The sequence below is a fragment of the Ranitomeya imitator genome, chromosome 6 (assembly GCF_032444005.1).
Source record: "Ranitomeya imitator isolate aRanImi1 chromosome 6, aRanImi1.pri, whole genome shotgun sequence".
NCBI lineage: Eukaryota > Metazoa > Chordata > Amphibia > Anura > Dendrobatidae > Ranitomeya > Ranitomeya imitator.
The window spans coordinates 354,774,271-354,918,449 of record NC_091287.1 but is presented as its reverse complement, the minus strand read 5'-3'; positions in this window follow the sequence as shown (position 1 = coordinate 354,918,449).

The following is a 144,179-nucleotide window of genomic DNA, read 5'->3' as shown; positions in this document are numbered from 1 at the left end:
TAAAATAAAGAATAAAAATAAAAAAATATTGATATACTCACCCTCGGACGCGCCCTGGTTCTCACCGGCAGCCTTCCTTCCTAAGAATGAGCGCCTGAAGGGCCTTCGATGACGTCGCGGCTTGTGATTGGTCGTGTGAACGGTCACATGGGCGTCACACGACCAATCACAAGCTGCGACGTCATCTAAGGTCCTTCAGGTGCTAATTCTTAGGAAGGAAGCGTCCGAGGGCGCATCCGAGGGTGAGTAATAATAATAAATAATAATTTTATTTATATAGCGCCAACATATTCCGCAGCGCTTTACAAATTATAGAGGGGACTTGTACAGACAATAAACATTACAGCATAACAGAAATACAGTTCAAAACAGATACCAGGAGGAGTGAGGGCCCTGCTCGCAAGCTTACAAACTATGGGGAAAAGGGGAGACACGAGAGGTGGATGGTAACAATTGCTTTAGTTATTCGGACCAGCTATAGTGTAAGGCTCAGGTGTTCATGTAAAGCTGCATGAACCAGTATGTAGCAGTACAGACACAGAGGGCTAATACTGCATAAAGTGTATGAGAACATGATGCGAGGAACCTTTTTTTTTTTTTTTTATTATAAATAGGCCACACAGGGATCGTTAGGTTAATGCATTGAGGCGGTAGGCCAGTCTGAACAAATGAGTTTTTAGGGCACGCTTAAAACTGTGGGGATTGGGGATTAATCGTATTAACCTAGGTAGTGCATTCCAAAGAATCGGCGCAGCACGTGTAAAGTCTTGGAGACGGGAGTGGGAGGTTCTGATTATTGAGGATGCTAACCTGAGGTCATTAGCGGAGCGGAGGGCACGGGTAGGGTGGTAGACTGATACCAGGGAGGAGATGTAGGGTGGTGCTGAGCCATGGAGTGCTTTGTGGATGAGGGTAGTAGTTTTGTACTGGATTCTGGAGTGGATGGGTAGCCAGTGTAATGACTGGCACAGGGTAGAGGCATCGGTGTAACGGTTGGTGAGGAATATGATCCTGGCTGCAGCATTCAGGACAGATTGGAGCGGGGAGAGTTTTGCAAGAGGGAGACCGATTAGTAGAGAGTTACAATAGTCCAGACGAGAATGAATAAGTGAAACAGTCAGAGTTTTTGCAGAGTCGAAATTAAGAAAAGGGCGAATTCTAGAAATGTTTTTGAGATGCAGGTAAGAAGAGCGAGCCAGTGATCGGATGTAGGGGGTGAATGAAAGGTCAGAATCAAGGATGACCCCAAGGCAGCGGGCATGTTGCTTTGGAGTAATGGTGGAACCGCACACGGAGATGGCAATGTCAGGCAAAGGTAGGTTAGTAGAGGGAGAGAACACGAGGAGTTCAGTTTTTGACAGGTTTAGTTTCAGATAGAGGGAGGACATGATGTTAGAGACAGCGGTAAGACAATCACTGGTGTTTTCTAAAAAGGTCGGTGTGATATCGGGAGCAGAAGTGTATAATTGGGTGTCGTCAGCATAGAGATGGTACTGGAAACCAAATCTACTGATTGTTTGTCCAATAGGGGCAGTATACAACGAGAAGAGTAGGGGGCCTAGGACTGATCCTTGAGGAACCCCAACAGTAAGGGGAAGGTGAGAGGAGGAGGAACCAGCAAAACATACAGTGAAGGATCGGTCAGAGAGATAGGAGGAGAACCAGGAGAGAACGGTGTCCTTGAGGCCGATGGAGCGGAGCATAGTGAGGAGGAGCTGATGATCCACAGTGTCAAATGCTGCAGAGAGATCCAAGAGAATTAGCATGGAGTAGTGACCATTAGATTTAGCTGTTAGTAGGTCATTAGAGACTTTAATGAGGGCAGTTTCAGTAGAGTGTAAAGAGCGGAAGCCAGATTGAAGAGGGTCGAGAAGAGAGTTATCTGAGAGATAGCGGGTAAGACGGGAGTGGACCAGGCGTTCGAGGAGTTTAGAGATGAAGGGAAGATTAGAGACAGGTCTATAATTAGCGGCACAGTTTTGATCGAGGGATGGTTTTTTAAGTAATGGATGTATGATGGCATGCTTAAATGAGGAGGGAAAAATACCGGAAGTGAGGGAAAGGTTGAATATTTTTGTAGGTGAGAGGTGATAGCCGGGGAAAGGGACTGGAGGAGATGTGACGGAATGGGGTCACTGGTGCAAGTGGTCGGGCGCGAAGATGCAAGGAGCCTGCTTACTTCTTCTTCTGTAACTGCTTCAAAGTCAGAGAGTGAACTAGATGCAGTGGGGGAGGGAGGACAGTGCATGGTATGAAGAGATTGGGAGATGATTTCCTGTCGAATGTGGTCAATTTTTTCTTTGAAGTAATTGGCCAGATCGTCAGCACGGAGATCCGTGGTTGGGGCCTGCTCTCTTGGGTTGAGTAGGGACTGGAACGTGTCAAAGAGACGTTTAGGGTTATTGGACAGGGAGGTGATGAGGGTGTTGAAGTAGGTTTGTTTGGAGAGGTGAAGGGCAGAATTGTATGTCTTTAGCATGAACTTATAATGGATGAAATCTTCGGGTAGATTAGATTTTCTCCACAGACGTTCTGCGCACCTGGAGCACCGCTGCAGGAAACGTGTTTGCAGCGTGTGCCACGGTTGTTGCCGTCTGTGCCGAGTTGTTTTATGTATAGGAGGAGCAGCTTCATCCAGAGCACTTTGCAGGGTTTCATTGTAATGCTTCAATGCAGAATCAGGACATGAGATGGAGGAAATAGGGGCCAATGAGGACTGCAAGTTCATCATAAGTTTCTGGGTGTTAATGGCCTGTATGTTTCTATAGGTGTGGAAAGTGGGGGTGACCTGAGCAGGATGGCAGTTCTTGATAGAGAATGAAAGAAGGTTGTGGTCAGAGAGCGGGAGAGGGGAGTTTGTGAAGTCATCCACTGAGCAAAGTCGGGAGAAGACCAAGTCAAGGGAGTTTCCATCTTCATGTGTTGGAGAGTTAGTATGCTGCGAGAGGCCAAAAGAGGAGGATAGAGATAAAAGGTGAGAAGCAGATGGGGAGAGGGGAGAGGCAATGGGGATGTTGAAATCACCCATGATAAGGGTGGGGGTGTCACAGGAGAGAAAGTGTGGAAGCCAGGTGGCAAAGTGATCCAGGAACTGATGAGAGGGGCCGGGAGGACGATACACCACCGCCACTCGCATGGAGAAGGGGACGTAGAGTCTGACCACATGGACCTCAAAGGAAGGGAAGACAAGTGAGGGTAGTTGGGGGATAACTTGGAAAGTACATTTGGGTGAAAGGAGCAGACCAACGCCTCCACCTGCTCTGTTGTCTGATCTTGGGGTATGAGAAAAGTGTAGTCCACCATATGAAAGAGCAGCAGCAGCGGTGGTGTCTGACTGCTGGATCCAGGTTTCAGTAAGAGCCAGGAGATTAAGAGAATTAGAAAGGAAGAAGTCAGGAATGAAGGAGAGTTTATTACACACAGAGCGAGAATTCCAAAGGCACAATTGAAAGAGACAGCAGGCATGCAGGGAATATTAATAAGGTTAGAGGGGTTTCTGGGTGTATATTCCTAATAGGTATATACTCACTCTCGGACGCGCCCTGGTTCTAACCCACAGCCTTCCTTCCTAAGAGTCAGCGCCTGAAGGACCTTAGATGACGTCGTGGCTTGTGATTGGTCGCGTGACGCCCATGTGACCGCTCACGCGACCAATCACAAGCTGCGACGTCATCGAAGGTCCTTCAGGCGCTGATTCTTAGGAAGGAAGGCTGCCGGTGAGAACCAGGGCGCGTCCGAGGGTAAGTATATCAATATTTTTTATTTTGATTCTTTATTTTACACTTAAATATGGATCCCAGGGCCTGAAGGAGAGTTTCCTCTCCTTCCGACCCTGGGAACCATTAGAAACCCAATGCACTGCATTGGGTTTCGTGTTTCGGTCGACCCCTACCCCGACTTTTCTATAGGATCGGCCGATTTCACTCGACCCGACTTTTGAAAAAGTCGGGTTTCATGAAACCCGACCCGATCATATAAAAAGAAAAGTCGCTCAACCCTACCTGCTTGTATTGCAGCTGTCGAACATCCATGAGACATGCAGCCACAGCGATTCGAACATAGTATTAGATCATGCCAAAGATACTCTATTAGCACTCGAACATGCATGGATAACACCTTACCCGAGCATGCTTGCGCATCACTATTAAGTACATGTGCCATGTATAGAGCAAGACTTACTTTGCTCTCTATTGTAAGGCATCCAGATTGTTCTGGGCAATGTCACTCATGATAGTTCCTAGCTGCAGTTGAATGCAGCATTCATGTCCATCCAGAATGAGATCTGCTTCTTAATGCACAGCATTACCTCATCTATTGTTTATTTCTTATACCCAATAGTTTCAAACAATAAAATTACTTAGCATGGCTTGATCTTCCATGAAGGAAAATAACGATGGCATTGTGTGAGATCAATGCCGTCCTCTTTGCTGTGGGTGTGGGGTTCATGCCTGTTGAGTAGCATGCAGTGGGAGTGTTGAAGGTGGCAGAGCTCCTCAGATCTCCACCATCTGCTGGTGAATACATAGGTATCTCCTAGGTGCATAAACTACCCTACCTAACCAGGAGGTTGCAGTGGTAAGTTGCTGTGACTTTTTATGGCAGTGGTCATAGCTTCTGCCCACTGATAACATCTTGTTTGAACAACCCAGCATGTATTGAGGATTCTCAGATGAAGCATCCTGAAAACAGAAAAAGGTAAAATAATAGCAAAATAAAGCAGTTAGATTAGGGAGGGAAGGGTAGGGACTTTTTAATTAAACCATATTAGGCCCCTTTCACACATCAGGTTTTTGTCGTCAGGCTCAATCCGGCAATTTTTGAAAAAATCAGATCGGGCAAAAGCTGTCGCCAGATCCATTTTTTTCTCATAGGCTTGTATTAGTGCCGGATTGTGCCTGACGGCCACACATTTCGCCCGTCTTTCGCCGGCGATCTGGCAAAAACTGTTTTTTTGTCTGCTGTGAAAAACCAGACAGCACTTCCAGCTTTTTGCTACAATGGAAGCCTACGGGCGTCAGAAGGTGCCGGATCCGGCAAATGACAGATCCGGCACCGGATTCCATTTGTTTTAACAGAGCATGCTCCGATACAATTGGCCAACCCCCAATTAGGAAACAGATATAAAGCCAGCCAAGTAGGCCTTCACTCATCCATTTACCAGCCAGCAAGACACAGAGAACTCCTGCCTCAAGAGCTGAACCTGCATCCAGAGCCAGAGGTGAACGTGTCATTAGAGCCAGAGCTGAACCTGCCACCAGAGCCAGAGCTGAACCTGCCACCAGAACCAGAGCTGAACCTATTCCAGGCCAGCCAGCCAGCAGCCAAGCCAGCCAGCTCCAGCAATAGCCAATAGCTAATGCTTTGTGGCATTTTTTACATCGTTTTTCCAGTTTCTTATTATTGTTTCCTATGGGTGAAAAAACACAACAAAATGCTGAAAGAATTGGCAAGCCCCGGATATAAAAACACTGCAGTTCTCAAATTCAATCAAGAAAATAAAAAAATTAAAAATCTCATGGCTTTGGCTGGAACTGTAAAAAGCAACTTTTAATTTGCATAAAAAATTGCATAAAAAATGCTGCATGTGAATATAGCCTTAATATTCACATCTTTGTCTTTTATTTTTAGGAGGTGTTGTATTTCTAAACGTCTGCCTTGAATAGACCTAACAGAACAGATCAATTTTTATGTCTTTTGCAAAGTAATTAGGCTTTTCCATCAAAGTATTTGGAATATTTGTGTAACATACTGTGCTGTCTATTGTTACAAGATATACAGTCCTGTGCAATAGTTGAGTCAGGTGGGAAAAAAATGCTCCAAAGTAAGATGAGATTCTCAAAGCACAATCGTTAACAATTCCAAGAAGAATACGAAGCATTTAAGGAAAACAGGATGGATGCACACACAACTTAAACACATGCTAAAATGGAAGAAAGAAATGTTTATCAAATGGAAAGATGGAGGCATATCTAATGAAGAATATAATGCTGTCCGCAGGACCTGCAGGGCACGAATCAGGTTAACTAAAGTGGACAATGAAGAAAAGCTTGCAAGAGATGTCAAAAGTAATAAAAAAGGATTTTGGGGATATGTCAAAAGTAAAGGAAAAGTCAAAGATGCTATAGGATTTTTACACGATGAAAATGATTAAATGGTAAGAAAGGATGTTGAGAAAAATGAACTTTTAAATTCCTATTTGCATCTGTTTTCTCTCAGAAAGGAAATGTGACATCTACTGATCTTCATTGATGAATTACACCCCAGAGTTCGGAAGGAGATAGCAGAAGAAATTTTTGAACCACTCTCTGTGATCTTTGAAAATTCTTGGAGAACAGGAGAAGTCCCAGAAGACTGGAGAAGAGCAAATGTTGTTCCTATCTTCAAAAAAGGTAAAAAGGTGGACCCAGGGAACTATATTCCGGTGATATTGTATATCTTGACTTCAGCAAAGCATTTGACAAAGTATCTCATACCATCCTTATTGAAAAAATGACTAAGTATGGAATGCACAAGGCAACTGTTAGATGGATTCATAACTGGCTTAGTGATCGGACCCAAAGGGTGGTCGTAACTGGCTTCACATCCAGTTGGAAGAATGTTTCAAGTGGGGTACCACAGGGTTCTGTCCTGGGCCCTGTATTGTTCAACATCTTTATCAATGATTTAGATGAAGGAATTGAGGGTACACTGATTAAATTTGCTGATGACACAAAGCTAGGAGGGATAGCTAATACTAGAGAAGAGAGAGAGAGGATTCAAAAAAATATAAATAAACTGGAGCAGTGGGCAAGCAACTAACAGAATGTTTTTTAACAAGTAAAAATGCAAAGTACTACATCTGGGCAATAAAAATGAAAAGAGCATATACAGAATGTGAGGAATAGGGCTAAGCGAGAGCACATGTGAAAAAGACTTGGGTATATTATTATTATTATTATTTATTTATATAGCACCATTAATTCCATAGTGCTGTACATGAGAAAGGGGTTGCATACAGAGTTATAGATATCATTTACAGTAAACAAGTTTACAGTGACAGACTGGTACAGAGGGGAGAGGACCCTGTCCTTGCAGACTTACATTCTATGGGTCTACTAATAGATCATAAACTGAACATAAGTCAACAGTGTGATGCAGCAGCAAAAAAGGAAAATGCAATTCTGGGATGTATCAACAGAAGCATACAGTCTAGATCACGCAAAGTAATTATTGCTCTCTACTCCTCTTTGGTCAGACCTCATTATTATTATTATTACTATTATTATTATTATACATTTTTATAGCGCCATTTATTCCATGGCGCATTACATGTGAACGGGACAAATATAGACAAGTACAATAAACAGGAGTAAAACAAGGCATACACAAGTACAGGAGGAGAGAGGACACTGCCCGCGAGGGCTCACAGTCTACAGGGGATGGGTGAGGATACACTAGTAGAGGATAGAGCTGGTCATGCGGCGGTTCAGTAGACTGGGGATTACTGCAAGTTGTAGGCTTGTCAGAAGAGGTGGGTCTTCAGATTCCTTTTGAAGGTTTCAGTGGTAGGCGAGAGCCTGATGTTTTGGGGTAGAGAGTTCCAGAGTACAGGGGAAGCACGGGAGAAGTCTTGAATGCAGTTGTGGGAGGATGTTATGAACTGGTGATTCAGAAACAGAATGGACCTGGTGATTAAGAGCACACAAAGTGACCTGACAGTTACTAGTAACATAGGATGAGCTCTGAGACGTGGAAACTCTGCTGACCGCAATCCCTAATCCTATCACACCACACTAGAGGTAGCCGTGGAGCGCTCCTGACCAGACCTAGGCGCCTCGGGCACAGCCTGAGAAACTAGCTAGCCCTGAAGATAGAAAAATAAGCCTACCTTGCCTCAGAGAAATTCCCCAAAGGAAAAGGCAGCCCCCCACATATAATGACTGTGAGTAAAGATGAAAATACAAACACAGAGATAAAATAGGTTTTAGCAAAGTGAGGCCCGACTTACTGAATAGACCGAGGATAGTAAAGATAGCTTTGCGGTCAGCACAAAAACCTACAAACAACCACGCAGAGGGCGCAAAAATACCCTCCGTACCGACTAACGGCACGGAGGTGCTCCCTCTGCGTCCCAGAGCTTCCAGCAAGCAAGAAAAACCAATATAGCAAGCTGGACAGAAAAAATAGCAAACAAAAGTAACACAAGCAGAACTTAGCTTATGCAGGGCAGACAGGCCACAAGACGATCCAGGAGACAGCAAGACCAATACTGGAACATTGACTGGAGGCAAGGAACAAAGAACTAGGTGGAGTTAAATAGAGCAGCACCTAACGACTTAACCTCGTCACCTGAGGAAGGAAACTCAGAAGCCGCAGCCCCCCCCCAGAGGAGCGGGGTTTCAAAGCCAGAAACAGTTTACAATTATTTTTGAAATTCAGAAACTTAGCTCTATCTCCAGAAAATAAGTCAGGAATAGGAATTCTAGGTTCTAACATAGATTTCTGAACCACAATGTCTTGAATATTTTGTACTCTTGCAGCGAGATGATCCACACAAGAAAGCAGACCTTTAACCCCTTTACCCCCAAGGGCACTGATGTGCCTAAACATTGAAACCCCCCACAAGTGACACCATTTTGGAAAGTAGACCCCCTAAGGAACTTATCTAGAGGTGTGGTGAGCACTTTGACCCACCAAGTGCTTCACAGAAGTTTATAATGTAAAACCGTAAAAATAAAAAATCATATTTTTTCACAAAAATTATCTTTTTGCCCCCAATTTTTTATTTTCCCAAGGGTAAGAGAAGAAATTGGACCCCAAAAGTTGTTGTACAATTTGTCCTGAGTACGCTGATACCCCATATGTGGGGGTAAACCACTGTTTGGGTGGATGGGAGAGCTCGGAAGGGAAGGAGCGCCGTTTGACTTTTCAAAGCAAAATTAACAGGAATTGAGATGGGACGCCATGTTGCGTTTGAAGAGCCACTGATGTGCCTAAACATTGAAACCCCCCACAAATGACACCATTTTGGAAAGTAGACCCCCTAAGGAACTTATCTAGAGGTGTGGTGAGCACTTTGACCCACCAAGTGCTTCACAGAAGTTTATAATGCAGAGCCGTAAAAATAAAACAAAATTTTTTTCCCACAAAAATTATTTTTTTAGCCCCCAGTTTTGTATTTTCCTGAGGGTAACAGGAGAAATTGGACCCCAAAATTTGTTGCCCAATTTGTCCTGAGTGCGATGATACACCATATGTGGGGGGAACCACTGTTTGGGCACATGGGAGGGCTCAGAAGGGAAGGAGTGCCATTTGAATGCAGACTTAGATGGAATGGTCTGCAGGTGTCACATTGCGTTTGCAGAGCCCCTAATGTACCTAAACAGTAGAAACCCCCCACAAGTGACACCATTTTGGAAAGTAGACCCCCTTAGGAACTTATCTAGATGTGTGCTGAGCGCTTTGACCCACCAAGGGCTTCACAGAAGTTTATAATGGAGAGCCGTAAAAATAAAACAAAAATTTTTTCCCACAAAAATTATTTTTTAGCCCCCAGTTTTGTATTTTCCCGAGGGTAACAGGAGAAATTCGACCCCACAATTTGTTGTCCAATTTGTCCTGAGTGCGCTGATACCCCATATGTGGGGGGGAACCACTGTTTGGGCGCATGGGAGGGCTCGGAAGGGAAGGAGCTCCATTTGGAATGAGGACTTAGATGGAATGGTCTGCAGGTGTCACATTGCATTTGCAGAGCCCCTAATGTACCTAAACAGTAGAAACCTCCCACAAGTGACACCATTTTGGAAACTAGACCCCCTAAGGAACTCATCTAGATGTGTTGTGATAGCTTTGAACCCCCAAGTGTTTCACTACAGTTTGTAACGCAGAGCCGTGAAAATTAAAAAAAAAAATCTTTCCCCCCAAAATTATTTTTTAGCCCCCAGTTTTGTATTTTCCCGTGGGCAAGAAGAGAAATTCGACCCCAAAAGTTGTTGTCCAATTTGTCCTGAGTACGCTGATACCCCGTATGTTGGGGGAAACCAACGTTTGAGCGCATGGCAGAGCTCGGAAGGGAAGGAGCGCCATTTGGAATGCAGACTTAGATGGAATGGTCTGCAGACGTCACATTGCGTTTGCAGAACCCCTAATGTACCTAAACAGTAGAAACCCCCCACAAGTGACCCCATATTGGAAACTAGACCCCCCAGGGAACTAATCTAGATGTGTTGTGAGAACTTTGAACCCCCAAGTGTTTCACTACAGTTTATAACGCAGAGCCGTGAAAATAAAAAATCTTTTTTTTTCCCACAAAAAATATGTTTTAGCCCCGAGTTTTGTATTTTCCCAAGGGTAGCAGGAGAAATTGGACCCCAAAAGTTGTTGTCCTATTTGTCCTGAGTACGCTGATACCCCATATGTTGGGGTAAACCCCTGTTTGGGCACACGGGAGAGCTCGGAAGGGAAGAAGCACTGTTTTACTTTTTCAACGCAGAATTGGCTGGAATTGAGATCGGACGCCATGTCGCGTTTGGAGAGCCCCTGATGTGCCTAAACAGTGGAAACCCCCCAATTATAACTGAAACCCTAATCCAAACACATCCCTAACCCTAATCCCAACAGTAACCCTAACCACACCTCTAACCCTGACACACCCCTAACCCTAATCCCAACCCTATTCCCAACCGTAAATGTAATCTAAACCCTAACTGTAACTTTAGCCCCAACCCAAACTGTAGCCCTAGCCCTAACCCTAGCCCTAACCCTAATCCTAACCCTAGCCCTAACCCTAGCCCTAACCCTAGCCCTAACCCTAACCCTAGCCCTAGCCCTAGCCCTAACCCTAGCCCTAACCCTAGCCCTAACCCTAACCCTAGCCCTAACCCTAGCCCTAACCCTAACCCTAACCCTAGCCCTAACCCTAACCCTAACCCTAGCCCTAACCCTAGCCCTAACCCTAGCTCTAACCCTAACCCTAACCCTAGCCCTAACCCTAGCCCTAACCCTAGCCCTAACTCTAACCCTAGCCCTAACTCTAACCCTAGCCCGAATGGGAAAATGGAAATAAATACATTTTTTTAATTTTTCCCTAACTAAGGGGGTGATGAAGGGGGGTTTGATTTACTTTTATAGCGGGTTTTTTAACGGATTTTTATGATTGGCAGCCGTCACACACTGAAAGACGCTTTTTATTGCAAAAAATATTTTTTGCGTTACCACATTTTGAGAGCTATAATTTTTCTATATTTTGGTCCACAGAGTCATGTGAGGTCTTGTTTTTTGCGGGACGAGTTGATGTTTTTATTGGTAACATTTTCGGGCACGTGACATTTTTTGATCGCTTTTTATTCCGATTTTTGTGAGGCAGAATGACCAAAAACCAGCTATTCATGAATTTCTTTTGGGGGAGGCGTTTATACCGTTCCACGTTTGGTAAAATTGATAAAGCAGTTTTATTCTTCGGGTCAGTACGATTACAGCGACACCTCATTTATATCATTTTTTTATGTTTTGGCGCTTTTATACGATAAAAACTATTTTATAGAAAAAATAATTATTTTTGCATCGCTTTATTCTCAGGACTATAACTTTTTTATTTTTTTGCTGATGATGCTGTATGGTGGCTCCTTTTTTGCGGGACAAGATTATGTTTTCAGCGGTACCATGGTTAGTTATATCTGTCTTTTTGATCGCGTGTTATTCCACTTTTTGTTCGGCGGTATGATAATAAAGCGTTGTTTTTTGCCTCGTTTTTTTTTTTTTTTTCTTACGGTGTTTACTGAAGGGGTTAACTAGTGGGCCAGTTTTATAGGTCCGGCCGTTACGGACGCGGCGATACTAAATATGTGTACTTTTATTGTTTTGTTTTTTTTATTTAGATAAAAGAAATGTAATTATGGGAATAATATTTTTATTTTTTTTTTCATTATTTTGGAATATTTTTTTTTATTTTTTTTTACACATTTGAAATTTTTTTTTTTAACTTTTTTACTTTGTCCCAGGGGGGGACATCACAGATCAGTGATCTGACAGTTTGCACAGCACTCTGTCAGATCACTGATCTGACATGCAGCGCTGCAGCCTTCACAGTGCCTGCTCTGAGCAGGCTCTGTGAAGCCACCTCCCTCCCTGCAGGACCCGGATCCGCGGCCATCTTGGATCCGGGGCTGGAGGGAGCAGGGAGGGAGGTGAGACCCTCGCAGCAACGCGATCACATCGCGTTGCTGCGGGGGGCTCAGGGAAGCCCGCAGGGAGCCCCCTCCCTGCGCGGTGCTTCCCTGTACCGCCGGCACATCGCGATCATCTTTGATCGCGGTGTGCCGGGGGTTAATGTGCCGGGGGCGGTCCGTGACCGCTCCTGGCACATAGTGCCGGATGTCAGCTGCGATAAACAGCTGACACCCGGCCGCGATCGGCGGCGCTCCCCCCGTGAGCGCTGCCGATCGCATATGACGTACTATTGCGTCCTTGGGAAGTAAAGCCCACCCCACATGGACGCAATAGTACGTCTAATGGCAGAAAGGGGTTAATGTCCATCACTATACCTGTGTCCTGAACCACCCAAATGTCTAGGGGAAAAGAAAGACAAAACACAGTGCAGAGATAAAAAATGGTCTCAGAACTTCTCTTTTCCCTCTATTGAGAAGCATTAGTACTTTGGGCCTCCAGTACTGTTATGAACTGGTGATTCAGAAACACAATGGACCTGGTGATTAAGAGCACACAAAGTGACCTGACAGTTACTAGTAACATAGGACGAGCTCTGAGACGTGGAAACTCTGCTGACCGCAATCCCTAATCCTATCACACCACACTAGAGGTAGCCGTGGAGCGCTCCTGACCAGACCTAGGCGCCTCGGGCACAGCCTGAGAAACTAGCTAGCCCTGAAGATAGAAAAATAAGCCTACCTTGCCTCATAGAAATTCCCCAAAGGAAAAGGCAGCCCCCCACATATAATGACTGTGAGTAAAGATGAAAATACAAACACAGAGATAAAATAGGTTTTAGCAAAGTGAGGCCCGACTTACTGAATAGACCGAGGATAGTAAAGATAGCTTTGCGGTCAGCACAAAAACCTACAAACAACCACGCAGAGGGCGCAAAAAGACCCTCCGTACCGACTAACGGCACGGAGGTGCTCCCTCTGCGTCCCAGAGCTTCCAGCAAGCAAGAAAAACCAATATAGCAAGCTGGACAGAAAAAATAGCAAACAAAAATAACACAAGCAGAACTTAGCTTATGCAGGGCAGACAGGCCACAAGACGATCCAGGAGAGAGCAAGACCAATACTGGAACATTGACTGGAGGCAAGGAACAAAGAACTAGGTGGAGTTAAATAGAGCAGCACCTAACGACTTAACCTCGTCACCTGAGGAAGGAAACTCAGAAGCCGCAGCCCCACTCACATCCACCAGAGGAATCTCATAGACAGAACCAGCCGAAGTACCACTCATGACCACAGGAGGGAGCTCGACCACAGAATTCACAACAGAGGAAGAGATGAGAGAGGAGTAGAGCAGGAGATCATGAGATGAGCAAAGGTTGCGTGTAGGTAGGTAACGGGAGACTATATCACAGATGTATGGAGGAATCAGGTTGTGAATGGCTTTGTATGTCATTGTTAGTGTTTTGAACTGTAGCCTCTGGGCAATAGGAAGCCAGAGAAGGGGCTGGCATAGAGGAGAGGCTGGGGAGCAATGGGGTGACAGGTGGATTAGTCGGGCAGCAGAGTGTAGGATGGATTGGAGTGGTGCCAGAGTACTAGTGGGGAGGCTAGAGAGTAGGAGGTTGCAGTAGTCAAGGCGGGAGATGATAAGGGCATGTACTAGTGTTTTTGTGGTTTCATGGTCAAGGAATGCACGGATCCGGGAAATGTTTTTGAGTTGGAAACCTCATCTGGAATACTGTGTCCAGTTTTGGGCACTACATTTTAAAAAAGATATCAACAAACTGGAGCAAGTTCAGAGAAGAGCGACCACAATGGTGACTGGTCTGCAAATCATGTCCTATGAGGAATGGTTACAGGATTTGGGAATGTTTAGCTTGCAAATAAGAAGACTGAGAGGAGACTTAATAGCTGTCTACAAATATCTCAAGAGCTGTCACATTGTAGAAGGATCATCTTTATTCTCATTTGCACAAGGAAAGACTAGAAGCAATGGGATGAAACTGAATGGGAGGAGACACAGATTAGATATTAGAAAAAACGTTTTGACAGTTAAGGTGATCAATGAGTGGAACAGGCTGCCATGAGAGGTGGTGAGTTCTCCTTCCATGGAAGTCTTCAAACAGAGGCTGGACAGACATCTGTCTGGGATGATTTAGTGAATCCTGATTTGAGCAGGGTGTTGGACCAGATTTCCCAAGAGGTCCCTTCCAACTCTACCATTCTATGATTCTAAGAATGCTTTGAAAATAAATGTGTTAATAGTTTATTTTTATTAGTTACAAAAATGCAAATTGAATGAACAAAAAATAGAAATCTAAATCACATCAATATTTGTTGTGACCACACTTTACCTTCAAAACAGCATTAATGCATCGATTCTTCTAGGTACACTAACACGCAGTTATTAAAAAAAAAACTCAGCAGGGAGGTTGCTCCAAACATCTTGGAGAACCAACCATAGATAGTGAGCATACAATGGGTCAAGGAGTCCTGAAAGTTTGTGTGCCCATATAGCCCTGATGAGAAAGATTTGCACAAATCTACATGCACAGAAGATCTGTGCTTAAATCTCTGAGGTATTAGGAAGAATTTTCCTGTCTTGTTTCTTCAAAAACTTTGCTTTCTGCATGTGTACTTAAAGCATTTATGCTTTTCTGGGGGCAAATGGTGGTCATGTTACATATTAATATGATTTAGATTTCTCTTTTTAGTTCATTTACTTTGCATTTTGATAATTGTTAAAAAATAAATTAACGCTCCATTTCTTTAAAGTATTCTTATTTTGCAGCATTTTTACCAGATCTGTTATTTCGAAAAAGTAGTGTAGCCATATGAGGGTTTTTGTTTTTTATCCCGAAGAGTTGTATTTGTCAGTGGCATCATTTTGAGGTACATATAACTTATTGACAAACTTTAGTCATTTTTTTGCTGTGTGATTGTAACCACAACAGCAATTCTTCCACTGTTATTTCTTTCTTTGTTCTTTTACTTATTTAACCCCTTTCCATCATCGGACATAATAGTATGCTGATGTCAGGCTCCCCCTGCCGGGCATGATATCTACAGCTGACATGTGCCCGCAACAGCCGTGGGTGGAATCAGGATCCACCAGCAGCTGTTAACTAGTTAAAAACCGCTGTCAATCTCTGACAGCTATTATTATTATTATACATTTTTATAGCGCCATTTATTCCATGGCGCTTTACATGTGAATACGGGGCAAATATAGACAAATACAGCTACATTTAATTCAAACTTACCGGAAGCTAATCCCACCCATCAGTGACCCCGTCACATGATCACGTGTCACCAATGGGTCAGCATAACAACCACAGGTCTTCAGCAGACTGCTATGGTTGTCATAGCCTGACTGCTATGAATGTCGCTTGGTGGTCAGTGCTCATAGAAAGTGAGCATTTCAGCTACACACAGACGATCTGACCATGTGTAGCAGAAGCGATTGAAGTAGTGCAGCTTCTAGTCTCCCATAGATAGTACTGAAGCATGCAAAATGTAAAAAAATAGTTTAAAAAAATATTTAAAAAATTAAAAAATATAAAGTTCATATCACTCCCCTTTCACCCCATTCAAAATAAAACAATTAAAAAATCAAATATACACATATTTGGTATCACCCCATTCAAAATCACTCGATCTATCAATATAGAAAATTTTTAACCTAATCGCTAAACGGTGTAGCGAGAAAAAAATTTAAAACGTTAAAATTATATTTTTTGGGTCACCGCAACAGCGCAATAAAATGCAATAACAGGCGGTAAAAAGATTGAAAATGGTATCAATAAAAATGTCAGCTTGGAGTGCAAAAAAATAAGCCCTCACCCAGCCCCGCATCATGAAAAATGGAGACGCTGTTAGGGCTAGCGGAACGCACCAAATAATAAGATAGATTAAGGTGTGTTCGCAGCCCGGGGTCCACCGTGCAGAGATGGAACCTGCTGCCAAGTAATGACGGACTATATGGCGGTACAATGTGAATACATACACGGGTTAACTTCACCCTGTGTGAAGGAAGTGAACCCTGTTAAGTCACAGGGCCGCGGTACCGCACACAAGAGCGCAAGCAAGGAGTCACCAAGCTTAGTCCCAAGACTTGGGATCTGAGTCCGTCTAGACTACTTGCGCTCGACACCGCTAATGGGGTGTCAGCGTAACCAAAATAATAATTAAAGATGCACGAGAGTGCATGCGGTGCCGCACTGGCGGACACCACTAACCACCCAGGCTTGGGTCAGGAAAGCGCTGGCGGTCACAGCAATTAGACGCTGTATGGTGTGTAACGTTCTGGTGGCTAAGTCGGGCGCTAGATAGCAATCATCCACCTTCCGCGAACAGTCATCCAATAGGGAGGAGATTTTAAAGAACGACTTTCACTCACAACACACACACGTTTACAAATGTACACTAGCGCATGGCCGTGCGGTCATGTGAGGCTTATATAGCTGCAGCACGTTCAGGACATTTCAATAAAGGGCCAATGGGAAGCTGCCACAGAAGTTTAGCACCTTCAAGAACTTCCTGGAGGACCAATGGGAACCGCTGCAGCATCTGAGCATGTGACCCTCGATCTCCAATGGGAGATCTCACCCTGGGCATGCTCAGAAGGGAAAAAGCAGGACTTAGTCCCAAAAGCGTCTTCTCGCCGCTGCCCAGCACTGACTTCAATGGCAGAAGCAGGAAAAGCAGCAGTAATCCTATGCACAGAGTGAGACTGAGCAAGACATTGGGAACGACGTCTCCGCTGAGCAGACTCCACTGCGGCTGGAGAAGAATGGGAGACTGCAGCAGAGATGGTTTGAGATTCCCCCTGTGCAGAGGTGGGAACTCAACACCTAACATTACCCCCCCTCCTTGGACCTCGCTACGCTCGAAGGCAGCAATGAGCTGTGGAGCTTGAATGTGTTCAGCAGGCTCCCAGGACCTGTTCTCTGGGCCATAACTCTTCCCATCCACCAAATAGAATTTTTTGCCACGTACCACCTTGCACCCCAAAATAGCGTTCACCTCGTAATCGTCCGTAGACGAACCCAATGTCCCGGCAGATGACTCGGAAAACCGGGACATATATACGTGTTTCAAGAGGGACACATGAAAGGTGTCGGTGATACCCAAGCGTGGAGGAAGGGCCAGATGGTAGACCACAGGGTTAACCTGTTTGAGGACCTTGAAGGGACCCAAGTAGCGAGGTGCAAACTTAGTGGACTCAACATGCAGCCTGATATTATGAGCGGAGAGCCACACTAAGTCGCCAGGAGCAAAGGTCGGAGTGGGACATCGGCGGAGGACCTCATTCTCTCCTTGGAGGCCCGAATGGCATCCTGAGTGTGGTCCCAAATGTCCCGTGCCACCACAGCCCAGTCTGCCACCCTGGAGTCAGCGGAAGACACAGGCATGGGCACAGGGACACGCGGATGCTGGCCGTAATTCAGGAGGAATGGAGTCTGACCAGTCGAGTCAGCTACGGCGTTGTTAAGCGCAAACTCTGCCCACGGTAGCAAGGATGCCCAGTCATTCTGCCTGGCAGACACAAAATGTCATAAATATGTGACCAAGGTCTGGTTGGCCCTCTCTACCAACCCATTCGTCTTGGGATGATATGCCGAAGAGAGATTCAACTCAATACTGAGTAGACGACAAAGCTCTCTCCAGAATCGAGGCGCAAACTGGGGACCACGGTCACTAACAATTTTGTCTGGCATACCGTGTAGGCGAAAAATATGTTTGATGAACAACACAGCCAGAGCCTGTGCAGAAGGTAGCCGTGGAAGAGGCACCAAATGCACCATTTTGGAAAAATGGTCGGTGATCACCCAGATAATGGTGCAGTTACGAGACTTGGGTAAGCCCACTACAAAGTCCATCCCGACCATCTCCCAGGGCCTGTCCGCCACCGGCAGATGGTAAAGCAAACCAGCTGGCCGTTGCCGAGGGGACTTGTTCTTGGCGCAAGAGACACATGCCCGAACATATTCTGCGACATCACAAGCCATATGCGGCCACCAGTATGTCCTCGCCAGTAACTCAGATGTCCTTTTGGAACCAAAATGTCCACCCACCCTAGACTAATGTGCCCAAGAGAGAACCTCCGGTCGCAAACTGGATGGTACAAAAGTCTTGCCCGGAGGCACAGACTCTAGCAAAACCGGGGCCACAGTTCTCAAGCTCTCGGTGGGGACAATAAGCCGAGGCTCCTCTTCCTCCTCCACAGATGACACAATGGAGCGAGAGAGAGAGTGTCGGCCCGAATGTTCTTCTCCCCAGAAAGAAAATGGAGGATGAAATGAAACTGGGAGAAGAACAAGGACCATCTGGCCTTGCGAGAATTTAACCACTGGGCTGTCTGCAGGTACACCAAATTTTTATGGTCTGTGAAGACTTGGAAGGGAAAATGAGCTCCCTCCAAGAGATGTCTCAACTCCGAGAAAGCCAACTTCATGGCTAGCAACTCCCTGTCCCCGATGGAACAATTCCTCTCTGCTGGTGAGGTCTTAGAAAAGAAGAAGCAAGGATGCTTCCGACCTTGAGCATCCTTTTAGAAGAGGACTGCTCCGGCACCAACAGATGAGGCATCCACCTCCATGATAAATGACTTATCTACATCGGGGCAATGTAGGATGGGAGCGCTAGCGAAATGTGACTTTATGGAGTTAAAGGCCTTGGAGACCTCCTCAGACCACAATTTGGGATTTGCCCTCTTCTTGGTGAGGGCAACCAAGGGAGCTACCAAAGTTGAGAAGTGCGGAATGAACTGGCGATAATAATTAATGAACCCCATAATGCGCTGCACCGCTTTAAGAGAATGGGGTTCCTGCCAGTCCATCACAGCCTGTAGTTTGGCAGGACCCATAGAGAAATCCCTGGGCGGAGGTGATATAGCCTAGGAAAGGTAAGGACTCCTGCTCGAACATACACTTCTCCAACTTGGCATAGAGGGAGTTTGCCCATAGGAGGTCGAAGACTTTGCAAACATCTCTCCGGTGGGAGTCAATATCTGGATAGTAGATGAGAATATCATCCAGATAGACTACGACCGAGGTGGAGAACATATCCCGGAAGATGTCGTTCACAAAGTCTTGGAAGACGGCTTGGGCATTACAGAGCCTGAAGGGCATCACCAGATATTCATAGTGCCCATCCCTGGTGTTAAAAGCCGTCTTCCATTCGTCCCCCTCACGGATGCGAATCAGGTTGTAAGCACCCCGCAGATCTAATTTAGTAAATACCCTTGCTCCCGAAGCCTATCGAAGAGCCCAGATATCAAGGGCAAAGGATACTTATTCTTAACGGTGATGGCATTAAGACCCCTGGAGTCTATGCATGGATGCAATTTCCCATTCTTCTTCTGCACAAAGAAGAACCCTGCACCAGCAGGTGACACTGACTTCCTAATGAATCCTCTGGCCAGATTTTCCTGGGTGTACTGTGACATTGTCTCCGTCTCAGGGAGAGATAACGGATAGACTCGACCCCGGGGAGGCTCAGCACCAGGCAAGAGATCAATAAGACAGTCATAGGGGCGATGGGGCGGAAGGGTCTCCGCCGCCTTTTTGGAGAACACGTCTGCATAAGACCAATATTGCTTGGGGAGAGAGGATAGATCTGCGGGTACCTCTGTTGTAGCAACCTGAACGCACTCCCTCTGACACCTACCCCCACAAGATTCACCCCATCCCAGAATTCTGCCTGAGGACCACTCGATGTGAGGAGAGTGGTACAGTAGCCAAGGTATCCCCAACAGGACCTCATCAATTCCCTCAGGAATGATGAGCAGAGATATAATCTCCTGATGGGATGGCGACATGGAAAGAGTAAAAGGGATGGGCTGGTGTGTTATCTGTGAGGGCAGTGTCGACCCATTCACCACTCGTACCGTTACTGGTTGAGCTAGCATAACCAGGGGTATTGCGTTACGTTGAGCGAAGGCAGAAGACATAAAATTGCCCTCCGCCCCAGAATCCACGCAGAGCTCTACCGAGTGGGAGGATGAGCCTATAATAATTGTCCCCTTAAAGGACAATTTGGAGGCAAAGGTCGCAATGTCTAGTGTACCTCCACCTACTACCACTAGACGCTGATGTTTCCTCGACTGCTGGGGACTAGGGTTGAGCGAAACGGGTCGTTCATTTTCAAAAGTCGCCGACTTTTGGCAAAGTCGGGTTTCATGAAACCCGATCCGACCCCTGTGCGGGGTCGGCCATGCGGTACGCGACTTTCGCACCAAAGTCGCGTTTCAATGACGCGAAAAGCGCCATTTCTCAGCCAATGAAGGTAAACGCAGAGTGTGGGCAGCGTGATGACATAGGTCCTGGTCCCCACCATCTTAGAGAAGGGCATTGCAGTGATTGGCTTGCTGTCTGCGGCGTCACAGGGGCTATAAAGGGGCGTTCCCGCCGACCGCAATCTTACTGCTGCTGATCTGAGCTTAGGGAGAGGTTGCTGCCGCTTCATCAGAAGCAGGGATAGCGTTAGGCAGGGTCCATTAACCACCAAACCGCTTGTGCTGTAGCGATTTGCACTGTCCAACACCACCTTCGGTGTGCAGGGATAGTGGAAGCTATATTTTTTTTTTTTCTCAGCGCTGTAGCTCATTGGGCTGCCCTAGAAGGCTCCCTGATAGCTGCATTGCTGTGTGTACGCCGCTGTGCAAACCAACTGCTTTTTTCAAAGTACAAATCCTCTTGTTCTTTCCTTTCTGCACAGCTATCTTGTTTGTTTGTCCACACTTTTTATTTAATTTGTGCATCAGTCCACTCCTTATTGCTGCCTGCCATACCTGGCTGAGATTACTGTAGGGAGATAGTAATTGAAGGACAGTTCCTTTTTTTTTTTTTTTTTTTTGTGGGAGATTAAGATTGGCATTTCTGCTAGAGTGCCATCCCTGTCTGTGCCATCTCTCACTCAGTGGGCCATAGAAAGCCTATTTATTTTTTTGCTTTATTTGGGTTCTAAATTCTACCTGAAAAAATCAATAAATCAATCAGTGGGAGATTAATATTGGCCTTTGGGCTTGTGTGCCAGTCCTAAGCGTGCCATCTCTCTCACAAATAGTGGGCCATAGAAAGCCTATTTACTTTTTTTTTTTTGGTTTTATAAATTCTCCCTGAAAAAAAAAAGGGAGATTAATATTGGCCTTTGGGCTTGTGTGCCAGTCCTAAGCGTGCTATCTCTCTCTCTCAGATAGTGGGCCATAGAAAGCCTATTTATTATTTTTTTTATTGGGTTTATAAATTTTCCCTGAAAAAAAAAAAAAAAGTGGGAGATTAATATTGGCCTCTGGGCTTGTGTGCCAGTCCTGAGCGTGCCATCTCTCTCACAAATAGTGGGCCATAGAAAGCCTATTTTTTTTTTTTGTTTTTTAAATTCTCCCTGAAAAAAAAAAGGGAGATTAATATTGGCCTTTGGGCTTGTGTGCCAGTTCTAAGCGTGCCATCTCTCTCTCTCAGATAGTGAGCCATAGAAAGCCTATTTATTTTTTTGGTTGATTTGGGTTCTAAATTCTACCTGAAAAAATCAATAAATCAATCAGTGGGAGATAAATATTGGCCTCTGGGCTTGTGTGCCACTCCTGACTCCTGTGTGCGTCATCTCTCACTCAGTGGGCCATAGAAAGCCTATTTTTTGTTTTATTTGTTTTCTAAATTCTCCCTGAAAAAATCATCTTATTTTATTTGGTTTCTGAATCCTTCCTGAAAAAATCATTTTTTTTTATTTATTTTTTTTCCAAAGTCTCCCTGAAAAAAAAAAAAAATCAAATCAGTGGGAGATTAATATTGCCCTTTCTGCTTGTGTGCCAGTCTTGACTCCTGGGTGTGCCATCTCTCTCTCTCTCTCCAATTGTGGGCCATAGAAAGCCTATTATTTTTTTTGCTTGATTTGGATTCCAAAATCTACCTGAAAAAATCACTACATCAATCATTGGGAGAAAAATATTGGCCTCTGGGCTTGTGTGCCACTCCTGACTCCTGTGTGCGTCATCTCTCACTCAGTGGGCCATAGAAAGCCTATTTTTTGTTTTATTTGTTTTCTAAATTCTCCCTGAAAAAAATCAATTTATTTTATTTGGCTTCTAAATTCTTCCTGAAAAAATCATTTTATTTTATTTATTTTTTTCCCAAAGTCTCCCTGAAAAAAAAAAAATCAAATCAGTGGGAGATTAATATTGCCCTTTCTGCTTGTGTGCCAGTCTTGACTCCTGGGTGTGCCATCTCTCTCTCTCTCTCCAGTTGTGGGCCATAGAAAGCCTATTATTTTTTTGCTTGATTTGGGTTCCAAAATCTACCTGAAAAAATCACTACATCAATCATTGGGAGAAAAATATTGGCCTCTGGGCTTGTGTGCCACTCCTGACTCCTGTGTGCGTCATCTCTCACTCAGTGGGCCATAGAAAGCCTATTTTTTGTTTTATTTGTTTTCTAAATTCTCCCTGAAAAAATCATTTTATTTTATTTGGTTTCTAAATTCTCCCTGAAAAAATCATTTTATTCTATTATTTTTTTTTTCTAAAGTCTCCCTGAAAAAAAAAAAAATCAGTGGGAGATTAATATTGCCCTTTTTGCTTGTGTGCCAGTCTTGACTCCTGGGTGTGCCATCTCTCTCTCTCTCTCTCTCTCTCCAATTGTGGGCCATAGAAAGCCTATTATTTTTTTTGTTTGATTTGGGTTCCAAAATCTACCTGAAAAAATCACTACATCAATCATTGGGAGAAAAATATTGGCCTCTGGGCTTGTGTGCCACTCCTGACTCCTGTGTGTGGCTTCTCTCACTCAGTGGGGCATAGAAAGCCTTTTTTTTTTTTTTTTTATTTGGTTTCTAAATTGTCATTGGAAAAATCATTTTATGTTATTTGGTTTCTAAATTCTTCCTGAAAAAATCATTTTATTTTATTTTGTTTCTAAAGTCTCCCTGAAAAAAAAACATAAAAAATAAAAAAAAACAGTGGGAGATTAATATTTACATTTGTGCTTCAGTGACAGTCCTGCGTGTGTGGCATCTCTCTCATTTGGTGCCACCAAAAACAGAGTGTGTAACATTGTGCCTGATTTTCGTTGTGGTCTCACCCACCTGTAAAGGGGTAGCTAAATCATACTGAAGTTATAGCTCACCGTGTAAGTTGTGTGACAGCAACAAATACCGTTAGTTTGGTTACGTTTTTAAAACAATGAGGGAGTCTGGTGGAAGAGGTCGTGGCCGGGGGCGTTTATTGTCAGCTGGTAATGAGGGTAGTGGTAGTGGTGGAGCATCAGGTGGTCGTGGGAAAAAAAATATTGCACCTAAGTCTGGAGCTGTGGAGCCAGGTTCGTCATCTGGCTACACAAGGCCTCGAACGCTCCCTTTTCTGGGAGTAGGAAAACCGCTTTTAAAGCCGGAGCAGCAAGAGCAAGTTTTGGCTTATCTTGCTGACTCAGCCTCTAGCTCTTTTGCCTCCTCTCGTGAAACTGGTAAATGTAAAAGCAGCGCGTCGTTAGTGGATGTTCACGGTCAGGGACAAGTCGCTTCCTTGTCCTCCTCAGCAAAAACAACAACAGAGAAGAATGCAGCAGGCGACACAACGGGTTACTCCATGGAGCTCTTTACACATACCGTCCCTGGCTTAGAAAGTGAAGCAGTTAACAGTCCATGCCCATTACAAGTTGAATCTGACATGGAGTGCACTGATGCACAGCCACAGCCAGACTACTATGCTGGTCCTTTGACTCAGACCACAACATTGCCCTCGCAGGGTAATGATCAAGAATCAGACCCTGATGAGACTATGTTGCCCCATCACGAACGCTATACCACCGACCGACACGGTGACACAGACGAAGTTGCACACGAGCTACAAGAAGAGGTAATAGATGACCCAGTTGTTGACCCCGATTGGCAGCCATTGGGGGAACAGGGTGCAGGCGGCAGCAGTTCTGAAGAGGAGGAGGAGGGGCCGCAGCAGGCATCAACATCGCAACAGGTTCCATCTGCCGGGCCCGTATCTTGCCCAAAACGCGTGGCAAAGCCAAAACCTGTTGGAGGACAGCGTGGCCATCCGGTTAAAGCACAGAAGCAGCCATCTGCAGACCGGACATAACTGCAAGAGAAGTATGCTGCCTTCCAGGTGCGATGATCAAGGATGTGGCCGATAGGATACCAAAGCTCTTTAGCTCCAAGGACGTCCACCCATTTCTTCTGATACATGTTGGCACCAATGACACGGCAAGGAAGGACCTACCGACAATCTGCAAAGACTTTGAAGAGTTGGGGAAGAAAGTAAAGGAACTGGATGCACAGGTAGTTTTTTCTTCTATCCTTCCAGTAGACGGGCATGGCACCAGGAGATGGAACAGGATCCTTGATGCAAACAACTGGCTAAGACGATGGTGCAGACAACAAGGATTCGGATTCCTGGACCACGGTGTGAATGACTTGTACGATGGACTCCTCGCCAGAGACGGACTACACCTCAACAAACCTGGGAAACACACATTCGCCAGAAGACTCGCTACACTCATCAGGAGGGCGTTAAACTAGAAGAAGAGGGGACGGGAAGAAAAACATTAGACTTGAACAAAGAAGATCCAGGAAAACATACTCAGAAGGGAGGTAAGAACATTTCTAAAACAATCCACAGTGAGGAGATTGGAACAAAACAAAATCCTCTAAACTGCATGCTCGCAAACGCCAGAAGCCTGACAAACAAGATGGAAGAACTAGAAGCAGAAATATCTACAGGTAACTTTGACATAGTGGGAATAACCGAGACATGGTTAGATGAAAGCTATGACTGGGCAGTTAACTTACAGGGTTACAGTCTGTTTAGAAAGGATCGTAAAAATCGGAGAGGAGGAGGGGTTTGTCTCTATGTAAAGTCTTGTCTAAAGTCCACTTTAAGGGGGGATATTAGCGAAGGAAATGAGGATGTCGAGTCCATATGGGTTGAAATTCATGGAGGGAAAAATGGTAACAAAATTCTCATTGGGGTCTGTTACAAACCCCCAAATATAACAGAAACCATGGAAAGTCTACTTCTAAAGCAGATAGATGAAGCTGCAACCCATAATGAGGTCCTGGTTATGGGGGACTTTAACTACCCGGATATTAACTGGGAAACAGAAACCTGTGAAACCCATAAAGGCAACAGGTTTCTGCTAATAACCAAGAAAAATTATCTTTCACAATTGTTGCAGAATCCATCCAGAGGAGCAGCACTTTTAGACCTAATACTATCTAATAGACCTGACAGAATAACAAATCTGCAGGTGGTCGGGCATCTAGGAAATAGCGACCACAATATTGTACAGTTTCACCTGTCTTTCACTAGGGGGACTTGTCAGGGAGTCACAAAAACACTGAACTTTAGGAAGGCAAAGTTTGACCAGCTTAGAGATGCCCTTAATCTGGTAGACTGGGACAATATCCTCAGAAATAAGAATACAGATAATAAATGGGAAATGTTTAAGAACATCCTAAATAGGCAGTGTAAGCGGTTTATACCTTGTGGGAATAAAAGGACTAGAAATAGGAAAAACCCAATGTGGCTAAACAAAGAAGTAAGACAGGCAATTAACAGTAAAAAGAAAGCATTTGCACTACTAAAGCAGGATGGCACCATTGAAGTTCTAAAAAACTATAGGGAGAAAAATACTTTATCTAAAAAACTAAGTGAGTCATTGGACGTGGTATATCTCGATTTTTCCAAAGCGTTTGATACCGTGCCGCACAAGAGGTTGGTACACAAAATGAGAATGCTTGGTCTGGGGGAAAATGTGTGTAAATGGGTTAGTAACTGGCTTAGTGATAGAAAGCAGAGGGTGGTTATAAATGGTATAGTCTCTAACTGGGTCGCTGTGACCAGTGGGGTACCGCAGGGGTCAGTATTGGGACCTGTTCTCTTCAACATATTCATTAATGATCTGGTAGAAGGTTTACACAGTAAAATATCGATATTTGCAGATGATACAAAACTATGTAAAGCAGTTAATACAAGAGAAGATAGTATTCTGCTACAGATGGATCTGGATAAGTTGGAAACTTGGGCTGAAAGGTGGCAGATGAGGTTTAACAATGATAAATGTAAGGTTATACACATGGGAAGAGGGAATCAATATCACCATTACACACTGAACGGGAAACCACTGGGTAAATCTGACAGGGAGAAGGACTTGGGGATCCTAGTTAATGATAAACTTACCTGGAGCAGCCAGTGCCAGGCAGCAGCTGCCAAGGCAAACAGGATCATGGGGTGCATTAAAAGAGGTCTGGATACACATGATGAGAGCATTATACTGCCTCTGTACAAATCCCTAGTTAGACCGCACATGGAGTACTGTGTCCAGTTTTGGGCACCGGTGCTCAGGAAGGATATAATGGAACTAGAGAGAGTACAAAGGAGGGCAACAAAATTAATAAAGGGGATGGGAGAACTACAATACCCAGATAGATTAGCGAAATTAGGATTATTTAGTCTAGAAAAAAGACGACTGAGGGGCGATCTAATAACCATGTATAAGTATATAAGGGGACAATACAAATATCTCGCTGAGGATCTGTTTATACCAAGGAAGGTGACGGGCACAAGGGGGCATTCTTTGCGTCTGGAGGAGAGAAGGTTTTTCCACCAACATAGAAGAGGATTCTTTACTGTTAGGGCAGTGAGAATCTGGAATTGCTTGCCTGAGGAGGTGGTGATGGCGAACTCAGTCGAGGGGTTCAAGAGAGGCCTGGATGTCTTCCTGGAGCAGAACAATATTGTATCATACAATTATTAGGTTCTGTAGAAGGACGTAGATCTGGGTATTTATTATGATGGAATATAGGCTGAACTGGATGGACAAATGTCTTTTTTCGGCCTTACTAACTATGTTACTATGTTACTATGTTACTAATTAAAGCTGCCAAAAAGGAAACAGAGAAGCACATTGCTAAGGAGAGTAAAACTAATCCCAAACTGTTCTTCAACTATATCAATAGTAAAAGAATAAAAACTGAAAATGTAGGCCCCTTAAAAAATAGTGAGGAAAGAATGGTTGTAGATGACGAGGAAAAAGCTAACATATTAAACACCTTCTTCTCCACGGTATTCACAGTGGAAAATGAAATGCTAGGTGAAATCCCAAGAAACAATGAAAACCCTATATTAAGGGTCACCAATCTAACCCAAGAAGAGGTGCGAAACCGGCTAAATAAGATCAAAATAGATAAATCTCCGGGTCCGGATGGCATACACCCACGAGTACTAAGAGAACTAAGTAATGTAATAGATAAACCATTATTTCTTATTTTTAGGGACTCTATAGCGACAGGGTCTGTTCCGCAGGATTGGCGCATAGCAAATGTGGTGCCAATATTCAAAAAGGGCTCTAAAAGTGAACCTGGAAATTATAGGCCAGTAAGTCTAACCTCTATTGTTGGTAAAATATTTGAAGGGTTTCTGAGGGATGTTATTCTTGATTATCTCAATGAGAATAACTGTTTAACTCCATATCAGCATGGGTTTATGAGAAATCGCTCCTGTCAAACCAATCTAATCAGTTTTTATGAAGAGGTAAGCTATAGGCTGGACCACGGTGAGTCATTGGACGTGGTATATCTCGATTTTTCCAAAGCGTTTGATACCGTGCCGCACAAGAGGTTGGTACACAAAATGAGAATGCTTGGTCTGGTGGAAAATGTGTGTAAATGGGTTAGTAACTGGCTTAGTGATAGAAAGCAGAGGGTGGTTATAAATGGTATAGTCTCTAACTGGGTCGCTGTGACCAGTGGGGTACCGCAGGGGTCAGTATTGGGACCTGTTCTCTTCAACATATTCATTAATGATCTGGTAGAAGGTTTACACAGTAAAATATCGATATTTGCAGATGATACAAAACTATGTAAAGCAGTTAATACAAGAGAAGATAGTATTCTGCTACAGATGGATCTGGATAAGTTGGAAACTTGGGCTGAAAGGTGGCAGATGAGGTTTAACAATGATAAATGTAAGGTTATACACATGGGAAGAAGGAATCAATATCACCATTACACACTGAATGGGAAACCACTGGGTAAATCTGACAGGGAGAAGGACTTGGGGATCCTAGTTAATGATAAACTTACCTGGAGCAGCCAGTGCCAGGCAGCAGCTGCCAAGGCAAACAGGATCATGGGGTGCATTAAAAGAGGTCTGGATACACATGATGAGAGCATTATACTGCCTCTGTACAAATCCCTAGTTAGACCGCACATGGAGTACTGTGTCCAGTTTTGGGCACCGGTGCTCAGGAAGGATATAATGGAACTAGAGAGAGTACAAAGGAGGGCAACAAAATTAATAAAGGGGATGGGAGAACTACAATACCCAGATAGATTAGCGAAATTAGGATTATTTAGTCTAGAAAAAAGACGACTTATATAAGGGGACAATACAAATATCTCGCTGAGGATCTGTTTATACCAAGGAAGGTGATGGGCAGAAGGGGGCATTCTTTGCGTCTGGAGGAGAGAAGGTTTTTCCACCAACATAGAAGAGGATTCTTTACTGTTAGGGCAGTGAGAATCTGGAATTGCTTGCCTGAGAAGGTGGTGATGGCGAACTCACTCGAGGGATTCAAGAGAGGCCTGGATGTCTTCCTGGAGCAGAACAATATTGTATCATACAATTAGGTTCTGTAGAAGGACGTAGATCTGGGGATTTATTATGATGGAATATAGGCTGAACTGGATGGACAAATGTCTTTTTTCGGCCTTACTAACTATGTTACTATGTTACTATGTTACTATGTATCCGATGCTAGAAAGAGTGCAGTCTGGCATTTTTTAAACAACATCCAATTGATCAGCGCAAAGTCATCTGTCAAAAATGTTCAACTACCTTAAGCAGAGGGCAGAATCTGAAAAGTCTCAATACAAGTTGCATGCATAGACATTTAACCACCATGCATTTGCAAGCTTGGACTAACTACCAAACGTCCCTTAAGGTTGTAGCACCCTCGGCCAATGAAGCTAGTCATCAACGCAACATCCCTCCCGGCAGTGTAGGGCCACCATTTTCCGCACCACCTGCAGTATCTGTGCAGGTTTCTTTGCCAGGCCAAAGCAGTCAGGGTCAGGGAATCACCAGTTTCGTAGTAGGAAACACTGCATCTAGGGCACCGGCGGCAACAATACCATCTCCCACCGTCTCTCAGTCTGCCATGTCCACCGGCACCCCCGCTAGTTCCACGATCTCCAGCTCTCCAGTCCAGCTCACCCTACATGAGACTATGGTTAGAAAAAGGAAGTACTTAGCCTCGCATCCGCGTACACAGGGTTTGAACGCCCACATAGCTAGACTAATCTCGTTAGAGATGATGCCCTACCGGTTAGTTGAAAGCGAAGCTTTCAAAGCCCTGATGGACTACGCTGTACCACGCTACGAGCTACCCAGTCGACACTTTTTTTCCAGAAAAGCCATCCCAGCCCTCCACCAGCATGTTAAAGAGCGCATCGTCCATGCACTCAGGCAATCTGTGAGCACAAAGGTGCACCTGACAACAGATGCATGGACCAGTAGGCATGGCCAGGGACGTTACGTGTCCATCACGGCACACTGGGTGAATGTTGTGGATGCAGGGTCCACAGGGGACAGCAATTTTGGGACAGTTCTGCCTAGCCCACGGTCTAGGAAACAGTTGGCTGTAGCCGTTCGCACCCCCTCCTCCTCCTCCTCGTCCTCCTGCAGAAGCGAGAGCTCGTCCACAGACCGCAGTCGCACAACCACTCCATCCGCAGCTGCCACTGTTGCACACCAGGTCTCCCATTATGGGGCAGCTACTGGCAAACGTCAGCAGGCTGTATTGGCTATGAAGTGTTTGGGCGACAACAGACACACCGCGGAAGTTCTGTCCGAGTTCTTGCAGAAAGAAACGCAGTCGTGGCTGGGCACTGTAGATCTTGAGGCAGGCAAGGTAGTGAGTGATAACGGAAGGAATTTCATGGCTGCCATCTCCCTTTCCCAACTGAAACACATTCCTTGCCTGGCTCACACCTTAAACCTGGTGGTTCAGTGCTTCCTGAAAAGTTGTCCGGGGTTATCCGACCTGCTCCTCAAAGTGCGTGGACTTTGCTCACATATCCGCCGTTCGCCCGTACACTCCAGCCGTATGCAGACCTATCAGCGTTCTTTGAACCTTCCCCAGCATCGCCTAATCATAGACGTTGCAACAAGGTGGAACTCAACACTGAACATGCTTCAGAGACTGTGCGAACAGAGGCGGGCTGTTATGTTTTTGTGGGAGGATACACATACACGGGCAGGCAGTAGGATGGCAGACATGGAGTTGTCAGGTGTGCAGTGGTCGAAGATACAAGACATGTGTCAAGTCCTTCAGTGTTTTGAGGAATGCACACGGCTGGTTAGTGCAGACAACGCCATAATAAGCATGAGCATCCCCCTAATGCGTCTGCTGATGCAAAGTTTGACGCACATAAAGGATCAGGCGTCTGCAGCTGAGGAAGAGGAAAGCCTTGATGACAGTCAGCCATTGTCTGGCCAGGGCAGTGTACAGGACGAGGTAGCGGGCGAACAGGAGGAGGAGGACAAGGAGGATGATGGGGATGATTATATTTTTAATGAGGAAGCTTTTCCGGGGCCACTGGAAATTGTTGGCTCGGCAAGGCCGGGTTCTGGTTTTTGGAGGAACACAAGTGACGTGGATTTGCCTGAAACTGCCCCTCAACCAAGCACAACCGCAGATTTGAGAACTGGAACTTTGGCCCACATGGCGGATTATGCCTTACGTATCCACAAAAGGGACACACGCATTACTAAAATGATGAACGATGGCGATTACTGGTTGGCCTGCCTCCTTGATCCTCGCTATAAAGGCAAATTGCAAAATATAATGCCACATGAGAACTTGGAAATAATATTAGCAACCAAACAATCAACTCTTGTTGACCGTTTGCTTCTGGCATTCCCTGCACACAGCGCCCGTGATCGTTCTCACATGAGCTGCAGGGGCCAGCAGACCAGAGGTGTTAGAGGGGCAGAAATCAGAAGTGGCGTTGGCCAGAGGGGTTTTCTGACCAGGTTGTGGAGTGATTTTGCTATGACCGCAGACAGGACAGGCACTGCAGCATCAATTCAAAGTGACAGGAGACAACATTTGTCCAGTATGGTTACAAACTATTTTTCATCCCTTATCGACGTTCTCCCTCAACCATCATTCCCATTTGATTACTGGGCATCCAAATTAGACACCTGTCCAGAATTGGCAGAATATGCATTGCAGGAGCTTGCTTGCCCGGCAGCTAGTGTCCTATCAGAAAGAGTATTCAGTGCTGCAGGTTCAATACTAACAGAAAAAAGGACTCGTCTGGCTACTTAAAATGTAGATGATCTAACCTTCATTAAAATGATCCACAACTGGATTTCGAAATCTTTTGCCCCACCTTGCCCGGCTGACACCTAGCTTTCCTATGAAAAGGTCTTGCCTGTGGACTATTATGAATGACTTTTCCAATATCGTAATTTGCTGCACCTGATTGTCCAGCATACGACATGTTTACACCTCCCTAAATGGCCAAACTCCCCACACGGGGCCGTGGTATCGCCACTTGGCGCCAGCACCCGTGAGAGTGCTGTTTTTTTTCTGAAGAGGTGGGTGTGCCCGCTTTTGGTCGACGGCACTGCCACTGGGTCCCTCATAGTACAATAAAGTGTCTCTGGCAGTGGTGGTGCGCACCCAACGTCAGACACACCGTTGTAATATGAGGGGCCCTTGGCCTGTACCGCCGGCCACAAGACAGTTCCCCCCCCAGCTCAAACAGTGCTCTACCACTTGCAAAATTATCTCTCACAGCTCCACCAATGTTTAGTCTATGCGCTGACATCCTTCAATGCCTGGCACTGACAATACCATTGTATTGACATTTTTGTTATGTTAGGCCTTCGAAGCCTGTCTGCGGTCCCTCCTTCCACTAGGCCTCCACTGACCATTGTACTGCTGCCCGTGTACCCCTGGAACCAATTTTAAATTGCCAACAGCCCAATTTTGTTATGTTAAGCCTTCGAAGCCTGTCTGCAGTCCCTTCTTTCTACTACTACTACACTGAGCAGACCACTGCTGCCCGTGTACCCCTGGAACCAATGTTAAATTGCCTGCACCCCTATTTTTGTTATGTTAGGCCTTCGAAGCCTGTCTGCGGTCCCTCCTTCCACTAGGCCTCCACTGACCATTGTACTGCTGCCCGTGTACCCCTGGAACCAATTTTAAATTGCCAACAGCCCAATTTTGTTATGTTAGGCCTTCGAAGCCTGTCTGCAGTCCCTTCTTTCTACTACTACTACACTGACCAGACCACTGCTGCCCGTGTACCCCTGGAGCCAATGTTAAATTGCCTGCACCCCTATTTTTGTTATGTTAGGCCTTCGAAGCCTGTCTGCGGTCCCTCCTTCCACTAGGCCTCCACTGACCATTGTACTGCTGCCCGTGTACCCCTGGAACCAATTTTAAATTGCCAACAGCCCTATTTTTTTATGTTAGGCCTTCGAAGCCTGTCTGCGGTCCCTCCTTCCACTTGGCCTCCACTGACCATTGTACTGCTGCCCGTGTACCCCTGGAACCAATTTTAAATTGCCAACAGCCCAATTTTGTTATGTTAGGCCTTCAAAGTCTGTCTGCAGTCCCTTCTTTCTACTACTACTACACTGACCAGACCACTGCTGCCCGTGTACCCCTGGAACCAATGTTAAATTGCCTGCACCCCTATTTTTGTTATGTTAGGCCTTCGAAGCCTGTCTGCGGTCCCTCCTTCCACTAGGCCTCCACTGACCATTGTACTGCTGCCCGTGTACCCCTGGAACCAATTTTAAATTGCCAACAGCCCTATTTTTTTATGTTAGGCCTTCAAAGCCTGTTTGCGGTCCCTCCTTCCACTTGGCCTCCACTGACCATTGTACTGCAGCCCGTGTACCCCTGGAACCAATGTAAAAGTGCCTACAGCCTGTCCAATTTGTTATGTTAGGCCTTCGAAGCCTGTCTGCGGTCCCTTCTTTCTACTACTACTACACTGACCAGACCACTGCTGCCCGTGTACCCCTGGAACCAATGTTAAATTGCCTGCACCCCTATTTTTGTTATGTTAGGCTTTCGAAGCCTGTCTGCGGTCCCTCCTTCCACTAGGCCTCCACTGACCATTGTACTGCTGCCCGTGTACCCCTGGAACCAATTTTAAATTGCCAACAGCCCTATTTTTTTATGTTAGGCCTTCAAAGCCTGTCTGCGGTCCCTCCTTCCACTTGGCCTCCACTGACCATTGTACTGCTGCCCATGTACCCCTGGAACCAATGTAAAAGTGCCTACAGCCTGTCCAATTTGTTATGTTAGGCCTTCGAAGCCTGTCTGCAGTCCCTTCTTTCTACTACTACTACACTGACCAGACCACTGCTGCCCGTGTACCCCTGGAACCAATGTTAAATTGCCTGCACCCCTATTTTTGTTATGTTAGGCCTTCGAAGCCTGTCTGCGGTCCCTCCTTCCACTAGGCCTCCACTGACCATTGTACTGCTGCCCGTGTACCCCTGGAACCAATTTTAAATTGCAAACAGCCCTATTTTTTTATGTTAGGCCTTCAAAGCCTGTCTGCGTTCCCTCCTTCCACTTGGCCTCCACTAACCATTGTACTGCTGCCTGTGTACCCCTGGAACCAATGTAAAAGTGCCTACAGCCTGTCCAATTTGTTATGTTAGGCCTTCGAAGCCTGTCTGCGGTCCCTTCTTTCTACTACTACTACACTGACCAGACCACTGCTGCCCGTGTACCCCTGGAACCAATGTTAAATTGCCTGCACCCCTATTTTTGTTATGTTAGGCCTTCGAAGCCTGTCTGCGGTCCCTCCTTCCACTAGGCCTCCACTGACCATTGTACTGCTGCCCGTGTACCCCTGGAACCAATTTTAAATTGCCAACAGCCCTATTTTTTTATGTTAGGCCTTCGAAGCCTGTCTGCGGTCCCTCCTTCCACTTGGCCTCCACTGACCATTGTACTGCTGCCCGTGTACCCCTGGAACCAATGTAAAAGTGCCTACAGCCTGTCCAATTTGTTATGTTAGGCCTTCGAAGCCTGTCTGCGGTCCCTTCTTTCTACTACAACTACACTGACCAGACCACTGCCGCCCGTGTACCCCTGTAACCTATTTTAAAGTGCATACAGCCAATTTTTTTTCTCTATTTTACAATTATAAAGCCCAGATGGACTACGCTGTACCACGGTAAGAGCTACCCAGTCGTCACTTCTTTTGCGAGAAAAGCCATCCCAGCACTACAGCATCATGTAAAAATCTGCATTGTCCATGCTCTCTGGCTATCTAATAGTAGAAAGGTGCACCTGACAACAGATGCATGGACCAGTAGGCATGTCCACGAAAGGTTAGATGTCCATTACGGCGCACTGGGTTAATGTTGTGGATGCATGGTCCACAGGGGACAGCCTACAAAGTCTGTCTGCAGTCCCAAATATAAATTGTCCTCTGCTTACCACACCAATGCTGCCTGTGTACCCCTGGAACATTTCATAAACTCCATTGACCAAAATTTGGGGTTTACAGCCTACTACCAGTGTCTGCCGCTCCAAGGTGTTCCCCGGGTTGCCTTTTCTGAGCTTTGATCTTCAGGCTCTTCTTAAGTAGTTGTTGAAAACAACACTGCATTCGGCCTACAAGTTGGGTCTGGGGTGTAGAGATGGTGTGTTCCACTCCAAGGTGTTCCCCAGGTTTCCTCGCCATTGCTGCGATCTTAATGCTCTCGTTTAGTAGTTGTTGGAAACTACAGTGCATTAGGCCTACAAATTGGGTATGGGGTGTAGAGAGATGGTGTGTTCCACTCCAAGGTGTTCCCCAGGTTTCCTCGCCATTGCTGCGATCTTAATGCTCTCGTTTAGTAGTTGTTGGAAACTACAGTGCATTAGGCCTACAAATTGGGTATGGGGTGTAGAGAGATGGTGTGTTCCACTCCAAGGTGTTCCCCAGGTTTCCTCGCCATTGCTTCGATCTTCCTGCTCTCGTTTAGTAGTTGTTGGAAACTACACTGCATTAGGCCTACAAATTGGGTATGGGGTGTAGAGAGATGGTGTGTTACACTACAAGGTGTTCTCCAGGTTGCCTTTCCTGAGCTTCTATCTTCAGGCTCTCATTAAATTGTGGTTAAATGGAACAACTGCATTTGGCGTACTAGTTGGGTTGGGGCCTACTATCGGTGTCTGCCACTCCTTGCTGTTCTCCTGGTTTCCTGTCCTGAAATTCCATTTTCAGGCTCTCGTTAAGTAGTTGTTAATGTTAGACTGCATTTGGCCTACTAGTTGGGTTGGGGCCTACTATCGGTGTCTGCCACTCCTTGCTGTTCTCCTCCACTGAACAAAGCTGTGCCGCCTGTTTACTACGGTTGCCAATTTTGAACTGCATTTCGACTACTTACTGATTTGGGCCTACTCTCTGTGTCAGCCTCTCATTCCAGTTGTCCTCCACTGCAATGCCCCCTGGTTAGTCCTGTGTTACCAATTTTGAACTGCATTTAGCCCACTTTATTCTTTGGGCCTATATCTGTGTTTCCTCCTCATCCTGCCCATTGCCCAGCCAGTGATAGATGAGTCTGCTGGTACATTGACCCATAACGCTAAATTCCCCGTGCACGCTACACAGCAAGATTGTGACCCTGCTGAAAGTCAGGTTCCTCTTCCCGCATACCATACCACCTTACACAGGGACAAAGAGGAAGGTGCAGATGAAACTGCAGGTTCCTTCATCAGGTGGGGGGAGGAATACTAGTTGGCGACGTCACTGGCACAGGGCCTCTCATAGTACGCAAAAGTGTTGCTGCCGGTGGGAGGCGCCCCCGCCGTGCAAACACACCGCTGTACTTTGAGGGGCCCTGTGCCAGTGCCAGTGCCAACGAGTGGGCCCCCCCTGCTTGCTCAGGATCACAGCACTTGCAAAGTTGAAATACTTTCCTCTCCCTGCTCCACTGCCATGACGCGTTCCAGATTTCCTGGGCCCACTAATTACTTGAACCAGCCCTACCCCCCACAACTTTAGCCAAATGACCCCCAATTTCAAATGCCTTCCAATTATTATAAGCTAAATTACGATTGACAAGCTTCAGTAAAAAGAATGGATGTTTTTGCCATTAAAATGGGCAGTGTAGGTGTTTTCCTGGCCTCCACTCACTGCCGACTATGCTCCCCCATTGACTTGCATTGGGTTTCGTGTTTCGGGCGATACCCGACTTTTCGCGATAATCGGCCGATTCCACTCGACTCGACTTCTAAGATAGTCGGGTTTCGCGAAACACGACTCGACTCTAAAAAGGTCAAGGTCGCTCAACCCTACTGGGGACATCTGGTGGCAAGAAGTCCTGACTCCTGACTGCTGGCAAACATGACACACCTTGAGTGCACAGGCAGTCCGGGACTTAGATCCCGCTCGTGACACTTCCATGGCCTCATGTGACTCAGGAACCAGGACTGGAGATTCCAGAGGTTTGGCGAAGGTAGGAGCCAGCCGAAACCTCTGCCTACACTGGGCTCGTTCTAACCTCCACTCATTAAAACGGAGGTCAATACGAGTAGAGACAGTTATTAACTCCTCCAGTGTGGCAGGAATCTCCCTAGTGGCCAGAGCGTCCTTCACGTGATCAGCCAGCCCCTTCCAAAATATGGGGATAAGGGCTTTATACGACCACTCCAGCTCAGATGCTAAAGTGCGGAAGTGGACGGCAAAATGGCTGACCAAGGACTCACCCTGAGTTAATGCCAGCAGTTGGAGCGCAGTATCATGGGTGACTTGAGGTCTTAAAAGACCTGTTTCAAAGTGCTCAGAAACAGAGGAGCACTCTGCACCACATGACCGCCACGCTCCCACAGCGGTGTAGCCCATTCCAATGCCCTGTCCGACAAGAGAGACACAATAAATCCCACCTTAGCCCACTCTGTGTGCAGCCAGGAGCTCGAGGTGAATAGAGCACTGACTCATGAATCCCCTACAAGATTTGCTATCTCCACACAATTTTTCTGGCAACGGGAGGTGAGATAATGTCGGAACAGGGGTGGCAGTGGACAAGGTTGCTGCAGCCACGCTAGCAGCCTGTACAGCAACTGCGGTAACATCCACAGCTTAGGTTGAGCTCTCGAGAGCCGCCAACCTACCCTCAAGCTGCTGGATATACCGCAAGGATTGCTGTATGTCCGTCATTACTAGCCAGACCCTGGCACTAGTGTAATGTTAGGGCTAGCGGAACGCACCAAATAATAAGATAGATTAAGGTGCGTTCGCAGCCCGGGGTCCACCGTGCAGAGATGGAACCTGCTGCCAAGTAATGACGGACTATATGGCGGTACAATGTGAATACACACACGGGTTAACTTCACCCTGTGTGAAGGAAGTGAACCCTGTTAAGTCACAGGGCCGCGGTACCGCACACAAGAGCGCAAGCACGGAGTCACCGAGCTCAGTCCCAAGACTTGGGATCCGAGTCCGTCTAGACTACTTGTGCTCGACACCGCTAATGGGGTGTCAGCGTAACCAAAATAATAATTAAAGATGCACGAGAGTGCATGCGGTGCCGCACTGGCAGACGCCACTAACCACCCAGGCTTGGGTCAGGAAAGCGCTGTGAAAGCGCACGGCGCCGCACTGGCGGTCACAGCAATTAGACGCTGTATGGTGTGTAACGTGCTGGTGGCTAAGTCGTGCGCTAGATAGCAATCATCCACCTTCCGCGAACAGTCATCCAATAGGGAGGGGATTTTAAAGAATGACTTTCACTCACAACACACACACGTTTACAAATGTACACTAGCGGATGGCCGTGCGGTCATGCGAGGCTTATATAGCTGCAGCACGTTCAGGACATTCCAATAAAGGGCCAATGGGAAGCTGCCACAGAAGTTTAGCACCTTCAAGACCTTCCTGGAGGACCAATGGGATCATCTGAGCATGTGACCTTCGATCTCCAACGGGAGATCTCACCCTGGGCATGCTCAGAAGGGAAACAGCAGGACTTAGTCCCAAAAGCGTCTGCTCGCCGCTGCCCAGCACTGACTTCAATGGCAGAAGCAGGAAAAGCAGCAGTAATCCTATGCACAGAGTGAGACTGAGCAAGACGCTGGGAACGACGTCTCCGCTGAGCAGACGCCACTGCGGCTGGAGAAGAATGGGAGACCGCAGCAGAGATGGTTCGAGATTCCTCCTGTGCAGAGGTGGGAACTTGACACCTACCAGATGCTTATGCAAAGAAAAAAGAAAAAAAGCCAGCTCACCATATCCAGCAGCACGGAACCAAGTCCTTCCTGCGAAGCAATGGAAAAAAAAAAACCACGATGTTCCAGCTTCAAAAGGTAAAATAAACAAACTTTATTGGGAAAATATAAAAACATGAAAAATCATGAGCTCCATGAAGACAACACCATGACCTGCTTGAGTTTGGCTACGCGTTTCGCTTTGACAAAGACCTTTCCGGTCGAAACGCGTAGCCAAACTCACGCAGGTCATGGTGTTGTCTTCATGGAGCTCATGATTTTTCATGTTTTTATATTTTCCCAATAAATTTTGTTTATTTTACCTTTTGGAGCTGGAACATCGTGTTTTTTTTTTTTTTTTCCTACCAGATGCTACTGGCTTTTTTTTTTTCACCAAATTTGGATCTTTTTTTCAACACTAAAATAAAAAATAACCTAGAAATTTTTGGTGTCATAATGACCTGGAGAATCAAATTGGCTGGTCAGTTTTAACATTTATTGAACATGGTATAAAAACAAAAACAACAACTGTGGAGTTTTTTTTGCAATTTCACCAAATTTTTTTCCTGCTTTCCAGTACACAATATGTTAAAGCCAACTGTATCATTCAAAAGTACAACTTGTCCCACAAAAACAAGCCCTCACATAGTCATATTGACCAAAAAAAACAAAAAATTATGGCTCTGGGAAGAAGGGGGGCAAAAAACGAAAACGCAAAAACGAAAATATCTCTGGTCGTGAATGGGTTAAATTTTACTTTCTTCGCATTGCTTTACAAGTTAAATGCTTACTTTATTCTGTAGGTCAGTACAGTTATGGTGCTTCCTATTGTTTTATTTATGCTTAAATATTCATGTACAATAAATATACTCTTAAAAAAAGTGTTTTACAATTTTCCTCCAGTGGAGTTGTTTTTCTTTTGCGTGAAAAGTTAGCTGAGAAGTTGTCAGTTTAGGACCTTAGTCCTTCTAACGGTTTGAAGACCTTCATTCATGTGTGCATGTGTACTATTATCTTCTACCATGGTCAGTATTCACGTTATCTTATTGCGCACATGTGAGCAGCTCTTTAAAATCCACAGTAAATTCCAGTTTAGAATATCAAATGACCCAGATCTTCATTTAATGTGGGCATGGTCTAAACAATCAAAAAGGTATCTTTGGATGAAATGGGACTTCATGGGGATAGTTATTATTAGATTTATTAAAAGCTGAGCATAAGTCACATTCTTTTACATTCAACTCCAGTTAGATGTTAGAGAAAGTGTGCAGAGTAAGGAATGAGTGAATGATGCTTCAGGCTCTCCTGCTTCCTTCCAGGTGTCTTCGTCTGCATGATTTCATCTGTGAACCATAATCAGCTTCCTTAATGAAATACTTAATTAACATATTATAATTGTGGTAAAGATGATTTTGACAGAAATCATTTTCCATATCTAATACTATGCTAATTTAATCTGTTCCTCATTCCTCGACATGACCTTTAGTGATTAAGTTTCATGGCAAAATTGTTTTCTTTTGATGGATTGATTTATCAATTGCAGTTAAGAATTATTTGTTGTCATTATTATTTTTTCACTACAACTGTACTTTGTTTATAAGTAAAATTACGTAAAAATGTAAATCATTCCTTAATAGAACAATGAATTTCTATTGGATTAGAATGAAGGGCAAACATTAAATATTATTATCTTTCACATTATATTATTGATAGATTTGTAAACTTTGCTGAAAACCATTGTAAATGTAGTTCATGTGTCTAAAGCCTCTGCTTTTGTGATAAAACTGAAGACTGGCCAGTGTGGTCTGTGCTGAACCAGTGTAGTCATGTATTCCACAGTCCTACTACTTTAACTGTAAAAAATTATTTCCTTTTTAGCTGCCAGAATTGCCATTACTCCACATGTAATTAATGTACTCTGGTCTTTTGTAAGGACCTTGGAAGGACTAAATCATATGCCAGTCATTACTATTGACCACACATGTATTTACTGTATACTTGTAAATTAAATCAAATTTGAATGTTCTTATTTTTAAGCTAAACAAGACAACCTTTTCTAACCTTTCATTATAGGAGAAATCGTCCATTTCATATAATAATCAGGTTGCCCACCTTTGAACTATTATTTTCCAATAACTTTTTTATAATGTGGAGATTAAAAATTGTATCCTATGTTCTAAATGTGGCCTTACAAGTGATTTGTAGAGGGATAACAGTACAGTGAGATCATGGGACTTTATCTCTGCTTTTATACCCACTTGTTTGCTTTTACAGCTGCTGCCTGGCATTGAGTTCTGCTGCTCAGCTTACTTGTAACTTGAATTTTCAAGTTCTTTTCCTGTGTTGTCATTCCTGTCAGAGAATGAACAATTTTTAATGACTCTTTCTTTCTTGTTTTTGTTATCTATTGTTTTACTAAAGTGCATATAGTGTCCCCAAGTCACTACTTCTGAAGCTTCAGTACAAGGCTGTTGTATGGTACAGTAAGAAATGTCTTGCTAAAGTCAAAATATATGACATCATTCGTATGACCAACATCCAGATTTGAACTTACTTTCTCATAGAAACCCAGCATGTTCATTAGACACGACTTATTTTTCATGAAACCATGCTGGTTGCCAAATATTATATTGTTCTCTGCATACATTTTTGCAGGTCATCTCTTGTAATGCCATCAAAAATTGTGCAAACCTGAGATGTCAAATGAGTTGATAGTTGCATGGATTCACCTTCTTACTTTGGCGAAATATAAACACTACACTGGAGCTGCCATTTCATAAGCACTCTATTTTTTTCTTTGTGGAGCCAAATCCAATCTTCTCTTTTGCAAGAATGAACTGTGGTCACGGGTAAGATACTATGTATGACATTTCAAGTTAGCGAAGGAGCCTATCAGCTGCCTCCTTATCTACCCAGCACTGCAACTTACAGTGTCCCCAGAACCAGTGGCACTATATATCAGCTGCCTTTTAAAAGATAAGAAGGCATTAACCCCTAGTGTTTGTCTTCTGTTGTTGCAGCAGAAACTAGTAGGAAATTCAGCAGCTGTCTGGATAACAATCCCGAAGCAATCCAGTAAAAATCCTGAAAAGAAGGAAGAATTGTAAGAATATAGAGACCAGGATGGATGATGGAGAACTTAAACACTTGCTGAATAGGAAAAAAGAAATGTATATCAAATGGAAAGAGGGGGGAGAATATCTAAAGATGAATATAATGCTACCTGCAGGCAATGCAGAGTAAGTGTTAGAACGCTTTGGAGGGGTTGTCAAAAGCAAAAGAAAAGTCAAATATAACATAGGATTTTTACAGGATTAAAAGGGTGAAGTTGTCAAAAATTATTTTTAGAAGGCTGAACTTTAAAATTTCTATTTAACATCTGTGTTCTCTAAGAAATAATAATCTTTAATAAAAATCTTTATGCTTAAATAAAGCTAACATATTCTGCATTTTTGCACACATTATCATCGCTGTCCTCAATGGGGCTCACAATCTAAATTCCTTATCAGTATATCTTTGGATTGTGTGAGGAAACCGAAGGAAACCCATACAAACACAGGGAGAACATACAAACTCCTTGCAGATGTTGTCCTTGGTGGGATTTGAACCCAGGACTCCAGTGCTAACCACTGAGCCACCGTGCTGCCACGAAAGCAATTGTAACATCAACTGATCTTCACTGTGCTATCAAATGAATACAAGAATCCACACTGTCTATAAGCAGAGGGATAGTGAGGGAATACTTACCGTATATACTCGAGTATAAGCCGACCCGAGTATAAGCCGACCCCCCTAATTTTGCCACAAAAAACTGGGAAAACTTATTGACTCGAGTATAAGCCTAGGGTAGGAAATGAAGCAGCTACTGGTAAATTTCAAAAATAAAAATAGATGCTCCATACCGTTCATTATTGCCCCATAAGATGCTCCATATAAAGCTGTGCTATATATAATGCTCCATACTGTTCATTATTGCCCCATAGATGTGCCATAGAAAGCTCTGCCATATAGTGCTCTGCACCGTTCATTATTGCCCCATAGATGTGCCATATAAAGCTGTGCCATATAGTGCTCTGCACCGTTCATCATTGCCCCATAGATGTGCCATATAAAGCTGTGCCATATAGTGGTCTGCACCGTTCATTATTGCCCCATAGATGTGCCATATAGTGCTCTGCACCGTTCATTATTGCCCCATAGCTATGCCATATAGTGCTCTGCACCGTTCATTATTGCCCCATAGCTGTGCCATATAGTGCTCTGCGCCGTTCAGTATTGCCCCATAGCTGCCATATAGTGCTCTGCGCCGTTCAGTATTGCCCCATAGCTGCCATATAGTGCTCTGCACCGTTCAGTATTGCCCCATAGCTGCCATATAGTGCTGTGTGCCGTTCAGTACTGCCCCATAGCTGCCATATAGTGCTGTGTGCCGTTCAGTACTGCCCCATAGCTGCCATATAGTGCTGTGTGCCGTTCAGTACTGCCCCATAGCTGCCATATAGTGCTGTGTGCCGTTCAGTACTACCCCATAGCTGCCATATAGTGCTGTGTGCCATTCAGTACTGCCCCATAGCTGCCATATAGTGCTGTGTGCCGTTCAGTACTGCCCCATAGCTGCCATATAGTGCTGTGTGCCGTTCAGTACTGCCCCATAGCTGCCATATAGTGCTGTGTGCCGTTCAGTACTGCCCCATAGCTGCCATATAGTGCTGTGTGCCGTTCAGTACTGCCCCATAGCTGCCATATAGTGCTGTGTGCCGTTCAGTACTACCCCATAGCTGCCATATAGTGCTGTGTGCCATTCAGTACTGCCCCATAGCTGCCATATAGTGCTGTGTGCCGTTCAGTACTGCCCCATAGCTGCCATATAGTGCTGTGTGCCGTTCAGTACTGCCCCATAGCTGCCATATAGTGCTGTGTGCCGTTCAGTACTGCCCCATAGCTGCCATATAGTGCTGTGTGCCGTTCAGTACTACCCCATAGCTGCCATATAGTGCTGTGTGCCATTCAGTACTGCCCCATAGCTGCCATATAGTGCTGTGTGCCGTTCAGTACTGTCCCATAGCTGCCATATAGTGCTGTGTGCCGTTCAGTACTGCCCCAGAGCTGCCATATAGTGCTGTGTGCTGTTCAGTATTGCCCCATAGCTGCCATATAGTGCTGTGTGCCGTTCAGTATTGCCCCATAGCTGCCATATAGTGCTGTGTGCCGTTCAGTACTGCCCCATAGCTGCCATATAGTGCTGTGTGCCGTTCAGTACTGCCCCATAGCTGTGCCATAGAAAGTTCTGCCATTGCTGCTGCTGCTGCAATAAAAAAAAAAATGCCATACTCACCTCTCTTGCTTGCAGCTCCCGGCGTCTGGTTCCGGCGTCTCGTTCCGGCATCTCTGCTCACTGACTGATCAGGCAGAGGGCGCCGCGCACACTATATGCGTCATTGCGCCCTCTGACCTGAACAGTCAGAGCGCAGAGATGCCGGGAAGATGGAGCGGCGCCCGGCGGCTGGAACGCGGACAGGTGAATATAAAATAGTTACCTAGTCCTGGCGGTCCTGACGCTGCCCCTGCCCGTCACGCGGTCTTCGGTGCCGCAGCCTCTTCCTCTATCAGCGGTCACCGTTACCGCTGATTAGAGAAATGAATAGGCGGCTCCACCCCTATGGGAGGTGGAGCCGCCAATTCATTTCTCTAATGAGCGGTCCCACGTGACCGCTGAACAGGGGAAGAGCTGCAGCACCGAAGACCGTGGGACAGGCGGGGAGCGTCAGGATCGCTGGGACAAGGTAAGTATGCCTCAGCGCCCTCTCCCCCTCACCCGCCGACCCCACCGCTACCGTGACTCAAGTATAAGCCGAGAGGGGCACTTTCAGCCCAAAATTTTGGGCTGAAAATTTCGGCTTATACTCGAGTATATACGGTAGCTAATTTAAATGAATATAAATCTCCTGGTCCAGATGAATTATGTCCCAGGGTATTAAAAGAGACAGCAGAGGAAATTTCACAAGCACTAGCCAGAATCTTTGCAAAATCCTGGAGAACATAAGAAGTCCCAGAAGATTGGAGAAGGGCAAATGTTGTCCCTATCTTCATAAAAGCTACTATAGGGTAAAAAGTGGAGACACATAGCGCAAAATAGGGTCTTTTCCGATAGATAACCAAGAGAGCTTTCTTAGAATTGCTCACCTGATTTTCTTGAAGGAAGAGCATGTAGCAATTTCGGATGCTGCAGATCCACAAGCCGATCAATGGCCGTATGACAATATAAATTGTGTAATTTAGTCCCTCTTTTGGATCCAGCACCTTTTTCGTACTGCATGTAATTTTAACCAGTTGTTAATAAAAATCATTTTATATTAAATTACCACTCGTTTTGGGATTAGTTTCACTTTAATCACCAAAATAATGTGATATATGAACTTAGTTAGTGGTATATTTTTCCCTGTCATAGGGATATATCTATCTAAGGGCACTTTTGTGATTTATAAAGTAATTTTCAGTTTAAATTTGCTGAATATCAACTGATGAATGTCAGACATTGCTTTTGAATCATGGTTCAACAGAAACAAAAACTAAGGATCATAGCCTGGACAAGAAAAAAATAATATTTTGAGCCACTTACAGCAATATTGCAAACAAATAATTTCTTTAGCTGTCAATCAGACATCTGCCCCTGTCAATATGTATTTTGGGCTACTTCTCATGAGCAAACTCCTCCAGTTGTCTCCGTTTGGAAGGGCGCTTGTTTCAGCTTATTCCATAGATGTTCAATAAGTTTAAAATCAGGGCTTATAGCAGGCCACTTTAGAATAGTCCAATGCTTTATTCTTGGATAAGTATTCTTGGATGTTTGTAGCAGTATGTTTTGGGTTATTTGGGATTGGGTCTTGAGATTTAATTGTATCATACACAGATTCAAACCACCCTGTGCCAGATGCAGCAAAGCAGCCCCAAAATATAACTGAGCCTCCTCCATGTTTCACAGAAGATGCAATATTCTTTTCTTTGAATGCTTCATTTTTGTATCCGTGAGCATACAGCTGATTTGACTTGTCAAAGAGCTCCAGTTGTACCTTAACCTGTCCAAAAGACATTCTGTGAAAAGATTTTTGGCTTGTCAACATGCATTTTGGCAAATCAAATTTCAGTCTCACTTTTTTATGATTTGCTTTCAACAGTAGTTTCCTACTCACGTTGTCCATGAAATCCCCTTTGGACAGCAATTCGATGAATGGTGCAATCTTACACTGATGTACCTTGACTTTGGACTCCACATCTAATCTCTATGGAAATTGTTTTGAGCTCTTAAGTTACCATTCATATTAACCCTATCTTTAATTTGTCATTAGTTTTCCCCTTGCGGCCATGCCAGGAAAGTTGTCGAAGGTCCCAAAAACCTTTAACTTTTGAAAAATATGTGCAACTGTACTAACAGAAACAATAAGCTGTTCAGATATGGTGTTATGGCCTTAACCTTTAACATGTTTGTCAACAACTTTCTTTCTAATCTGTTGAGATAACTCTCCTTAGATTTATTTGTTCCAAGTTCAATGTGGTACACACCATGATACCAAACAGCACAGTGACTACTTTTCACCCTTTAAATGGTTAAAATGATTGATTACAAGTTTGTAGACACCTGTAAAGCAAAAGCAAATTATTGTACAAACCTTAGCTTAGCTTGTTGTACTTTTGAACGACATCATTGGATTTACCATGTCGTGTACTAGAAAACGGGAAAAAAATTCCAAGTGCGGTGAAATTGCAAAAAAAGTGCAATCCCACACTTGTTTTTTGCTTGGCTTTTTTGCTAGGTTCACTAAATCCTAAAAATGACCTGCCATTATGATTCTACAGGTCATTACGAGTTCATAGACACCTAACATGACTAGGTTATTTTTTATCTAAGTGGTGAAAAAAAATTCCAAACTTTGCTAAAAAATAAAAATTGCGCCATTTTCCGATACTCGCAGCGTCTCCATTTTTCGTGATCTGGGGTCGGGTGAGGGCTTATTTTTTGCATGCCGAGCTGGCGTTTTTAATGATAGCATTTTGGTGCAGATACGTTCTTTTGATCGCCCGTTATTGCATTTTAATTCAATGTCACGGCGACCAAAAAAACGTAATTCTGGCGTTTCTAATTTTTTTCTCGCTACGCCGTTTATCGATCAGGTTAATGCTTTTTTTATTGATAGATTGGGCGATTCTGAACGCTGCGATACCAAATATGTGTAGGTTCGATATTTTTTTTATTGATTTATTTTGAATGGGGAGAAAGGGGGGTGATTTAAACTTTTATATTTTTTTTTTCACATTTTTTTTACTTTTTTTTTTACCTTTGCCATGCTTCAGTAACCTCCATGGGAGGCTAGAAGCAGGCACAACGCGATCGCCTCTGCTACATAGCAGCTATCTGATGTTCGCTGCTATGTAGCAGAATTGCAGGTGTGCTGTGAGCGCCGACCACAGGGTGGCGCTCACAGCTACAGGCGATCAGTACCCATAGAGGTCTCAAGGACCTCTATGGTTACTATTCAGAAGCATCACCGACCTCCGATCATGTGACGGGGGTCGGCGATGCGATCATTTCCACCCGCCCAGCTGGAAGCGGTAGTTAAATGCCGCTGTCTGCATTTGACAGCGGCATTTAACCAGTTAATAGGCGCGGGCAGATCGCGATTCTGCCCGCGCCTATTACGGGCACATGTCAACTGTACAAAACAGCTGACATGTCCCGGCTTTGATGCGGGCTCACCGCCGGAGCCCGCATCAAAGCGGGCTTCTGACCTCGGACGTACTATCCCGTCCGAGGTCAGAAAGGGGTTAAAATTACCTATGGTATCAGTTTCATTTTCAGTCAAAAAAATATGGAAATAGAAAAATAGAACACGTAAACACCACTCCAGAGTCTGCCAGCTCTTTCTGAAGGTCTTTTGCAGTCAAGTGGAGGTTCTGAATTGCCTCTCTAGCAATACTACGAGCAGCTCTCACTGAAATTTTACTTAGTCTTCCAGACCTTGTATTGACCTCCACTGTTCCTCTCATTTCTTAATTACATTTTGAACTCAGGAAAGAGCAGCTTGAAAATGCTTTGCTTTCTTCTTATAGCCTTCTCCTGCTTGGTGAGCCTCCACTATACAGTGACGTGCTAAAGTTTGGCACCCCTTGGTCAAAACTACTGTTATTGTGAACAGTTAAGGCTGGTTTCACATTTGCATTTGTGTCCGCAGCGTTTCTACCGCATATATCCGCATGCGTTGTGTATTCCTATATTTAACATTAGGGACGCATGCGTTTGTGATTGTTCGCGTTTTGCCGTGTTTGACGACGCATGCGTCGTTCTGTCGTTTGCGGCTTGGCGCGGAAATGCAACATGTAGTAATTTTTAAAGGCGTCAATTTGCTGCCTGGAAACGCATGTGGTCGATTGCGCAAGATTTGCGACACAAAAACGCATCGCTGTCAATATGAACGCATGCGTTCAGAAACACGTGCGTTTGGTTGCGCTCGTGAACGCATGCGTTTCACAAGAGAAAAACATGTCTAGACACTGATAAGCCACCCCCCACATAGTAGGTGATAAAGGGAGGTAGTGGACATTTGCAGGTCACTACTCAGCAGACACTGAAGCAGAGCAGACAGACACAAGCACCTTGGAGGAAACCAGACTCTGAACAATGTGAGTATATCCTAGCCAATGCCTTTATTTTCTATTTTCTGTCTCTACATGTCCTAATTTCTGCCATTTCTTTCTTTCTACATGCATCAGAATTCTTCCTGGGCTGTCGGAAGTCGAGCATGTCAGTGAGGTGAGTACTTGCCTCGTCCGATTGGTAAGTATTCACTGTCACATCCACACATGGGACAATTTTTGTTTTTCATTTTTTTAGAGCTCTTCTTCATCTGTGGCAGAGACTGGGCAGGAGCAGCGGAGTCAAGGTCGGGTTGAAAGATGGCAGCGGGTACGTATACAAGGCTGACTGTTTTATGTATCCTCAGTGTAATATTCTTGAATCTTCCTTTCTTTCCATTCGTATTTCTTCACTTTTTTCTTCTGGAATCCTTTTGTATGTTTGTATCCATGCCATTTCTCAGCATCTTTTTTCTTTCTTTTCCTTATGTTAATTGACCAAACTTTAATGAATTTATTTCATTTTTAGGTTCCACAACGGGAGGATGATCTAATTGAGAATGACCTCCTCATCTCCCTGGTCCAGGAGCGAGTCCCGTTGTGGGACACCCGGGATCCACTGCACTCAAACAACGTCACAATGCGGCGCCTATGGAATGAGGTGGCCAAAGAGATGTGGGATGGCTGGGACAACGCCCCGACTCAGGTCCGAAGGGCATTTGGTAAGTATTGCACTGCAGTGTGAAGCAGCAGAGACCTTGGCTGTGCTTACTCAACTGTGTGTGATGAAATAAACTCTATGGAGTTTCTGTCATCACACACAGTTGTGTGAGCACGGCCAAAAGTCATTTTTCTGACCAAAATGTTTTTTTTAACAGTGGGCAAAGTCAAAACATGGTGGCGTACGATGAAGGAACGCTTCAACAAGGACCTGCGTCAAGAGAGCTGTGTTCCCAGTGGTTCAGGAGCAAGGATCCGAAGATATAAATACCATTGTGTTTTGGCATTTTTAAGACCGGTCCTTGCCCAGAGAACGTAAGTATTTATCACGTGCATTAGGTTGTATTGTATTGCCATAATCTGTATTTTTATATTCCACAGGATTTGCGCCTGGTTATTTTTTGGTATTAATTTTGTTTTTCCTTTTTTCACAGCACATGGAGCACTACTGTTGGCCCAGGTTCTGGAGCGGTCCTTCATCCGACAGCCGTGGACCTGTCCCAGCCATCCAGCAGCGCAGCAGCAAGTGGGCCTTCCACACTAACTGGAGACCAGGGAGCTGGTCCATCAGGTCTTCCCCTTTCGCAGTCCTCTTCCACTGCCCCTTTTTTTTGGGCTCCTCCCGGCAGCGGCAGAGAGCTTCGGACAGGTCACTCATGCACGAGTTTTTGCACTTGAGCTTGGTTTTACATGAAGCAATCAAGGCTTTGGGTGACCAAATGGATGTTTCACATAGCCTCTTGAATGCACGTATCCAGAAGGTCACCAAAAGCCTTGATCAAGTGAAAGCCGACCTCCAGAGGCCAGAACATCATTTTTTTAACCAAATTGAGCAGGGCATGTCGGAACACCTTACTCCTGATCTCCAGCTTAGTGTCATGCAGGCCTGCAATGCTGCTTACGTGCAGGCTATGCAGCAGAGTCGGTATTTCCAGCACACAGTGTCGTCATATCCAACTGTGCCTTCACTGTCATGATTAACCTCAGTGCCGACCTCTGCTGCATACCACTGCATGGCCACCTCAATTCCTTCAACAGCCGGGCACCACTACAGTGCCAGCACCATGCTGAGTGCAGTTGGACATCCCACCGCCACCACCATGACAACCGCTGCTCCTGCTTGGACCTCCTCCACTGACACCACGATGCAGAAGGACCCTGGCATGGCCTTCCATACCGCCACCACCACGATGCAGCAGGACCCTGGCATTTCCTTCCGTACCGCCACCACCACGATGCAGCAGGGCCCTGGCATGGCCTTCCGTACCACCACCACCACGATGCAGCAGGACCCTGGCATGGCCTTCCGTACTGCCACCACCATGATGCAGCAGGACCCTGGCATAGCCTTCCGCTCTACAAGCGCTATGGACTCTGGCATGGCTGCACGCTCTACAAGCGCTATGGACTCTGGCATGGCTGTACGCTCTACGAGCGCTATGGACTCTGGCATGGCTGCGCGCTCTATGAGCGCTATGGACTCTGGCATGGCTGCATGCTCTACGAGCACTATGGACTCTGGCATGGCTGCACGCTCTATGAGTACTATGGACTCTGGCATGGCTACTCGCTCTATGAGCACTATGGACTCTAGCATGTCTGCACACTCTATGAGCACTATGGACTCTGACACAGTGCAGCCAGACTCTGACAGGTCACCCACCACCACGCCACACCATATGAGCCCACCAATACCTCCCAGAACCCAGCAAAGTAAAAAAACACAAAAAAACAGAGGACTCTTAGCATTCCTCCCCCTCCACCTCCCAATGTGTCTGTAATGTTAGGTTTGTCTCACTCACCCTTCCAGTGCATCTCAAGCCTCTCATGTGTCAAGCCCCATCCCCGAACTACCAGACCCCACTAGTTTCATTGCCCCTTCTCCTGTCACCTCTATGTCGTCCACGGTTAGCCAGGCCTCAGTTCTTTACACCCCCTGTTTACATCACTCTACCCCAAGCCGTCGCAGTTAAATAAGTTTTTTGGTTGTTAAAAAATAAATACAATTTGATTTGCCCCAATTATGTTTGGTTTATTGTGTCTATCGCCGCCGGCAACACACACCGTGCGCCAAATAAGAAACTTCGTTACACACTTAATTTTTGGGCCACATCATATCTCCAGTAGTTATAAAAAAAGACTGCAGCTTTGTGTGTCTGTAGTATAAAGATATGAGGTGGCCCCCAAAAAATAGATGTATTATCTCCATAATCTCTTCTTTCTGCTTAGTCTGTAACTAGTGTTGCAGTCTGAAGAGAAAATGGCGCAAATACAGGGCAGAACTCTACTAAACAGGTCAGGTGTCAAAAAACTCATTAGTTAGGACACCTGACCTGGTGAGTAGAGAACTGCCTTGTATAACCTCCATTTTCTCTTCTGTGTACATAATCTATTACACACAAATTGAAGGGACAATGGTGGTCACACACAGCATATCTATGCTCACCTGCACAGGTGTCAGAAATAGTGAATCATGAGGCTGTTATATGTGCATCATGAATTCATTATTTCTGACACCTCACTTGATGAGTATAGAGCTCTTTAATGTGACAGTCATTGTCTCTTCAGTCTATATCCAATGGATACTGCAGAACAGAATCAGGACGCAATGACGTCACCAAGCTTAAAGTAACATGACTGCCGCCACACTAGCAGTATGTGGTCAGTGTTTTATATTGGTATTTGTAAGCCAAAACAAGGAGTGGAACAATTAGAGGTAAATTATGATATTAACATAATAACTAGCACCTCTGCCTTTATCACCCACTCCTGCTTTTGGATTACAAATATTGATATTAAATACAGACCAAATATTGCTAGTTTTAGGACAGCCTTGATTTGTAGAGGAAAAACATAGAAGACACAGTCAACACAACCAAAACTAAAGTTTATTAATGAGAAATATTATTATCATTTCAGAAAATTAATGGTACAGATCTAATTACTAGAGGACATTTACACAACATTGTCCTGCCATGACACACGTCCAATATCTGAATCAAAAAAGGCAGCGAATTGGTCCCGCATGTGACCAACTGCTGCAGTTGACTGCAGCTGGTGATGCTGGAAATCGGGCAGTGAGTGTGCAACTGGTTCATCCAGTTCAATGTTGGGTTGCTCTTTAGCCATTATATACGTAATTGTGCAGAACCACACAGGCTTTGACCACCTCGTCGACTGTTTCCACTTTTAGATTTATGGCTGATGCAAGAATGCGCCATTTAGAGACCAGAATGCCAAAGGAACACTCTACTGTTCTTCGGGCCCTGGTCAGCCTGTAGTTAAAGATTCTTCTAGTGTGGTTCAAGTCCCGACTGGAATATGGCTTCAGTAGGTTTTCACACATCTGAAAGGCCTCATCCCCAACCATAACAAATGGCATCGGTGGACCTTGAGTGTTGGGGAGAGGCTGTGGCGGGGAAAATTGAAATTTTTGCCATACACATGGTGGCCCATATCCGAGTTCTTGAAAGTCTGGGAATCATTGCCACGGCCAAAAGCTCCAATGTCCACGGCGATGAAGCGACAGTTCGCATCAGCTATTGCCATGAGCACAACAGAAAAATATTTTTTATAGTTGAAATACTCCAATCCTGTTTTGGCAGGTTTGATAATGCGGATGTGCTTTCCATCCACCGCTCCTAAACAGTTGGGGAAATCACACACACTCCAGAATTTTTCTGCAATTTCAAGCCACATGTCCATGGTGGGTAGGGGTATAAACTCATCCCGGAGCACATTCCACAAAGCCCGGCAGGTGTCTGCAACTATTCCGAACAGGGTGGATATTCCAAGCCGGTATTGGAAGTGGGGGGATGATAAACTCTCTCCGGTTGCCAGAAATCTGTAAGAAAAAGAAACCCCCCAAAAATTACAAACTATTCTATTTATGGTGTGGTTAAGCTAAAGAAAGAAAGGAACATTCCCAAAACATACATGTCAGAAAACACAAACTTTGGACTGTCATTGGTTTAGATTTAGAACGTACCTTAATGTAATCAGCAGATATTCCTCTGGTGGAATCGCTCTACGGAGCTGGGTGTACTGTCTCCGTATGACTCCTTGGACACGAGCAAACAAATCCCGGAACGATTCTTGCGACAACCTTGTATATTCATGGAATTTCTCCGGGTTGGCATTAAAGGGAACCTGTCACCCTGTTTTTTCAGATTGAGATAAAAATACAGTTAAATAAGGCCTGAGCTGTGTGTTACAATAGTGTATTTTGTGTACCCTGATTCCCCACCTATGCTGCCGAAATACCTTACCAAAGTCGCCATTTTCGCCTGTCAACCAGGCTGGTCTGGTCAAATGGGAGTGGTGACATTGCTGTTTCTTCCCCCAGATCTTGCTCATCTTTCCGTTGGTGGCGTAGTACAATGCGCCTTATAATCTGAAAAATATGGTAGCTGTTGTGAATTCTGTGGCAGAGCTCCCTCCTGTGGTCACAAGTGGTACTTCGGCTGATTCTCTCTATGAGCTTCCGTTGGTGGAGGAGAGTGGTACTGCGGCTTCTCAGTTTCCTTCCTCAGGTGATGTGGTGAAGTCGTTAGGTGCTGCTCTATTTAACGCCACCTAGTGCTTTGATCCTGGCCTCCAGTCAATGTTCTAGTATAGGACTTGCTTCCTCCTGGATCGTTCCTGTGGCCTGCTGCTCTGCATAGCTAAGTTCCGCTTTTGTTATTTTTGTTTGCTGTTTTTTTCTGTCCAGCTTGCTTTGTTGGTTTTCTTGCTTGCTGGAAGCTCTGGGACGCAGAGGGTGTATCTCCGTGCCGTTAGTCGGTACGGAGGGTCTTTTTGTCCCCTTTGCGTGGTTGTTTGTAGGGTTTTGTGTTGACCGCAAAGTTACCTTTCCTATCCTCGCTCTGTTCAGAAAGTCGGGCCTCACTTTGCTAAATCTATTTCATCTCTACGTTTGTCTTTTCATCTTACTCACAGTCATTATATGTGGGGGGCTGCCTTTTCCTTTGGGGTATTTCTCTGAGGCAAGGTAGGCTTATTTTCTATCTTCAGGCTAGCTAGTTTCTCAGGCTGTGCCGAGTTGCATAGGGAGCATTAGGCGCAATCCACGGCTGCTTCTAGTGTGGTTGGAGAGAATTAGGGATTGCGGTCAGCAGAGTTCCCACGTCTCAGAGCTCGTTCTATGTTTTTGGGTTATTGTCAGGTCACTGTATGTGCTCTGACTTCTATGTCCATTGTGGTACTGAATTACCGAATCATAACAGTACTGGAGGACCAAAGTACTAATGATTCTCAATAGAGGGAAAAAAGAAGTTCTGAGACCATTTTTTTTCTCTGCACTGTGTTTTGCCTTTTTTTTTCCCCTAGACATTTGGGTGGTTCAGGACACAGGTGTAGTGATGGACATTAAAGGTCTGTCTTCATGTGTGGATCAGCTCACGGCAAGAGTACAAAATATTCAAGACTTTGTGGTTCAGAATTCTATGTTAGAACCAAGAATTCCTATTCCTGACTTGTTTTTTGGAGATAGAACTAAATTTCTGAGTTTCAAAAATAATTGTAAACTATTTCTGGCTTTGAAACCTCGCTCCTCTGGTGACCCAGTTCAACAAGTTAGGATCGTTATTTCTTTTTTACGTGGCGACCCTCAGGACTGGGCATTTTCTCTTGCGCCAGGAGATCCTGCATTAAGTAATATTGATGCGTTTTTCCTGGCGCTCGGATTGCTGTACGATGAACCTAATTCAGTGGATCAGGCAGAGAAAAATTTGCTGGCTCTGTGTCAGGGTCAGGATGAGATAGAGGTATATTGTCAGAAATTTAGAAAGTGGTCCGTACTCACTCAATGGAATGAAGGTGCGCTCGCAGCTATTTTCAGAAAGGGTCTCTCTGAAGCCCTTAAGGATGTCATGGTGGGATTTCCTATGCCTGCTGGTCTGAATGAGTCTATGTCTTTGGCCATTCAGATCGGTCGACGCTTGCGTGAGCGTAAATCTGTGCACCATTTGGCGGTATTATCTGAGCATAAATCTGAGCCTATGCAGTGCGATAGGACTTTGACCAGAGTTGAACGGCAAGAACACAGACGTCAGAATGGGCTGTGTTTCTACTGTGGTGATTCCACTCATGCTATCTCTGATTGTCCTAAGCGCACTAAGCGGTTCGCTAGGTCTGCCACCATTGGTACGGTACAGTCAAAATTTCTTTTGTCCGTAACGTTGATCTGCTCTTTGTCATCTTATTCTGTCATGGCATTTGTGGACTCAGGCGCTGCCCTGAATTTGATGGACTTGGAGTATGCTAGGCGTTGTGGGTTTTTCTTGGAGCCCTTGCAGTGTCCTATTCCATTGAGAGGAATTGATGCTACGCCTTTGGCCAAGAATAAGCCTCAGTACTGGACCCAGCTGACCATGTGCATGGCTCCTGCACATCAGGAGGTTATTCGCTTTCTGGTGTTGCATAATCTGCATGATGTGGTCGTGTTGGGGTTGCCATAGCTACAAGTCCATAATCCAGTATTAGATTGGAAATCCATGTCTGTATCCAGCTGGGGTTGTCAGGGGGTACATGGTGATGTCCCATTTCTGTCTATTTCGTCATCCACCCCTTCTGAGGTCCCAGAGTTCTTGTCTGATTACCGGGATGTATTTGATGAGCCCAAGTCCGATACCCTACCTCCGCATAGGGATTGTGATTGTGCTATCGATTTGATTCCTGGTAGTAAATTCCCAAGAGGTCGACTGTTTAATTTATCTGTGCCTGAGCACGCCGCTATGCGGAGTTACGTGAAGGAGTCCTTGGAGAAGGGGCATATTCGCCCGTCATCGTCGCCATTAGGAGCGGGGTTTATTTTTGTGGCCAAGAAGATGGTTCGGTGAGACCTTGTATAGATTACCGCCTTCTAAATAAGATCACGGTTAAATTTCAGTACCCCTTGCCGCTGTTATCTTATTTGTTTGCTCGGATCAAGGGGGCTAGTTGGTTCACCAAGATAGATCTTCGTGGTGCGTATAATCTAGTGCGTATTAAGCGAGGCGATGAATGGAAAACTGCATTTAATACGCCCGAGGGCCATTTTGAGTACCTAGTAATGCCATTCGGACTTGCCAATGCTCCATCAGTGTTTCAGTCCTTTATGCATGACATCTTGCGAGAGTACCTGGATAAATTCCTGATTGTATACTTGGATGATATTTTGGTCTTCTCGGATGATTGGGAGTCGCATGTGAAGCAGGTGTTTCAGGTCCTGCGTGCTAATTCTTTGTTTGTGAAGGGATCAAAGTGTCTCTTTGGTGTTCAGAAGGTTTCATTTTTGGGGTTCATTTTTTCCCCTTCTACTATCAAGATGGACCCTGTTAAGGTCCAAGCCATCCATGATTGGACTCAGCCGACATCTCTGAAAAGTCTGCAAAAGTTCCTGGGCTTTGCTAATTTTTATCGTCGCTTCATCTGCAATTTTTCTAGTATTGCTAAACCATTGACCGATTTGACCAAGAAGGGTGCTGATGTGGTCAATTGGTCTTCTGCTGCTGTGGAAGCTTTTCAGGAGTTGAAGCGTCGTTTTACTTCTGCCCCTGTGTTGTGTCAACCAGATGTTTCGCTTCCATTCCAAGTCGAGGTTGATGCTTCTGAGATTGGAGCAGGGGCTGTTTTGTCGCAGAGAAGTTCTGGTTGCTCGGTGATGAAACCATGCTCCTTCTTTTCCAGGAAGTTTTCGCCTGCTGAGCGAAATTATGATGTTGGCAATCGAGAGTTGCTGGCCATGAAGTGGGCATTTGAGGAGTGGCGTCATTGGCTTGAAGGAGCTAAGCATCGCGTGGTGGTCTTGACTGATCATAAGAACTTGACTTATCTCGAGTCTGCCAAGCGGTTGAATCCTAGACAGGCTCGTTGGTCGCTGTTTTTTGCCCGTTTTGACTTTGTGGTTTCGTACCTTCCGGGCTCTAAAAATGTGAAGGCGGATGCCCTGTCTAGGAGTTTTGTGCCCGACTCTCCGGGTTTATCTGAGCCGGCGGGTATTCTCAAAGAGGGAGTAATTGTGTCTGCCATCTCCCCTGATTTGCGGCGGGTGCTGCAAAAATTTCAGGCTAATAAACCTGATCGTTGCCCAGCGGAGAAACTGTCCCTGATAGGTGGATGAATAAAGTTATCTCTGAGGTTCATTGTTTGGTGTTGGCTGGTCATCCTGGAATCTTTGGTACCAGAGAGTTGGTGGCTAGATCCTTTTGGTGGCCGTCTCTGTCGCGGGATGTGCGTTCTTTTGTGCAGTCCTGTGGGATTTGTGCTCAGGCTAAGCCCTGCTGTTCTCGTGCCAGTGGGTTGCTTTTGCCCTTGCCGGTCCCGAAGAGGCCTTGGACACATATCTCTATGGATTTTATTTCAGATCTTCCCGTCTCTCAAAAAATGTCAGTCATTTTGCTGGTTTGTGATCGCTTCTCTAAGATGGTCCATTTGGTACCCTTGTCTAAATTACCTTCCTCCTCTGATTTGGTGCCATTGTTCTTCCAGCATGTGGTTCGTTTACATGGCATTCCAGAGAATATTGTTTCTGACAGAGGTTCCCAGTTTGTTTCGAGGTTTTGGCGAGCCTTTTGTGCTAGGATGGGCATTGACTTGTCTTTTTCCTCGGCTTTCCATCCTCAGACTAATGGCCAGACCGAACGAACCAATCAGACCTTGGAAACATATCTGAGATGCTTTGTTTCTGCTGATCAGGATGACTGGGTGTCCTTTTTGCCTTTGGCTGAGTTCGCTCTTAATAATCGGGCCAGCTCGGCTACCTTGGTTTCGCCGTTTTTCTGCAACTCTGGGTTCCATCCTCGTTTCTCTTCAGGGCAGGTTGAGTCTTCGGACTGTCCTGGTGTGGATACTGTGGTGGACAAGTTGCAGCAGATTTGGACTCATGTAGTCGACAATTTGACCTTGTCCCAGGAGAAGGCTCAACGTTTCGCTAATCGCAGACGCTGTGTGGGTCCCCGACTTCGTGTTGGGGATTTGGTTTGGTTGTCTTCTCGTCATATTCCTATGAAGGTTTCCTCTCCTAAGTTTAAACCTCGTTTCATTGGTCCATATAGGATTTCTGAGGTTCTTAATCCTGTGTCTTTTCGTTTGACCCTTCCTGATTCTTTCTCCATCCATAACGTATTGCATAGGTCATTGTTGCGGAGATACGTGGCACCTATGGTTCCATCTGTTGATCCACCTGCCTGGTTTTGGTGGAGGGGGAGTTGGAGTATATTGTGGAGAAGATTTTGGATTCTTGTGTTTCAAGACGGAAACTCCAGTATCTGGTTAAGTGGAAGGGTTATGCTCAGGAAGATAATTCCTGGGTCTTTGCCTCTGATGTCCATGCTCCCGATCTTGTTCGTGCCTTTCATATGGCTCATCCTGGTCGTCCTGGGGGCTCTGGTGAGGGTTCGGTGACCCCTCCTCAAGGGGGTCGGTACTGTTGTGAATTCTGTGTCAGAGCTCCCTCCTGTGTTCACAAGTGGTACTTCGGCTGATTCTCTCTATGAGCTTCCGTTGGTGGAGGAGAGTGGTACTGCGGCTTCTGAGTTTCCTTCCTCAGGTGATGTGGTGAAGTCGTTAGGTGCTGCTCTATTTAACTCCACCTAGTGCTTTGATCCTGGCCTCCAGTCAATGTTCTAGTATAGGACTTGCTTCCTCCTGGATCGTTCCTGTGGCCTGCTGCTCTGCATAGCTAAGTTCCGCTTTTGTTATTTTTGTTTGCTGTTTTTTTCTGTTCAGCTTGCTTTGTTGGTTTTCTTGCTTGCTGGAAGCTCTGGGACGCAGAGGGTGTACCTCCGTGCCGTTAGTCGGTACGGAGGGTCTTTTTGCCCCCTTTGCGTGGTTGTTTGTAGGGTTTTGTGTTGACCGCAAAGTTACCTTTCCTATCCTCGCTCTGTTCAGAAAGTCGGGCCTCACTTTGCTAAATCTATTTCATCTCTACGTTTGTCTTTTCATCTTACTCACAGTCATTATATGTGGGGGGCTGCCTTTTCCTTTGGGGTATTTCTCTGAGGCAAGGTAGGCTTATTTTCTATCTTCAGGCTAGCTAGTTTCTCAGGCTGTGCCGAGTTGCATAGGGAGCGTTAGGCGCAATCCACGGCTGCTTCTAGTGTGGTTGGAGAGGATTGCGGTCAGCAGAGTTCCCACGTCTCAGAGCTCGTTCTATGTTTTTGGGTTATTGTCAGGTCACTGTATGTGCTCTGACTTCTATGTCCATTGTGGTACTGAATTACCGAATCATAACAGGTAGCACTACAAAAAAGTTTAATTTTTTTCTGAATTCAATTACTAACTCAGAGTATTATGTACTTTGTAGTACATTTCGATGTTATATAACACTCCAAAACAGCGTTGAATTTTTTCCTGGATTCAATTACTCATCCATGGAGTATTATGTGCTTTGTGTTACATTTCTGTGGTATATAACACTCCAAAATCATTGAAAAATATTTATGGATGTGGTACATAACACTGAAAAAAATGTTAAAAATGTTTCTGGATTAAATTACTCACCCATAGAGTATTGCGTGCTTTGCAGTACATTTCAATTTTATATAACAATCCAAAAAAGCATAAACAAATTTATGGATTCAGTTAGTCATCCATACATTATTGAATGCACCAACTGTAGCGTTCCATTCAAATATTGTGAGCAAAGTTGTGGTACTCCTCCAATCATAACAGTTCTGCACAGTCCACAATGCAAAGCCAGCCAAGAATTAGAAGCCGGGTCATCCATACATCTTTGAAGGCACCAACTGTAGTACATCATTCAAATATTGTGAGGAAAGTGTAGTCGTGGTATACCTACACTCCTAAAAGTTATGCAGAGTGAAAAGCCTTCCAAAAGTTACTAGCAGGATCATCTATATACCCTTGAAGGCAACAACTGGATGGCCACATTAAAATTTTAAGAAAGTGTGCACCAGTAGCTGGCCAACTTTGGTTTTATTTTAAACCAACAAAATTTCACACAAAGCAAGTTCTACAGTATACCTGTATATGACAATAGTCAATTTTTTTAAACAAAAATATTTTGTGAACTGTATCAGGCCAAGTAGTTTTTAAAATTTTTTACTCAATGTAGTTTTACACAAAGCATGTTAAACTGTATGTATAAATCATTAAATCCATAAACATCTTTGAATTTTTTTTAGAGTTTAATATACCAGCAACATGACTTATTGAATCCAAAAACATTATTTCAAGTTTTTTTACTTTTATATAACACCAAAATTTAACAGAAAGCACGTAATACTGTATGGATCAGTAATTGAATATATAACACCAAAATGTAACACAAAGCATGTAATACTGTATGGATCAATATTTGAATCCAGACAAATTTTTCAATGCTTTTTTGTAGTATTATATATACCACCGAAATCTGCCCAAGCATACGTAATACTGTAAGGATCAACAATATAATAACAAAAAAAATTGTCAACTTTTTTTGAGGGTCACATACCACTGAAATGTACCCAAGAACATGTAATACTCTATAGGTGAGCAATATAATAGAGATACATTTTTGAACAATTTTTGGGAGGGTTGGATACCACCAAAATTTACTCAAGAACATGTAATACTGTATAGATGAGCAGTATAGTACCGATAATTGTTTGAACATTTTCTTGAAAGTTATATGCTACCAACATGTATCCAAGAACAAGTAATACTATGTGAATGAGCAATATAAAACCAATACATTTTTTATTATTTGATTAAATACCACTGAAATGTACCCAAGAAGACATTATAGAATATTGATGAGCAATATGATACCGATACATTTTTGTCCAATTTTTTGGAAGGTTAGTTATCACCGAAATGTACCCAAGAACACATTATACTCTATGGATGAGCAATAAAATATCTATAAATTTGTGAACATTTTTTTGAGGATCAGATACCATAGAAATGTATACAAGAAGGCGTACAACTGCGTGGATGAGTCATATATTACCAATACATTTATGAACAATTTTTTGGTGGGTTAGATACCACCGATATGTACTAAGGAAGATTTAATACCCTATGGATGAGCAATATAATACTGATACATTTTTTAAATCTTTTGGGATGGTTAGATAGATATACCACCGAAATGTACCCAAGAAGATGTAATACTGTGCAGCTGAACAATATAATAATGATAAATGTTTAAACACTTTATTGGAAGGTTAGATACCACCAAACTGTACCCAAGAAGATGTAATACAATATGGATGCACAATATAGTACCAATAGATTTTTGCACATTTTTGAAGGGTTAGATACCATTGAATTGCACCGAAGAAGAAGTAATACTCTATATATGAGCAATGTAATGCAGATACATTTTTTAACAATTTTACATATTCACATTTACATATTCACATATACATATTACATATTCAGTTTCGTGATCTGAAGCACGTGCACATTTTCTTAAAATTGGGAGAATTGGTAACATTCGATAAAAGCGCAGGAAAATAATTGCATTGCCACTAAAGTATTTTTGGCACTTTGGCAAGGATAGTGATGGTATTTCATGAGCAGGGGGCACGTGTTTGATTAGGGGAGGGGGTGGGGAGATCTCAGAGGAGTCACATGCTTGTAAATATTTTTCTTCTAACTTTATGTATGCACATTGCAGCTAGCCAATCAGGATGCAGGGCACATCCACAATGACTTGTTTTAGAGCCATTTTGTCAGTATAACAGTGCAGAGAGGCTGCTTCTGACTATGGTCCTGGGTTCTTATGGATTTTAGCTAGTTGGCTTGGCTTTTGTTTCTATGTCCGATAGTTTAGAAAACTAGTGTCCTGTGTGACTGTGAAATCAACCATCCAGGAGATTTTTTCTTTCTTGGGCACATTTCATAGAAGGGTTGTGCACTGCTTCAATTGTGCTCCATGCATGAGTAGACCTTTCAAAATCCAATTATTCAGTTGCTAAGTGTGAGTCAGCAAGGCATATGTCACCTTGTCATTTAGTGCAACAGAACTTAATCTGTGTGCAGACTCCAAAGCTGTTGCAGAGTAAAAAAAAACAATTTTTTTGTTACAAATGTGATACAGCGCAACATATCCTACCTTGTCATTTAGTGGCAGTGAAATTCATCTGTGTGCAGTGTTGTTGCAGAGAAAAAAACTTTTGTTACAAATGTGACACAGTATGCCATACCCCATGTTCTCTTTTTGTGGTGTTGAAATTCAGCTGTGTCCAGAGGTCATGCAGACTAAAAAAAATAATTTAATTCTATGACAATCATGATGCAGTAGGCTAGATCTCAGTTTTAATTTTTTTGGAGGAAATATTCTTTGTTTTACAGGCCTAATCCACACTGAAACAATTATTTCTTCTGTTACTAACATGATTCAGTAGGGAGATCTCAGTTTGAAATTAATTGGAGCATATTTTTCTATGTTATACAGACGTCATCCACACTAGAAAAATATTTTCTTCTGTTACTAATGTGATACAGTAGGGGATATCTCAGTTTGAAATAGTTTGAAGCATATATTCTTTGTTATACAGGCCTCATCCACACTAAAAATTGCTTTCTTCTGTTACTAACATGACACAGTAGGGAAGATCTCACTTTGAAATTGTTTGAAGCATATATTGTATGTAATACAGGCCTCATCCACAGTAAAAAAAAATACTTTCTTCTGGTACTAACGTGATTCATCACACCATATTTCTTTTGTTATTTAGTGTCGCTGAAATTCAGCTGTGTGCAGGGCTGTTGCAGAGTAAAAAAACTATTTTTTTTAGTTGCTAATGGGATTCAGCACGCCATATTTCATGTTGTCATTTAGTGCTGCTGAAATTCAGCTGTGTGCAGAGCTGGTGGAGAGTAAAAAATCAAATTTTTTGTTGCTAATAGTGTGCTCCTACTACACTATCTGAGCAACATGACTGGAAAAAGCAAAGTCATGGTGGAAGGGGGAATAGGTTTTGCGTTCAAGGTGTACGTGGGGTAGGTAGTAATGTTAGTGAAAGCACTAGTGAACCAACACCATCACATCCTATCCAAACACAGTAGAAAACTTCTGTTACTGGACGGGCTAATCCACTACCTCTCTTTGGCCACCACACAGTGGTACTCCTTGTTGATGAGGGCGGGAAAGAGCATGTGCTTGAGTGGATTGAAAGTGCAGCTTCAAGTGGCCTCTCCTCCTCACCTTCAAACACAGTATATGCCACAGAGGTGCATTGCATTCCCCTGTGTCACAACTCTCCAACCACCCAACTGACAGTAGGGAACCACAGATAGGTGAGTCTGCAGATCTGTTCACACATACTATGCCATGAGCATTAGAAGTGTACTCCAAAGAATCACAAAGTCAAGAGGAAGAAATCATCTGCACTGGTGCACAATTTTTTTTTTAACTTGGATCAGGAGCAAGACAAAGTAGGGTCTGAGTAGCATCCTGACCCTGATCAACAGACATTACTCCCCAGGGGGATAGGTGACCCTGATGAGATTGAGATGAGATTAGATATCTGAGGCTTAAGGTACCGTCACACTGAACGATATCGCTAGCGATCTGTGACGTTGCAGCGTCCTGGCTAGTGATATCGTTCAGTTTGACACGCAGCAGCGATCAGGATCCTGCTGTGATGTCGTTGGTCGCTGCAGAAAGTCCAGAACTTTATTTCGTCGCTGGACTCCCTGCAGACATCGCTGATTCGGCGTGTGTGACGCCGATTCAGCGATGTCTTCACTGGTAACCAGGGTAAACATCGGGTTACTAAGTGCAGGGCCGCGCTTAGTAACCCGATGTTTACCCTGGTTACCATCGTAAAAGTTTAAAAAACAAACACTACATACTTACCTTCAGCTGTCTGTCCCTGGCGCTCTGCTTCTCTGCACTCCTCCTGCACTGGCTGTGAGCGCCGGCCGGAAAGCACAGCGGTGACGTCACCGCTCTGCTTTCCGGCCGCTGTGCTCACAGTCAGTGCAGGAAAGCACAGCGCCGGGGACAGACAGCGGAAGGTAAGTATGTAGTGTTTTTTTTTTTAACTTTTACGATGGTAACCAGGGTAAACATCGGGTTACTAAGCGCGGCCCTGCGCTTAGTAACCCGATGTTTACCCTGGTTACCGGCATCGTTGGTCGCTGGAGAGCTGTCTGTGTGGCAGCTCTCCAGCAACCAAACAGCGACGCTGCAGCGATCGACATCGTTGTCGGTATCGCTGCAGCGTCGCTAGTGTGAAGGTACCTTAACTCAGACTGTACTGTGTGGGTCAGGGCAGGAAGAGAAGGGTGACTCTCAGAATGAGGAATGGAATAATGCAGAGGATGTTGATGTAGTAGTCGATCCCATTTGGTGTGAGTACAGAGGCACGCAGCTGAGTAGGTCATCTGAGGAGATAGAGGAGGTAGATGAGGAGGTTACATTGCACCCTATGATGCAAACACAGACTGATGCAACCACAAAGAGGACTGCATCCTCAGTCACAACTGTGGCTGCGGCCAGCAGCGTTCCCTTGTCTGCAACTCACAGAGGTGGCAAGGGATGCCTAGCCTGGGCCTTTTTTGACATCACAAAGGATGAGCCAACATTATCTGCCAACTTTGCAAAAAAAATGAGTAAAGGAAAAAGTGCAATAATTTGACTACTACATGCATGAACCTTCACATGTGCAATCAAAATGCATGAGGCCGGCGTCACACTAGCGAGTTTTACGGACGTATGAGCGCAGAAAATACATCCAGAAAATACGCATTGCACACGGCCCAATGATTCTCTATGGGGCAGCTCCTATCTGCCGAATATTACACATCCGTAATATACGGTATGTTAAGGGCGTAGAAAATCGCAGCATGCTGCGTTTGTCAGCGTATTGCGCAAAAAATATGCCAATGAAAGTCAATGGGGCGAGAAAATTACGGATTACACACGGAACATGCGTGTGACTTGCAAGAAATACGCAGTGGTGTCCAATAGAAAAGCCGGCAATTCAGCGCAATGTACAGTAAAATCACACTGACAGAATAGAATAGAACAGAATAGAATAGAATAGGTAGAATAAATGTGTACACATAGTATAGGTATATATATATATATATATATATATATATATATATATGTATATATATATATATATGTCAGTGAGACACACATATATATATATATATATATTTATATTTAATTCAGCGCTAGATGGCAGAAAAGCCGGTAATTCAATTGCCGGCTTTTCCTATCTCCTTCACAAACCCGACAGGATATGAGACATGGTTTACACACAGTAAACCATCTAATTTCCCTTCTTTTATTACATATTCCTCTTTAGTAATGTAAGAAGTGTCTTTGTGTCAAATTTGTGGTCTCTAGCTATTAAATTAAAGGGTTATATCCCGGAAAAATTGGCGTGGGCTCCCGCACAATTTTCTCCGCCAGAGTGGGAAAGCCAGTGACTGAGGGCAGATATTAATAGCCTAGAGAGGGACCATGGTTATAGGACCTCCCTGGCTAAAAACATCTGCCCCCAGCCTTCGCAGAAAAGGCACATCTGTAAGATCCGCCTATTCTGGCACTTAGCCCACTTAGCCTCTCTTTTCCCACTCCCCTGTAGCTGTGGGATATGGGGTAATGAAGGGTTAATGTCACCTTGCTATTGTAAGGTGACATTATGCCAGGTTAATAATGGAGAGGTGTCATTTATGACACCTATCCATTATTAATCCAATAGTACGAAATGGTTAGTAAAACACACACACATTATTAAAAAGCATTTTAATGAAATAAAGACACAGGGTGTTTTAATATTTTATTATACTCTTAATCCACCTGAAGACCTTTGTCACCTGAAACAAAGTTAAAAAAACAAACAACAATATTCCATACCTTCCGTCGTTATAGTCTTGTCCCACCCTGTTAATCCATCTGAAGGGGTTAAATCATTTTCCACCCAGGAGCCTGCTAATGCAGCTGCCCCTGCCTGTAAAACTTGGTGAATGAATGGAATGCAGGGGAATGTACTGTAGTTACCTCGAGTCGCGGTGATGCGCCCTCTGCTGGATGAACTCATATGAACTCGAGCCTGGGAACTTTTCAGAATATTTTCCCACGCACGAGTTCATATGAGTTCATCCAGCAGAGAGCGCATCACCGCGACTCGAGGTAACTACAGTACATTCCCCTGCATTCCATTCATTCACCAAGTTTTACAGTCAGGAGCGGCTGCATTAGCAGAGCTCCTGGGTGTAAAAAAATCCTGTTGGGACCGAAACATCGCTTTCTGGGTTGATTAAATAAGCTCTTTTTCACTACAAATGGTGTGCTGCCTCCATCTTTTCTTTTTTATAATTGAGGTTTGGTATTTGCCTGGGGGCTCTGCACCCGGACTTTTTCTTTGGGCTGCTCTAATTCTCTTTTTTTCTTATATATATATATATACAGTACATATATATATATATATATATACAGTACAGACCAAAAGTTTGGACACACCTTCTCATTTAAAGATTTTTCTGTATTTTCATGACTATGAAAATTATAAATTCACACTGAAGGCATCAAAACTATGAATTAACACATGTGGAATTATATACTTAACAAAAAAGTGTGAAACAACTGAAAATATGTCTTATTTCTAGGTTTTTCGAAGTAGCCACCTTTTGCTTTCATGACTGCTTTGCACACTCTTGGCATTCTCTTGATGAGCTTCAAGAGGTAGTCACCGGAAATGGTTTTCACTTCACAGGTATGCCATGTCAGGTTTAATAAGTGGGATTTCTTGCCTTGTAAATGGGGTTGGGACCATCAGTTGTGTTGTGCAGAAGTCTGGTGGATACACAGCTGATAGTCCTACTGAATAGACTGTTAGAATTTGTATTATGGCAAGAAATAGGCAGCTAAGTAAAGAAAAATGAGTGGCCATCATTACTTTAAGAAATGAAGGTCAATCAGTCCGAAAAATCGGGAAAACTTTGAAAGTGTCTCCAAGTGCAGTTGCAAAACCATCAAGCGCTACAAAGAAACTGGCTCACATGAGGACCGCCCCAGGAAAGGAAGACCAAGAGTCACCTCTGCTTTTGAGGATAGGTGTATCCAAGTCACCAGCCTCAGAAATCGCAGGTTAACAGCAGCTCAGATTAGAGACCAGGTCAATGCCACACAGAGTTCTAGCAGCAGACACATCTATACAACAACTGTTAAGAGGAGACTTTGTGCAGCAGGCCTTCATGGTAAAATAGGTGCTAGGAAACCACTGCTAAGGACAGGCAACAAGCAGAAGAGTCTTGTTTGGGCTAAAGAACACAAGGAATGGACATTAGACCAGTGGAAATCTGTGCTTTGGTATGATGATTCCAAATTTGAAATCTTTGTTTCCAACCACCATGTCTTTGTGCAATGCAGAAAAGGTGAACAGATGGATTCTACATGCCTGGTTCCCACCGTGAAGCATGGAGGAGGAGGTGGGATGGTGTGGGGGTGCTTTGCTGGTGACACTTGGGGATTTATTCAAAATTGAAGGCATACTGAACCAGCATGGCTACCACAGTATCTTGCAGTGGCATGCTATTCCATCCGGTTTGCATTTAGTTGGACCATCATTTATTTTTCAACAGGACAATGACCCCCAAACCCACCTCCAGGCTGTGCAAGGGCTATTTGACTAAGAAGGAAAGTGATGGGGTGCTATGCAAGATGACCTCCACAGTCACCAGACCTGAACCCAATCGACATGGTTTGGGGTGAGCTGGACCGCAGAGTGAAGGCAAAAGGGCCAACAAGGGCTAAGCATCTCTGGGAACTCCTTCAAGATTGTTGGAAGACCATTTCTGGTGACTACCTCTTGAAGCTCATCAAGAAAATGCCAAGAGTGTGCAAAGCAGTAATCAAAGCAAACGGTGGATACTTTGAAGAGCCTAGAATATAAAACATATTTTCAGTTTCACACTTTTTTGTTAAGCATATAATTCCCCATGTGTTAATTCATAGTTTTAATGCCTTCAGTGTGAATGTACAATTTTCATAGTCATGAAAATACAGAAGAATCTTTAAATGAGAAGGTGTGTCCAAACTTTTGGTCTGTACTGTATATATATATATATATATATATATATATATATATATATATATATATACATATATATATATTATCTATGTGGGTCTAACTGACATATATATATATATATATATATATATATATATATATATATATATATATATAAATAGACTATATATATATATGTTTTTAAGAATGTTTGAGCCGATGGGGCCATGATACAGTCATGGCCAAAAGTATTAACACCCCTGCAATTCTGTCAGATAATACTCAGTTTCTTTCTGAAAATGATTGCAATCACAAATTCTTTGGTATTATTATCTTCATTTAATTTGTCTTAAATGAAAAAACACAAAAGAGAATGAAGCAACAAGCAAAACATTGATCTTTTCACACAAAACTCCACAAATGGGCCAGACAAAAGTATTGGCACCCTCAGCCTAATACTTGGTTGCACAACCTTTAGCCAAAATAACTGCGACCAACCGCTTCCGGTAACCATCAATGAGTTTCTTACAATGCTCTGCTGGAATTTTAGACCATTCTTCTTTGGCAAACTGCTCCAGGACCCTGATATTTGAAGGGTGCCTTCTCCAAACTGCCATTTTTAGATCTCTCCACAGGTGTTCTATGGGATTCAGGTCTGGACTCATTGCTGGCCACCTTAGAAGTCTCCAGTGCTTTCTCTCAAACCATTTTCTAGTGCTTTTTGACGTGTGTTTTGGGTCATTGTCCTGCTGAAAGACCCATTACCTCTGAGGGAGACACAGCTTTCTCACACTGGGCCCTACATTATGCTGCAAAATTTGTTGGAAGTCTTCAGACTTCATAATGCCATGCACACGGTCAAGCAGTCCAGTGCCAGAGGCAGCAAAGCAACCCCAAAACATCAGGGAACCTCCGCCATCTTTGACTGTAGGGACCGTGTTCTTTTCTTTGAATGCCTCTTTTTTTCTCCTGTAAACTCTATGTTGATGCCTTTGCCCAAAAAGCTCTACTTTTGTCTCATCTGACCAGAGAACATTCGTCCAAAATGTTTTAGGCTTTTTCAGGTAAGTTTTGGCAAACTCCAGCCTGGCTTTTTTATGTCTCGAGGTAAGAAGTGGGGTCTTCCTGGGTCTCCTACCATACAGTCCCTTTTCATTCAGACGCCGACGGATAGTACGGGTTGACACTGTTGTACCCTCGGACTGCAGGGCAGCTTGAACTTGTTTGGATGTTAGTCTAGGTTCTTTATACAACATTCGCACAATCTTGCGCTGAAATCTTTTGTCAATTTTACTTTTCCATTAACATCTAGGGAGGTTAGCCACAGTGCCATGGGCTTTAAAGTTCTTGATGACACTGTGCACGGTAGACACAGGAACATTCAGGTCTTTGGAGATGGACTTGTAGCCTTGAGATTGCTCATGCTTCCTCACAATTTGGTTTCTCAAGTCCTCAGACATTTCTTTGGTCTTCTTTCTTTTCTCCATGCTCAATGTGGTACACACAAGGACACAGGACAGAGGTTGAGTCAATTACAAAAATTAGTGAAGCATCACATGATTTTTTGAATGGTGCTAATAATTTTGTCCACCCCCATTTTTATGTTTGGTGTGGAATTATATCCAATTTGGCTTTAGGACAATTCTTTTTGTGTTTTTTCATTTAAGACAAGTTAAATGAAGATAATAATACCAAATAACTTGTGATTGCTATCATTTTCAGGAGGAAACTGAGTATTATCTGACAGAATTGCAGGGGTGTTAATACTTTTGGCCATGACTGTATGTCCATTTTGCAAGCCTGCGAGAAAAAAATCACCATACGGAAGCCATACGGATGACACACGGATATAAATTTGTGCGTAAAAATCGCATCCTCGGTATTGAATACCGAACATTGTTTTGGGACAATTACTGCGTATTACGGCCATAAAAAACGGACCGTATTTACTTACGCCTAGTATGACGCCGGCCTTACTCTGGCAATCACACTGTGATAAAATGTGGACCAGCGGACCCCAACAATCATCAGCCGCCCCAATAATCGCATCTGCTTCTTCCTCATCCTCTGTTCATTGCCAAGTGTTATCATGCAGGTCTCGGACTGCAGAACCTCTCCAGAGGCCTGTGCTCATAGCAGATGATCATTTTTCATACACATAGCAGGACTGCTGCCCTGCTTTGTGTAGCATAAACAATCAGATGATTGCAACTTCAAGTCTCCTAAGAAAGTATGTAAAAAGTAAAAGGAAAAGTTTTTCAAAACATTTTAAAAATAAAACATTTAAAATTTTAAATCATCCCTCTTTTGCCTCATTTAAATAATTAAAAAAAAACACAAATTTGGCTTTGCCGCATAATATATCAAAATATAAAAATAATTAATCTGATTAGTAAATGACGTAATGATAATAAAATCAAAACATCAGAATTACAGTTTTTTGGTTGCCGCAGCTTTGCAATAAAATGCAATAACGGGTGATCAAAAGACTATATCTATCCCAAAATAGTATTAATGAAAATATCAGCTCTGCAAAAAATGAGCCCTCACTTGACACCAGATCCAAAAATGTGGATACGCTACGAGTCTCGGAAAATGGCGTCATTTTTTAAATTTTTTTTTTTACAACCTTTGGATTTTTGTTTTACCACTGAATTAAAAAGGAACCTTCACATGTTTGGTTTCTGCGAACTCATAATAACCTGGAGAATCAAAATGACAAGCCAGTTTTAACATTTAGTGAACATGGTAAAAAAAAAACAGTTGTGAAATTGCACTTTTTTTTGCAATTTCACTGCACTTGGAATTTTTTCCCCATTTTCCAGTACACTATATGATAAAGTCAATAGTGTTGTTCAAAAGTACAACTTATCCAGCAAGAAACAAGCTCTCACATGGCCATATTGACAGAAAAATAAAAAACTTATGGCCCTGCGAAGAAGGGGAGCAAAAAACGAAAACACAAAAATGAAAAAATCAAGGGTAGAAAAGGGGTCAAAATAAACAAAGTTTTATTTCCCAGCTCCAGAGTCAGCTCACTGTTGCAGAACCAGACTTTGTTTATAAGCTACAACACTTGTGACATCACAACTACAGCACATTATAGCTAATCACTAGGATCCTCAATAATGCCAAGAGTAATCTGACCCTTTAACGTGACTACACACATCAGACAGAAGTTGGTTGACCGGTTGAACAATGAACATAATCTGGTGAACAATTGTTATGCCAAAACAGCCATAACCATTTTCGTTCATATTATGCCTAACTGTCATTAAAACTAGCTATCATTATAATCAGGCAAGAAATGAATGATCCTTCTCAGAATGTTTAAGTAATATTCTTCCATGGGAAGTGTTTTAATATGATTGATATCTGTCATTTGTTGAATAAAACTGTGGTTCATTATGAAATTGCTCTCAACATAAACTCAAAAGATTCCCAATTCTTCATAAATTTACAACATAATATACTTTTTTTTAGTACAGGACAAATGATATTGTTAAAAAAGTTCAAAATAAAAATGTCATGAAAATAGAAAGTCCTTTGAGTCCACTGACTAATGAATTTGATTTTAATATGTGGATTAGTTTGCTATGTTGGTCCATTCAGCAATTGTTTGATGTTCTCCATTGTTTTATTTTTCTGTCTTCTTATGATAAAATCAGATGTGTCTGTAAATGTATTTCAAAGCATTCATGCATAACTTTTTCCTATTGACACTGAGCCAAAACACTCTCACTGATTACTATCATATAAATTGTAACTAGTAAAAAATGATGGAATGTTGCAATGTGTATTATTAAAATAATAATACAACTTTTGAATGCTAGCATGTTCAATAAGGCAATTAAATTGTAAGACAATAACCTTGTAAAACTCTGAAGCATTTCTTCTTGAGTTTTACTAACCTAATAGTTCTAAACAATTATTATTATACAGCATACACATATATAATTTTTCAAGAAAATGAAGTAATTGTCTAAGAAAAATATTGTAACTACACATGTTTTGTTATACACATGTTTATTTCCTATGTGTGTATTGGAACAATGCAAAAAACAGAAAAATTGTACATACTTTCACACAAAATCCCCAAAATGAGCCAGACAAAATTGTTGGCATCTTTCTAAAACTGTGGGTAAGCAACTTTTTTACTAGTATGTGATGCTCTTTCAAACTCACCTGTGGCAAGTAGCAGGTGTATCCAATGTGAAAATCACTCCTGAAACTAGATAAAAAAGGAAGAAGTTGACTAAATCTTTGCATTGTCTGTCTGTGTGTGCACCACACTAAGCATGGAGAACAAAAAGAGAAGAAAACTGTCTGAGGACTTGAAAGCCAAAATTGTTGAAAAATATCAACAAGCTTATAAGTTAATCCCCAGAGATCTTGATTTTCCTTTGTCCATGATGTGCAACATAATCAAGAATTTTATGTAACATTACTGCCGGCATCCCAGCATGGCTTCACATCCCCCACCATGCACTTCCTGATTCTTAAAGAAACAGTGAGCACATTCCTAATATGTCCCTAGCCTATTGCTGAGAGGTACAGAGTACTTAAAGCATCTCCACCTGTTGGGAGGTGCCTGAGCAACATTCTCTTTCAGTGTGTTTGTGCAACTGCTGTTTTGCCAGTTCCTCTCCTGTTCCTGCCACCCTGGTGGCTGAGTACCAAGGTCTGAACCCTGAATCTGTACCTGTATCTGATCTTTCCTGTTTCTTAAACCCTGTGGGTTGAATACCCAGTCCTGAACTCTGAATCTGTACCTGTATCTGATTTTTCTTGTGTCTTCCACCCTGGGGGCTGCGTACCCAGGCACAAACCCTGAACCTGTTCCTGTGTATGACCATGTCTGAATTAAGACCTATCCCCGAACCTGTTTACATATGGTCTGGATATTTTCCTATATCCCCTATGTCTGAACCTGTACCTATTTCTAATACCTAATGCCTACAGTGTCTAAGCCCGTTCCTATCCCTAAAAATTGCAGTGTCTGAACCCATACCCATTTCTAAATCCTGCAGTATGTGAACCTCTTCCTATTTCTGATACCTGCAGTGTCTGAACGAGTGTCTATCTCTATCTGTTGTCACTGTGCAACATAAGTGTTTAGTGAGTACACTTGCTACTTCATTGTAAGTACCCTATGTGAACTTGTCACAGTCTGTCTTGTCTGTACTTATCCTTGTATGCATCCTATGTGAATCTGACCCTGTCTACTCCTTTTGAGTCCTGTCTTGCCTGTCAGTGTCTGCGGTTCCCTGTCTGTGCATGTCTGCAGTTCCCTGTCTGGCTGCATCTGTGGTTCGCTGTCTGTCCTCACTTGTGGTCCAGTACCCCTTAAAGAAACCCAATTCTTCCTGAGGCTGCTCCTGTCCATCTTGTATGACTAGGCAATACACATGCATGCCTATATAGCAGGCATGTCCCCCAGCACTTTCATATCTCATTGACAGCTCATCTGCTGTGTGAACAAGGTTATTCCTGCTGTAGTACCTTGTCACTCCTTCCAGGGATCTCGTCGGATAGCGACATCGGCAGTTACTGTGCATCTGGGGTCAGTCTTGGGAGGCACTTAGTCATACCCCTCCAGCCTCTGCTCAGTCTACAGCACAGTGGTACCACAATCCACATTTTGCAACCCATGGCAGCATATCAAATTTCCCTGGATGTGGATGGCAGTGAAAAATTGCTGAAAGGTTGCAACATAGGATTGTCTGGATGGTGGCTAAGCAGCCCCAATCAAGCTCCACAGAAATCCATGCTGTGCTGTAGGCTCAGGGTGCATCAGTGTTATCGCAAACTATCTGTTGACATTTGAATAAAATGTAATACTATGGCGGAAGATTCAGGAGGACACCACTGCTGACAAAGAGACATAAAAAAGCTAGACTGTAGTTTGCCAAAATGTATGTGATTAAGCAAAAATCCTTCTGGAAAAGCATCTTGTGGACAGATGAGACCAAAATAAAGATTTTTGGTAAAGCATAACATTCTACTGTTTTCCGAAAATGGAATGAGGCCTACAAAGAAAAGAACACTGTACCTACAGTCAAATATGGTGGAGGTTAAAAAATATTTTGGGGTTATTTTGCTGCATCTGGCACTGGAAGCCTTCATTGTGTGCATTGCATCATGAAATCTGAAGATTACCAATGGATTTTTGGTTGCAATGTGTGGCCCAGTGTCAGAAACCTGGGTTTGAGTCCTAGGTCATGGGTCTTCCAGCAGGACAATGACCCCAAACATACTTCAAGAAGCACTCAGAAATGGTTGGAAACAGCACTGGAGAGTTCTGAAGTGGCCAGCAATGAGACCGGATCAATACGGTCTGGAGTCATGGGTACTCAGTCTTGTAGCATGGGTGCTGTGATCAGAATTTATGATGTTCTTATGCTGAGAAATACAGGCAGATTCATCATGCAGCACCATCAGGGAGAAAATGGTTTGACTAGAAATTTTCTATGGCAGAACAATTATACTAAACATACAGCTAATGCCAATAAGAACCATCTTCATTGTAAAAATGAAGAAAGAGTCCTGGATGTGATGATACGGTCCCCACAGAGTGCTGATCTCAACATCATCAAGTGTGTCTTGGATTACTTGAAGAGTCAAAAGGATTTCCACAATCCTTTATGGTCAGTGCTCCAAGATGTTTGTAACAATTTCCCTGCTGAGTTCAATCAAAATTATGCGCAAGTGTACCTAGAAGAATTGATGTTGTTTTTAAGGCAAAGGGTGGTCACTAGTGTTGAGCGATACCTTCCGATATCAAGATGTATTGGTATCGGATTGGATCATCCGATATCCCAAAAATATCGGATATCGCCGATACCGATACCCGATACCAATGCAAGTCAATGGGACACAAATATCGGAATGTAAATAAGCCCTTTCTGTCCTTCTACATCCTGTTTTGGAGGGGGGAAGAGTGTGTGCAGTGGATGGGCATACACTGTGTGTGTCTGTGTGTGCGGGCGGGGTCTGTGCGGGCCTGCCGGGGATCTGTACGGGCATCTTGGGGCTCTGTGCGGCCTGCCTGGGCTCTGTGTGGGCTTCCGGGGCTCTGTGCGGGCTTGTCGGGGCTCTGTGCGGCTTGCGGGGGCTCTGTGCGGACATGCCGGGAATCTGAGCGGCTTGCAGGGGCTCTGTGCGGGCTTGCCGGGGCTCTGTGCAGGCTTGCCAGGGCTCTGTGCGGCTTGCTGGGACTCTGTGCGGGCTTGCCAGGGCTCTGTGCGGCTTGCGGGGGCTCTGTGCGGGCTTGCCGGGGCTCTGTGCGGGCTTGCCGGGGCTCTGTGCGGGCTTGCCGAGGCTCTGTGTGGCTTGCGGGGGCTCTTGGCGGGCTTGCCGGGGCTCTGTGTGGCTTGCAGGGCCTCTGTATGGGCTTGCCGGGGCTCTGTGCGGGCTTGCCGGGGCTCTGTGTGGGCTTGCCGGGACTCTGTGCGGGCTTGCCGGGGCTCTGTGCAGGCTTGCCGGGGCTCTGTGCGGCTTGCGGGGGCTCTGTGCGGGCTTGCTTGTAAGCCACGGCAAGCCCGCACAGAGCCTCGGCAAGCCCGCACAGAGCCCCTGCAAGCCGCACAGAGCCCTGGCAAACCTGCACAGAGCCCTGGCAGGCCCACATAGAGCACCAGAAAGCCGAAGAGCCCCGGCAAGCCCACACAGAGCCCCGGCAAGCCCCCACAGAGCCCCTGCAAGCTGCACAGAGCCCCGGCAGGCATGAACAGAGCCCCGGCAGGCTGCACAGACCCCCAGCAGCCCGCACAGAGCCCCGGCAGCCCACACAGAGCCTGCGCAAGCCACACAGAGCCCCCACGGTCATGCACAGACCCCGCCTGCACACACACACGCAGTCTCCACTCACGCACTGCCCACACTCCATTATAGTGCATCATTGCACTATGGAAACTTCCGATTCCGGTATCCGATATCGCAAAAATATCGGAACTCAGTATCGTAATTCCGATACAGCGAATATCAGCCGAAACCCTATATTTGCAGTATCGGAATGCTCAACACTAGTGGTCACAACAAATATTGATTTGATTTATATTTATCTGTTGTGCATTCACTTTGCTTTTTGTTATATGATAAAACTGTTCACACTGCCATTTTCAAAGCATTTTTGTCATGCAGAATTTTTAAAACACCTGCCTAAAACTTTTTCACATTATTGTATATATACATATATACAGTGTTCAACATAAATTATTAGACCACAAGAGATTTGCCAGAAAGCATTTAGTTTCCCTTAAGAATCAACATTTTCTATGGGCTTTCCTAGTACAAAATACTCACAAAAATGTAAGCAATTGATTTCAAATTCACAAATTAATTCAATATATTCATATTGAAAAACTAAGTGCAAGTATATCCTCCTATTGACTATATGAGCCCACACAAAGCCCCCCCATATGCCCCAAGTATATGCCGAGTCTTGCAGGTTAAAACCAAGCCCTGGCACCGGCGCTCCGGAGCGGAACGTGCAGCTCCATGTATTGCTATGTGGTCGCACGCTCCGCTCCGGAGTGCCGGTGCCAGAGCTTGGTTTTAACCTGCAAGATTTGGCCATATCTTGCTGTAGTGTGACTCCGGCCTAAGAATGAAATTAAAAATAGATAATATGACCAAGAAACAATATGAAAGGAATTCAAAAAAATGTCAAAGAGTGGGGTGGGTATAAAAGAGGAAAAAAGGAAGGAAAAAGAAAAAAAAGGAAGGAATTTCATACTCCTGTGTATATAATTTTTCTAAAGCCATGATTAAGGTCTGATGATCGAAACGTTGGTCTGAATTCTGTACCGATACTTTTTCTGCATTAAAAATAAATATTTTCACTTGCATTTCATATGTGCAGTGGTCTTTCATATCATATTAAGTATTATTCTTCCACTGCGCACAAAACTCAGTCCAACTGTCGTGTCCCCACTATAATATCCTTCACATATACTTAATGTGAACAAAGCCTTATCCTGGTTTTGGGAGGCAGAATCACCAAATAAAAATAGGTACGAGAATTGCTTTTATTTTATCTATTTTTTTCTTTTTTTACACCAGCTTTGTTCTTTGGCTGAGTACAATAAAGGGGATACCAAATTGACATCACTTTGTTATATTTTTCTATTTTTAGACTACTTTGCCACAATAAGTATGTTATTTTTCTGATGTTGCAGAATTTTTGCAGCAATTCTGGTTACTTGTGTTTTTTTCATTATGTTTTTAATAAAGCTGCTATCTTTTAGACAATTTCGGGTATTTGGCTTTGAGAAAACTTTATTGATACAGTCATGTTCGTATTGCATGCGTTTCTAGGTGTTTACATATTTTAAATGAAGTAAAAATGCTTATGCATTTTTTACCTTCTGATTTTCTACGTTTAGTGCTTAGGGGAAAATCAGCACATAAAACTCACGCGACCAATCACAAACCGTGACGTCATCGAAGGTACTTCACGCGCTCATTCTTAGGAATGGAAGCTGTCGGTTACAGCGGTTAGTACCAGGGCGCGTCCGAGGGTGAGTATATCCCTATTTTTTATTTTTATTCTTTATTTTACACATAAATATGGATTCCGATACTGCAAATATCGGCCGATATCCGATACTTGTGGTATCGGAATGAAAAGCGACTTTTGCGCGAAGATCGCCGACCTCATGGCCGACCCCACACAGGGATCGGGTCAGGTTTCATGAAACCCGACTTTGCCAAAGGTCGGCGACTTCTGAAAATGGCTGACCCGTTTCGCTCAACCTTACTTGAGAACACATTTTAGTCACATGTTTAGTTAACTTAACAACAAACTTAGTCTGCATAAGGACAACTATAGTAGCAAAATATGGTAAAAAATTTGGATCAGCAAACTGAATTTCAATAAAAAAATTCTTTATTTCATTCTTTAAAAAAAATTAGTCCAGCCAGATGATAAAATCATGTAGCATTCTTACGCGTTCTGGCTGTAGCCCTTAGTCGTAGACTATAGCAGTATTACAACAACAGAAGTTATATATATAGAGAGAGGCACAGCCTCCTATGACATTATGATAGAATTAATATAAACACAATACACCTGTTTTCATCTATATGAATATCCTTGAAGCCTTGAAGCTATATGATAGCTCAAAATGTGATATGTAAATCAAACAATGCTCCAGAGTGCAACTTCATGAATATATATAAAAAAATGCAACAACATGATACTGTTGATAAACGGCAGTTCGATGAATTGTCCATAATGACTCCAAACCGTCTGTGTAGAGATACTTCCATAATAAAGTCTTATTTCTATAAATAGATAATGCGGAAAAATATAATCCTAAACTGTGAGAATTTACATAGGCTCTTAACTGTGAGCATTTACTTAGGATCTTATAGGGGCGGGGCTGATTGTTTACAACATTGTATGTCATTATCTCGAGGCGATTGTCTGGGAGCTAGGTAGTATTTTTTGGGGCTTAATGCTCTCCTATGCTCCCTTTTCATTTAGTCATCATTGTTTACAACATTGTATGCCATTATCTTTTTGGTATCAGACATGATGGACTATTCATTTATATGAACCAAGTCGGTTTATTATCTAATCACCCCCCCAGTTGCTTTTTTGATATATGATATATGTATCTGTGAGTGGCTACCATAGCTAATATATCATAGGACTGTACATGTGGTTATATATTCATGCATTATTGATTTCATCTCAAATACATGTATGGGGAGGAAGATTAGTTTGTGCACTTTAACCTTCTTTCACGTAAGACTATACTTCATTTCTTTTGTTGCTTATTGTTTTCCCACCTGTAGCCTGTTAGGAATCAATAGGGCTAGTTTGGGATAGCTGCCGCGGAGTGGGGGCGCCAAAAAATTGCTTCTATTAGGGTGCCAACCTCCACTGCCAAGTAGGGAGAGTAGTGAAGTGTAGGGATATTTTTAGGTTATCTGCACTTTTAGGTCTTTTTTGTTTATTTCACTGGGGTTTTGGTATTTTTAATAGATATCAATAAAGCATATTTTTTAAAGGGATTACATGCTACATTTTTTGATTTTTTTCCCTACTTTGGATACAATATTGCGGTTGTATTATCCCATCACGCATTACCCCAATACTGTCTTTTCACACTTTTCCCCATATTGTCCCCTCTCCCCATACTGTTGTTTTTAACATTACCTCACATACTGTCACCTTACACACATGTTGTCCACTCACACTCCTCCCTCATATTATAGTTTAATAATTTTTAAGGTTCAAAGTAGACATAGGTCAATCAAGTCTAACCCTGTAGCCTAACATGTTGATACAGAGAAAAGCAAAAACTCCATATGGCTAATGCTAATTGCCCCGTATAGGGATAACATTTCTTCCCAACCCCACATAAAAAATCAGACTAGTTTGCTGGATCAAAGACCCATCACAAAATTTAGTACCATAACATGTAGTATTATATTTTTATGAAATACATCCAGGCCTTCCTTGAAGTTTTGTAGTGAATCAACCATTTTAACTTCATGTGGCAGAGAGTTCCATAGTCTTACTGTTCTTACAATAAAGAATTGCCTACTGTGATTAAGATTAAAGCTTCTTTCCTCCAGATATACAGTAGACGATGCCCCCTTGTCATCATCGCAGGTTTATGTGTAAAAAGATCATAGAAAGAGCTCTGTATTGTCCCTTCATATTTTGTACATTGTAATATTGCACATCAGCTTTTCAAAACTGAATAACCACAAGTTTAATAGTCTGTCTTAGCTGTCTGTACACTGTCTCTAAATTGTAAAGTGCTGTGGAATATTCTGGATCTATAGAAATAAAATTATTACTATTATCAGTACCACCTTTTTCAAGCAAGAAAACTTTTTTTTTTTTAAATTGTAGTACAAATAAATTAAGGACATACACTATGAAGCAAGCATGACTTACTTTCCCCAAATGCATTGCAGCCATGATGTTTCTGGCACTGTCTCTTACTAAACGGCAGGGGCTACAGTACAGTGATTCTTTCTTCAAGCTTGTATCATTTAAAAAAAATGCATGATCTATCAGGTTTAGCCTAGATCACTGGCTTAGAGTGCAGGTGAATTCATCTTTTACTACTGTGTCAGAAATGTAGGTTGTTATCATGGACTTGCAAGCCAAGTCTGTAATGGAAGTTCCCTTTGCACCACTCCACAGGCTCTGTGCTTTCTTGGGGCAACTTCTCACCGAGTTACTAGCAAATTCAGAGACAAATCATTTCCAAGGTACAAGAGAGATGATTCTATTCATCCAAATGCATCATAAAAGCACTGTTTTGGCCAGCAAGCTGCATTTTTGCAAGTATAAACTAAATGGCAGATGCTAGACTCTGTGCTGTGTATTTTTAAATATGTTAGTGATTACCACAGGTTACGAACTGTTTAACCATAGCCAGAAATGTGGAGGTCACTTGGACATAATTAAGGCTGTTTGTTGCATTAGAGAGTTCTAAAGGGGTTTAATACTGTACAGTATTAGGAGACTTCAGAAGGGTACACATATTTTATGGACAATTTTAGGTTTGGCATTAGTTGAGATTGTCAGAGAATTGATATGCCAAGAATCTAATTCTTGGGAAAAATTTGATGAAGCTGGTGAATTTGAGTTTCAAATGATTCAATCACTTTTACAGATAATCCTTAGAGCCGTTTTATTTTATTTTTTATAAATTAATGGTAGAGAGAAAAATAAAAATAAACCTTGTATTATTAGAGAAATATGCCTTTTCCCCCTTAGACTGATCTTTAACTCTGTAAACTTTGAATTCAGTTTTGACTAGTGTTGAGCGATACCGTCCGATACTTGAAAGTATCGGTATCGGATAGTATCGGCCGATACCCGAAAAATATCGGATATCGCCGATACCGATATCCGATACCAATACAAGTCAATGGGACATCAAGTATCGGAAGGTATTCTCATGGTTCCCAGGGTCTGAAGGAGAGGAAACTCTCCTTCAGACCCTGGGAACCATAGGGATGTGTAAAATAAAGAATTAAAATAAAAAATATTGATATGCTCACCTCTCCGGCGGCCCCTGGACTTCACGCTGCTAACCGGGAGGCTTCTTTGTTTAAAAAGCGCGCCTTTCGGACCTGTGAATGACGTCCCGGCTTCTGATTGGTCGCGTGCCGCCCATGTGACCGGCACGCGGCCAATCAGAAGCCGCGACGTCATTCTCATTCACAAAACTGCTAATGCTAGGAATTGAGGACCTGCGAATGACGTCGCGGCCTCTGATTGGTCGCGTGCCGGTCACATGGGCGGCACGCGACCAATCAGAAGCCGGGACGTCATTCACAGGTCCGAAAGGCGCGCTTTTTAAACAAAGAAGCCTCCCGGTTAGCAGCGTGAAGTCCAGGGGCCGCCGGAGAGGTGAGCATATCAATATTTTTTATTTTAATTCTTTATTTTACACATCCCTATTAATTCGATACCGATACCCGATATCACAAAAATATCGGATCTCGGTATCGGAATTCCGATACCGCAAGTATCGGCCGATACCCGATACTTGCGGTATCGGAATGCTCAACACTAGTTTTGACAGATTTTCACATTACTGAGATAGGAGATGACAGTTGTTACTCACAAAGTTCTATGGAGGGCGAGAAAAATGAAAGACCTAGAGACAGACATTCTCTAACAAGTTGTCTTGAAATACAGTTACACTTTAACCCCTTTCCAACCTGTGACGCATGTATGCGTCATGAAAGTCGGTGCCAATCCGACACGTGACGTATATGCTGCGTCACAGAATGATCGCGTTCCTGCAGGCCGGGTGAAAGGGTTAATTCCAAATTCACCAGACCTACAGGAACAGGGGGAGTGGTGCTTCAGCCCAGGGGGGGTGGCTTCACCCCTCCATGGCTACGATTGCTCTGATTGGCTGTTGAAAGTGAAACTGCCAATCAGAGCAATTGTAATATTTCAGCAATGAAAACTGATGAAATATTACAATCCAGCTATGGCCGATGCTGCAATATCATCGGCCATGGCTTGAGACCCCAATCTGCCCCCCCCTCACAGACTGACAGCGGCAATCTGGCCCCGCTGTCAGCCTTTCCAACCCCTCTGCTCTGTCCCAGCTGCACTCCTCTCCCCTCTGCCCCGTCCTGTCTGGCGCCCCCCGCTGTCCGATCCCACCCCCCCATACTTACCGAGTCCTGGGGTCTCACCCAGTGTCCGTCTGGCTTCCAGGATGGGCGCCGCCATCTTGCAAAATGGTGGGCACATTCGCAGTGCGCCCGCCAAATCTGCCGGCCGACAGATTCGTTCATTCATTTTGATCACTGTGATACATCCCATCGCAGTGATCAAAATAAAAAAATTGTAAATAGCCCCCCTTTATCGCCCCCTTTATCGCCCCCATAGGTAGGGAACATTATAAAATAAATAAATTATATTTATTTTTATTTTTCCACTAGGGTTAGGGTTAGAACTAAGGTTAGGGTTAGAACTAGGGTTAGGGTTAGGGCTAGGGCTAGGATTAGGGCTAGGGTTAGGCTTCTTTCACACTTGCATAGGTACGGCTCCATCGCTAAGCGTTGGCACAATGTACTGACGCATGTTGTAAAATTTGTGAACGATGTGGGCAGCGGATGCAGTTTTTCAACGCATCTGCTGCCCATTCTGAAGTTTGGGGAGGAGGGGGCGTAGCTCTGGCCACGCATGCACGGTAGAAAATGGCGGATGCGACGTACGAAAAAATGTTCCCTTGAATGTTTTTTCATGACGACGGTCAGCCAAAACACGATGGATCCAGTGCACGATGGAAGCGATGTGTGCAGATACGTCACAATCCATCGTCAATATAAGTCTATGGGAAAAAGCTCATCCTGCGGGCACATTTGCAGGATCCGTTTTTTCCCCAGAATGACGGATTGCGATGTACGTCACATGACACAAGTGTAAAAGAAGCCTAGAACTAGGGTTAGGGTTAGGGCTAGGGTTAAGGTTGCAATTAGGGTTAGAATTAGGGTTAGGGTTAGAATTAGGGTTAGGGTTAAAACTAGGGTTAGGGTTAGAATTATGGTTAGAATTAGGGTAAGGGTTAGAATTAGAGTTAGGATTAGACTTAGGGTTAGAATTAGGTTTCGAATTAGGGTATGTGCACACGGTGCGGATTTGGCTGCAGATTCTCAGCAGTTTTCCGTGCGGTGTACAGAACCATGTAAACCTATGGAAAAGCTGTGCTCATGGTGCGGAAAATACCATGCGGAAAAGCTGAGTTGTATTTTCCGCAGCATGTCAATCCTTTGTGCGGATTCCACAGCGTTTTACACCTGCTCCTCAATAGGAATCCGCAGGTGTAAAACCGCAGGTGAAATCTGTACAAAAAAGGCAGGAAATCTGTGGTAAATCCGCAGGTAAAACACACTGCATTTTACCTGCGGATTTTTCAAAAACAGTGCGGAAAAATCCGCACACGAATCTGCAACGTGGGCACATAGCGTAAGGGTGAGGGTTGGAATTAGAGTTATGGTTGGGATTAGGGTTGGGGTTGGAATTAGGGATAAGATTAGGGTTAGCGGTGCGTTGGGGTGAGGGTTAAGCTTGTGGTTAGGGTTATGGTTAGGGTTGGCGTTAGTGTTTATGTTAGAATTGAGGGGTTTCCAGTGTTTAGGCACATCAGGGGGTCCCAAACGCGGCATGGCGCCACCATTGATTCCAGCCAATCTTGCGTTCAAAAAGTCAAATGGTGCTCCCTCCCTTCCGAGCCCCGACGTGCGCCTAAACAGGGGTTTACTCCCAGGGGTTGTACTCAGGACAAACTGGACAACAACAATTGGGGTCTAATTTCTCCTGTTACCCTTGTGAAAATAAAAAATCGCTGACTAAAAAAATCATTTTTGAGGAAAAAAAATATTTTTTATTTTTACGGCTCTACGTTATAAACTTCTGTGAAGCACTTGGGGGTTCAAAGTGCTCACCACACATCTAGATAAGTTCCTTGGGGGTCTAATTTCCAAAATGAGGTCACCTGTGGTGGGTTTCTACTGTTTTAAAACGTCCCTGCATTTCAAAACATCACTACTTCCCTTCTGAGCCCCAACGTGTGCCAAAACAGTGGGTCCCCCCAGATGTAGGGTATCAGCGTACTCAGGACAAACTGGACAACAACTTTTGTGGTCCAATTTCTCCTGTTACCCTTGTGAAAATAAAAAATTGCGGGCTAAAAAATAATTTTTGAGGAAAGAAAAATGATTTTTTATTTTCACGGCTCTGCGTTATAAACTTTTGTGAAGCACATCTAGTTTAGTTCATTGGGAGGTCTAGTTTCCAAAATGGGGTTACTTGTGGGGAGCTCCAATGTTTAGGCACACAAGGGCTCTCCAAACACAGCATGTTGTCCGCTAACGATTGGAGCTAATTTTTCATTCAAAAAGCGCTCCTTCCCTTCCAAGCCTTGCCGTGTGCCGAGACAGTGGTTTACCCCCACATGTGAGGTATCGGAGTACTCAGGAGTAATTACTCAACAAATCTTAGGATCCATTTTATCCTGTTGCCCATGTGAAAACAAAAAAATTGAGGCTAAAACAATTTTTTTGTGAAAAAAAGTACTTTTTCATTTTTACAGATCAATTTCTGAAGCACCTGGTGGTTCCAAGTGCTCACTATCCAGCTAGGTAAGTTCCTTAGTAGGTCTAGTTTCCAAAATTGGGTCACTTGTGGGGGAGCTCCAATCTTTAGGCACACAGGGGCTCTCCAAATGCGACATAGTATCTGCTAAAGAGTGGAGCCAATTTTTCATTGAAAAAGTCAAATGGCGCTCCTTCCCTTCCGAGCCCTGTCATGCGCCCAAACAGTGGTTCCCCCCACATATGGGGTATTAGCGTACTCAGGACAAATTGGACAACAAATTTTGAGGTCCAGTTTCTCCTTTTACCCTTGGTAAAATAAAAAAATTGTTGCTAAAAGATCATTTTTGTGACTAAAAAGTGAAATGTTTATTTTTTCCTTCCATGTTGCTTCTGCTGCTGTGAAACACCTAACGGGTTAGTAAACTTCTTGAATATGGTTTTTAGCACCTTGAGGGGTGCAGTTTTTAGAATGGTGTCACTTTTGGGTATTTTCAGCTATATAGACCGCTCAACCTGACTTCAAATGTGAGGTGGTGTTAGGAGTTGAGTTTCCTCTGCTGCACAGGGGGAATCTCGATCCGTGTCTGCTGCGGTTTCCCATTCTGCTTCGGCCGCAGTGGGCTCTGCTCAGCGGAGGCGTCGCTCCCAGCGTCTTGCTGGGACTGATTCTGTGCAGGAGGTTACTGCTGCCTTTTCTGGCTCTCCTGTTGTACCCTGCACTGATCTGCGGCGAGCGGGCTTCTCTGGGACTAAGTCCTTATTTGCACACACTGAGCATGCCCAGGGCAAGATCTCTCGTTGGAGATCGAGGGTCACATGCTCAGGCACTGCAGCACATCCCATTGGTCCTCTTGGCAGGTCCTGAAAGGGCAAAACTTCTGTAGCTGCTTCCTGTGCAGCAACTATATAAACTGCGCATGACCGCACGGCCATGCGCTAGTATTGTCTTGACATTATGTGTGTGTGTAGATGGATGTATGTCGATGGATGAAAGCTCCTAAGTATCCCTCCCTAGAGTTGTTGACTGCTCGCGGATGATGGTAGCTATCTAGCGCCTGACTAGCCATCTGCACGTAACACACATCACAGTGTCCAGTTGCTGTGTCCGCCAGTACGGCGCCGTGCACTTCCTCTGCGCTTTCCTTACCCAAGCCTGGGTGGTTAGTGGTGTCCGTCAGTGCGGCACCGCACGCACTCTCGTGCCTATAGATTCTATTTAATAAGTTTCCTTACACACCCAGTTGCGGTGTTGTGCCAGCAAGTGTCTAATCGGACTTCAATCCTGTGTAGGGGTTGAGTTCGCTGACTTCTTGCTCGCGCTCTATGTGCGGTACTGCGCTCCTGTGACGCAACAGGATCGCTTCCTTCACGCAGGGTGAAGTTAACCCATGTGTGTATTCTTAGTACCGCCACATAGTCCGTCTTACTAGCAGCAGGGTCTTTTACCTGCACGGTGGACCTCGGACTGCGAACGCACCTAGTTTCATATCATCTATACTTGGTGCGTTCCGCCGGTCCATAACATAATACTAGCGCCAAGGTCTGGCTAGTAATGACGGACGATCAGCGTTTACAGCGGTACATCCAGCAGCTGGAGGGAAGGTTGGCGGCTCTTGAGCGTTCAACCTCAGCTGTGGATGTTACTGCTGTCGCTGTTCAGGCTGCAAGTGTGGCTGCAGCTACCTTGTCCACTGCAGCCCCTGTACCGACGCTATCTCGCCTCCCGCTACCAGAGAAATTTTCTGGTGACAGTAAGTCCTGTAGGAGTTTCGTGAGTCAGTGCTCAATACACCTCGAGCTTCTGGCCTCTCGTTTCCTTACAGAGCGGGCTAAGGTGGGCTTTATCGTATCTTTACTGTCGGACAGGGCGTTGCAGTGGGCTACGCCGCTGTGGGAGCGTGGCGACCATGTGGTGCAGAGTGCTCCGTTATTCCTGAGCACTCTGAAACAGGTCTTTTTAGGACCTCGTGTCACCCATGATACGGCGCTCCAACTGTTGGCATTGACTCAGGGCTCGTCCTTGGTCAGCCATTTTGCCATCCGCTTCCGCACTCTAGCATCTGAGCTGGAGTGGTCGGATAAACCTCTTATTCCTATATTTTGGAGGGGGCTGGCTGACCACGTTAAGGACGCCCTGGCCACTAGGGAGATTCCCGCCACACTGGAAGAATTAATAACAGTGTCTACTCGTATTGACCTCCGTTTTCACGAGCGGAGGTTAGAGCGAGCCCAGTGTAGGCAGAGGTTTCGGCTGGCTCCCACCTTCGCCAAACCTTTGGAATCTCCAGTCCAGGCTCCTGAGTCCCATGAACCTAAGGTAGTGTCTCGAGCGGGATCTAAGTCCCGGACCGCTCGTGCACTCCAGATTTGCCATGTTTGCCAACAGTCAGGACATCTTGCCACCAGATGTCACCAGTGGTCGAGGAAACGTCAGCGTCTAGTGGTAGTAGGTGGAGGTGCACTAGACACGGCGCCGTTTGCCTCCAAATTGTCCTTTAAGGGGACAATAACTTTTGGCTCATCCTCCCACTCTGTAGAGCTCTGCGTGGATTCTGGGGCGGAAGGCAATTTTATGTCTTCTGCCTTCGCCCAACGTCACGCAATACCCCTGGTTATGCTACCTCAACCAGTAATGGTACGAGTGGTGAATGGGTCGACACTCCCCGCACAGATAACACATCAGACCATCCCTTTTACTCTGTCCATGTCACCATCCCATCAGGAGAGTATATCTCTGCTCATCATTCCCGAGGGGATTGATGAGGTCCTGTTGGGAATACCTTGGTTACGGTTCCACTCTCCTCACATCGAGTGGTCCTCAGGCAGAATTCTGGGATGGGGTGAATCATGTGGGGGTAGGTGTCACCGAGAGTGCGTTCAGGTTGCTACTACTGAGGTACCAGCAGATCTTTCCTCTCTCCCCAAGCATTACTGGTCTTATGCAGACGTGTTCTCCAAAAAGGCGGCGGAGACCCTTCCGCCCCATCGCCCTTATCACTTTCCTATCGATCTCTTGCCTGGTGCAGAGCCTCCCCGGGGTCGAGTTTATCCATTATCTCTCCCGGAGTCGGAGGCCATGTCTCAGTACATTCAAGAGAATCTGGCAAGAGGGTTCATCAGGAAGTCAGTGTCACCTGCTGGGGCAGGGTTCTTCTTCGTGCAGATGAAGAATGGTGAACTACGTCCATGCATAGACTACAGGGGTCTTAACGCTATCACCGTTAAGAACAAGTATCCTTTGCCCTTGATACCCGAGCTCTTCGATAGGCTTCGGGGAGCTAGAGTGTTTACTAAATTAGATCTGCGGGGTGCTTACAACCTGAATCGCATCCGAGAGGGGGACGAATGGAAAACGGCGTTTAACACCAGAGATGGGCACTATGAGTATCTGGTGATGCCCTTCGGGCTCTGTAATGCCCCAGCCGTTTTCCAAGACTTTGTCAACGACATCTTCCGGGATATGCTTTCCACCTCGGTTGTAGTCTATCTGGATGATATTCTCATCTTTTCTCCAGATATTGACTCCCACCGGAGAGATATTGGCAGAGTCTTCGACCTCTTACGGGCAAACTCTCTCTATGCAAAGTTGGAGAGGTGTATGTTTGAGCAGGAGTCTTTACCGTTCCTAGGCTATATCATCTCCACCCAGGGATTGGCTATGGATCCTGCCAAACTACAGGCTGTGATGGACTGGCAAGAGCCCCATTCTCTTAAAGCGGTGCAGCGCTTTATGGTGTTCATTAATTATTACCGCCAGTTCATTCCCCACTTCTCAACTCTGGTAGCTCCCTTGGTGGCCCTCACCAAGAAGGGAGCGAATCCCAAATTGTGGTCGGAACAGGTCTCCAAGGCCTTCACTTCTGTTAAGTCTCATTTTGCTAGCGCTCCCATCTTACATAGCCCCGATGTGGATAAGCCATTCCTAATGGAGGTGGATACCTCATCCGTTGGTGCTGGAGCAGTCCTCTATCAAAAGGACGCTCAAGGTCGGAAGCATCCATGCTTCTTCTTCTCTAAGACCTTCACATCAGTGGAGAGAAATTACTCCATCGGAGATAGGGAGTTGCTAGCAATGAAGTTGGCCTTTTCAGAGTGGAGACATCTTCTGGAAGGTGCACGGTTTCCCTTCCAGGTTTTCACAGACCACAAAAATTTGGTGTATTTACACACAGCCCAGCGGCTGAATTCTCGTCAGGCCAGATGGTCCTTATTTTTCTCCCGGTTCCATTTTACTCTGCATTATCTCGCCGGGGAGAAGAATATTCGTGCCGACGCTCTCTCTCGCTCCCTTATGTCAACTGAGGAGGAGGAAGAGGAGCCTCGGCTTATTGTCCCTTCTGAGAGCCTGAGAACCGTCACGCCGGTTTCGCTAGAGTCTGTGCCTCCGGGCAAGACTTTTGTGCCCATTAATTTACGACCGGAGGTTCTCTCTTGGGCTCATTCGTCCAGGGTGGGTGGACAATTTGGGACAAAAAGGACATCTGAGCTACTGGCGAGGACGTACTGGTGGCCGCATATGGTCCGGGATGCCAGGGATTATATTCTGGCGTGTGTCTCCTGCGCCAAAAATAAATCTCCGTGTCAAAGGCCAGCTGGGTTGCTCTATCCCTTGCCGGTGGCAGATAGGCCCTGGGAGATGGTCGGGATGGACTTTGTCGTGGGTTTACCCAAGTCTCGCGGCTGTACCATCATTTGGGTCATCACCGATCATTTCTCAAAAATGGTGCATTTGATGCCGCTACCACGGTTACCTTCTGCACGGGCCTTGGCAGCGTTGTTCATTAAGCACATCTTCCGCCTACATGGTATGCCTGACAAAATTGTCAGTGACCGGGGTCCCCAGTTTGCGTCTCGGTTCTGGAGAGAGCTGTGTCGTCTTCTCAGTATTGAGTTGAATCTCTCTTCCGCTTATCATCCCGAGACGAATGGGTTGGTAGAGAGGGCCAACCAGACCTTGGTCACATACCTGCGACATTTTGTTTCAGCCAGGCAGGATGACTGGGCATCCTTGCTATCATGGGCAGAGTTTGAGCTGAACAACGCCATTGCCGACTCCACTGGACAAACCCCATTCCTCCTCAACTATGGTCAGCATCCACGGGTACCTGTGCCTATGCCCGTGTCTTCCGCAGACTCCAGGGTGGCAGACTGGGCTGTGGAGGCACGGGATATTTGGGACCGCACTCAGGATGCCATTCAGGCCTCTAAGGAGAGAATGAGGTCCTCCGCCGATGCTCATCGGCGCCCCGCTCCGACCTTTGCTCCTGGCGACTTAGTGTGGCTCTCCGCCCGTAACATCAGGCTGCGTGTTGAGTCCACTAAGTTTGCTCCTCGCTACTTGGGTCCCTTCAAGGTCCTCGAACAGGTTAATCCTGTGGTCTACCGTCTGGCCCTTCCTCCACGCCTTGGTATCACCGACACCTTTCATGTGTCCCTTCTTAAGCCTGTATACATGTCCCGGTTTTCTGAGTCATCTGCCGAGACATCGGGTTCGTCTATGGACGATTACGAGGTGAACGCTATCTTGGGGTGCAAGGTGGTACGTGGCAAAACATTTTTTTGGGTGGACTGGAAGGGTTACGGTCCTGAGGATAGGTCCAGGGAGCCTGCTGAGCACATTCGGGCTCCGCAGCTTATTGCTGCCTTCGAGCGTAGCGAGGCCCAAGGAGGGGGGGTAATGTTAGGAGTCGAGTTTCCTCTGCTGCACAGGGGGAATCTCGATCCGTGTCTGCTGCGGTCTCCCATTCTGCTTCGGCCGCAGTGGGCTCTGCTCAGCGGAGGCATCGCTCCCAGCGTCTTGCTGGGACTGATTCTGTGCAGGAGGTTACTGCTGCCTTTTCTGGCTCTCCTGTTGTACCCTGCACTGATCTGCGGCGAGCGGGCTTCTCTGGGACTAAGTCCTTATTTGCACACACTGAGCATGCCCAGGGCAAGATCTCCCGTTGCAGATCGAGGGTCACATGCTCAGGCACTGCAGCACATCCCATTGGTCCTCTTGGCAGGTCCTGAAAGGGTAAAACTTCTGTAGCTACTTCCTGTGCAGCAACTATATAAACTGCGCATGACCGCACGGCCATGCGCTAGTATTGTCTTGATATTATGTGTGTGTGTAGATGGATGTATGTCGATGGATGAAAGCTCCTAAGTATCCCTCCCTAGAGTTGTTGACTGCTCGCGGATGATGGTAGCTATCTAGCGCCCGACTAGCCATCTGCACGTAACACACATCACAGCGTCCTGTTGCTGTGTCCGCCAGTACGGCGCCGTGCGCTTCCTCTGCGCTTTCCTTACCCAAGCCTGGGTGGTTAGTGGTGTCCGTCAGTGCGGCACCGCACGCACTCTCGTGCCTATAGATTCTATTTAATAAGTTTCCTTACACACCCAGTTGCGGTGTTGTGCCAGCAAGTGTCTAATCGGACTTCAATCCTGTGTAGGGGTTGAGTTCGCTGACTTCTTGCTCGCGCTCTATGTGCGGTACTGCGCTCCTGTGACGCAACAGGATCGCTTCCTTCACGCAGGGTGAAGTTAACCCATGTGTGTATTCTTAGTACCGCCATATAGTCCGTCTTACTAGCAGCAGGGTCTTTTACCTGCACGGTGGACCTCGGACTGCGAACGCACCTTGTTAAGGACTGGCGGAACGCACCAAGTACAAGATGAAATGGAACTAGGTGCGTTCGCAGTCCGAAGTCCACCGTGCAGGTAAAAACCCTGCTGCTAGTAAGACGGACTATATGGCGGTACTATAAGTATACACGCACGAGTTAACTTCACCCTGCGTGAAGGAAGCGATCCTGTTGCGTCACAGGACCGCGGTACCGCACATAGAGCGCGAGCAAGAAGTCAGCGAATTCAACCCCAACTAGGATTGAAATCCGATTAGACACTTGCTGGCACAGCACCGCAACTGGGTGTGTAAGGAAACTAAATAATAATATAAAGGCACAAGAGTGCGTGCGGTGCCGCACTGACGGACGCCACTAACCACCCAGGCTTGGGTCAGGAAAGCGCAGAGCAAGCGCGCGGCGCCGTAAAGGCGGACACAGCAATTGGTAGCTGTAATGTGTGTTACGTGCTGTTGGATAAGTCGGGTGCTAGATAGCAAACATACACCTTCCGCGAACAATCATTCAATAGGGAGGGTATTTAAAGAGCGACTTTCACTCACAACACACACACATATTTACAAGACAATACTAGCGCATGGCCGTGCGGTCATGCGCAGTTTATATAGCTGCAGCACAGGAAACAGCCACAGAAGTTTTGCCCTTTCAGGACCTGCCAAAACGACCAATGGGATGTGCTGCAGTACCTGAGCATGTGACCCTCGATCTCCAACGGGAGATCCTGCCCTGGGCATGCTCAGACAGAGAAAAGCAGGACTTAGATCCAGAAACGTCCACTCGCCGCTGCCCAGCACTGGCTTCATTGGCAGAAGCAGGAAAAGCAGCAGTAACTCTTCGCACAGAGTCAGACTGAGCGAGATGCTGGGATCGACGTCCCTGCTGAGCAGACTCCACTGCGGCTGGAAAAGAATGGGAGACCACAGCGGAGACGGATCGAGATTCTCCCTGTGCAGCAGAGGAAACTCGACTCCTAACATGGCCCCCCCCTCCTTGGGCCTCGCTACGCTCGAAGGCAGCAATGAGCTGCGGGGCCCGAATGTGCTCAACAGGCTCCCAGGACCTGTCCTCGGGACCATAACCCTTCCAGTCTACCAAATAAATTTTTTGCCACGTACCACCTTGAACCCCAAAATAGCGTTCACCTCATAATCGTCCGTAGATGAACCCGATGTCCCAGCAGATGACTCGGAAAACCGGGACATATACACGGGTTTCAAGAGGGACACATGAAAGGTGTCGGTGATACCCAGGCGTGGCGGAAGGGCCAGACGGTAGACCACAGGATTAACCTGTTCGAGGACCTTGAAGGGACCCAAATAGCGAGGTGCAAACTTAGTGGACTCTACACGCAGCCTGATGTTACGGGCGGAGAGCCACACTAAATCGCCAGGAGCAAAGGTTGGGGCAGGGCGCTGATGTGCATCGGTGGAGGACCTCATTCTCTCCTTCGAGGCCCGAATGGCATCCTAAGTGCGGTCCCAAATGTCCCGTGCCTCCACTGCCCAGTCTGCCACCCTGGAGTCAGCAGAGGACACGGGCATAGGCACAGGAACCCGCGGATGCTGGCCGTAATTAAGGAGGAATGGAGTCTGACCGGTGGAGTCAGCTACAGCGTTATTAAGGGCGAACTCTGCCCATGGTAATAAAGATGCCCAGTCATCCTGCCTGGCAGAAACAATATGTCGCAGATATGTGACCAGAGTCTGATTGGCCCTCTCCACCAACCCATTCGTCTCGGGATGATATGCGGAAGAGAGATTTAACTCAATGCTGAGAAGACGACAAAGCTCTCTCCAAAACCGAGACGCAAACTGGGGACCCCGGTCACTGACAATTTTGTCTGACATGCCGTGTAGGCGGAAGACGTGTCTTATGAACAACGCTGCCAAGGCCCTTGCAGAAGGTAACCGTGGGAGTGGCACCAAATGCACCATTTTCGAGAAATGATCGGTAACGACCCAAATGATGGTACAGCCGCGAGACTTGGGCAAACCCACCACAAAGTCCATCCCGACCATCTCCCAGGGCCTGTCTGCGACCGGCAAGGGATAGAGTAACCCAGACGGCCGTTGTCGAGGAGACTTATTTTTGGCGCATGAGACACACGCCAGAACGTAATCTCTGACATCTCGGAGCATATGCGGCCACCAGTACGTCCTCGCCAGCAGCTCAGATGTCCTTTTTGTCCCAAAGTGTCCACCCACTCTGGAGGAATGAGCCCAAGAGAGAACCTCCGGTCGCAAATTTATGGGCACAAAAGTCTTGCCCAGAGGCACAGACTCAAGTGACATCGGAGCCACGGTTCTCAGGCTCTCAGAAGGAACAATAAGCCGAGGCTCTCCTTCCTCCTCCTCAGATGACACAACAGAGCGAGAAAGAGCATCAGCTCGAATGTTCTTCTCCCCAGCGAGATAATGGAGGGTGAAGTGGAATCGGGAGAAGAATAAGGACCATCTGGCCTGGTGAGAATTTAGCCGCTGGGCTGTTTGCAAATATAGCAAATTTTTGTGGTCAGTAAAAACTTGAAAGGGAAAACGAGCCCCCTCCAAGAGATGTCTCCACTCTGAGAAAGCCAAAGCCAATTTCATCGCTAGCAACTCCCTGTCCCCGATGGAATAATTCCTCTCCGCTGGTGTGAAGGTCTTGGAGAAGAAGAAGCACGGATGCTTCCGACCTTGAGCATCCTTTTGGAAGAGGACTGCTCCAGCACCAACGGAAGAGGCATCCACCTCCATTATAAACGGCTTATCGACATCGGGACGATGTAGGATGGGAGCGCTAGCAAAATGAGACTTAGTAGAAGAAAAGGCCCTGGAGACCTCTTCAGACCACACTTTGGGATTTGCTCCCTTCTTGGTGAGGGCTACCAAGGGAGCTACCAAAGTTGAGAAATGGGGAATGAACTGGCGGTAATAATTAATGAACCCCATAAAGCGCTGCACCGCTTTAAGTGAATGGGGTTCTTGCCAGTCCATCACAGCCTGTAGTTTGGCAGGATCCATAGCCAATCCCTGGGCGGAGATGATATAGCCCAGGAAAGGTAAGGACTCCTGCTCAAACACACACTTCTCCAACTTCGCATAAAGAGAGTTTGCCCGTAGGAGGTCGAAGACTCTGCCAACATCTCTCTGGTGGGAGTCAATATCTGGAGAAAAGATGAGAATATCATCCAGATAGACTACAACCGAGGTGGAAAGCATATCCCGGAAGATGTCGTTGACAAAGTCTTGGAAAACGGCAGGTGCATTACAGAGCCCAAAGGGCATCACCAGATACTCATAGTGCCCATCTCTGGTGTTAAATGCCGTTTTCCATTCGTCCCCCTCTCGGATGCGAATCAGGTTATAAGCACCCCGCAGATCTAGTTTAGTAAACACTCTAGCTCCCCGAAGCCTATCGAAAAGCTCAGATATCAAAGGCAAAGGGTACTTGTTCTTAACTGTGATAGCATTAAGACCCCTGTAGTCTATGCATGGACGTAGTTCTCCATTCTTCTTCTGCACGAAAAAGAACCCTGCCCCAGCAGGTGACACTGACTTCCTGATGAACCCTCTTGCCAGATTCTCTTGAATGTACTGAGACATTGCCTCCGTTTCCGGGAGAGATAATGGATAGACTCGACCCCGGGGAGGCTCAGCACCAGGCAAGAGATCAATAGGACAGTCATAGGGGCGATGGGGCGGAAGGGTCTCCGCTGCCCTTTTGGAGAACACGTCTGCATAAGACCAATATTGCTTGGGGAGAGAGGAAAGATCTGCGGGTACCTCTGTAGTAGCAACCTGAACGCACTCTCGATGACACCTGTTCCCACAAGATTCACTCCATCCCAGAATTCTGCCTGAGGACCACTCGATGTGAGGAGAGTGGTACCGTAACCAAGGTATCCCCAAGAGAACCTCATCAATTCCCTCAGGAATGATGAGTAGAGATATAATCTCCTGATGAGATGGTGACATGGACAGAGTAAAAGGGATAGTTTGATGTGTAATCTGTGTGGGCAGTGTCGACCCATTCACCACTCGTACCGTTACTGGTTGAGATAGCATGACCAGAGGAATTGCGTGACGTTGGGCGAAGGCTGAAGACATAAAATTGCCCTCCGCCCCAGAATCCACGCAGAGTTCTACCGAGTGAGAGGATGAGCCCAATGTTATTGTCCCCTTAAAGGACAATTTGGAGGCAAACGTCGCCGTGTCTAGTGCACCTCCACCAACTACCACTAGACGCTGATGTTTCCTCGACCGCTGGAGACATCTGGAGGCAAGATGTCCTGACTGTTGGCAAAGATGATGACAAATCTGGAGTGCACGAGCGGTCCGGGACTTAGATCCCGCTCGTGACTCTACCACAGGCTCATGGGGCTCAGGAGCCTGGTCTGGAGATTCCAAAGGTTTGGTGAAGGTGGGAGCCAGCCGAAACCTCTGCCTACACTGGGCTCGCTCTAACCTCCGCTCGTGGAAACGGAGATCAATACGAGTGGATAGAGTTATTAATTCCTCCAGTGTGGTGGGAATCTCCCTAGTGGCCAGGGCGTCCTTAACGTGGTCAGCCAGCCCCCTCCAAAATATTGGAATGAGGGCTTTATCTGACCACTCCAGCTCAGATGCTAAGGTGCGGAAGTGGATGGCAAAATGACTGACCAAGGACGAGCCCTGAGTCAATGCCAACAATTGGAGCGCCGTATCATGGGTGACACGAGGTCCTAAAAAGACCTGTTTCAGAGTGCTCAGAAACAACGGAGCACTCTGCACCACATGATCGCTACGCTCCCATAGCGGCGTAGCCCACTGCAACACCCTGTCCGATAGTAGAGACACTATAAATCCCACGTTAGCCCGCTCTATAGGGAAACGAGAGGCCAGAAGCTCGAGATGGATAGAGCACTGACTCACGAAACCCCTACAAGACTTACTGTCACCAGAGAATTTCTCTGGAAGCGGGAGGTGAGTTAGAGTCGGGACAGGAGCGGCAGTGGACAAGGTGGCTGCAGCAACACTAGCAGCCTGAACAGCGACAGCAGTGACATCCACAGCTGAGGTTGAACGCTCAAGAGCCGCCAACCTTCCCTCCAGCTGCTGGATGTACCGCTGTGAACGCTGATCGTCCATCATTTACTAGCCAGACCTTGGCGCTAGTATTATGTTAAGGACTGGCGGAACGCACCAAGTACAAGATGAAATGGAACTAGGTGCGTTCGCAGTCCGATGTCCACAGTGCAGGTAAAAACCCTGCTGCTAGTAAGACGGACTATATGGTGGTACTATAAGTATACACGCACGAGTTAACTTCACCCTGCGTGAAGGAAGCGATCCTGTTGCGTCACAGGACCGCGGTACCGCACATAGAGCGCGAGCAAGAAGTCAGCGAATTCAATCCCAACTAGGATTGAAATCCGATTAGACACTTGCTGGCACAACACCGCAACTGGGTGTGTAAGGAAACTAAATAATAATATAAAGGCACAAGAGTGCATGCGGTGCCGCACTGACGGACGCCACTAACCACCCAGGCTTGGGTCAGGAAAGCGCAGAGCAAGCGCATGGCGCCGTACAGGCGGACACAGCAATTGGTAGCTGTAATGTGTGTTACGTGCTGTTGGATAAGTCGGGCGCTAGATAGCAAACATACACCTTCCGCGAACAATCATTCAATAGGGAGGGTATTTAAAGAGCGACTTTCACTCACAACACACACACATATTTACAAGACAATACTAGCGCATGGCCGTGCGGTCATGCGCAGTTTATATAGCTGCAGCATAAGAAACAGCTACAGAAGTTTTGCCCTTTCAGGACCTGCCAAAAGGACCAATGGGATGTGCTGCAGTACCTGAGCATGTGACCCTCGATCTCCAACGGGAGATCCTGCCCTGGGCATTCTCAGACAGAGAAAAGCAGGACTTAGATCCAGAAACGTCCACTCGCGGCTGCCCAGCACTGGCTTCAATGGCAGAAGCAGGAAAAGCAGCAGTAACTCTTCGCACAGAGTCAGACTGAGCGAGATGCTGGGATCGATGTCCCTGCTGAGCAGACTCCACTGCGGCTGGAAAAGAATGGGAGACCGCAGCGGAGACGGATCGAGTTTCCCCCTGTGCAGCAGAGGAAACTCGACTCCTAACACACCCAGTTTCATATCATCTATACTTGGTGCGTACAGGTGGTCCCTAAAAAAATTGATGTTGTAAAATTGAGAAATCGCTGGTCAAATTTTAAACCTTATAACTTCCTAGCAAAAAAAAATTTTGTTTCCAAAATTGTGCTGATGTAAAGTAGACATGTGGGAAATGTTATTTGTGTCACATAACTCTCTGGTTTAACAGAATAAAAATTCAAAATGTAAAAATTGTGAAATTTTTAAAATTTTCTCCAGATTTCAGTTTCTTTCACAAGTAAACGCAAAAATTATCGACCTATATTTACTACTAACATGAAGCCCAATATGTCACGAAAAAACGTTCTCAGAATCGCTAGGATCTGTTGAAGCATTCTTGAGTTATTACCTCATAAAGGGACACTGGTCAGAATTACAAAAAATGGCCAGGTCATTAAGGTCAAAATAGACTGGGTCATGAAGGGGTTAAGCAGATAATATAAAATAATCAGAAAAGCATTATGTATTTTTTTGTTACTTAAAATTTTTGCAGCCATTTTGATTACATTACTGCAAAGGGAGGAATACAAATCTAAGTCGCCATAAAAGATGCCACAAAAAACATGGAGTTTTTGTGTGTGTGGACCCAGCCTTAAGCCAGATTTCTACAGCTATTATAAGGATGATTTTTAGATGGGTTTTCAAATTTTTTGACCTTATACTCAACTCTAGAACTGGCACCATTCCAGTAATGTCAATGCTAGGTCTACAAATGGTTGTGTGACATTATGCAATGTAAGATCTGTAGCCAATCTGTGGCCACTGATGAACTACTCTGCTCACACTTGTATCAGACATCCGAGTTTTGTCTAGGGAAAGTGTGAGAGCTGCTCACACAATGTCACATGAGTGTCCGGAGACCTGGAATCAATATTTCTGGAACAGCACTGGTCAGCAAGGTGAGCATAAGGTTTTTTTTTCATTTTACACAAGGGATGCCGGATTTAAGCGGTTGTCCAAGTAATGGACAACCCCTTTAACATCCATATTACTGCTATAAGACCTAATGGCCCTACATATGATACAAGTTGCTTGAAGCAGTTATAGTAGGTACTGTAATAGTAGTAGACGTTTTAATTATTTTCATAATTTTATTGGTTTCAGCTGTCTTTTTGCAATGATAATTTGGGATTTATATTTTTTTCTTTAACTGTATCTCATACATAATAAAAATATCTCTCTGGATATGTCACTACAATTTATTAATTTCATACACATCTTATTTTATAATGTCCAGTTTTTCTATTCTGCAATCCAGTAAAGTGTTTTATGATATCACATTTATGAATGATGTTGAACAAATGAAGTTACATTGTTTTATTCCAATCATTTAATTTGCAGTTAATAATGATTTGTTCCCGGAAAGGCTACAAGTACACAGAAAAAGACAGGGCATGAAGATAATTTTTTAGCTCCTTTGTACTGAAAGTGATTTAGGGTCAGATGGTTTATTTTCAATCATTATAAAATATACATCTAGATAAGAAATTAATCATTCTTGTGAAAAAAAATAATTTCCTTTTTTCTTTGTAAAATGAAATCGAAATGTTAAACTACATTCATTAAATCAGAGAGCTGTAGAAGGGAATATCCATTGGCAAAAATTTAGAGTCAAACCAGAACAATCCAAATGTATTTAGATATCTTAAGAAATGGCAAATTCTTCTTATCTGATAGGATTAATGCTGTTATGAAATAACACATTCACTCAAGAGAAGGATAATTATGTGAGTAGCTTATCTTAGACCTCTAGCTATGTCTCATTCACACAACTATATTATTAAGAATGTTTCACATTAATAATTAAAATATGTAAAGAACTATTGCCTACTCATATATGATGGTCAGTTTATATTTTTAAAATTGCATTTTTTTATAATTGATTGCTTGACATATTAGTATTTCATCGTAGCACAAAAATTGTATTTCTCAGATCAGTGATACAAACCATGTAAAAATATGTCCTTCCTTATCATTTCTCTTGGCTCTATATTTCTATATATGTTAAAAAAAATTGTTTTTGTTATACTGATATACTGATACAGTATATGATTTATGTCTGTCTGTGGCCAACCAGTAGTTGTGATGTGGCTTGCAGTAAGTCAGGCATTTTACTAGCATGTTGTATTGAATTTTCTTCATGAGAAACCTAACTCTTACCCAAATTCAAGAAAATTTGAGATATGGACATATCTGTAAGATAGAGACATTAATAAAAATAAATAGATAAGAGCAGATCCATTTGCAAAGGATCAACTTCGAGTGTGTAGTCCAATTGCCTGAAATTCGCAGGTCCTTGCACATTTATAAAATCTGCAATTCAACAGAGGATAGGGAAAAAATAGCATAGCACCGTTTCACCCAATGCCGAATAATCTGAAAGTATCAATATACGAGGATTAAAAATGTGCAGCTATTCTATCACATGGCCTAGCACAGTCAAACAACAGGGCTATCAAAGATGAGGGCGAGTTAAGAAGTACCATTTTAGGCTTCTCATCATGGCTTGGTTTGGGGAATCAATTATGTGACCTGTTGCTTCATTGTCGGTTCTTATGCCTGTTGAGCTATGGCTAGTGTTGAGCGATACCGTCCGATATTTGAAAGTATCAGTATCGGATGGTATCGGCTGATGTCCGAAAAATATCGGATATCGCCGATACCGATATCCGATACCAATACAAATTAATGGGACACAAATATCGGAAGGTATCCTCTATGGTTCCCAGGGTCTGAAGGAGAGGAAACTCTCCTTCAGGCCCTGGGATCCATATTCATGTGTAAAATAAAGATTAAAAATAAAAAATATTGATATACTTACCCTTGGACGCGCCCTGGTTGTCACAGCTGCAACCGCCATGCTTCCCTTTCTCAGAATGAGCGCGTTAAGGACCTTCGATGACATCGCGGCTTGTGATTGGTTGCTGAGCGGTCAAGTGACCGCTCACGCGACCAATCACAAGCCGCCACGTCATCGAAGGTCATTAACGCGCTCATTCTTAGAAAGGGAAGCATGGCGGTTGCAGCGGTGACAACCAGGGCGCGTCCGAGGGTAAGTATATCAATATTTTTTATTTTTATTCTTTATTTTACACATGAATCTTAATCCTGATACCGATTCCCGATATCACAAAAATATCGGAACTCGGTATCGGAATTCCGATACCGCAAATATCGGCCGATACCCGATACTTGCGGTATCGGAATGCTCAACACTAGCTATGGCTCTTTTCATTCCCTGTACAAATGCTGATTCTTACTTTGTCATTTTTTCAAGTAGGATTACAAAAAGTTTAAAGTTTTCAATTGTTTCAGTAGTCAAATGAAACAACTTTATATGCCAGAACAATACTGTTGGCTATTGCAGCAAATTACTTTCCATATGATATCTACCTATAGTATTTTAAGGTTACGTTTATTGCATTTTTTGCACTTGGAGATCAATTTAAAACACAAATTTTAAACAAATGAAGGTTACTGTTTTAGTAGTCAAATATAACCATACGCCACAGAACAATACTACTGCCTGTTGCTGCAAATTTCTTATCAATCATCAAACAGCTCATTAAGTAGGGATAAAGATTTTACAGACATTTTGACAGCAATCCATTGCTTCTTAACTTTGAAAGCAGCTAGCATAATCCTGCTCCTTAAAAAATGGTTAATTTTTGGAGGGTTGACCAAAAGCCTTTGCAATTGTTTACTGGTTTTAACAATAGCAAGCCTGTAGTAATTCCCCAAAATAGATCATTTTCTTCACTCCTAGTAAAGAAACCATTATTTCTTGATTTTCAAAATTAGGCACTCCTGTATAATTTTTAGTCAGGAATAAAGCTCTTAAAAAGCTCCAAACAAAAAGGTTTTTGCCCTTCCCATAAGCCAAGGCTTCTTCTGTTTACACCACGAATCTATAAGCCAAGGCAGACCAGTCATCTGTTCCCAAAAATTGATAATATTTGCACCATTTCTACAACTTAAGTAGCTAGACAATACAGTAGGTTATTAAAAAACCTGGTATTTGCCATGAGTTTGCACATTTTCACCTAGCCAAATAGATTGAGGTTACGTGGATATTAAAGGGAACCTGTCACCACCTCAGGCATTTGTAACTAAAAGAGCCACTTTGTGCAGCACAAATGCTGCATTCTGACAAGGTGGCTCTTTTAGTTATGATGCCTGCACACGTTGAAATAAACGTTTATAAAATGTGCCCCCTCATACCCTGAAATCGCCCCGGGTCGGGACTTTCCTTCCTAATCAGACGCAGCACAGCCGTCACTCCGGAGCTGTGCGCTCCAGGTGCCGCCTCCTCTTGCTGCATGGGGGTGACAGGTTCCCTTTATTGAGGTGGTGTGTGCATTGATAAGCTCACAAGGTGTCAATACAGTGCTAGGAGACTTACAAGTATTATACACCTATTTTAAGGACAAGTAGAAGCTTTATGCTATTGATATTTGCAGCATATTTTTTAACACAAATTGAATTGTTTTAAGGAACATTCTGTGAAGGTGAAGAATTTTTATTTAAAATGGCTTGATCATCTAAAATTTGTAGTGCCCATGAATGGATTGGAACTCATCCAGGGAGATCAGGAAAGCCTTTTCCAATAAAAATGTTATATAGAAATAAACATGTATTGTAGAGTACAATATATTACATATTTAGGTCATTTTCTAATTTAAAAAGTGATATCTGAATGTAATTTGTTAATTCAAAAATACAGTATCAAATGGTCAGCTTACTTTATGTATTATTTGGGTAAATATGCTCTTGCTGGTTTAATAGGCGATTAATGTAAACATTTTTGCAGGACTTTTTAGTTTATCTTTGACTACTTATTTAATCTTATAATGCGCCCAAAACTGTGAATAATGTAAAAGAATTGGAGCTCGACATCCTGTGATTGCCTCATTGCCAACAGTGCTGACAGTGGTACTTTACCCAATCTGCTTGTTTACTTTAACATGCAACTACTTTTACAACAAACACTGAAACTCATTATTCTGATCAGCACAACTTCATATAAAGTCAAAATAACAGAAGTGGAAAAATGAAATCCATATGCTGCTAATTACTGCAGCAAAAAGCGGATTTATTAAATCTGATGTTGAACTCAATATCAGAATTGTCAGTGAAATACAATTACTCTGTATTAGTATTAAACTGATATGCTGGAAACATTGCTTCCTATATTAAATGTGGTTACTTCATATCACACTATTTCTGTCTATTTTAACATACTATACTATTCTTCAGTATAATCAGAGAAATATGTTGCATAAATTCATGCAGTAGTCCATTCAACCACCTCTCTTTCTGTCTCTATTTATACACTATCCCTCTCTTTAAAGTGGCATTAACAAGATTTCTTTAATTTAACCCTTTCACCCCTGAGCCTGTTTTCACCTTCATGACCAGGCCAAATTTTACAATTCTGACCATTGTCAATTTATGTGGTAATACAGTCGGGAAAAAAAGTATTTAGTCAGCCTCCAATTGTGCAAGTTCTCCCTCTTAAAAAGATGAGAGAAGCCTGTAATTGACATCACAGGTAGACCACAACTATGAGAGTCAAAATGAGAAAACAAATCCAGAAAATCACCCTGTCTGATTTGGCAAGATTTATTTAGCAAATGATGCTGGAAATTAAGTATTTGGTCACCAAAAAACACACAAGATTTCTGGCTCTCACAGACCTGTAACTTCTTTTGTAGGAGGCTCCTCTGTTCTCCACTCATTACCTGTAGTAATGGCACCTGTTTGAACTTGTTATTAGTATAAAAGACACCTGTCCACAACCGCAAACAGTCACACTCCAAATTCCACTATGGTGAAGACCAAAGAACTGTCAAAGGACACCAGAAACAAAATTGTAGCCCGGCACCAGGCTGGAAAGACTGAATCTGCAATAGGCAAGCAGCTTGGTGTGATGAAATCAACTGTGAGAGCAATAATAAGAAAATGGAAGACATACAAGGCCAGTAATAATCTCCCTCGACCTGGGGCTCCACGCAAGATCTCACCCCGTGATCACAAGAACAATGAGTAAAAATCCCAGAGCCACACGGGGGGACCTAGTGAATAACCTGCATAAAGCTGGGATCACCGTAACAAAGGCTACCATCAGTAACACACTACTCCACCAGGGACTCAGATCCTGCAGTGCCAGACGTGTCCCCCTGCTTAAAACCAGTACATGTCTGGGTCTGTTTGAAGTTTGCTAGAGAGCATTTGGATTATCCAGAAGAGCATTGGGAGAATGTCATACAGTCTGATGAAACCAAAGTAGAACTGTTTTATTAGAATCAAAACTCGTAGTGTTTGGAAGAAACAGAATGCTGAGTTGCATCCAAAGAACACCATAACTACTGTGAAGTATGAGGGTGGCAACATCTTACTTTGGGGCTGTTTGAGTTACAGTAGCAACATACAAGCTCTCCATGCAAATTAACCCCTTAACAACTGCTGATACATCTTTTAACGTCGGCAGCTAAGGGTACTTATGCCTCAGCGCCGCTTTTTAACAGTGCTCACAAATAAGTGTATAACGCCCCCCAGAGGCAGAATTTCTCTGAGGTCTTGGCTACTGGAGGTAGCCAAGACTAGAGAACTTGATTTGGGTCGATTTTTACCAACTCCAGTGTTGCTATTGGCGACCACAAATAAAGTAATATTTTCCATTTAATTTCTCTCTCCTCTGATGAGATCGCACTTTAGAAGAGAGAAAAATAGGGTCCCTTGATTCCTCCCCCAGTACCTTTGGAGTCGCTGCATCCCTGGGGCCACCAGTGTCTTCTTCCTGGAGAAAATGGTGGGCCCATGAGCAGTGCGCTCATCGAGATCTGCCAACCGGCACCTGGCAGCTATAGGAAATTTTTTCCTATTGGTTCATTTTGATCACTGTGTTAGACTCTATCACAGTGATCAAAACAAAAAAATAGTAAATCAAACCCCCTTTATCACCCCCTTGGTTGCAGTAAAAATAGTATAATAAATTAAATGTATTTATTTCCATTTTTCCATTAGGGTTAGAGTTGGGCTAAAGTGAGTTGGGCTAAAGAGAGTTGGGCTACATTTAGGGTTATGGTTTGGCTAAAATTAGGGTTAGGATTGGGCTAAAGTAAGGGTTAGGGTTGGGTTAAAGTGAGTTGGGCTAAAGTTAGGGTTTGGGTTGGGCTAAAGTTAGGGTTAGGGTTGGGCTAGAGTTAGGGTTGTGCTAGGGTAAGGGTTAGTGTTGGGGTTAGGTTTGGGGCTAGGGTTAGGGTTGGGCTAAAGTTGTGGTTGGGCTAAGGTTATGGTTAGGGTTGGGATGAGGGTTAGGTGTGTGTTGGGGTTAGAGTTGGAGTTAGAATTGGGGGGTTTCACTGTTTAGTTACATCAGGGGGTCTCCAAACACGACATGGCGCCACCGTTGATGCGAGACAATTTTGATTTCAAAAAGCAGTGCTGAGAAATAAGTGTATAGTGCACGCAGAGTCAGAATTTCTCTGGGATTTCGGCTACCGGGGGTAGCTGAAACTTCAGAGAGATTGATTCGGGTCGGATTTTACTGACCCCAGTGTTGCAATCGGCGACCGCAAAGAAAAAAACAGTCCAAATTTTCATTTTATTTCTCGCATTAGAGAAGAGAGAAATAGGGTCCCCCAATCCCTCCCACTCGGTTCCTTCGGAGTCCCTGCATTGCCCCGTGAAGTCCCCCTGGCCACTCATGTCTTCTTCAGGGAGAAAATGATGAGTGCATGCGCAGTGCACTCATCGAGATCTGCCGACCTACACTGGGCAACAACAGGAAATGTTTCCAATTGGTTCATTTTGATCACTGTGATAGAGTCTATCACAGTGATCAAAACAAAATAGTAAATCAACCCCCTTTATCACCCCCTTAGATGCAAAAAAATGTATTTATTTCCATTTTCTATTTGGGTTAGAACTGGGCTAAAGTGAGTTGGGCTAAAGAAATTTGGGCTAAAGATAGGGTTAGAGTTTGGCTAAAGCTCGGGTTAGGGTATGGCTAAAGTGAGTTGGGATAAAGTTAGGGTTAGGGTTGAGCAAAAGATAGGGTTAGGGAGGGGCTAAAGTTATGGTTAGGGTTGGTCTATGGTTAGGGTTGGGCAAGGGTTAGGGTTGGGGCAAGGGTTAGGGTTGGGCTAAAGTTAGGGTTGAGCTAGGGTTAGTATTGTAGTTATGGTTGGGATTACAGATAAGGTTGGGATTAGGGTTAGGGGTATGTTAGGGTTAGGTTTTTGGTTAGGGTTATGGTTAGGGTTGGGATTAGGGTTATGGGTGTGTTGGGGTTAGGGTTGTGATTAGGGGTATGACTAGGGTTGGGATTAGGGTCCTGGGTGTGTTGGGGTAAGGGTTAGAGTTAGAATTGGGAGGTTCCACTGTTTAGGTACATCAGGGGGTCTCCAATTGCGACATGGTGCCAATTTTGAGTTCAAAAAGTCAAATGGTGCTCCCTCCTTTCTGAGCCCTGCTATGCTCACAAGCAATGGCTTTTCCCCCACATATGGGGTATCAGCATACTCAGGAGAAATATTGTGGTCTATTTTCTCCAAATACCCTTGTGAAAATAAAAGAATTTAGTACCAAACTAATTTTTTGTAAAAAAGTAAAATATTCATTTTTTCACTCTAGTGATTTAAGTGTACAAAAATTAAAAGTTTGAACATTGCAAAATTTTCAAAATTTTTGCCAAATTTCCATTTTTTCATAAATAAATGTAAGTTTTATCGAATAAATTTTTACCACTAGCATGAAGTACAATATGTTACGAATAGTGTTGAGCATTCCGATTCCTGAAGTATCGGGTATCGGCCGATATTTGCGGTATTGGAATTCCGATACCGAGTTCCGATATTTTTGTGATATCGGGAATCGGTATCGGGATTAAGATTCATGTGTAAAATAAAGAATACAAATAAAAAATATTGATATACTTACCCTCGGACGCGCCCTGGTTGTCACCGCTGCAACCACCATGCTTCCGTTCCTAAGAATGAGCGCGTTAAGGACCTTCGATGACATCGCGGCTTGTGATTGGTCGCGTGAATATGGATCCCAGGGCCTGAAGGAGAGTTTCCTCTCCTTCAGACCCTGGGAACCATAGAGGATACCTTCCGATATTTGTGTCCCATTGACTTGTATTGGTATCGGATATCGGTATCGGCGATATCCGATATTTTTCGGATATCGGCTGATACCATCCGATACCGATACTTTCAAATATCGGACGGTATCGCTCAACACTAGTTACGAAAAAACTTTCTCAGAATCAGTGGGATATGTTGAAGCATTCCAGTTAGATAACCTCATATAGTAACAGTGGTCAGAATTGTAAAAATTGGCTTGGTCATTAACTAACATATTGGCTTTGTCACTAAGGGTTGGGTTTAGGATTTTTTTTTATTACAACTTAGAACCAATATAAATACTATTTATGGAGATAAAGAAAATAATCAATAAATCTATTATAATCCAAAATTTGCTAAAATGTTATATTACTTGTTTTATACCCACTATATACCAGCTTTATAAAATCATGTAAAGTTTCAGCTAAATCAAAACAAGGCTAAACCTGCAGATATTGTTAGAATGATCTCAAATATGCTGTTATGTGGATAAGATATTTCAACAGAAACCAGATGACAGCAAGTTTTTTTCTGACACAATTGTCAATTAAACTAATAAATGTTTATGTTTTTTTCTTATGAATTGTTTAATTATTGCTGATTGTCAACATTCTTTGGTCTGGTCATATGTGGAAACTCCAGGGCGGAGTCAGAATTTAGATTTAAATATTGCCCCATTTTGCACCAAGTCAGACCCCTCTCTCACATTAATAGGGGTTTCTGCGTCGGAATTTCATTTGTATTTATCCCTTTTAATTCAAACTTTAATTCTAAATACATTTTCCTTTCACTCTAATCACATTTAGTGATGAGCAAACTTGTTCGGAAAGCGTTTGCCAATCTCACATTCGGCATGAACATAGCACATTCGGATTTGTGTTCAGTTTCCCGAGCATTTTCCTCAAATTCTGCAAAATTTGGTCACAGTTTGGGAAATTATTGTGTTTCCACTGTTTTTGTTTTCACTTTGTAAAGGATAATAGTGCTGTATGATGAGCAGAGGGGGCATTTTTTATCAGGGAAGGATGTGTGTCTAGGTCAGAGGAGCTGCGGAGTGTAATTATTTTTCATATTTTTTTTCTCTAATAACTTAATGTGTGTACATTATGGCAGCCAATCAGGGCATAGAAGCCATCAACAACATCATAAGGCAAGGTCTTCTCTGATTGGCTGCCAAATTCACATTTCCCTGTAATTATTGAAGGAGAACATCTTGTTTTGCTGTCGTAATTTTCTCATTGTCACAGTGCAGAGAAGTTGCTCCTGATAGTGCTGCTGCTGAAAGTTAACTTATAATAATAATTTTATTTATATAGCGCCAACATATTCCGCAGCGCTTTACAAATTATACTTGTACAGACAATAGACATTACAGCATTACAGAAATCACAGTTCAAAATAGATACCAAGAGGAATGAAGGCCCTGCTCGCAAGCTTACAAACTATGAGGAAAAGGGAAGACATGAGAGATGGATGGTAACAATTGCTTTAGTTATTCGGACCAGCCATAGTGTAAGGCTCAGGTGTTCATGTAAAGCTGCATGAAACAGTTAACTGCCTAAGTGTGTAGCAGTACTGACACAGAGGGCTATTAACTGTATAAAGTGTATGAGAACATGATGCGAGGAACCTGATTATGTTTTGTTTTTTTTTGAATGGGCCACACAGGGATAGTTAAGTTAATGCGTTGAGGCGGTAGGCCAATCTGAACAAATGAGTTTTTAGGGCACGCTTAAAACTGTGGGGATTGGGGATTAATCGTATTAACCTAGGTAGTGCATTCCAAAGAATCGGCGCAGCACGTGTAAAGTCTTGGAGACGAGAGTGGGAGGTTCTGATTATTGAGGATGCTAACCTGAGGTCATTGAGGATGCTAACCTGAGGGCACGGGTAGGGTGGTAGACTGAGACCAGAGAGGAGATGTAGGGTGGTGCTGAGCCATGGAGTGCTTTGTGGATGAGGGTAGTAGTTTTGTACTGGATTCTTGAGTGGATGGGTAACCAGTGTAATAACTGGCACAAGGTAGAGGCATCGGTGTAACAGTTGGTGAGGAATATGATCCTGGCTGCAGCATTCAGGTCAGGTTGGAGAGGGGAGAGTTTGGTAAGAGGGAGGTCGGTTAGTAGAGAGTTACAATAGTCCAGATAAGAATGAATGAGTGAAACAGTGAGAGCTTTGGCAGAGTCGAGTGTAAGAAAAGGGCGAATGCTAGAAATATTTTTGAGATGCAGATAAGAAGATCGAGCCAGTGATTTTATGTGGGGGGTGAATGAAAGCTCGGAATCAAGTATGACCCCAAGGCAGCTGGCATGTTGCTTTGGAGTAATGGTGGAACCGCGAGAAGGCAATATCAGGAAAAGGTATGTTAATAGAGGGAGAAAACACGAGGAGTTCAGTTTTTGACAGGTTCAGTTTCAGATAGAGGGAGGACATGATGTTAGAGACAGCGGTAAGACAATCACTGGTGTTTTCTAAAAAGGTCGGTGTGATAACAGGAGAAGAAGCGTATAACTGGGTGTCGTCAGCATAGAGATGGTACTGGAAACCAAATCTACTGATTGTTTGTCCAATAGGGGCAGTATACAAAGAGAAGAGGAGGGGGCCTAGGACTGATCATTGAGGAACCCCAACAGTAAGGGGAAGGTGAGAGGAGGTTGCCATTCATCTATAAAGCATCCGGCATCATTAACATCCACATGACTTCCTCCAGATGAACCATGAGAACGGGGAAATGCGTCGGGGCGACACCGACATACGTTTTAAGTAATTATTATTATCTACCAAGAAAGTCTCTTTATTGATGTGGGCCCTGAATGTACTTTGCTTTGCTATGGAATTGATTATTTGTTCATGATGGGTATGGGACAATTACAGTCACCTGTGGACTGAATACTGGTTGATTTTTTGAGTTATTATATGTGCAACTTATACAGTGTGTTGGGATCATTATCATGTTATCTGGAGGAGCCTGTTAAGGCCGTTAAGGTGATTTATTCATTTATTCATTTGTTCTTTTTTCACCACTGCTCTTTACTATATTGTTTTCCCACCTATATTGAGAGGGATATTGCAGGGAAGAGAGGGATAGCCTGCGTTGAGTGGGGGCGCCAAAAAAATCGTTTCTTAGGGTGCCAACCTCCCCAGTTAGGCAGGTATGAGCAGTAGGCTTTATCTAGGACCTTAATAGGTGATTTAATTGGTGATATTTTTCTAGATCATATATGGTATCTAACCAAGTTTTATACTGCGTCTGGGTTTTATATTGAAATAATTAAAAGCGAAGTTTTAAAGGGATTATATGTACGCACCTAGATTTATTAGTTCCTATTCTATTTTTTGTTTGGATGTGTTTTTGAAGGTGAGAGGAGGAAACAGCAAAAGATACAGTGAAGGATCGGTCAGAGAGATAGGAGGAGAACCAGGAGAGAATGGTGTCCTTGAGGCCGATGGAGCGGAGCATAGTGAGGAGGAGCTGATGATTCACAGTGTTGAATGCTGCAGAGAGATCCAAGAGAATTAGCATGGAGTAGTGACCATTAGATTTAGCTTTTAGTAGGTCATTAGAGACTTTAGTGAGGGCAGTTTCAGTAGAGTGTAAAGAGCGGAAACCAGATTGAAGAGGGTCGAGAAATGAGTTATCTCAGAGATAGCGGGTAAGACGGGAGTGGTCCAGGCGTTCGAGGAGTTTAGAGATGAAGGGAAGATTACAGACAGGTCTATAATTAGCGGCACAGTTTTGATCGAGGGATTTTTTTAAAGTAATGGATGTATGATGGCATGCTTAAATGAGGATGAAAAAATACCGGAAGTGAGAGAAAGGTTGAATATTTTTGTTAAGTGAGAGGTGAGAGGTGACAGCCGGGGAAAGGGACTGGAGGAGATGTGACGGAATGGGGTCACTGGTGCAAGTGGTTGGGCAAGAAGATGCAAGGAGCCTGATTACTTCTTCTTCTGTAACTGGTTCAAAGTCAGAGAGTGAACTAGATGCAGTGGAGGAGGGAGGACAGTGCATGGTATGAAGAGATTGGGAGATGAATTCCTGTTGAATGTGGTTAATTTTTTCTTTGAAGCAATTGGCCAGATCGTCAGCGTGGAGATCCGTGGTTGGGGCCTGCACTTTTGGGGTGAATAGGGACTGGAAAGTGTCAAAGAGATCTTTAGGGTTATTGGACAGCGTGGTGATAAGGGTGTTGAAATAGGTTTTTTTGGAGAGGTGAAGGGCAGAGTTGTATGTTTTTAACATGAACTTATAATGGATGAAATCTTCGGGTATATTAGATTTTCTCCACAGACGTTCGGTGCACCTGGAGGACCGCTGCAGGAAACGTGTTTGCAACGTGTACCACGGTTGTCACCATCTGTGCTGAGTTGTTCTATGCATAGGAGGTGCAGCTTCATCCAGGGCACTTTGCAGGGTTTAGTTGTAATGCATTGTCATGCATTGTAATTGTATTGTAATGCATTGTTAGCTAGATAAGATTTAGTCCTGTATGAAATCAATCTTCCAGCATCGAAATAGATTGTGCTAAAACTGTGTTGCAGTTTCAGGAGGTCACATTAGCTAATCAAAATCGTTTAAAAAAACTGTGTTGCTGTGAGAAATCAGAAGGCCAGATTTCCTCTTAAAAATCATTGGGCATAATACAAGGTTTCAGCCAGGAGGCCCTATCTGCTATTCCAAGTCATTTGGGATAAAACTGTGTTGCAGTGAGAAAACAGAAGGCCACATTTCCTCTTAAAAATCATTAGATCTAATACAGGGGTTCAGCCAGGAGTCCCTATTTGCTAATCCAAATTGATTGTCATAAAATTGTGTTGCACTGAGAAATCAGAAGGCCACATTTTTTCTTAAAAATTATTAGATCTAATACAGGGGTTCAGCTAGGAGTCCCTGTTTGCTAATCCAAATAGTTTGTGATAAAACTCTGCTACAGTGAGGAATCAGAAGGCCACAATTTCCATTTAAAAATCATTAGGTCTAATATAGATGTTCAGCCAGGAGTCCCTATTTGAAAATTCAAATAGTTTGTGATAAAACTGATTTGCAGTGAGGAATTAGAAGGTCATATTTCCTTTTAAAAATCATTAGGCCTAATATTGGGGTTTTTCTAGGAGTCCCTTTTGGCTAATCAAAATTGTTTGTAATATAACTGTGTTGCAGTCAGGAATCAGGAGGACATATTTCTTCTTAAAATCATTAGGCCTAATATTGGGATTCAGCCAAGAGTTTCAAATCTCTAATCCAAATCAATTGTGATAAAACTGTGTTGCAGTGAGAAATCAGAAGACCCAATTTCTTCTTAAAAATGGCTAGGCCTCATATAGGGCTTCAGCCAGATGTCTCTATTTGCTAATCCATATACTTTGTGATAAAACTGTGTTGCAGTGGGGAATAAGTCCACATTTTCACTTAAAAAATCATTGGGCCTATTATAAGGGTTCAGCCAGGAGTCCCTATTTGATAATCAAAATAGTTTGTGATATAACTGTTGCAGTGAGGAATCAGAAGGCCAAATTTCATTCCAAAATTTGTTAGGCCTAATTTAGGGGTTCAGCCAGGAGGCCGTATTTCCTAATCCAAATTGGTTGGGATAAAACTGTGTTACAGTGAGGATTCAGAATGCCATAATTCCTAATCATAATCATTTGTACTAATACTCTGGTGCTTGTATCAGGCCTCACTTCATAATCAAAACAGTTTCCGATAATACTCTGGTGCAGGCACCAGGCCTTATTTCTTAATCAAATCTTTTGTGCTAATTGTGAAGTCCAGTCACCAGTCCACATTTCAACATAATAATCTTTTGGGCTATTGTCTATCCAGAATATATCAGACAATAATTACTGATTATTAATTTAGTGACTGGTGACTGACAGGCCTATAGTTGTGAAATAACTGGTTAAATGAGGGGAAGGACTGTGCAGTCCGGTCAGGGCAAGAAGAGGAGGAGGGTGACTCCCAGGGCGATGAGTGAGAGAGCAGAGAGGATGACAATATTTTTTGGAAATGTGAAGACTCAAACTTGAGTTTCCATCTGGTGGGTTGGCTGTTGTGGAAGGGGTGTCGGAGGCCAATTATACTATTTCAACTGTAGGGAAATGTATGCAACTTTAGTGATGTGTAGCAATAGTTTTTTTAAATGTTTGTACTCCAGTTTGGGTCTCCTTCATGTGTGTTGCCTGTGTGTGCGTTGTGTGTTGCTGCTGGGCTCCTGGACCGGTAAGGCTGCACTTTCAGTCATTTACCTGTATTACTATCCTTAAATTTTTGATAGCATTAGTGGTCTACCAATCTGAAATTTGTGCCACCTGAGTGTGGCTGCACAGGAAAGTAGTTTGATCAGTTGCATGAGGTATCAGGGCACCCAGCACAGAAGGCTTACTCCTGGCCTTCACCCACCTCATCTTCATTGAAACTTGGCTGGCCAAGACCTTGATATCTCATACAGTATATGGCCCTTGCCTGACTGCTGCGGTGCCATTCTAAAATTTCTACTGTGGGTGATTTAATCAGTCAACTACCTGTATTACAATCCTTAATGTTTTATAACATGTGTGGTCTAAGAAAAAACACCAAAAAACAGGCAAAGATGCTTACCTGTCTAAATAGGCCTCAATACAAATGCACAAGCAGGGTGCAGCGGACCCAAATAAAATAGCAAGTGCACAGGTGCAATACCTAATGAAACAGCCAGCCTTCAATAAGGGTTTGGCCGTGTGGTACACCAATGCACTAAGATAAAATACTCTGTATGTGGCGTGTTCACACAAGGAATACAAAGCGTCTGGCTACAGCCTATTAATGACGCCATATGGCGGGCTGCCCAGTGCTAAAATGCATCCCGTGCAAACAGAGGCCACAGTGTACAGAACAATTCGGGCCCAGCTGCACCCTGCAAAAAATATACGTGCAAAAAAAAAAAAACATATAAATATATGTAAGGTATTAGTTGATATTAGGGCCATAATATGGAAGCTGGCAACCCACGCCAAGGGTCCTTACGTATTGCCAGTCCTACTCTAACATGAAAAACACCAAAAAAGGACACATTCAAGAAAAAACACCAAAAAACAGGCAAAGATGCTTACCTGTCTAAATAGGCCTCAACACAAATGCACAAGCAGGGTGCAGCGGACCCAAATAAAATAGCAAGTGCACAGGTGCAATACCTAATGAAACAGCCAGCCTTCAATAAGGGTTTGGCCGTGTGGTACACCAATGCACTAAGATAAAATACTCTGTATGTGGCGTGTTCACACAAGGAATACAAAGCGTCTGGCTACAGCCTATTAATGACGCCATATGGCGGGCTGCCCAGTGCTAAAATGCATCCCGTGCAAACAGAGGCCACAGTGTACAGAACAATTCGGGCCCAGCTGCACCCTGCAAAAAATATACGTGCAAAAAAAAAAAAACATATAAATATATGTAAGGTATTAGTTGATATTAGGGCCATAATATGGAAGCTGGCAACCCACGCCAAGGGTCCTTACGTATTGCCAGTCCTACTCTAACATGAAAAACACCAAAAAAGGACACATTCAAGAAAAAACACCAAAAAACAGGCAAAGATGCTTACCTGTCTAAATAGGCCTCAATACAAATGCACAAGCAGGGTGCAGCGGACCCAAATAAAATAGCAAGTGCACAGGTGCAATACCTAATGAAACAGCCAGCCTTCAATAAGGGTTTGGCCGTGTGGTACACCAATGCACTAAGATAAAATACTCTGTATGTGGCGTGTTCACACAAGGAATACAAAGCGTCTGGCTACAGCCTATTAATGACGCCATATGGCGGGCTGCCCAGTGCTAAAATGCATCCCGTGCAAACAGAGGCCACAGTGTACAGAACAATTCGGGCCCAGCTGCACCCTGCAAAAAATATACGTGCAAAAAAAAAACATATAAATATATGTAAGGTATTAGTTGATATTAGGGCCATAATATGGAAGCTGGCAACCCACGCCAAGGGTCCTTACGTATTGCCAGTCCTACTCTAACATGAAAAACACCAAAAAAGGACACATTCAAGAAAAAACACCAAAAAACAGGCAAAGATGCTTACCTGTCTAAATAGGCCTCAATACAAATGCACAAGCAGGGTGCAGCGGACCCAAATAAAATAGCAAGTGCACAGGTGCAATACCTAATGAAACAGCCAGCCTTCAATAAGGGTTTGGCCGTGTGGTACACCAATGCACTAAGATAAAATACTCTGTATGTGGCGTGTTCACACAAGGAATACAAAGCGTCTGGCTACAGCCTATTAATGACGCCATATGGCGGGCTGCCCAGTGCTAAAATGCATCCCGTGCAAACAGAGGCCACAGTGTACAGAACAATTCGGGCCCAGCTGCACCCTGCAAAAAATATACGTGCAAAAAAAAAAACATATAAATATATGTAAGGTATTAGTTGATATTAGGGCCATAATATGGAAGCTGGCAACCCACGCCAAGGGTCCTTACGTATTGCCAGTCCTACTCTAACATGAAAAACACCAAAAAAGGACACATTCAAGAAAAAACACCAAAAAACAGGCAAAGATGCTTACCTGTCTAAATAGGCCTCAATACAAATGCACAAGCAGGGTGCAGCGGACCCAAATAAAATAGCAAGTGCACAGGTGCAATACCTAATGAAACAGCCAGCCTTCAATAAGGGTTTGGCCGTGTGGTACACCAATGCACTAAGATAAAATACTCTGTATGTGGCGTGTTCACACAAGGAATACAAAGCGTCTGGCTACAGCCTATTAATGACGCCATATGGCGGGCTGCCCAGTGCTAAAATGCATCCCGTGCAAACAGAGGCCACAGTGTACAGAACAATTCGGGCCCAGCTGCACCCTGCAAAAAATATACGTGCAAAAAAAAAACATATAAATATATGTAAGGTATTAGTTGATATTAGGGCCATAATATGGAAGCTGGCAACCCACGCCAAGGGTCCTTACGTATTGCCAGTCCTACTCTAACATGAAAAACACCAAAAAAGGACACATTCAAGAAAAAACACCAAAAAACAGGCAAAGATGCTTACCTGTCTAAATAGGCCTCAATACAAATGCACAAGCAGGGTGCAGCGGACCCAAATAAAATAGCAAGTGCACAGGTGCAATACCTAATGAAACAGCCAGCCTTCAATAAGGGTTTGGCCGTGTGGTACACCAATGCACTAAGATAAAATACTCTGTATGTGGCGTGTTCACACAAGGAATACAAAGCGTCTGGCTACAGCCTATTAATGACGCCATATGGCGGGCTGCCCAGTGCTAAAATGCATCCCGTGCAAACAGAGGCCACAGTGTACAGAACAATTCGGGCCCAGCTGCACCCTGCAAAAAATATACGTGCAAAAAAAAAAACATATAAATATATGTAAGGTATTAGTTGATATTAGGGCCATAATATGGAAGCTGGCAACCCACGCCAAGGGTCCTTACGTATTGCCAGTCCTACTCTAACATGAAAAACACCAAAAAAGGACACATTCAAGAAAAAACACCAAAAAACAGGCAAAGATGCTTACCTGTCTAAATAGGCCTCAATACAAATGCACAAGCAGGGTGCAGCGGACCCAAATAAAATAGCAAGTGCACAGGTGCAATACCTAATGAAACAGCCAGCCTTCAATAAGGGTTTGGCCGTGTGGTACACCAATGCACTAAGATAAAATACTCTGTATGTGGCGTGTTCACACAAGGAATACAAAGCGTCTGGCTACAGCCTATTAATGACGCCATATGGCGGGCTGCCCAGTGCTAAAATGCATCCCGTGCAAACAGAGGCCACAGTGTACAGAACAATTCGGGCCCAGCTGCACCCTGCAAAAAATATACGTGCAAAAAAAAAACATATAAATATATGTAAGGTATTAGTTGATATTAGGGCCATAATATGGAAGCTGGCAACCCACGCCAAGGGTCCTTACGTATTGCCAGTCCTACTCTAACATGAAAAACACCAAAAAAGGACACATTCAAGAAAAAACACCAAAAAACAGGCAAAGATGCTTACCTGTCTAAATAGGCCTCAATACAAATGCACAAGCAGGGTGCAGCGGACCCAAATAAAATAGCAAGTGCACAGGTGCAATACCTAATGAAACAGCCAGCCTTCAATAAGGGTTTGGCCGTGTGGTACACCAATGCACTAAGATAAAATACTCTGTATGTGGCGTGTTCACACAAGGAATACAAAGCGTCTGGCTACAGCCTATTAATGACGCCATATGGCGGGCTGCCCAGTGCTAAAATGCATCCCGTGCAAACAGAGGCCACAGTGTACAGAACAATTCGGGCCCAGCTGCACCCTGCAAAAAATATACGTGCAAACAAAAAAAACATATAAATATATGTAAGGTATTAGTTGATATTAGGGCCATAATATGGAAGCTGGCAACCCACGCCAAGGGTCCTTACGTATTGCCAGTCCTACTCTAACATGAAAAACACCAAAAAAGGACACATTCAAGAAAAAACACCAAAAAACAGGCAAAGATGCTTACCTGTCTAAATAGGCCTCAATACAAATGCACAAGTAGGGTGCAGCGGACCCAAATAAAATAGCAAGTGCACAGGTGCAATACCTAATGAAAGAGCCAGCCTTCAATAAGGGTTTGGCCGTGTGGTACACCAATGCACTAAGATAAAATACTCTGTATGTGGCGTGTTCACACAAGGAATACAAAGCGTCTGGCTACAGCCTATTAATGACGCCATATGGCGGGCTGCCCAGTGCTAAAATGCATCCCGTGCAAACAGAGGCCACAGTGTACAGAACAATTCGGGCCCAGCTGCACCCTGCAAAAAATATACGTGCAAAAAAAAAACATATAAATATATGTAAGGTATTAGTTGATATTAGGGCCATAATATGGAAGCTGGCAACCCACGCCAAGGGTCCTTACGTATTGCCAGTCCTACTCTAACATGAAAAACACCAAAAAAGGACACATTCAAGAAAAAACACCAAAAAACAGGCCTCTGTTTGCACGGGATGCATTTTAGCACTGGGCAGCCCGCCATATGGCGTCATTAATAGGCTGTAGCCAGACGCTTTGTATTCCTTGTGTGAACACGCCACATACAGAGTATTTTATCTTAGTGCATTGGTGTACCACACGGCCAAACCCTTATTGAAGGCTGGCTGTTTCATTAGGTATTGCACCTGTGCACTTGCTATTTTATTTGGGTCCGCTGCACCCTGCTTGTGCATTTGTATTGAGGCCTATTTAGACAGGTAAGCATCTTTGCCTGTTTTTTGGTGTTTTTTCTTGAATGTGTCCTTTTTTGGTGTTTTTCATGTTAGAGTAGGACTGGCAATACGTAAGGACCCTTGGCGTGGGTTGCCAGCTTCCATATTATGGCCCTAATATCAACTAATACCTTACATATATTTATATGTTTTTTTTTTGCACGTATATTTTTTGCAGGGTGCAGCTGGGCCCGAATTGTTCTGTACACTGTGGCCTCTGTTTGCACGGGATGCATTTTAGCACTGGGCAGCCCGCCATATGGCGTCATTAATAGGCTGTAGCCAGACGCTTTGTATTCCTTGTGTGAACACGCCACATACAGAATATTTTATCTTAGTGCATTGGTGTACCACACGGCCAAACCCTTATTGAAGGCTGGCTGTTTCATTAGGTATTGCACCTGTGCACTTGCTATTTTATTTGGGTCCGCTGCACCCTGCTTGTGCATTTGTATTGAGGCCTATTTAGACAGGTAAGCATCTTTGCCTGTTTTTTGGTGTTTTTTCTTGAATGTGTCCTTTTTTGGTGTTTTTCATGTTAGAGTAGGACTGGCAATACGTAAGGACCCTTGGCGTGGGTTGCCAGCTTCCATATTATGGCCCTAATATCAACTAATACCTTACATATATTTATATGTTTTTTTTTTGCACGTATATTTTTTGCAGGATGCAGCTGGGCCCGAATTGTTCTGTACACTGTGGCCTCTGTTTGCACGGGATGCATTTTAGCACTGGGCAGCCCGCCATATGGCGTCATTAATAGGCTGTAGCCAGACGCTTTGTATTCCTTGTGTGAACACGCCACATACAGAGTATTTTATCTTAGTGCATTGGTGTACCACACGGCCAAACCCTTATTGAAGGCTGGCTGTTTCATTAGGTATTGCACCTGTGCACTTGCTATTTTATTTGGGTCCGCTGCACCCTGCTTGTGCATTTGTATTGAGGCCTATTTAGACAGGTAAGCATCTTTGCCTGTTTTTTGGTGTTTTTTCTTGAATGTGTCCTTTTTTGGTGTTTTTCATGTTAGAGTAGGACTGGCAATACGTAAGGACCCTTGGCGTGGGTTGCCAGCTTCCATATTATGGCCCTAATATCAACTAATACCTTACATATATTTATATGTTTTTTTTTTTGCACGTATATTTTTTGCAGGGTGCAGCTGGGCCCGAATTGTTCTGTACACTGTGGCCTCTGTTTGCACGGGATGCATTTTAGCACTGGGCAGCCCGCCATATGGCGTCATTAATAGGCTGTAGCCAGACGCTTTGTATTCCTTGTGTGAACACGCCACATACAGAGTATTTTATCTTAGTGCATTGGTGTACCACACGGCCAAACCCTTATTGAAGGCTGGCTGTTTCATTAGGTATTGCACCTGTGCACTTGCTATTTTATTTGGGTCCGCTGCACCCTGCTTGTGCATTTGTATTGAGGCCTATTTAGACAGGTAAGCATCTTTGCCTGTTTTTTGGTGTTTTTTCTTGAATGTGTCCTTTTTTGGTGTTTTTCATGTTAGAGTAGGACTGGCAATACGTAAGGACCCTTGGCGTGGGTTGCCAGCTTCCATATTATGGCCCTAATATCAACTAATACCTTACATATATTTATATGTTTTTTTTTTGCACGTATATTTTTTGCAGGGTGCAGCTGGGCCCGAATTGTTCTGTACACTGTGGCCTCTGTTTGCACGGGATGCATTTTAGCACTGGGCAGCCCGCCATATGGCGTCATTAATAGGCTGTAGCCAGACGCTTTGTATTCCTTGTGTGAACACGCCACATACAGAGTATTTTATCTTAGTGCATTGGTGTACCACACGGCCAAACCCTTATTGAAGGCTGGCTGTTTCATTAGGTATTGCACCTGTGCACTTGCTATTTTATTTGGGTCCGCTGCACCCTGCTTGTGCATTTGTATTGAGGCCTATTTAGACAGGTAAGCATCTTTGCCTGTTTTTTGGTGTTTTTTCTTGAATGTGTCCTTTTTTGGTGTTTAACATGTGTGGTCTACAAAGCAGATATTTGTGACACATAAATGTGGCTGAGCAAAATCCAGTTTCAGCTGTTGCATGAGGTATCAGGGTTCCCAGCAAAGAAGGCTTACACTGGTCCCACCGACCTCATCTTCATTGAAACTTCAATTAAAAGCTCTAAATGTTGGTCCAGTCCCTGATACCTCATGAATTGCCCATGGCCGACTGTGGCTGTGTTATTATCAAATTTCTCCTTCATGTGTGTTGCCTGAATTTGGCAGGGATCTTAGAGCACCATGCCTACACCTGTCACTCATCAACCTATCACTGATCAATATTTAAGCTAGAAATACTGGTCAAAGTCCTGTCCCAGGCACTGTCTCATGCATCCATGCTGCATATTTAAACTATTCATACTCTAGGTCAATGGATGACACTTTTTGTGGTGTCTGCCCGTAATTTGAGCTGTTTTGACTGCTTTTTGGCCCTCATAAAGGTGTGGTCTATGTGTTTGTTTTTTCCTCTCATTGAATTCAATGGGGTTTGGGTATGTTTGCCGATCCGAACCGAACCTTGAAAAGTTCACTTATCTCTGCTCATCAGCTTACTACTGAACCCAAGCTTCACTAACTAACCTCCTACTGGCTACTGTGTGGTCTACCCAATAGTACCACAACACTAACTTAAGTGGAGGACAAGACTAGAACTATAAGTAGTACTATAAATATCACAAGAATCTGGTTATTACATGGTCATTTTATGCTCAGTAAAACCCTAGTGCCTAATAAAAACATTACTGCTATGAATCATACAGCACTCCTGTATGGAAGGTCTGCAAGGTTTGTGCTCGGCATGATTTACATGCTTAGAACCTTATATGTAAATGTTATGTTCTACGTTAGCCTGATATTATCTTTAAAAAAATCTGATTGTTTTCGTTGAGAAAATGTATCATATGTTGCAATGTAAAATGAATGCTGAGATTTTTTTAAACATTAAAGAGACTGAAATATCATGTTTAGTTATCTTAGTTAAATTTTACATACATTATATTACTGAAAAGCTCTTAACATTGGGATGTGTATATGGCATTTAGCTTTAGGCCATGCATCTGCTGTACCAGAGAGACTTTTGCGCTCTTCCAATGAAACACATATATTTTATCATCTGCAGCACATTGCATAAACACTTCTGCAACCAAAGTAAGACAATAGGATCCAGAAGGCAAATATGCATAAACAGAGCACTTATGCCGTCTTGACTGGTCCCCAAATATTTTTCTGTTTGTGCATCTGTTCATGTCCAAATTGTTCCTTTTTCACTTTCTGTAAAAAAGTATGCAAACATGTTTGATAAGTGCAGCCAAATTGTTTTCTACTATTTTGTGCAATCAATCTTTCTTTATCATAAATTATGATGTCTATTAACTAACAGGTATTTCATTTATAACAGTGCATGTAATGTATGTATTACAATAGGGTCAGAAGACAATTTGCAAAGTAATGTCACTGAGGTGTCCTTGTTTTACTGCTGTTGTTCTCAGCTCTTTAAGTTGTTACTGATGTGTTTCCACTCTTGGGGTATTACAGTAAGTTTCTGATTACTGCTGCAAAAATTTAGAAGGACAGTTGTTACTCACTTGTCCTAGCCTGATTCCCTTCTTTCATGGTCACCTCCAGTTAAAGAAATTCACTCTGGGCCTCGTCTCCTGACATCGCTGAGAAATACTGCAGATACTTATCCATCATGCAATACTATCGGGGATTGTTCTCCAAATATCTTCTGAAACAGGACAATGACCACAAACATACCGTCAATGTCATTAAGATCTATTTTCAGCTTGGAAATTTTCATCAGTGAGATTGTAAAATTATATTTTGAAGCACATTTTGCACTCGTTTGGTGATCCACCGGTCGATCTCTTCAGCTTTTCACCCACAGTCTAATAGGCAAACTGAACTGGTTAACAATAATCTTTAGACTTATCTTAGGTGTTTTGTGTTTGAAAATCAGGGAGATTGGGTCACCTATTTACCTGTAGCTGAATTTGTGGTAAATAATTAGTTGTCATGAGTCTACTGGATGGTCCCTGTTTTTCGGAGCATACAGGTTTCATCCTCAGTTCAGTTCATTCTATAGGAATGGTTCTCCTGGAATAACTGAAGAAGAATGATTTTCATCATCAATTACTTATGTGTGGCAAGGGGTTTCTGAAAATTTGAGGAAGATGGGTTCCAAATGTAAGAGTTGGCTGATCGCAGGTGTTTGGTGGGTTCGGACCTGTGTGTTGGTGACTTGGTGTGGTTGTCTTCAAGGAACATTAAGTTGAAGGTTCCCTCTTGAAAAGTAGGTCTATTGTTCATTGGTCCTTATAAGATTGTGACTGAAGCCAATCACGTAGCATTCTGTCTTGCTTTGCCACTTTTAGGATCCATAGTGTGTTTCATCGATCTCTACTGAAAAAGTATGATCTGTCTTGTGTACCATCATCGCTACTGCCATTTCCAGTCATTGTAGATGGAAATTTGGATTTTCAAATAGCCAAGATAGCTGATTTGTTGCTTCTTAGTTCGTCAGTCGCTTCAGTATGTGGTAATTTGTAAGGAATACAGTCCTGCAGAGAGGATGTGGGTACCAGCATCTGATATCCTTGCAGCCATGCTGACCAATTCTTTTTGCGAAGCACACCCTGATAAACCTGGTTCTGAGTTTTTGGAGGTCCGTTATTGAAGGGGGGTACTCTCACAGCTTTACCGTGAATGAGAGGAGCCAGAAGACAGCATTGTCTAATTTCTTCTACTCCTGCACTGATTAGAAGCACTTTACATTCTTATTAAATGGTAAAAATGTGTTTTAGCAGTGCAGGGGTTAATATGCTCAGTTGAATGCTCCTGGAAGCTTTCATGCATTAAGGCACTCAGTTGTGCACTGTTAGCCACTCCCATCTCCAATATAATCTGGCTAGCACTCATTGCCAGAGAGTTCATGCTGCATGGCTGGAGGTTGCTGGTGGTTATTGCTGGAGAAGGCGTTTGGTTGGTGGATTTATCTGTGACAGTTGCTAGGTTTTGAGTATGTAATATTTCCCTTTCACATCTTACTTTGGTTTAACCCACTTTGGTTTAACTCCACTCCCCAGTGTTTAAGTATGTTGTTTATGTGTGTATATTTGTATGATTGTTATTTTCCTTTATTCCTGTTCGTATTACCTTGTTAGTCTGGTTGGTGTATTATGATAAACTACTACTCCTCGCTTCCCTGGGTGGTCAAAGGTTACAGACTGAGGGTGGATTCAGGAGCCAAGGCAACTTGCATCACTCAGTTATGCAGTCAGAAGATAGCTTACAGAAACAAAGCTGTCTCCACACTGAGTATTTAAGACATAAAGATTGGGACATGGCTCAGTGCTCCCCACTGTAGGCGGGCAGCCAGCACCCTCTGCCATCGCACATATTGCTCATAACTTTAGCCAACCATGGTTGTTTGAGTAACCCCATCTATAGAAGCAATTTTCCTTGAGTCGCCCTCACATACATTAATAATGTCTCGAGTCCCCCAAGCACAGTAATAATGTCCCCTGAGTCCCCATGTACATCTCCCTTATACCCAGTATAGTATCCTGACAGCTCCCATATACACAATACGATGCACCTTCAGCACCTAACAACAAAGTGAAATGGGTCCACAGGTCCCCTACATACTATATACTGACCTTACAGTTCCCTATTACACATTTTGATGAGCCCACAGCTCCCCTATATAAAGTATATTATTTGTTGTAATTTAACGATATTTGGCTCGATCTTGAGCCATGGTGATTTGTTGGATGAACGCTCTGTAGGAAGATCAATCTTGTGCAAGTCTAGATAGGTATACCAGGATCTTCTCCACTGTTATCTTGATAGTATCAGGCCATCGAGTTACTGGTCTACCTCTTCGCCTTTTTCCTTTTATTTTTCCATCTTTGATGTCCTTCTCCAGTGTTTGATTTCCTTGCATGCTGTGTCCAAAGTAGGCAAGTAATAGCTTTGTGATCCTTGCTTTGAACAAAGGGTACCATCAGTAACACACTACGCCTCCAGGGACTGAGATCCTGCAGTGCCAGATGTATCCCACTGCTTAAGCGAGTTCATGTCCAGGCACGTCTGAAGTTTGCTGGAGAGCATTTGGATTATCCAGAAGAGTATTGGAAGAATGTCATATGGTCTGATGAAACCAAAGTAGAACTGTTTGTTAGAAGCAAAACTCGTCTTGTTTGGAGGAGACAGAATGCTGAGATGCATCCAAAGAATACCATATCTACTGTGAAGCATGGGGTGGCAACATCATGCTTTGCGACTGTTTCTCTGCAAAGGGACCAGGACAACTGATCCATGTACATGAAAGAATGAATGGGGCCATGTATTGTGAGATTTTGAGTGCAAACCTCCTACCATAAGCAATGGCATTTAAGATGAAATGTGGATGGGTCTTTCAGCATGATAATGATCCCAAGCACACCACCAGGCCAATGAAGGAGTGGCTTCGTTAGAAGCATATGAAGGTCCTGGAGTGGCCTAGCCAGTCTCCAGATCTCAACCCCATAGAAAACCTTTGGAGGGAGTTGAAAGTCCATGTTGCCCAGCAACAGGCCCAAAGCATCATTGCTTTAGAGGAGATCTGCATGGAGGAATAAGCCAACATACCACCAACAGTGTGTGCTAACCTTGTGAAGACTTACAGAAAAGGGTGGTTATTAATGGAGCACCCTCAGACTGGGTCACGGCTAGCAGTGGGGTACCACAGGGGTCAGTATAGGGCCCTCTTCTTTTTAATATATTTATTAATGATCTTGTAGGGGGCATACAGAGTAGAATTTCAATATTTGCAGATGACACTAAACTCTGCAGGGTAATCAATACAGAGGAGGACAATTTTATATTACAGGATGATTAATGTAAACTAGAAGCTTGGGCTGATAAATGGCAAATGAGATTTAATGGGGATAAATGTAAGGTCATGCACTTGGGTAGAAGTAATAAGATGTATAACTATGTGCTTAATTCTAAAATTCTGGGCAAAACCGTCAATGAAAAAGATCTGGGAGTATGGGTGGATGATAAACTCACATTTAGTGGCCAGTGTCAGGCAGCTGCTACAAAGACAAATAAAATAATGGGATGCATTAAAAGAGGCATGGATGCTCATGAGGAGAACATAATTTTACCTCTATACAAGTCACTAGTTCGACCACACTTAGAATACTGTGAACAGTTCTTGTCTCCGGTGTATAAGAAAGACATAGCTGAACTAGAGCGGGTGCAGAGAAGAGGGACCAAGGTTATTAGAGGACTGGGGGGTCTGCAATACCAAGATAGATTATTACACTTAGAGCTATTTAGTTTAGAAAAATGAAGGCTAAGGGGTTATCTTATTTTAATGTATAAATATATGAGGGGACAGTACAAAGACCTTTCTGATGATCTTTTTAATCATAGACCTGAGACAGAGACAAGGGGGCATCCTCTACGTCTGGAGGAAAGAAGGTTTAAGCATAATAACAGAAGCGGATTCTTTACTGTAAGAGCAGTGAGACTATGGAAATCTCTGCCGTATGATGTTGTAATCAGTGACTCTTTACTTAAATTTAAGAGGGGACTGGATGCCTTTCTTGAAAAGTATAATTTTGCAGGTTATATATTAGAATCCTTGATAGGGTGTTGATCCAAGGAACTAGTCTGATTGCTGTATGTGGAGTCGGGAAGGAATTTTATTCCCCAATGTGGAGCTTACTCTTTGCCACATGGTTTTTTTTGCCTTCCTCTGGATCAACATGTTAGGGCATGTTAGGTTAAGCTATGGGTTTAACTAGATGGACTTAAAGTCTTCCTTCAACCTTAATAACTATGTTACTATGTTACTAAAACATTTGACCTCTGTCATTGCCAACAAAGGTTATATAACAAAATATTGAGTTGAACTTTGTTAATGACCAAATACTTATTTTCCACCTTAATTTGCTAAATAAATCTTGCCAAATCAGACAAGGTGATTTTCTGGATTTGTTTTGACTCATTTTGACTCTCATAGTTGTGGTCTACCTATGATGTCAATTACAGGCATCTCTCATCTTTTTAAGTGGGAGAACTTGCACAATTGGTGGCTGACTAAATAATTTTTCCCCACTGCATGTTTTCATGGCCAGGATGGCCAGAAAAATATTCCTTGATTTGATGACTTTGTCCAGTGACGTCATTGTTGATTTGCTCATAGCTGTATTCCTATTGGCTTCCCGTTTTGAGCTTTCATCTATCTGATTAGTCATTTACAACTTCCAGTTTGTCACCAACAACGTAAAATGTGTCCCGTTGTACCTGGCAATAGTCAATATCTTTGTCTTCTGTGTATTTATTAGCTGTCCCATGTAAGAGCATTCCATATTGATACTCCGTAATAAGTCCTTCATTCTATCTATGCTTGTTGCTATCAATGTTGTTTCATATGCATATTTAAAAATTATGATTGATCCTGGAATATTGATTCTTTATTCTATTTTTGGCAATTGCAACCTTCATGAAAATAGCTTCTGCATAAAAATTGATTATAAACAGTGACAGGATTCAGCCTTGTCTGATGCCTCGCTCTACTTTGAACCATGCCGTGTTCCATTTGGACTGTTGCTTCTTGGTCGAAGTAAAGGTTCCTAATGAGGCTGATCAGATGGTTCGACACACCCATATCCTTCATGGTATTCCAAAGTTTCTGGTGATCAACAAAGTTAAAGGCGTGGCGTAACTACAAAGTTATGGGCCCCGGTGCGAACTTCCAAATGGGGCCCCCCCTGCAGCCCTGCCATACAATTCAATGTAACCCCGATAGAATACAATGCAGCCCCCCTCATAGTATAATGCAGCCCCTCCATACAGGGGCAGTGAGAAAGACACGAGCAAATGGTGACGAGGAGGCAGGGGAGAGGGCACAAGGGGGCTAGGGGAGACAGGCACAAGGGTAACATAGGGGGGCTAGGGAGCAAGGAAGACAGGCACAAGGGGACACATGGGGCTAGGGGGCAGGGGAGAAGGTTACAAGGGGACTAGTGGGCAAGGGAGACTGACACAAGGGGACTAGTGGGCAAGGGAGCCTGACACAAGGGGCACACGGGAACAAGTGGGCAAGGGAAACTGACACAAGGGGGACACGGGACTAGTGGACAAGGGAGACTGGCACAAGGGGACACAGGGACTAGTGGGCAAGGGAGACTGACACAAGGGGACACACAGGGACTAGTGGGCAAGGGAGACTGATACAAGGGGACTAGTGGGCAATGGAGACTGACACAAAGGGGACACACAGGGACAAGGGACAAGCACAAGGGGACAAGGGAGACAGGCACAAGGTGACACACAGGGACAAGTGGGAAAGGGATACTGACACACAAGGACTAGTGGGCATGGGAGACTGACACAAGCACAAGGGGACAAAGGAGACAGGCACATGGGGACACACAGGGACTAATGGGCAAGGGAGACTGGCACACGGGGACAAGGGACACAAGCATAAGGGGACAAGGGAGACAGGCTCAAGGGGACACATGGGCCCCTGACCTGCCAGAGCCGCTTGCAGCGGCGTCCGCTGCGACCGTGGTAGTTACGCCCCTGCCTCACACACAGACACACACTACAGATATCACACACACACACACACTACAGATATCACACACACATACTACAGATATCACACACACTACAGATCTCACACACACATACTACAGATATCACACACACTACGATATCACACACACATATACTACAGATATCACACATACTACAGATATCACACACACATATACTACAGATATCACACACACATATACTACAGATATCACACACACACTACAGATATCACACACACATACTACAGATATCACACACACTACAGATATCACACACACATACTACAGATATCACACACACACATATACTACAGATATCACACACACACATATACTACAGATATCACACATACTACAGATATCACACACACATATACTACAGATATCACACACACATACTACAGATATCACACACACTACAGATATCACAAACACACATACTACAGATATCACACACTACAGATATCACACACACATACTACAGATATCACACACACTACATATATCACACACACATACTACAGATATCACACACACATATACTACAGATATCACACACACATACTACAGATATCACACACACTACAGATATCACACACACATACTACAGATATCACACACACTACGATATCACACACACACACATATACTACAGATATCACACATACTACAGATATCACACACACATATACTACAGATATCACACACACATACTACAGATATCACACACACACTACAGATATTACAAACACACATACTACAGATATCACACACACACTACGATATCACACACACACTACGATAACACACACACATACTACAGATATATCACACACACACATACTACAGATATCACACACAAACATACTACAGATATCACACACATACTACAGATATCACACACACACTACAGATATCACACACACACTACAGATATCACACACACTACAGATATCACACACACACTACAGATATCACACACACATACTACAGATATCACACACACACACTACATATATCACACACACACTACAGATATCACACACACACTACGATATCACACACACATACTACAGATATCACACACACTACAGATATCAGACACACCAGGTACCAGCTCATATACACAACTCACAATCTCCTCTCTGGTACAGGGGTGGCTGATGTAAACCGGCTGCAGCTCCTCAGCTTCTGCAGCTCCTCAGCTTCTCCTGATTAAGCGGCTCTGTCCGGCACCTCTCTCCTGCTCTTGCCTTCTGTCCCAGGATTATTTTGGCTTTCTCTTAAATACGATCTCATTCAGACGTACATGAGATGTATGAGGGGGGAAAAATACAGACTGAGAAGCTGTCTCACCGTGATGACTGGAGCTGCTTCCTGTCTCTCACATGCCCCTGCTCCCCCCACCCCCTAGATACGCCTCGGACTGTTGCCGTGCAGGAGGAATCTCCTGCAATGCAACATGGTGTTGGGTGCCTCTGACCTGCCGGGCCCCTGACCGGCTGGGCCCGGTCGCACTGGCGACCGCTGCGACCACAGTAGTTATGCCACTGGCTGTAAATCTCCTTGGATTCTTTTGCCTTTTCTGTTATACATGTAATGCTAGCAATCATGTCTCTTTTTATTCTGCTTTTTCTGAATCCTGCTTGTTCCTCTGGCAACTCTGTGTTAAAGTAAGGTTATAAACATCTTTGTAAGATCTTCAGTAGTGTTTTGCCGGCATTAGGTATGAATACAAGAGTTCGATAGTTTCCACAGTTGGGAGCATCTCCCTTCTTTGGAAAAGGAATAAACACGGACCTTGTCCAGTTCTTACCAGTTGTCCATATCTGTTAACATAACTTTGTGATTACATCAATGGCTGCTTTAGAAGACTTTATTAGGCCTATTGGAATAGAGTCACATCCATGCTCTTTGTTGTTTGAAAAAAGCATTATCGCAGCAATGATTTTGTCTTTCAAGATGTCCAGCTCTCGTTCATTTCCAGTATCAGTTTCTTCCCCTATCACTGAGTTGTTCTTGTACTATTTCCATCTTTCCTCGATCTGTTCTGGCTCAGTCAGTTTGTTTCTATTGATGCCTTTCAAAATGCCCATTCTTGGTTGAAACTTTCATCGTATTGCTTTGATCTTTAGATGTGCCTTCCAGGTCTTGCCCCTCAGATGTTCTCTTTCTACCTCTGTATCTTTTGGTTAAAAAAAGTTATTTGTATGCTCAACTGGCTCTCTTTAGTCTTTTACTGATGTTGTCCTGCTTGTTAACGTTTGCTTTTGTCGTTCGTCTTTCCTCATTGATCTTTAGGGTCTCATCTTTTAGCCATGGCTGTGAGGTTCCTTTCTGCCTCTTGTTTATTGATATAAAGTGTAATGTCTCCACATCTCCCCTGTACAAAGCATGATATCCCCACATCTCCCTTATGCACAGTATAATGCTCAAACAGCTCCACTTTACACAGTATGATGGATCATCAGCTCCCATGTATACATTATGATAGCCTCACAGTTCCATTTCTACAGTATAATGGCCTTCATAGCACCCTATAAACAATATCATGGGCTCACAGCTTCCCTATACACATTATGATGTATCTACAGTTCCCATATGTACAGTATGACATCTCTACAACTCCCCTATGGATTATATAATACCCCTATAGCTCTAGTATACACAATATTATGTACTCACAGCTTCTCTTTGCACAGTTTAATGATCTTGCAGCTTCCTATACACAGTAGGCTGGGCATACAGCTGCACTATATACAAAAAGCAAAACCACTAAAAGAAATTAGTGCCATAGTCCAAATTAGGGTTGAGCGAAACGGGTCGAACATTTTCAAAAGTCGCCGACTTTTGGCTAAGTCGGGGTTTCATGAAACCCGATCCGACCCCTGTGCGGGGTCGGCCATGCGGTACGCGACTTTCGCGCCAAAGTCGCGTTTCAATGACGCGAAAAGCGCCATTTCTCAACCAATGAAGGTAAACGCAGAGTGTGGGCAGCGTGATGACATAGGTCCTGGTCCCCACCATCTTAGAGAAGGGCATTGCAGTGATTGGCTTGCTGTCTGCGACGTCACAGGGGCTATAAAGAGGCGTTCCCGCCGACCGCCATCTTACTGCTGCTGATCTGAGCTTAGGGAGAGGTTGCTGCCGCTTCGTCAGAAGCAGGGATAGCGTTAGGCAGGGTCCATTAACCACAAAACCGCTTGTGCTGCAGCGATTTGCACTGTCCAACACCACCCTCGGTGTGCAGGGACAGTGAAAGTTATTTTTTTTTTTTTTTTCCCTCAGCGCTGTAGCTCATTGGGCTGCCCTAGAAGGCTCCCTGATAGCTGCATTGCTGTGTGTACGCCGCTGTGCAAACCAACTGCTTTTTTCAAAGCACAAATCCTCTTGTTCCTTCCTTTCTGCACAGCTATCTTTTTTGTTTGTCCACACTTTTTATTTCATTTGTGCATCAGTCCACTCCTTATTGCTGCCTGCCATACCTGGCTGAGATTACTGCAGGCAGGGAGATAGTAGCTGCCTGCCATACCTGGCTGAGATTACTGCAGGCAGGGAGATAGTAATTGTAGGACATTCCCTTTTTTTTTTTTTTTTTTTTTTTGGTGGGAGATTAAGATTGGCAATTTGGCATTTCTGCTAGAGTGCCATCCCTGTGTGTGCCATCTCTCTCACATAGTGGGCCATAGAAAGCCTTTTCATTTTTCTGTATTTTTTTTTGTGGGGTGTATAAATTCTCCCTGATAAAAATACAGTGGGAGATTAATATTGGCCTTTGGGCTTGTGTGCCAGTCCTGAGTGTGCCATCTCTCTCACAAATAGTGGGCCATAGAAAGCCTATTTTATTTTTTTTTGGGTTTTATAAATTCTCCCTGAAAAAAAGGGAGATTAATATTGGCCTCTGGGCTTGTGTGCCAGTTGTGAGCGTGCCATCTGTGCCAGTCCTGAGCGTGCCATCTCTCTCACAAATAGTGGGCCATAGAAAGCCTATTTAATTTTTTTTTTGGTTTTATAAATTCTCCCTGAAAAAAAGGGAGATTAATATTGGCCTCTGGGCTTGTGTGCCAGTTGTGAGCGTGCCATCTGTGCCAGTCCTGAGCGTGCCATCTCTCTCACAAATAGTGGGCCATAGAAAGCCTATTTAAATATTTTTTTGGTTTTATAAATTCTCCCAGAAAAAAAGGGAGATTAATATTGGCCTCTGGGCTTCTGTGCCAGTCCTGAGCGTGCCATCTGTGCCAGTCCTGAGCGTCCCATCTCTCTCACAAATAGTGGGCCATAGAAAGCCTATTTTTTTTTTTTTTTGGGTTTTAGAAATTCTCCCTGAAAAAAAAAGGGAGATTAATATTGCCCTTTGGGCTTGTGTGCCAGTACTAAGCGTGCCATCTCTCTCTCTCTCTCTCAGTCAGTGGGCCATAGAACGCCTATTTTTGGTTTTATTTGTTTTCTAAATTCTCCCTGAAAAAATCATTTTATTTTATTTGGTTTCTAAATTCTTCCTGATAAAATCATATTTTTTTTATTATTTTTTTTTCTAAAGTCTCCCTGAAAAAAACAAAACAAAAAAAAAAAACAAACAAAAAAAACAGTGGGGGATTAATATTGGCCTTTCTGCTTGTGTGCCAGTCTTGACTCCTGTGTGCGTCATCTCTCACTCAGTGGGCCATAGAACGCCTATTTTTTGTTTTATTAGTTTTATAAATTCTCCCTGAAAAAATCATTTTATTTTGTTTGGTTTCTAAATTCTTCCTGATAAAATCATATTTTTTTTATTATTTTTTTTTCTAAAGTCTCCCTGAAAAAAAAAAAAAAAAAAAAACAAACCAAAAAAAAAAATGGGAGATTAATATTGGCCTTTCTGCTTGTGTGCCAGTCTTGACTCCTGGGTGTGCCATCTCTCTCTCTCTCTCTCTCTCTCTCTCTCTCTCCAATTGTGGTCCATAGAAAGCCTAAATTTGTTTTTTCCTTGATTTGGGTTCCAAAATCTACCAGAGAAAATAACTCCATCAATCATTGGTAGAAAAATATTGGCCTCTGGGCTTGTGTGCCACTCCTGATTCCTGTGTGCGTCATCTCTCACTCAGTGGCCCATAGAAAGCATATAGTTTGTTACATTTGTTTTCTAAATTCTCCCTGCAAAAATCTATTTTTTTTTTTTGGGGGGTTTCTAAAGTGTTCCTGAAAAAAATAAAAATAAAAAAAAAATAATAGTGTGACATTAATATTAACATTTGTGCTTCAGTGACAGTCCTGCGTGTGGGGCATCTCTCTAATTTGCAGCCACCAAAAACAGAGTGTATAACATTGGGCCTGATTTTCGCTGTGGTCTCACCAACCTGTAAAGGGGTAGCTAAATCATACTGAAGTTATAGCTCACCGTGTAAGTTGTGTGACTGCAACAAATAACGTTAGTTTGGTTACGTTTTTAAAACAATGAGGAAGTCTAGTGGAAGAGGTCGTGGCCGGGGGAGTTCATTGTCAGCTGGTAATGAGGGTAGTGGTAGTGGTGGAGCATCAGGTGGTCGTGGGGAAAAAAATATTGCACCTAAGTCTGGAGCTGTGGAGCCAGGTTCGTCGTCCGGCTACACAAGGCCTCGAACGCTCCCTTTTCTGGGATTAGGAAAACCGCTTTTAAAGCCGGAGCAGCAAGAGCAAGTTTTGGCTTATCTTGCTGACTCAGCCTCTAGCTCTTTTGCCTCCTCTCGTGAAACTGGTAAAAGTAAAAGCAGCGCGTCGTTAGTGGATGTTCACGGTCAGGGACAAGTCACTTCCTTGTCCTCTTCAGCAAAAACAACAACAGAGAAGAATGCAGCAGGCGACACAACGGGTTACTCCATGGAGCTCTTTACACATACCGTCCCTGGCTTAGAAAGTGAAGCAGTTAACAGTCCATGCCCATTACAAGTTGAATCTGACATGGAGTGCACTGACGCACAGCCACAGCCAGACTACTATGCTGGTCCTTTGACTCAGACCACAACATTGCCCTCGCAGGGTGCTGATCAAGAATCAGACCCTGATGAGACTATGTTGCCCCATCACGAACGCTATACCACCGAACGACACGGTGACACAGACGAAGTTGCGCAGGAGGTACAAGAAGAGTTATTAGATGACCCAGTTCTTGACCCCGATTGGCAGCCATTGGGGGAACAGGGTGCAGGCGGCAGCAGTTCTGAAGCAGAGGAGGAGGAGGGGCCGCAGCAGGCATCAACATCGCCACAGGTTCCATCTGCCGGGCCCGTATCTTGCCCAAAACGCGTGGCAAAGCCAAAACCTGGTGGAGGACAGCGTGGCCATCCGGTTAAAGCTCAGTCTGCAATGCCTGAAAAGGTATCCGATGCTAGAAAGAGTGCAGTCTGGCATTTTTTTAAACAACATCCAATTGATCAGCGCAAAGTCATCTGTCAAAAATGTTCTACTTCCTTAAGCAGAGGTCAGAATCTGAAAAGTCTCAATACTAGTTGCATGCATAGACATTTAACCACCATGCATTTGAAAGCTTGGACTAACTACCAAACGTCCCTTAAGGTTGTTGCACCCTCGGCCAATGAAGCTAGTCATCAACGCAACATCCCTTCCGGCAGTGTAGGACCACCATTTAGCGCACCACCTGCTGTATCTGTGCAGGTATCTTTGCCAGGCCAAAGCAGTCAGGGTCAGGGAATCACCAGTTTCGTAGTAGGAAACACTGCATCTAGGGCACCGGCGGCAACAATACCATCTCCCACCGTCTCTCAGTCTGCCATGTCCACCGGCACCCCGCTAGTTCCACGATCTCCAGCTCTCCAGTCCAGCTCACCCTACATGAGACTATGGTTAGAAAAAGGAAATACTTAGCCTCGCATCCGCGTACACAGGGTTTGAACGCCCACATAGCTAGACTAATCTCGTTAGAGATGATGCCCTACCGGTTAGTTGAAAGCGAAGCTTTCAAAGACCTGATGGACTACGCTGTACCACGCTACGAGCTACCCAGTCGACACTTTTTTTCCAGAAAAGCCATCCCAGCCCTCCACCAGCATGTTAAAGAGCGCATCGTCCATGCACTCAGGCAATCTGTGAGCACAAAGGTGCACCTGACAACAGATGCATGGACCAGTAGGCATGGCCAGGGACGTTACGTGTCCATCACGGCACACTGGGTAAATGTGGTGGATTCAGGGTCCACAGGGGACAGCAAGTTTGGGACAGTTCTGCCTAGCCCACGGTCTAGTAAACAGTTGGCTGTAGCCGTTCGCACCCCCTCCTCCTCCTCCTCCTCCTCGTCCTCCTGCAGAAGCAAGAGCTCGTCCACAGACCGCAGTCGCACAAACACTCCATCCGCACCTGCCACTGTTGCACACCAGGTCTCCCATTATGGGGCAGCTACTGGCAAACGTCAGCAGGCTGTATTGGCTATGAAGTGTTTGGGCGACAATAGACACACCGCGGAAGTTCTGTCCGAGTTCTTGCAGCAAGAAACGCAGTCGTGGCTGGGCACTGTAGATCTTGAGGCAGGCAAGGTAGTGAGTGATAACGGAAGGAATTTCATGGCTGCCATCTCCCTTTCCCAACTGAAACACATTCCTTGCCTGGCTCACACATTAAACCTGGTGGTGCAGTGCTTCCTGAAAAGTTATCCGGGGTTATCCGACCTGCTCCTCAAAGTGCGTGGACTTTGCGCACATATCCGCCGTTCGCCTGTACACTCCAGCCATATGCAGACCTATCAGCGTTCTTTGAACCTTCCCCAGCATCGCCTAATCATAGACGTTGCAACAAGGTGGAACTCAACACTGCACATGCTTCAGAGACTGTGCGAACAGAGGCGGGCTGTTATGTTTTTGTGGGAGGATACACATACACGGGCAGGCAGTAGGATGGCAGACATGGAGTTGTCAGGTGTGCAGTGGTCGAAGATTCAAGACATGTGTCAAGTCCTTCAGTGTTTTGAGGAATGCACACGGCTGGTTAGTGCAGACAACGCCATAATAAGCATGAGCATCCCCCTAATGCGTCTGCTGATGCAAAATTTGACGCACATAAAGGATCAGGCGTCTGCACCAGAGGAAGAGGAAAGCCTTGATGACAGTCAGCGATTGTCTGGTCAGGGCAGTGTACATGACGAGGTACCGGGCGAAGAGGAGGTGGAGGATGAGGAGGATGATGGGGATGAGTATATTTTTAATGAGGAAGCTTTCCCGGGGGCACGGGAAATTGGTGGCGTGGCAAGGCCGGGTTCTGGTTTTTTGAGGGACACAAGTGACGTAGATTTGCCTGCAACTGCCCCTCAACCAAGCACAACCGCAGATTTGACAACGGGAACTTTGGCCCACATGGCGGATTATGCCTTGCGTATCCTCAAAAGGGACACACGCATTACAAAAATGATGAACGATGACGATTACTGGTTGGCCTGCCTCCTTGATCCTCGCTATAAAGGCAAATTGCAAAATATTATGCCACATGAGAACTTGGAACTAATATTAGCAACAAAACAATCAACTCTTGTTGACCGTTTGCTTCTGGCATTCCCTGCACACAGCGCCCGTGATCGTTCTCACACGAGCTCCAGGGGCCAGCAGACCAGAGGTGTTAGAGGGGCAGAAATCAGAAGTGGCGTTGGCCAGAGGGGTTTTCTGACCAGGTTGTGGAGTGATTTTTCTATGACCGCAGACAGGACAGGTACTGCAGCATCAATTCAAAGTGACAGGAGACAACATTTGTCCAGTATGGTTACAAACTATTTTTCATCCCTTATCGACGTTCTCCCTCAACCGTCATTCCCATTTGATTACTGGGCATCCAAATTAGACACCTGGCCAGAATTGGCAGAATATGCATTGCAGGAGCTTGCTTGCCCGGCAGCTAGTGTCCTATCAGAAAGAGTATTCAGTGCTGCAGGTTCAATACTAACAGAAAAAAGGACTCGTCTGGCTACCCAAAATGTAGATGATCTAACCTTCATTAAAATGAACCACAACTGGATTTCAAAATCTTTTGCCCCACCCTGCCCGGCTGACACCTAGCTTTCCTATGAAAAGGTCTTGCCTGTGGACTATTCTGAATGACTTTTCCAATCTCGTAATTTTCTTCACCTGATTGTCCAGCATACGACATGTTTCCACCTCACGAAATGGCCAAACTCCCCACACGGGGCCGTGGTATCGCCACTTTGCGCTTGGACCCTTGAGAGTGCTGTTTGTCTGAAGAGGTGGGTGTGGCCGCTTTTGGTCGACGGCACTGCCACTGGGTCCCTCATAGTACAATAAAGTGTCTCTGGCGGTGGTGGTGCGCACCCAACGTCAGACACACCGTTGTAATATGAGGGGCCCTGTGCCTGTACCGCCGGCCACAAGACAGTTCCCCCCCCAGCTCAAACAGTGCTCTACCACTAGCAAAATTATCTCTCACAGCTTCACCAATGTGTAGTCTAGGCGCTGACATCCTTCAATGCCTGGCACTGACAATACCATTGTTTTGACATTTTTGTTATGTTAGGCCTTCGAAGCCTGTCTGCGGTCCCTTCTTTCTACAACTACTACACTGACCAGGCCACTGCTGGCCGTGTTACCCTGGAACCAATTTAAAAGTGCCTACAGTCAGCCCAATTTTGTTATGTTAGGCCTTCGAAGCCTGTCTGCCGTCACTCCTTCCACTAGACTTCCACTGACCATACACTGCTGCCCATGTACCCCTGGAACCAATTTAAAAGTGCCTACAGCCAGCCCAATTTTGTTATGTTAGGCCTTCGAAGCCTGTCTGCGGTCACTCCTTCCACTAGACTTCCACTGACCAGACCACTGCTGCCCGTGTACCCCTGGAACCAATTTAAAAGTGCCTACAGCCAGCCCAAGTTTGTTATGTTAGGCCTTCGAAGCCTGTCTGCGTCCCGTTCTTTCAACTACAACTACACTGACCAGGCCACTGATGGCCGTGTTCCCCTGGAACCAATTTTAACTTGCCTACAGCCAGCCCTATGTTATTATGTTAGGCCTTCGAAGCCTGTCTGCGTCCCGTTCTTTCAACTACAACTACACTGACCAGGCCACTGATGGCCGTGTTCCCCTGGAACCAATTTTAACTTGCCTACAGCCAGCCCAATGTTAGGCCTTTGATGCCTGTCTGCCGTCACTCCTTCCACTAGGCCTCCACTGACCTGTCTATTGCTGCCCGTGTACCCCTTGAACCAACATCATTAAATATAAAAAAAATTAATTTGATTATAAAAAATAAGATCGTGTTGAGATCTCAAATGCAGACATTTTAACAATAAAAACAAACACACAACAAAAATCTGGAACTGTTCTAAAAAGGTCCAACAGCTACAATTACTTTCTCCTGCAAGAAGTTAACTGAAAGTTTTTTGGAGTTGTTAACACAGATATGGCATCCACCGAGTGTTGTCCTATCGCGTCTCCTTTAAATTATTTCCAATAAGATGTTAAACTATTAATTTAATAAAATCAATAATTAAAAAAATAATTGAGTAAGTCAAAAGCACATTGCAAATAAACATTAATTACAAATCAAGAAGCATGGCGCGTCCGAGGGTGAGTAGATACCTAATAAGAATATAATCACCCTCGGACGCGCAATGCTTATTTCCAACATCCTTCCTTCCTAAGAATCAGCCCTTCCGTGGTGTAGAGAGAGGTTGTGTTACACTCCAAGGTGTTCCCCAGGTTGCCTTTCCTGAGCTTCGATCTTCCGGCTCTCGTTTAGTAGCTGTTGGAAACTACGCTGCATTAGGCCTACTAATTGTGTATGGGTGAAACAGTGGCGCATCTGCGGTCCCTCCTTCCACTAGGCCTCCACTGACCTGTCTACTGCGGCCCGTGTACCCCTTGAACCAACCTAATAAAATATTTAAAAAATTAATTTGATTATAAAAAATAAGATCGTGTTGAGATCTCAAATGCAGACATTTTAACAATAAAAACAAACACACAACAAATATCTGGAACTGTACTACAAAGGTCCAACAGCTACAATTTCTTTCTCCTGCAAGAAGTTAACTGAAAGTTTTTTGGAGTTGTTAACACAGATATGGCATCCACCGAGTGTTGTCCTGTCGCGTCTCCTTTAAATTATTTCCAATAAGATGTTAAACTATTAATTTAATAAAATCAATAATTAAAAAAATAATTGAGTAAGTCAAAAGCACATTGCAAATAAACATTAATTACAAATCAAGAAGCATGGCGCGTCCGAGGGTGAGTAGATACCTAATAAGAATATAATCACCCTCGGACGCGCAATGCTTATTTCCAACATCCTTCCTTCCTAAGAATCAGCCCTTCCGTGGTGTAGAGAGAGGTTGTGTTACACTCCAAGGTGTTCCCCAGGTTGCCTTTCCTGAGCTTCGATCTTCCGGCTCTCGTTTAGTAGCTGTTGGAAACTACGCTGCATTAGGCCTACTAATTGTGTATGGGTGAAACAGTGGCGCATCTGCGGTCCCTCCTTCCACTGGGCCTCCACTGACCTGTCTATTGCTGCCCGTGTACCCCTTGAACCAACATCATTAAATATAAAAAAAATTAATTTGATTATAAAAAATAAGATCGTGTTGAGATCTCAAATGCAGACATTTTAACAATAAAAACAAACACACAACAAAAATCTGGAACTGTTCTGTTGTGAATTCTGTGGCTGAGTTCACTTCTGTGGTCACAAGTGGTATTGCAGTCTCTGGGCTTCCTCCCTCAGGTGTTTTGGTGAGCTCGTTGGCTGCCTTGCTATTTAGCTCCACCTGAGTCTGTCTTCCTTGCTCCTTGTCAATGTTCCAGTGTTGGATCTGAGCTACTGCATCTTTCCTTGGGCCTGCTGCTCTGCTAGATAAGTGCTTCTAGTTTGTTTTCTGTTTTTTTCTGTCCAGCTTGCTATTGTCTTTTGCTGGAAGCTCTGAGAAGCAGAGGGGTGCACAGCCGTGCTGTTAGTTCGGCACGGTGGGTCTTTTTGCCCCTTTGCGTGGTTTTCGTTTTAGGGTTTTTTGTAGACTGCATAGTTCTCTTTGCTATCCTCGCTCTGTCTAGAATATCGGGCCTCACTTTGCTGAATCTATTTCATTCCTACGTTTGTCTTTTCATCTTGCTAACAGTCATTATATGTGGGGGGCTGCCTATTCCTTTGGGGTATTTCTCTGAGGTAAGTCAGGCTTGTATTTCTATCTTCAGGCTAGTCAGCTCCTCAGGCAGTGCCGAGTTGCATAGGTAGTTGTTAGGCGCAATCCACTGCTGCTTATAGTTGTGTGAGGATAGATCAGGTACTGCAGTCTACAGAGATTCCACGTCTCAGAGCTCGTCCTATTGTTTTTGGTTATTGCCAGATCTCTGTATGTGCGCTGATTACTGCACGCTGTGTTGCCTGATTGCCAGCCATAACAGTACAAGGAGCCACACCAATGATTCCCAATAGAGGGAAAAAAGAAATCCTGACATCATTTTTTTTTCTTAGCTCTGTCTTCAGTCTTTTTTTTCCCCTAGACATTAGAGTGCTTCAGGACACAGCTGTGGACATGGATATTCAGGCTCTGTGCTCCTCAATGGATAATCTCGTTGTAAATGTACAAAAGATTCAAGATACTATTGATCAGAAATCGATGCTAGAACCAAGAATTCCGATTCCTGATTTGTTTTTTGGTGACAGAACTAAGTTCCTGAGCTTCAGAAATAATTGTAAGCTATTTTTGGCCTTGAAACCTCATTCTTCTGGTAATCCTATTCAACAGGTTTTGATTATTATTTCTTTTTTGCGCGGCGACCCACAGGACTGGGCGTTTTCTCTTGCACCAGGAGATTCTGCATTGAGTAATGTTGATGCATTTTTCCTGGCGCTCGGATTGCTTTACGATGAGCCTAATTCAGTGGATCAGGCTGAGAAAAATCTGCTGGCTTTATGCCAGGGTCAGGATGATGTAGAAGTATATTGTCAGAAATTTAGGAAATGGTCAGTACTCACTCTGTGGAATGAATCTGCACTAGCGGCTTTGTTCAGAAAGGGTCTCTCTGAAGCTCTTAAGGATGTAATGGTGGGATTTCCTATGCCTGCTGGTTTGAATGAGTCTATGTCCTTGGCCATTCAGATCGGTCGTCGCTTGCGCGAGCGTAAATCTGTGCACCATCTGGCGGTACTGCCTGAGAGTAAACCTGAGCCTATGCAGTGCGACAGGACTATGACTAAAGTAGAACGGCAAGAACACGGACGTCTGAACAGACTGTGTTTCTATTGTGGTGATTCTACTCATGCTATTTCTAATTGTCCTAAACGCACTAGGCGGTTCGATAGCTCTGCCGTTATTGGTACTGTACAGTCCAAATTCCTTTTGTCCATTACCTTAATGTGCTCTTTGTCATCGTATTCTGTCATGGCGTTTGTGGATTCAGGCGCTGCCCTGAATCTGATGGATTTGGATTATGCTAAACGTTGTGGATTTTTCTTGGAGCCTTTGCGGTGTCCTATTCCGTTGAGAGGAATTGATGCTACACCTTTGGCCAAGAATAAGCCTCAGTACTGGGCCCAGCTGACCATGTGCATGGCTCCTGCACATCAGGAAGTTATTCGCTTTCTGGTACTGCATAATTTGCATGATGTGGTCGTGTTGGGGTTGCCATGGCTACAAACCCATAATCCAGTATTGGATTGGAACTCTATGTCGGTAACCAGCTGGGGTTGTCAGGGAGTACATGGTGATGTTCCATTTTTGTCTATTTCGTCATCCATTCCTTCTGACATCCCAGAGTTCTTGTCGGACTTTCAGGATGTATTTGAAGAGTCCAAGTCTGATGCCCTACCTCCGCATAGGAATTGTGATTGTGCTATCGATTTGATTCCTGGTAGTAAATTCCCTAAGGGTCGTTTATTTAATTTGTCCGTACCTGAACACACCGCTATGCGCAGTTATGTGAAGGAGTCCCTGGAGAAGGGACATATTCGCCCATCGTCGTCACCATTGGGAGCAGGGTTCTTTTTTGTAGCCAAGAAGGATGGTTCGCTAAGACTGTGTATTGATTACCGCCTTCTTAATAAGATCACTGTTAAGTTTCAGTATCCCTTGCCATTGATTTCTGACTTGTTTGCTCGGATTAAGGGGGCTAGTTGGTTTACTAAGATTGATCTTCGTGGTGCGTATAATCTGGTGAGAATCAGGCAGGGAGATGAATGGAAAACGGCATTTAATACGCCCGAGGGTCATTTTGAGTATCTGGTGATGCCGTTCGGACTTGCCAATGCTCCATCTGTTTTTCAGTCTTTTATGCATGACATTTTCCGTGAGTATCTGGATAAATTCTTGATTGTTTACTTGGATGACATTTTGATCTTCTCAGATGATTGGGAATCTCATGTGAAGCAAGTCAGAATGGTTTTCCAGGTACTGCGTGCTAATTCCTTGTTCGTGAAGGGATCAAAGTGTCTCTTCGGTGTGCAGAAAGTTTCATTTTTGGGGTTCATCTTTTCCCCTTCTACTGTCGAGATGGATCCGGTTAAGGTTCAGGCCATCCAGGATTGGACTCAGCCGACATCTCTAAAAAGTCTGCAGAAATTCCTGGGCTTTGCTAATTTTTATCGTCGCTTCATCTGTAATTTTTCTAGCATTGCCAGACCATTGACCGATTTGACCAAGAAGGGTGCTGATTTGGTTAATTGGTCTTCTGCTGCCGTGGAAGCTTTTCAGGAGTTGAAGCATCGTTTTTGCTGTGCCCCTGTGTTGTGTCAACCTGATGTTTCTCTTCCGTTCCAGGTCGAGGTTGATGCTTCTGAGATTGGTGCAGGGGCGGTTTTGTCACAGAGAGGTTCTGGTTGCTCAGTGTTCAAACCATGTGCTTTCTTTTCAAGGAAATTTTCTGCTGCTGAGCGTAATTATGATGTGGGCAACCGAGAGTTGCTGGCCATGAAGTGGGCATTCGAGGAGTGGCGTCATTGGCTTGAGGGTGCTAAGCATCGCGTGGTGGTATTGACTGATCATAAGAACTTGACTTAACTCGAGTCTGCCAAGCGCTTGAATCCTAGACAGGCCCGTTGGTCGTTATTTTTTGCTCGTTTTGATTTTGTGATTTCATACCTTCCGGGCTCTAAAAATGTGAAGGCGGATGCTCTGTCTAGGAGTTTTGTGCCCGACTCTCCGGGGTTATCTGAGCCGGCGAGTATCCTCAAGGAAGGAGTCATTGTGTCTGCCATCTCCCCTGATTTGCGGAGAGTGTTGCAGAAATTTCAGGCTAATAAACCTGATCGTTGTCCGGCCGAGAAACTGTTCGTCCCTGATAGGTGGACTAGTAAAGTTATCTCTGAACTTCATTGTTCGGTGCTGGCCGGTCATCCAGGAATCTTTGGTACCAGGGAGTTGGTTGCTAGATCCTTCTGGTGGCCATCTCTGTCACGGGATGTGTGTGCTTTTGTGCAGTCCTGTGGAATTTGTGCTAGGGCTAAGCCCTGCTGTTCACGTGCCAGTGGGTTGCTTTTGCCCTTGCCGGTCCCGAAGAGGCCTTGGACACATATTTCGATGGATTTCATTTCTGACCTTCCCGTTTCTCAAAAAATGTCGGTCATTTGGGTGGTCTGTGATCGCTTTTCTAAAATGGTCCATCTGGTGCCCTTGGTTAAATTGCCTTCCTCCTCTGATTTGGTGCCTTTGTTCTTCCAGCATGTGGTTCGTTTACATGGCATTCCTGAGAATATTGTTTCTGACAGAGGTTCCCAGTTTGTCTCGAGGTTCTGGCGAGCCTTTTGTGGTAGGATGGGCATTGACCTATCTTTCTCCTCGGCCTTCCATCCTCAGACTAATGGCCAGACCGAACGAACCAATCAGACCTTGGAAACATATCTGAGATGTTTTGTTTCCGCTGACCAGGATGATTGGGTGTCATTTTTGCCGTTGGCTGAGTTCGCCCTTAATAATCGGGCCAGCTCGGCTACCTTGGTCTCTCCATTTTTCTGCAATTCTGGGTTCCATCCTCGTTTCTCTTCAGGACAGGTTGAGTCTTCGGACTGTCCTGGTGTGGATTCTGTGGTGGACAGGTTGCAGCAGATCTGGACTCAGGTAGTGGACAATTTGACCTTGTCCCAGGAGAAGGCTCAGCTTTTCGCTAATCGCAGACGCCGTGTGGGACCCCGACTTCGTGTTGGGGATTTGGTTTGGTTATCTTCTCGTCATATTCCTATGAAGGTTTCCTCTCCTAAATTTAAACCTCGTTTTATTGGTCCGTATAGGATTTCTGAGATTCTCAATCCGGTGTCTTTTCGTCTGACCCTCCCAGACTCCTTTTCCATACATAATGTATTCCATAGGTCGTTGTTGAGGAGATACGTGGCACCTATGGTTCCATCTGTGGAGCCTCCTGCCCCTGTTTTGGTGGAGGGGGAACTGGAGTATATTGTGGAGAAGATTTTGGATTCTCGTGTCTCTAGACGGAAACTCCAGTATCTGGTCAAATGGAAGGGTTATGCTCAGGAAGATAATTCCTGGGTTTTTGCCTCTGATGTCCATGCCCCAGATCTTGTTCGTGCCTTTCATGTGGCTCATCCTGGTCGGCCTGGGGGTTCTGGTGAGGGTTCGGTGACCCCTCCTCAAGGGGGGGGTACTGTTGTGAATTCTGTGGCTGAGTTCACTTCTGTGGTCACAAGTGGTATTGCAGTCTCTGGGCTTCCTCCCTCAGGTGTTTTGGTGAGCTCGTTGGCTGCCTTGCTATTTAGCTCCACCTGAGTCTGTCTTCCTTGCTCCTTGTCAATGTTCCAGTGTTGGATCTGAGCTACTGCATCTTTCCTTGGTCCTGCTGCTCTGCTAGATAAGTGCTTCTAGTTTGTTTTCTGTTTTTTTCTGTCCAGCTTGCTATTGTCTTTTGCTGGAAGCTCTGAGAAGCAGAGGGGTGCACCGCCGTGCTGTTAGTTCGGCACGGTGGGTCTTTTTGCCCCTTTGCGTGGTTTTCGTTTTAGGGTTTTTTGTAGACTGCATAGTTCTCTTTGCTATCCTCGCTCTGTCTAGAATATCGGGCCTCACTTTGCTGAATCTATTTCATTCCTACGTTTGTCTTTTCATCTTGCTAACAGTCATTATATGTGGGGGGCTGCCTATTCCTTTGGGGTATTTCTCTGAGGTAAGTCAGGCTTGTATTT